We start from the raw sequence: 144,179 nt of genomic DNA, 5'->3' as shown, positions 1-144,179 counted from the left end.
GTGATAAATAAGGGTGACAAAGCTAAATTCAAGAATGATAATAAGTCAACTAATTATAATAAGAAGAGCAATGAAAAAAGTTATGTGAAAGGTAATGAGCTGAAGAAGTTTGCGTATTTTAGGTGTGGATCTTCTAGCCATCTAGCAAACTATAAGTGGTGTCCTGCTCTTGATAAAATATGAACTAACTGTTGCAACTTTAAAGCTAAGGTCAATTTTCTCCAAGATGATGAGCAAGATGACATTAATTGTGTCCAATTTGATAATCAAGACAATACTTTTCACGTAGTAGGTGAAATATGCAGTGTACATGATGAGTCAGCTAAAGGGATGAGTAAGGTTAGAAAGTTACCATCGTGTTTTGTCAATATTGATGGTCTAGAAGTAAAAGTTATGGTGGATTCTTGTGCGTGGTATGCCATTATGGGCATGGACTTGTTTAAATCTCTTTGGCCCAACAGGTCATTATTGGGACCTGATGTACACCCTGGAAGTTACACTGGTCACAAAATACCTTTGGAAGGGTTTATACTAGCCAAAATAAGTTTTGGACACAATTCGTGTCAAGGCAAAATTTATGTGGCTAACAAAGGTACAACCATTTTGGGGTGGCCACATATATTTGATTTAGGTATGAAAATTGATCCTAGTTTGGATTGTCCTGTTTACTCTATTCAGAATGATTGTGTTGAGAGGGATAGTTACTCAAATCTTCAGGAAAGATTTCCTGATGTATTTTCTAATGGGATTGGTAAAATGATTGGCTTCAAGCACAGAATCATATTAAGAGAAGGTGCATGTCCTGTTCGGCAAAAACTTAGGAACGTACCTATTAGTTATAGAGAAAAATTGGGTGAAATACTTAAGAAATTGTGCAAGGATGGAATTGTGGAACCAGTTGAGAGTTCAGATTGGGTTTCGCCAGTCATGATTTCTCTTAAATCCAATGGCGATTTGCGTTTGTGTGTCGACCTAAGATGTTTAAATGAAGCTATTTGGGTTGATACATTTCCTCTTCCAAATTTGCAAGAGCTTACATCTTCCGTTGGTGGATCTTCTTGGTTTTCCAAGATAGATTTGACAAGTGCATATCACCAAATTGTGTTAGAGGATGATTCTAAACATTGCACTGCCTTCATTACCACAGAGGGAATGTTTAGATATAAACGTATGCCATTTGGCCTTGCAAGTGCATCTGCGGTTTTTCAAAGAGAAATGTGCAGGGTCCTACAAGGCATTGAAAATGCTAAAGTATTTCAGGATGACATTTTAATATATGGGAAGAACAAGGAATGTCATGATAAAAGTTTATATGCGGTTCTAGATGCATTAAGAAAGAGTGGATTAACTATTAAAAACTAAAAATGTGTGTTTGGGAAATCCGAAGTAGAGTATTTGGGACATGTCATATCCAAAGATGGTATTCGACCTAAAGTCAGTCATGTTGATGCTATTTTAGCTGTTCCTGAACCTACAAATAGGGAACAATTGATGTCATTTCTGGGATTAACAGAATTTTACTCACGTTTCATTGAAAATTATGCCTCGAAGGTTGAACCCTTGAGATCATTGTTAAAAAGAGGTGTAATGTTTACATGGGGTGACCAACAAAAAATATGTTTTGAGAAGGTGAAGAAAGAGATAGTTACGACACCATGTTTGAAACCTTTCTTGCCAACTGCTGAATGTATTTTATCTGTGGATGCGTCTGGGTATGGAACTGGTGCTGTGTTTTCTCAACATGTTAAATCTGAGAAATGGGTAGTGGCGTATGCTTCACGCACATTAACAAAAGCGGAACGAAATTATTCTGTAATAGAAACAGAATTGTTGGCTGCTTCATGGGCGGCTGAGAGATTCAGGATGTATGTGTGGGGGAGGAAGTTCAAAATTTGCACTGATCATAAACCATTGGTGAACATTTTAAGGCCTGAAGGTGGGAAGAATTTAACTCCATGGTTGGCTCGTTTAGCTTCAAAGCTGCAAATGTTCAGTTTTGACATAGAGTATATTCCGGGTAAAGACAACGTAGTTGCGGATGGTTTGTCAAGGCTACCTAATGTGGATTTGACAGATGTTAAAACGAATACTGATTGTGAGATAGCGTTTACCACTAAGGATGTATTTCTGATAGGTGATAAGGATGTTGATAGTGGTGTATCTGAGGCGTCTTGGATGAGTGAGATGGATAAAGATGTTGTTTTGAAAGAGGTTAAACGTTTTATAGTTGATGGTTGGCCAAGAGAATCCAACTTACGTGGTGAATGTGCTGCGTTTTCAAAGATTAAAGAAGAACTGTGTGTTGTTAATGATATTGTCTTAAGGGGTGACAGAATTATGCCTCCAGTTGGCTTAAGGAAGAATATTGCTGAGAAGGGTCATTCGGGACATGGTGGTATGTCCAGCTCAAAAAGGAGGGTTAAGGAGTGGTTTTGGTGGCCAGGTGTTGATTCCATGGTGGATCGATTAGTAAGGGATTGCAAAGTTTGTGGTGCTAGTGATAAAGTGGCAAAGCCATTAAGTGTGCCTTTAACCATGGTGGAGTTACCTGACTATCCGTGGCAAAAAGTGGCTATTGATTTCATGGGGCCATTTTCAGCCTTATCGTCTATGGATTGTTATGCTATTGTATTAGTTGATTACTATTCGAAATGACCCGAGGTAAGAATGGTAAGTGGGATGACTACGGATGTGGTTATTGAGTTTTTAGAGGACGTGTTTTCAAGGGAAGGAGTACCAGAAGTTCTGGTTTCGGATAATGGTCCCCAGTTTGTGTCACAGAAGATGGAAGAGTTCTTAGTGGTGATGGGCATCAAGCACATCAAATCGTCACTATATCACCCAGAAGGTAACGGTCAAGTTGAGCGCTTCAACAGGGTGGTTAAGTGTAACAACCTAGCGTTCCCGGGATCGGGGACAGACACCCATGGAACACAAGACCACTTCTTGTAAGTTTTAAGGATTTATTGGGTAAAGTAAAGTAACAAGGAGAATACAAACAGAAACGATAAGTAGGATGCACCAGTTCTGTATACGTTACCCCATTCACAGCACTGGTGTTATGTACCGTCCTCCGCAAGTACAACGGTCCCGTTGTACGCCAACGGAGGGCACTGTGCTAAAAAGCGGCCGACAATGCCGTTCGATAGCTGTGAGGGGTTAGGATCTCAACCGTGGGGTGAGCAGATGTTTGGAAGGTGGGAGTCGCCCAGCCGGGTTCTCTACCACTCCTTCCTAGGGGATACGGGGAGCAGCCGCTCTACCCGTATCTCGAATTCAGGCGTTTCTAGATGCTAACACCCAAGAACCAAAGGCGAGAGGTGGTGGAGAGCAGCCGCTCGATCTGACCTACCTCTAGATACTAGGGCCGTGGAGACGCGTCAAACTCCTCCTGGAGTGCGTCTCAACACTACGCCCTGACTAGTACGAGGACGGGGGCTGGGAGCCACAGCTCACACCAACCTCCGTTACTTGGTCTTCAATAAGACCTTGGGACCTGGCTGGGAGCAGCCGCTCCAACCAGCCTCAACTCGGGATCCTGAGCGAGCCTCGCTGACTCGTCCGAGTCAGAGAACGCTTGCGCGCTGTATACCACTGTTCCTAGTAACTGAGACACGGGGCGTTCCTACCTCCGTTCTTCCGAAGATCAAGGTTTGGTACACTGGTCACTGCTCACGGAGCGCTCGGCTTCAGGATGCGTCGGCTTAGGATTCTGAATATCCGACACAGCTTCCTTTCCGTTTCCGCCTTATATAGGCGGACCTTCGTGTCTGCCACACGTACTACGGTTGTTCCGTCATCTCGCCGTGCTAGGCCTCCTGGGATTCGTAGTCCGCTCTGCCAGCGGTGCACATTAACGGCAAAGTCAGGACAAGGGGAGGAATTCATGACAGTATATCCCCCTTCCATCTCACCGTCCAGCAGGGCCAGCACAAGAAGGAAATCTGCGATGGAAAGCCGACACCAAGCGGGGCGCGTGCACCCCCGCAGCCGGCTCCCATGACTGCTCTTCCGGGCCGCACCCTTTCCAATCCACTAGGTACCACAATTTGCCCCGTCGCCATTTGGAGTCCAGGGTACCTGCCACCTCGTACTCAACCTCCGAATCCACCATCACAGGCACCGGCGTCACTCGCTTGGGCGAGGAAGAGGGCTTCAATAAAGAAACGTGGAACACCGGATGGATCCGCAGGGACTGGGGCAGGCACACCCTCACATTCACCGGGCCGAGGCATTTGGTGATTCGGTATGGGCCCATGTATTTGGGATGGAACATGCTACTTTTCCGAAACCTGATGTTCCGTGTGGAGATCCAGACGAAGTCACCCACTCTGTATACTGGCCCAGGTCTACTCCTTCGATCCGCGAAAGTCTTGTATCTCACCTTTGCATCCTCCAGAAACGCCCGAGATTTGACCAGCGTGTTCTTGATGTGAGCCACCCTTTCGGCCGTGGCTGGTGGGCTACTCTCCCTGATCGGATGGACAAAGGGCAAAAACCGTGGGTGATGCCCGTAGTTGCTGTAGAAGGGAGAGGTCTTTGTGGAACAATGCGTGGCGTTACTGTAGGCGATCTCTGCAATCCATAGCAAGTCTACCCATTCCTCCTTCCCCTGATTGACAAAACAGTGTAGGTATTGCTTGAGGGACTGGTTCAGACGTTCCGTTTGCCCGTCCGTCTGTGGGTGATAGCTCGTAGATAGGGCCGATCTGACGTGTAATGCTGAACACCAGGTCTTCCAGAATTGGGCGGTAAACTGCGAACCCCTGTCTGAAACAATCACCTTGGGCAGGCCATGTAGTCTCACTATGTTCTGTAGTAACATGGACGCCAATTCGCCCGCCGATGGGACTTGGTGGCAAGCAATGAAGTGTCCCATCTTGGTGAGGTAGTCCACCACCACCAATATCGCCGTTTTCCCCTGATCCATAGGTAGACCCACTATGAAGTCGAGTGAGATGTTCTCCCACGGCCTGGTGGGCGTGGGTAGGGGTTGGAGAAGCCCTTGTGTTCGTTGGTGGTCACCTTTCATGGCAGCACAAACGGAACATGCAGCACCCCACCTTCGTACATCCGCTCTCATGGCCGGCCACCAAAAGTGTCGACCCACATATGCCACCGTTTTCTCAAATCCCAGATGACCTGCACACGGGGATACATGACACCACTCATAGGCTTGTTTCTGGAGCCGAGGCGTGGGTAACAGTATACAGCGGCCCTTTGCGGGTATACCATCAGACAACCTCCACTCTCCGTGACTACGGAGCCACCTCTGCCACGCGAAGGTGCGAATCCCCCTCTGGATGTCTCTAAGGAACGTATCGGGCTGAATCACCCCCACTACCACATGTGGTGGAACGATTGAGTGTTTTGTGATGGGTGCTGTCTCTCTGGCGTCCGATTGCCGTGACAATGCGTCCACTTTCCTGTTCTCTGTTCCAGGCCTGTAAGTGATGTGAAAATGGAATCCAGAGAAAAAGATCATCCACCGCAACTGCCTAGGAGAAAGGTGTTGAGTTGCGGTCATGAACTGCAGGTTTCGTTGGTCTGTATACACAGTGACGACGTGTCTAGCCCCCATCAACAGATGTCTCCACTCAGTGAACGCGTCCTTGATCGCCAGAAGTTCTTTCTCTGCAATATGGTAGTTTCGCTCCGCATCATTGAGTTTCCGTGACATGTAGGCCACTGGGTGGAGTATGCCTGTCCCGGAATTTATTTGTGAAAGAATGGCACCCAGAGCCACGTCAGAGGCGTCCGCCTCCACCACATAGGGAAGCTCTGGATTGGGGTGAGCCAAAACCGGGGCAGTTCTGAAGGCCTTCTTCAATGCATCGAATGCGTTCTGCGCATCCCCGTTCCACTCGAACTTCTGATTTTTCCGTAGTAGCTGAGTGATTGGGGCGACCAATCCTGAAAACCCCTCGATGAACCGCCTGTAGAAATTGGCGAAGCCGATGAAACTCTGGAAGTCCTTCACATTCCGTGGCACCGGCCATTCTTCCACCGCTCTGATCTTTCGCTCCGCCATTTCTTGTCCTCTTGGGCTCAGCATCACCTCAAGGAACTCCACGGAGGAGACGTGGAAGTCGCATTTACTGAGTTTACAGTAGAGCATGTTCTCCCTTAGTTTCTGCAGGAATGCTGAAACGTGACGCACATGGTCCTCTTCTGTGTCGGAGTATATGAGGATATCGTCGATGTATACGACGACGTATACATCCAACACTTTCCTGAACACCTCATTCAAGAAAAACTGGAAGGCGGCGGGGGCGTTGCAAAGCCCGAACGGCTTGACGAGGTACTCAAAAAGGCCGAACCGGGTCTTGAAGGCCGTCTTCCACTCGTCGCCGTCCCTCATGCGCACAAGGTGGTAAGCCCCCTTCAGATACAGCTTGGTGTACACCTTAGATTTCTGTACCTGTTTCAGGAGAACGCTGATGAGGGGAAAGGGATACCGTTTTTTTATGGTAATAGCGTTCAAGGCCCTGAAGTCCACGCACACCCTCAATTCGCCGTTGGTCTTGGGAATAAAAAAGAGGGGCGATGCTGCCGGTGACTTGGATGGCCTTATGAACCCTAACTCCAGGAGTTTGTCCAGGTACGAACGCAGATGTAGGTTTTCGGGCTCGGTGAGGGAATACAGCCTACCGCTGGGGACGCTTGCTCCTGGTACCAGGTCGATCTGGCAATCATACACCCTATGGGGCGGGAGCACCTCCGCCTTTACTTCATCAAAAACGTCCTCGTATCCTTGATATACGCTAGGAATTGTCACCGCTTTCTCGGCTGCAGTGGCCACTGTGTGACTTCCGATCCGTGGGGTGTCATGCAGTTCTTGTCGCACCCCACATCGTTGCATACAATACGTTGAGGACATTTCGATTTGATGTGTTGTCCAATCCACCGAAGGGTTGTGTTTTTGGAGCCATGGTAGTCCCAATATGACTCCATACTGCGGTGCCCTGATAATGCTAAAATCGATGGTTTCAGCATGCCATCTGCCGAACCTTACCGGCATTTCACCCGTATGCTGTCCGATGGGTCCTGTCACCAGACGTCTTCCGTCCACGGCATAGACGTCTTCCGGTTTTTCTTTGGGAATTAGAGCGATCCCCAGTCTCTGAGCCTCATTGTAGTCCATGAAGAGGCCTGTGGCCCCCGAATCCACCATGGCCACCACGGGAAGCCATTGATCCTGAACCCCAACGTGTACAGTGATAAACAAATGTTGTTTTCCTGTTTGGTCAGAACTTGACATGGAAGGAATGAAATTATGACTCCAAGAGGCCCCTTCCATATTCTTGGAGTCCATCAGTTTTCCGCCGGTGCTTCCACCACAGCCGTCACAGGCCTGGGGCTCCGGTATCTACTGGTCTTAGGTTTGGCAGGACACTCACTGACGTAGTGTCCTTTCTTGCCACAATACAGGCAAAGACCCTGTTTCCTGCGTGACTCTTTCTCTGCTGAAGTAAGACTGGATCTTATGGCGCCGATATCCATGGGCTCGGATTTGGCAGCGGAGCTGGCTTCGGGGCTCCCCATGGAGATATAAGAAGGCAACGCCTTGCCTTTCTTCTTATGGTCCCCTTTTCTCTCGCCCAGCCGGTGGTCCAAACGCAAGAACAGACTGATGAGACCCTCACACGTTTTGGGCTGGGGATCGATCTGAGCCACCACGTCCTTGAGCTCATCGCACAGTCCTTGGTGAAACAACGCTCTTTGTTTGGCAACTGGCCACTTTGTTTCAGCCACCAGCCGGCAAAATGCATTGAGGTATTGCAACAAGTCGTTATTGCCTTGTTTCAGCTCCAGCATCTCGCGGTCCGCCGTGTATGAGTCTGCCCTACGATCGAATACTCGAAGAAACTCCTCACGAAAGGCTCCCCAGTCACACAATATGGGGTCGTCCCTGCTCACCAAGGGAACCGCCCAATGCGCTGCGTCACCGGCCAAATATGACAATAGAAACGCCACCCTGGTTTGGCTCGTAGGAAAAGCCCTTGGTTTGCAGGATAGATGCAGGGCTATCTGCGTGAGGAACACCTGTACGGTGTTGGGGTCTCCGCTATACCTTTCCGGTGCAGCCAATGGTACTGTGACAGGCAGTTCAACCACAACCGCAGGGGCAGCGGTTGTGGAGGCCGGACCTGGTGTCAGAGGGTCTCTCTGCATAGCGTCAAGTCGTGCCCTTACATCTGGAGATTCCTGCCTCGATGCTGCTAGTTCAACCTGTATGTTAGCCAACGCTGCCAAGACATCCTCCAGTGTGGCCATGTCTGTCACCCGACCGGGGGATAGTTATGGGTTTTGAGGTCGGATATTCTGTAACAACCTAGCGTTCCCGGGATCGGGGACAGACACCCACGGAACACAAGACCACTTCTTGTAAGTTTTAAGGATTTATTGGGTAAAGTAAAGTAACAAGGAGAATACAAACAGAAACGATAAGTAGGATGCACCAGTTCTGTATACATTACCCCATTCACAGCGCTGGTGTTATGTACCGTCCTCCGCAAGTACAACGGTCCCGTTGTACGCCAACGGAGGGCACTGTGCTAAAAAGCGGCCGACAATGCCGTTCGATAGCTGTGAGGGGTTAGGATCTCAACCATGGGGTGAGCAGATGTTTGGAAGGTGGGAGTCGCCCAGCCGGGTTCTCTACCACTCCTTCCTAGGGGATACGGGGAGCAGCCGCTCTACCCGTATCTCGAATTCAGGCGTTTCTAGCTGCTAACACCCAAGAACCAAAGGCGAGAGGTGGTCGAGAGCAGCCGCTCGATCTGACCTACCTCTAGATACTAGGGCCGTGGAGACGCGGCAAACACCTCCTGGAGTGCGTCTCAACACTACGCCCTGACTAGTACGAGCACGGGGGCTGGGAGCCACGGCTCACACCAACCTCAGTTACTTGGTCTTCAATAAGACCTTGGGACCTGGCTGTGAGCAGCCGCTCCAACCAGCCTCAACTCGGGATCCTGAGCGAGCCTCGCTGACTCGTCCGAGTCAGAGAACGCTTGCGCGCTGTACACCACTGTTCCTAGTAACTGAGACACGGGGCGTTCATACCTCCGTTCTTCCGAAGATCAAGGTTTGGTACACTGGTCACTGCTCACGGAGCGCTCGGCTTCAGGATGCGTCGGCTTAGGATTCTGAATATCCGACACAGCTTCCTTTCCGTTTCCGCCTTATATAGGCAGACCTTCGTGTCTTCCACACGTGCTACGGTTGTTCCGTCATCCCGCCGTGCTAGGCCTCCTGGGATTCGTAGTCCGCTCTGCCAGCGGTGCACATTAACGGCGAAGGCAGGACAATGGGAGGAATTCATGACATTAAGGAAGTGATCGAATTGGCATTGAGCGCGGGTTTACCTTGGAGGAAAGCTCTACAAGAAAGATTGACTGCATATCGTGTTACTCCGCATTCTGCTACAGGGAAAACACCCTTTGAAATTTTGAGAGGTAGGAAACCATTTACTGGATTGGTTCCTTGGTGGTTGAGGAAAAGAAATGATAAAATGCAGTGTAATGGGAAGGATGTTGATAAAGAAATCAGATCTGAAGTCAAAAAGTATCAAGATCGCAATCAGCAGTATCATGGAAACAAACATGCTTGGCCTTTGGTTAAGATTGGTCAGATGGTTAGAGTGAAGAACCCTAGAAAAGTGTTGAAAGGTGAAAGTGTATGGTCCAAACCCTTGAGAATAATGAAGGTGTTTGGTAGCGCTGTAGAATTGGAAGATGGTAAGAGGTGGAATTTTCGGCAATTGAGTTTTTGCAATGAGAGGAATGGTGTGGTAGATTCACGATCTGGTGGTGTCGATGATGGGACGTGTAGTATGTTAGGTGATGATTTTGGTCTAGTAAAGGAGTTGGCGTTAACTGGCCATACGGGTGGTTGTAGTACTAGTTGTGATACGGGAAATGGTGTTAGAGATATTGTTGATGTTGGATCATCTTGTACCAATATTGGTGTTGAAGTTGAGACTCTTCGCCGTGGTGATAGAATAAGGAAGATGCCTGTCCGGTTTTCTGATTTTAAATTAGGGTAATTCTTTTAGTGGTGACTTAAGCTATTGAGGAGGAGGGTGTGTGGTATTGTTTATATATGTAGTGTTGTGCGCGTGTATGTCTCGTGTGTGTGTGGCGCGTGTATGTGTGTGGCGCGTGTATGTGTGTGCACGTGTGGAAGGCGTGGAATGTATGCTTGGAAGAATGTAGTGGGTGGTGAGACAGTTGCTGAAGGAGAGGGTGGAGGATGCTGTTGTGTTCGTGCCGCTGTGTTACTTCTTACTTAATGGAATAAAGAAGAAACGAAGAGCCTTGACAGTCTACGAGTCATCTTTCTTACAATATGTGACACCTTACAACGTGTTAGCCTAGGGTTCCCAATCCTCAGCCAGTGTCATCACAACAAGGAATCAGTATAGGGCTCCAGGATGCCGAGAGGTTTCAAGAGACGTACAGGAACACTTGCAGGCAAAGTGCCTACTAAATAAAGCAGAAATGGAGAGATTGGGAATACAAGCTGATAGGGTGAGTGGGGATCGATTTTCCATTCGTTCATCATGATCAGTGCTTTAAATGGAAAAAAATAAGTGCAGGTACTCACCTGAGATGTGGATTAGGGGGCGGGGCTATGGGGGCGGGGCTACGGGCAGTGCAAAGGGACGGGGACATTTTTTTGGATATCTACATTTGTCATATAAAACAGCATTTTTGTTCTGACGGTGACGCCATTAACAAAACCCGTTACCTTTGCCATTACTTAAGTTTTCATTTCTTGTATTGATCCAACTCATTGCCTCTTCTGAGGCCGGTTTGGAAGCCTAGCCGTCGATTTGAAAGGGGAGAGGCAAACCTGTCTCTGCCTCCTACCTAACGCTTGCTTGGCTAAGACTGAAGGTAAGTACAGAGCAGTGCAACAGCTGATGCCGCAACCTACCACGGCTCTGTAGTAAGCTATGTGTCAATGAAGTGTGGGCAAACCCAGGAAAGAGTCCGAAATATTTCACACCACCCAGCCAACTCTTTTGTGGAATCAAATCAGATGTATTTATTTTGTCATCTTATGATTACGTTTACTTGTTGAAATACGTCTGCCATGTGATTCAGAATACAGAAACCAGTAACAAACCATTACTAGCAGGTGTGAGCACCTGAGATGAGGAACACGAGATACTATGATGCTGTCAACCTGCCTGTAGCTGAAGCTGCAGGCTCCACGCTCTCCCAGCAGGACAAAGAGACCCCCGTCTGCTGCGGCCTCTTATGATTGAAAGGGATCAAATGCTGTGACGCCGTCACTGTGCGAATAGGTACTTACAGATCGTACTGATGTTACCCCATTCAGGCTAATCTATGTGCCTCAAAAAAAATTTGCCAGCAGGAAGCCTACTCTTAGGTTTCCCAAGTCAGGAGATGTGCCTCTTAGCAGGCCCTTCTCGCACACCTACAATGCTATTGTCTACTCTACACAGAGCCTGCGTGGACACTGTGTCAATGATCACAGTGTGACTCGGGCCCCTCCCAAACCCCTGACTGCTGTGATTGAAACCATGTGTGCTTTGCTCAATTAGCAGATTGTAAAGAGAGATTAGCACTCGATCAGAGTGCATCAGGAAAACGGGCGGACTCCACAGCTGTGTCACGCTTCTGTTTTTAAATTTCAAATTGCACTGAGTTGGCTTGCTGCCCCATGAGTACTGGTACTCTCTTTGAGATAAGAAAAAGTTCCGGTACTCAACGGCAGAAAATTTAGAAGTGCCGTTACTTAGTACCGGTGAGTACCGGCCCATTTAAAGCACTGATCATGATACTAAAAGCCTCTTAGTAGGTGTGAGGGGCATTTTGTAAACAATTACTGGAAGAGTGATCAAAACAAGGGAGGAGAGACCTGAAATACAATGGACATACAATAAATGTTACATTTCAGAGGAGAAAACTGAGTTGAGAATTAACTTCTGTGCAGCAAGAATTAGACATAGATGAAAAGGAGTGAGTATGTACAACTGGGAGGCGCGCAGGTCTGTACAACTGGGAGGCGCGCAGGTCTGTACAACTGGGAGGCGCGCAGGTCTGTACAACTGGGAGGTGCGCAGGTCTGTACAACTGGAAGGTGCGCAGGTCTGTACAACTGGGAGGCGCGCAGGTCTGTACAACTGGGAGGCGCGCAAGTCTGTACAACTGGTAACGGACTGTATGGGACGTGAAAGTGTACAACTGGTGCCAAACTGCAGATCTGTACAACTGGTGACGGATTAAAATGAAATCAAAACCAAAATATCCTGTGGGTAGCTGGTTCTCACTAAAGGGTAAAAGTATCCAGTGTCATCCTTCTGCAGATATAGGTTGCCAGATGGTGACTTGGGGGGGAAGAGGTTCCACCATTACCTTGTCAACACACCTATGGGAAGAGCCTACTTTAGTCACGACCAGCCAAGCAGTGATAACAGAGCCCTGAGCCACATGTGCTTGGCAGGGGGGAAGAGGGTGCATTTAGAAATTTAATTTATAGATTAGATTTGTTAATTACAGACATCCATACAGAAAACTAATATCAGATAATCACTACTTCCTTTGAGTATATCAATTTAGAGGATATGAAATGAGCCATTGTTCCAGAAATCTACCTAAAATGGCAGCAGGTCCAGAAAGAAAGGAGTAATGGCATGAGAGAGAAAAGCAAGCAACAATTAAATCATTCCCCAAGACTCCCACCCCCTCTCGCTGTGAAAAGCCACGATCCTGAGCTAGTTAGATTCAGGTCCTCCACCAAAGACCCGAAAGATGCACTATTTTCCAGATTCTCAGCCATGCCCTGTGGGTCCAGATAAGCTATGTGCAGAAGGTTGCAACATAGTCCGCATAGGAGAAGGTGAAACTCTTCCCTCAGTCTCAACTCAAACGCGCAGCATGATCCACCGAGGATACCAGGGCCATCAATAGTCCTGAGTGTCTACCAGGCTCTTCCTTTTTTAAAGTGCCCACACAGAAACCAGAAAGAGATAGGAGACTGTTGTCCCTCATCTACACCAGCTTATGCTTGCCTGGTGCTTCCAAGACTTTAAAGTCACCCCCCTCTGAATCAAGAGTCAGCTTCACGATCCAGCATCCACAAGAGGGACTCCCCCACTTCCCCTTCTGCCCTTCCCATCTGCATATTATGCAACAGTGCAGTCCAGCAATAGGCTCCCATCCATGCATTGCCTTTAAAGGACATCTGCTCTTGCAGTCGCATTGACCTTAGCTGAATGACCCTTCAGTCAATGCCAATTTCCCCTGCTCTTGTTCCAGGGCCTGCATTTTGCCATTGAGGCATTCAAAGAGTCTCAAAGATCAAAGTCTTGTCTGCAGTGTGAGAGTGACATAAGGCTGTAGCTCTTGTGAAGACCCTTGACAGCAATAAGCTCAGTTGCCAGCTGAAACCTCAAACGGTTGTATGTTTGAACCACTACCTCCTTAATCACAAGTGCCTAAACCACGAATTCTAAACAACGACCCAATCTTAACCACTATGTAAAGAACCATGACATACTGAACCACAAATTCCCCCACCCATAAATACTAACTCAATCCCCTCCTACCCCCTTAAAAATAACTTAATTCTCCGCAACCCCCTAAAAACTAACTCAATCCCCTCCCACACCCTAAAAACTAACACGATCCCTCCATGTGCCTTAAAACTAACCTGGACCCCCCCACCCCCTAAATACTAACTCGATCCCCTCCCACCCCCTAAAATCTTACACGATCCCTCCAAGCCCCTAAAAACTAACTCGAACTCCCCCACCCCCTTAAAACGAACTATTCTCCCCAACCCCCTAAAAATTAACTCGATGCCCTCCCACTCCCTATAATCTTACACAATCCCTCTGAGCCCCTAAAAACAAACCCCAAAACTAGGGTGACCAGGCGTCCCGGATTTGCCAGAAGGGTCCCTGCTTTTCACCATCTGTCCGGGCAGATTTCGAGAAATTTAGCTCATGTCTTGGTTTTTGGAGAGGGTCGACTAAAAACGGGGTAGGTTTTTTTTATGTTTTACAAAGGAGGAATAGTAAGTAGTTGTTCTAAGAAAGCAATTTAATTCACAGGCAAGCTACTGGGTTTAAAAATTGAATCTTATGTATGTTCTTACTGCCTGTTTTGCAATTCTCTGCCGAGGAGCGCTGTCATTCTATGCGCTGGGTTGACATAAAATTATAGTCTTTATTCTATTTTTGGGAAATGTCCCCGTTATTTGCTTTAAAATTCTGGTCACAAACCTCTTACCTGTTCCTGTCCGACGCTCCTCTGAACTCTGCCCTGCACGAACACTAGACTATCTTAGCCTGAACCACGCACATGCGTGATTCAGGCTAAGTCGCTGTTCGTGCAAGCCGTTCAGCGTGCGTGACTCCGGATCTCATTCCGGAGTCATTCTTCAGGATGTTTCTGTTGCAAAGAAGAAGTTATTGTTAAGTTACAGGAAGGTAGTTACAAGTTGATACGTTGTTACAAGCTGATTAAAGGTTAGTTCAAGGCCCCACCAGGAGCTGCATCTTTGCAGCTCAGCCCACTCGCTCTAACTTTCATTCTTCCAGTCCACCAGGCACACCAACATTCCACACAGTCATCAGGCATTCCAAGGTTCCATACATACACACAGGCATACTGGCTGAGCAGCAGGAAATGTAAGTACAACATATCCTCTCCCCTTAAGGAAACAATGAACAAAAATTAGTTATAACCCTGTGAGAGGGTAACGCATATCTGTAAAAGAAATTTTACAAGATTGCATACAAATCGATGTGACTCTGGAGAAGGAACAACGTGAAAAACAATTATGGAAAAGGTAAGTGCAGATTGCAAAAGAACAGAGAATGGAAGAATAAGTGCAGATAGACAGCAAGGAAAGGGTGCAAACGAGAAGATATAACATGGCACACCCCCTTCCCTTGGGAACATAATGAAGAAAATACAGAAATGCGAAAATGCAATAAGTAACATGCTCAGAAAGTAAAAATGAAAATAAGGCGTGAGGATGGGAGAAAAGTTGAAATCAAGGAGGTGTGAAATTCAAACTAATCACCCATTTGTACACACAACGCACTAAAGTGGACACTGTGCAGAACATGGAGAATGTGGAACACCCGCGGAGTGTAAATGCAAACCATTCACACTATCCTACACTAGGGAACTCATGGTACATTTCAAATAATGCACACATAATAATCAAGAGTAGGGTAAACAACCCATTGCACAAAGGCACATGAGTGTAGGACACATAACTCATAGTACAATACTAACTAAAGGGTGGGTACACCGCCCAATGTGCATTTCAAACACAGATACAAATATGGGTACACTGCCCACAACACAACTTAAACAGAGGCCAAAGTATGGGTACACTGCCCAAAGCACAACTTAAACAGAAGCCAAAGTATGGGTACACTGCCCAAAGCACAACTTAAACAGAGGCCAAAGTATGGTTACACTGCCCAAAGCACAACTTAAACAGAGGCCAAAGTACGGGTACATTGCCCATCGCACATTTCCAAGTAAAAGTGGGTACACAGCCCAATGCGCATAACCAACAAAATATAGGTGCACAGCCTATTGCACACCATAAAAAAAGGAGAGAACAACAACTCACACTGCTGGATGAACATATGGTAAAGGTTGATGCAAGGGTAACACTGATGCTAAGCACAAAACAAAAACTGTGTAGGATGAAAACAGTGAGAAGGGTGTGCGCACCACCCACACTGAAGAATAGAACAAGTGAATGCAGACCAGCTCCTATACACAACTACCCTACAGGAAAAGTCTAAACTTAGTGCATTGAAAATCTCAAGATCAACCCAATCAAAAACAAATGAAGCTCTCACTAAATGCATACCACAGAAGTAAAACACTCAATTAAAGTATGAGTGGAAAATAGTATAAAACACAGTATATAACTATGACTTAAACTAAAGACTGTAATACACTTCCTCTTACACAGCAATTGCCAAACACTACAGTCTTATTTAAATTGTTGCATGACAATGTATGTGATAATACATTGCTGGTGAGCGAACTCTCTCATCCGAGTTCTTTTTTCAGAAAGGTAAAGAACAGCATGCTTCAGATCACACTCTCATAAGTCAGATAATCTACAGCGAACTACAGACGGAAGGATGCAGTACTCACACACCATTGACCGGTACCAGGTAGGAGGGAACTGTATTCCTCAAGTAAATATAATTTGATGGTTAAATACAAATTAGAGTAAGGATGATCTCTTTCAGTTGCAACGTCCTAGTTAAGCAGGCTGTAGATAAGAATACTGAGGTCCAGAGTACAGCAGAGCAGTGTGACGATGGTTCCTTTCTATTATAGCATTTAAAAAAAACAAGCTGTGAGCAATGCAACCGCACTCCTGATCTTGGCTACAACAAAGATTACCAGACCAATGAAGTAGTCCCCAGTCAAGGATTAGAGAAGTTCTGTGAACAAATCTTCGCCGCGGGTACCTCCAGCAGCTCCCGCAGTGAGCGGTGTGAAGGGAAACTTGAGATATTCAAAATTGAGGCACGTAGAACGACCTAGGGACGGGTGGCTCTAGGCACAAGTACGCTTTCAAAATTGCCACACAGCTTTAATGACACGGAGAGAAATCGTCATAAACGAGAGGTTCCTTGGAAACAGGAAGACGCAAAAGATGGGAGTTCACGCAACGGAGGCTCAAGGTAAGAAAGTGCCTCGTGGCATGTTCAAATGTCGCAGGCATAACGGCAGTAACTGTAATGTACTTCCATGGTGTTGTGAATGCGCCCATTTTTATAATAAACATGAAAGCGCGGGCAAGTATAACAAGAAACAGTCTGACCTGCAGTAGATGGCAGTGACTTCCCAAACTGCCTGTCACTGACCTTGTTGTCGGAGGCCCCGCACGAACACCTCACCACGGGCAGATCACAAAAGTGTTTACAGCAATGAAAAATCAAACCTTTTGTGTGAAACCAGATGGAGATGGAGCCTCAGTAGATAGTGCTTGCTCCTACACGCTGTCAGACACTGTAATTTGCAAGCTTCAGTGTGAATAGATGACAGGTTATCTTCAAGCGACACAATCACGTTTAATGAAGCTGTCAAATGTTGAAACACACTGCCATTTTCTTCACGTCTTCCATTTTTGTTTTAAGTCAATAAATATAGGGAGTGTGAAGCGCCCAGGGCAGGCTGTCCAGATGGTGAAGGACACTGGTGGGGCTAGATGTTCTTCTCCTTGTTTTCAAGTTTCTTTTCTTTAAGTAGTTTCCAGTACACAGAGTCTCTTATTAAATTCAAATATTTTACCTCAGGTAGACAGAAAGCCAGTACACGCAGAGTTTTTCTCCAATCGTCGCCAATGTTGCAAAGAAGAATTGTAGTCACGAGGTAAACCAAAGTAGAGGTTTATCGGTAAGTTACAGGAAGGTAGTTACAAGTTGATAAGTTGTTACAAGCTGATTAAAGGTTAGTTCAAGGCCCCACCAGGAAATGCATCTTTGCTGCTCAGCCCACTCGCTCTGTCATTCCTCCAGTCCACCAGGCACACCAATATTCCACACAGTCTCCAGGCATTCCAATGTTCCATACATATTTCTATTTATTTAATGCATTTTTATAAAGGACGGGCTTTACCCGAAGGTGTCAGAGCACTGTACAATAGAACCAGTTACGTTACATGAGAGAACTGTTACAGGAATGGAACAAAACAAAAGTAGCAGGCCATTGAATCAAAATGACGCAGGCAAAAGGAACACAATCTCAAACACAGCAAGCACGGAATGTAAGGGCAAACATATGAATATATATGACAATTTTACAATGACTAAAGAGCTTCCTGGTGAAAAATAGCAGGCCATAGAATCAAAACAACGCAGGTAAAAGGAACACAGTATCAAACGCAGCAAGCACAGAATTTACAAACAAAATACAAATATATATGACAATTTTACAATGACTAAAGAACTTCCTGGTGGGGTCTGAGAAGGAGGGAATTAGTTCTGAAAGTGTCTTTGGAATAGAAGAGATTTGAGGTCCGCTTTGAAGATCTGGATGGAGGTGACGGCACGGAGCGAAGGAGGAAGCGAGTTCCAGATTCTCATTGCATTGCCTGAGAACGATTGTGCCATCAATTTTTCCCTTTTGAAGGAGGGGGGCTCAAGAAGGAACTTTTCCGCATTCCGAGAGGGTCTTGAGCCTCCAGACAATTTCAGTTTATTCACCAGATAGTGAGGGGAGGAAGAGTGCAAAGCTTTGTGGGTGATGCACACCGTTTTGTAGATAGCTCTAGCATCGATGGGAAGCCATCGGAGTGAGGACAGAATAGGAGTGATGTGGTCACTTCGTTTTGACCCTGAGTTGAAGCAAGCTGCTGAGTGGAGGACAGATTTGAGGGGGAGAGGTGAGATTTGTGAAGGCCAGTCAGAAAAAAATTACAATAATCCAGTCTAGAGAGAACTAGCGATTGACCCAAGGTTTTTAGGTCATTCTCCGGGAAGAACCGACAAATCCCCCATAGAAGGCGCAGCTGATAACGTGCGGTCTTGGGAATGGAATTGATGTGTGGGATTAGGTTGAGTCTTTCGTCAAGTATGACACTTAAGGATATAGCGCAGTCCACAATGATGGGTTTACCGTTGAGTAAATTCAACTGATCCATCCAGGATTGAACAGGAGGCGGGGAGAGAGAGCTAGATAAGAGGAGAAATTCCGTTTTGGAGGGATTGAGAATGAGTTGGTGAGCTAACATCCAGTTGTGAATAGAGTTGAGAGTAAAGTTGAGTAGTGAGAGATCATGGGGGGAAGACACCTAGAGGTAGATTTGGGTGTCATCCGCATAGAGATGGAAGAGGATTCCAGATTTGCTTAGGAGGTTCCCTAATGATTCCAGATAGAGATTAATCAGAGTGGGAGAAAGGATAGAACCTTGAGGGATGCCTTGACCAACCACCAGTGGAGCCGAGAGACTGTTCGCAATCTTGATCATTTGGGATCTGTCCGAGAGGAAAGAGGCAAACCATTTGAGTACTGTGCCTTCCACGCCCATTCTCTGTTGAAGAATGTTAAGGAGGGTGTTGTGATTGACGGTGTCAAAAGCTGCAGAGAGGTTAAGAAGAATCAGAAGGCACGATTCCCCTGAATCGAGAATATGCAGCCATCATCGATCACTCGCAGCAGGGCTGTTTCAGTGCTGCAATTTTGAATAAAGCCCGACTGGAACATGTCGAGGAGATTAATGCCCATAATGTGTTGGGAAAGTTGTTTTGCAACACATTCTTCTGTGATTTTTGAAAGAAAGGGGAGATTGGTGATGGGGCGGAAGTTATTGAGGTCTTTTGCATCTGCAGAGGTTTTTTTTTTATAAGGGGGGTAACCTGTCCTGTTTTGAGGAAACTGGGAGGGATCCTTGACTCATGAAGAGCTTGACTAGTCTGGTCCAATAGGAGAGAGTGTTAGTATAGAAATCAATGGCGATGGTACTAGGTATGAGATCAGAAGAATGGTTGGAGGGTTTGGTTTCACGGATTGATTTGAGGAGATCATCCCCGAGGTGGCGGAAAAGTTCTGCCAAGTGACTAAGGATTTTCGCTCTTCAATGGGGGTGGGGTGGGTGTCCTGTTCCACCAGAGATTTTACCTTTTGTTCGAAGAATAAAGAAAACTCAGTTGCTTTCTTTGAAGCATCCTCAGGCATGATGGTTTGGGGGGAACAATTTGGGTTTTTGATGAGGTCGAAAAGTTTTTGGGGTCTGTTTTTAACTTAATCGAGGAGGGATCTGAAATGTGATGTTTTTTCCTGGAAGTTGTGCATGTGGTATTTGGATCTTGCTGAACGTAAAAGGGAGAGGTTGGAGGTGGATAGAGATTGTCTCCAAGTGCTTCTCCAAGATTCTAAGATTTTTCCTTTCGTCATAGAGAGCTTTATTGAACCAAGGAGCTGATGGGGTGGGTCTTTTCCTTTTGCTTTGGAGTGGAGCAACCTTGTTGATTTCGACTGCAAGGATTGAGAGGTAATGGGGGAGTGAGATCATTGACATCCATATTAGGGTCAAGACTAGGAAGTGAACACATAGCAGAATCACATAGAGTCCCAAGATCAATGTTTTTTGGGTTGCGGAACCACGTAGGGGCTCTTTTAGGTTGGCCGAGAGTTAAAATATGTGAGAGGTGAAAACAGAAGGGAATGAGGAAATGGTCAGACCAGTCAACACGGATGGGTGGAGCAGTGGTAATCTGGTCTGATTTGGATATAACAAAGTCCAGAATTGAGCCTTTGGCGTGTGTAATTTCCGAGCAGTGTTGGGCAAGATTGTTAGCTGAGAGAAAGGTTGCAAGCTTGTTGGCAGCTGAGTCTTCCACAGAGCCCCAGTGGAGATTGAAATCACCTAGGAAGATCTGCTTGTCGCTTTGTGAATATTGGTCACTAATGTAGTCGATGAATTCCTCCACGAAGGAAGAGCAGTTACCAGGCGGGTGGTAGATAGTATGGAACCTGAAGGGTGAGCCATGATGAACTTGGAATTCTAGGGAGAGGCATTCAAAGGTGCGAAAGAGGATGGTGGGAGAGGCTGTGATTTGGAGGGTGTTTCTGAAGATAATCGCAACACCTCCCCCGATCTTGCCTGGTCTGTCGTTTCTGAGAATAGATCAGTCAGTAGGAATCAAAAAATCAAATGAAGTGTGAGAGGAGTCATTAAACCAGGTCTCAGTGAGAAAGAGCATGTCGAGATTGTGGTGAGTGATAGTGTCAGAGATTTCCAGTTGTGTTTGGTTGCAGATCTGCAGTTATGGAGCATACAGTGCAGCTCTGACGCAACTGTTTTGGTGATGTGCGTGTCTGGACTGATGAGGGGGATAGGGATTAGATTCTTGAATGAGGGTGCCCCTTGAGGGGGAGGCTGGTAAGTTCTGATGGAAGAGATTGTCTGAATGGCAAATTGAGTAGAGTTTTTAGGAGAGGTGAGTGGAGGGGAATTGACATTGATAGTCTTCTTGAAAGCCAGTAAGTTGGTGATGTCTGTGGAGGGCAGATTGTGGTTGGCTTTATTGGGGCGTGGGAGCAAGGACATCCTCAGGATATTATTCTGGGAGAGCGATATCTTAGCACATAAGAGTGAAAAGGACGCTTCAAGCTGGGAAATGGAAGAGATGAGAGAATCAAGTTTGGTTTCCAGAGAGAGGTGTTCTGAGCACGGAGTGAAGGGTGGCTCAGTGTTTAAGGGAGAGAGTGGCTTGGGCGAAGGAGGACAAGAGGAAGTGGGGTACCGGCGGGAGTGTTGGGGTGCGAGGGTCGAAGGTGGGAGAGGAAGAGAAGTAGGCGAAGGAGGACAGTGGGCTATGGGGTATTGGGGAGAGAGATGTGAAGCAAGGGTCTAAGGGGAGGGGGGAAAGAAGGTGATAGAAAGGAGTGGATGGAGTTACTGTGATATTTTTACTGGAGTTGAGCAGACGTGAAGAATAGAGATCATACATAGGAGGAGAAAGTTGAGAAGTAGAAATGGTTGGCTGGAGGAGGAGGGGGAAGGCGTGGGGTTATGGGAAGGCCATGGATATGGTGCGATGAGAGGAGAAGGGGCTGAATAGGTGAGGGAGGGAGGTCAAAGGGGAGCCACAGAAGTGGGGAGAAGAGAGAGGGTGCAGGCCAGGTACCATGGGTAAAGAAAGGTGAATGTAAGGGTAAAGGCACCAGGCAGAGTGGGGGGTTGAGCGAAATGAAAGTTGTGGGAGGAGTGAAGGACTGTGCCGTCAAAGGGAGGGAAGAGGGAGGAATTACCAAGAGGGGATACAGGGTTGAGAAGCATAGGGGGGAATGTGAGTTATGGAGAGATGGGAGGTGTGAGATCAGTGGGAGGGAAAATGATGGAATTACAAATAGGGGAGGCAGGGATGTGAGGCATGGGAGGGGGGAGTGAAGGTTGTAGAGAGATGGGAGGCGTAAACAGAATTCAGGGTACGAGGAAAGGGGAAGAGCGGAAAGGGGTGAGGAGAAGAGGGGAGGGATGGGGAGGGTAAGGCAAGTTGATATGTAGTTCAGATTGTAAGAAAGGTGGATGAAATAGGGGGAAATGGGTAAGAATAGGGGAGTTAGGGGGCGGGAGAAGGCAGTGGAATAATGGGGAGATGCAGGATGTAGAGATGAAGTGGGGTGTAAAGCAGATGAGGTAAGGGGGAGGTCCGGTTGGGAAGGTGGCAGGCTGGGAGGGGAGGGATCGAGAGAAGGAGGGGATAAGGGTCGACCAGTGACTCCCGGGAGAGCGTTCTGAAGGAATGTGTGGGGGTCAATGGGGAGAAAGGGAGAAAGTAGACAAGTTAGAAGAAGAAGTAGAAGAGGAAGAATCTAGAGAGATAGTAGTCACAGGGGTGGGACAAAGGGAGTGGAAGATGTGGTCAAAGAGAGAGAGACAGGAGTCAGAAGCTTGGATCAAGACAGTGCCATTGTTAAAAAGTGTAATGGTGAGATAGCCATTAAAGCATGCGGAGAGAAACATTTTTAACTGCTTCCCAAGCGGGAAAGAAGAGGAGGAGATGTTAAAGGGATTGAAGAAGCTGGAGGACCAGGAAGGGATGTCATTATTGAAGAAAATGAAGTCATTTTTAATCTTCCCAAGGCGCCCACTATGGAATTGGTCAACAAAGAGGGAATCTGGAAATTGTTCAATGATGTTATGCTTCAACCGTTTAGCTGCTGCTTTGGACAAAGTAGGGGGGTTGCCGCCCCTAAACTCTGGAACACCCTTCCTGCACATATCCGAGCAAGTCCCTCCCTGTTCATATTCCGCAAACAGCTAAAGACGTGGTTATTTGACCAATAGCCTTGTATATCTTCTTTACCCCAGTTGCTGATCTATGCCCTTAATTAGCGCCGAGATGCCCACGGGTATTCGCCGCGCTCTATAAATTTCAATAAATAAATAAAGAAATAAAGAAATAAATTACTTTGAAGCAGTTGATTCCAGACTTAATTCGTCTGGAAGCCATGATAAGGAGATGAGGTGAAACGTGGTGTGGTGGACAGAAAAAGGAGCCACTAGGCTAGTGATAGCGAAAAGAGGTCAAATAAGAGGGGTGCGCAAATTCCGGAAATCAAGTGAACGATAAAGCCAATAGGAGTGAGGTCAAATCAAAACCAAAGGTAGATACCTGACAAGGCTAGAAATAGGTAGAAAGGTACAGGGGAGAAGCAGCATTGAATCATGTGTGCAGACCTCTTCTGTTTCTAATAAAGGAAGAGGAAGCACCAAAAGGGGTTGCCCAATCCAAGGTGATCATCAAAGATTTGAAAGAGCATTCCTCTTTCTGTTCTATGCACTGCCTGGTGGCAACGGCCGCCATCTTAGGGCCAGGCATCCAGGTTGTAAATGTAAATGTAAATGTGTTTGTATTTATATAGCGCCTTCTACCCAGAGGTCTCGTAGTGCTGCTGGGCATGGGGGCCTGGGTGGGGGGAAATAACATGGATGGTTGGGCTTAACCGGGTCCGGCCCGATCTCACGCGATATTCAGGTCAGCCTCTAATCAGGACGCCTTTTTTTCTCTTTCACTGCACCGTTTTGAAAAACAGTGCGGGCCATTCGCCCCAGCCCATTTCTGAATCTTTTGCCGAGGGGGGACCCCGGCGCTGCCACCGCAATTGCATGCCCTCTCCCTCGCTGCCCCGGGTCCCCGCAATTAGCTCCCATTCCACAGGGGAGCAAAGGCGGGAGCCCCGACTGGTGTGCACTCACCTGACCACAGTCTGGAGGCCCCACGAGCAGCTCTGACCTCCGGGTCTCACTTTTGTTTGGCTGCGCTGGTCCTCCTTGCAGATCGCTGGTCCTCCAGCCCCAACCAGCCCCTCCTCACCTCCGCTGTGCAACGGGCGCTGGGGGACACAGACTTGAAGGAAGTTGCAGGATTCAGAGGTCCAGCAGGTAGGCCCGGCAGCCCGGGACCTCAATTGGGTTGTAATCCCGATCCGAGCACCGCAGCAGATGTGTCCCAGCTGCGGCGCTCCCCTTCCCATCTTACACCGCTCTCAGCCGCCTCCTCCTTCACACCACCTCACGGGGGCCTCCAGCGAGTGTCGCGGCCCCCCCACTGCTTAGGAATCTTGCTCTCGGGATCCACTCACATAAATACTGGCTGAGCAGCAGGAAATGTAAGTACAACAGTTTGCCACCACAAACTGCTTTTGCTCCTTCATGAGGTCCCTTGCAGAGGCTAAAAAAAAAATCCTGTCTCCATCAGTACCTGGACTTGCTCACCACTTCTATAGCGCACACCATGAGGTGTTATCAGGGGTAGTTAGACACAAAAAAAAACACATATGTGTGACACTGGATCTATTTATGAAAGAAAATCTAGAATCAGACATCTGGCTTGATGTGACTTGGTGTTGGTTGTTCCCACTGACGTTACTCAGAAAAATAGCACTCTTTAAAAGGATAGTGCTGCCAAAGCTGGTCTGGGTCATACAGAGCACCCCTGTTCCATTAGCCGGCCCGCCAAGTATCACGCAACAGACGTGACTCTAACGCATTTCAGTGTGGTGATCCGCATCACCGCACTGAAATGCTTTGTCACACATTTTAATGGCACTGTCTCTCCTGTACCAGACGCGCTGAAGTAAGTAAACAGGCTACGCCAGACTGCTAGCGTAGCCAGACTGCTAGCGCGCGGCGCGCCGACCTATGGCACCCAGTGCAGTTAATAATGATCTTATGCACTCACTGGTGCTGCTATGTATGGTGACATGTATTGCTCGAACTCACTACTCAGCCCTGACGTCACCCGGCCCAGACACCGTAACCCGCCGGGGAGGGGGAGAGATGCGACCTCACGTCCTGGCTGTGCAGGGAAATGTTGGATTGATAGGACATTACCGCGGGGACTCCACTGGAGATTGGATTGCTGTGCGCCGGTAGCAGAGATACTATCCTGTCCACGTCCCGGCGCATGAATTAAGTCTGCCACACAGTGTGCGATGCTGCTCATATTTTACCGGTGTTGGACGCGGGCCGCATCACTCAGCAGCATGGCATCACCCAGGCGCGAGCCGTGGCTCGTGCAGGTGACAGTGTGTGAGCTGCTCTTATCTCCTCTCTCCCGGCTGTGAGCGTCTCTCATCTCTCCAGTTTCAGGACGCGCAGTCTCTGTCCTTCCTTGGTTTTATTTTCTTTTTATCGAGTTTCTGGAGACTTTTGAGGAAATAAAGGTAAATACGGATAAAAAAGGTCTATATTTAAAAAGCATGTTAGATGCCGGTTTAGCTCCTCATTTTAGATAGCTAACAGGATACACTCACAAGCGTGCCAGCCGTAGTTATTCGTGAATTTTGCGTTCTCACCATAAGCAAAAAACGAAAATGCGTGGTGTGTTTCCTTGCGGAATGATTCTAAAAAGGCTGACTATCAGAGCAGAACCGTCCGAAAACATGTGCACTCTTGTGAATATTCAACAGAATGCCAGGAGTACGTCAATCACACCCGATGGCACCACAAGGTTGACCCCTTGTGTCACCTTTCACCGGCAATGGCTCTTTGGTTGGGGGCTCTGTCTCACTCTGCTCTGGGTCTCATTCTGTGGCTCTGCGCTCTATGCTTGAGAGGGTCCGTCTTTGTACTGTGCTCTTGCTGCTTAGGAGGGGTGGAGGCATGCATTAGGGGATCACGCCCTGACTCAGGGGCCATTGTGGTACTGCAGAGCCTGGGGTGGAGGATGCTGATTGTTTAGAAGTTAAATAATAGCTTTAAAAGCACTGGCTGCTGCAGAATTCGACATCCTTGTTGCTCAAATGAGGTTAATTTCTGCTATTTGTCTATTTCCATTGACTGCATTCCATGATTTTGGTCGCAAGAAAGTGCCACTCTGTGTTACATATTTAGTCGTTGCCTGACTCTTAAATCCACTGAATCGATGAAAATGTCACACATAATTAATCTGAAACATTACAAGCTATACTCAAATGGGTGTACTTTCCGATATTTACATCACTCCCTCGACTTCATTGCTTCATTTTGCTACCGAGAAAGTGTCACTCATAGTCGTTGAAATGTCACTCATAATTATACTGAAATTAGGAAATTGTCAATCTGAAACCTTGGCAGCTATGCATTAGCAGTGGATAATTTCATAAATACGAAAGTGTGAGTTCTGCTGAGGGTTGGGGGTTACTCCAAGAACCGCATTGAACACATTGACTCGGTCAGTTTACACTGGAGGGATTGCATCACCCAACATTAGAAAATATACTGGTTTCAGCCTCGAGGCCTGCTCAGGGCCACTGCAGTCTGTGCTATGCTTAGTCCGTTGTCTCAGAGTTACGCTCAGAGCGGCAGTGACGTATGTTCCTCTTCCGGTCAGCGGGGGCAGAGACAGCACCAGCAGTGAATGTAGTCACTTCCGGCCTCTTCCGCGGCTCCAGCACCTGTAGGGGTGGAAGGATCCTTTGTTTGTGCGGTGACCTTCAGCCTCTGACCCCGGACGTCACCCCCGGCCTCGGATTGTCTTCTTCACCGTCCCAGGCTCTGAGCAGGGGTCTGCGCAGGTAGAGTCTTCAGTCAACCCCCCCTGCAGACAACCTGAACTCTGCATCCCCCCCCCCCTTCAAGCCATGGCCCCCCTGGGCTGAGGACCCTTTAACCCCCCCACCCCCTCCACCTTCAAGCCATGGCCCCTCCCGGGCTGCGCCCCCTCTCCTCTCCCCCTCCTTGGTCCTAATCTCGGCCCTGTGAGCCCCTCTCTCTCAGCTTGGACTCTGAGGAGCTGCCGGGGGAGCGGAGAGTGAGGCCCTCGGGGTGGAGGGAAGGGGCTGCTGGAGTCTGAAGAGCTGCCTGGGCCTGAGTCCTGCTTCAGCTGCTGCGGGATCTTCTATCCTGGCCCTCCAAGCCCTGCCAAGTACCACGCATCAGGGGGCATAGCTGGCAAGTACCACGCATCAGGGGGCATAGCTGCCAAGTACCACGCATCAGGGGTGATAGCTGCCAAGTACCACGCATCAGGAGTGATAGCTGCCAAGTACCACGCATCAGGGGGCATAGCTGCCAAGTACCACGCATCAGGGGGCATAGCTGCCAAGTACCACGCATCAGGGGTGATAGCTGCCAAGTACCACGCATCAGGGGTCATAGCTGCCAAGTATCACGCATCAGGGCTGATAGCTGCCAAGTTGTCAGTTTGCTTTTGTCTCATATTTCAATGTTCATATTGGGCTTATGCATGACGTTAAAACATGTTTGGTGTGACACTTTATTATGAGAATCATTGCCATGTAATGAGACTAATTACAATAAGCCCTGTCAAAGCCAATAGCTTTCGCCTGTGCGAGAATTATTGACTCTGTCAATGTTTTTTAGACATGTTGCACAGCAGCGTGGGCTGCTGTGCAACATTAGCCTAAAGGAAAGAACGTAGTAAGTGTCGACCGTGTCATAGCCCTATTATTTCCTTTACTTTCAGGCACTTTGCACGGCAGTGTGGTTGCTGCTGTGCAACTCCATGTCTAAAACCATGTTGACAAAGCGACTATAGCTCGCATTGGTGAAACCTATTGGTGATGCCAATGCTTGTTTTGTTTCTGTGTACTTTGGTCTGCCGGTCTCAAACTGGCCTTTCTCACCTCCTGTCATTGAGACCTTACGTGGGTGCTACAGTTCGAGCAGACTGACGTCTTACCTGGAGAAGGGAGATAAGTGCACAAAAACAGACCTGGTGGAAGTGTGTTGGGGGGGGGGGGTGAATCTAATTGGTGAGGGCCTGAGTCACCCTTTAAGGGTGAAAAACACTTGTCTGGAAGTTGAGAAAGTTGTCACTTGGATATAGAAAGACAAGCTCTGCTGCTCCGATAACGGTCACAGCTGTCAGGCGCCGGAAAGCCTTGCCCCTCGGACACAATACTCCTCCCAGGGCTGAGGTGACATGGAGAGCAGAGGAATGTGATACTTGACCTCCAGTGTGCACCTCAGTAATTAATACGTTATAAAAGAATATCTCCTTGTAAGCAAGTGCTCCAGAACATCCAACATCAGTGGATAAGTGCAAACTATTGCTGTTTTCATTATTTATTTGATAAAAAGGTGGCACAATGAAAATTACATCATTACATTATTGTCTAATTCAAAGACCAGACAACATTTTGACAGCCAAATAGTGGTCCCATTTCATGACGAACGTCATTTATCTTCCAGCAGAAATTCTTTTTTATCATTCTTTAATTTTCCCCGTTCTATTTTCAGATGGTTCCGTCTGCTGTCATCCTTAAGGATGGTTAAAATAATCCTGAGCTGTGCTGGTGCTCAAACCATCGGATATAGCGCCTACTAGCAGTGATAAGGCGCTAAGTGCAGATCTTTTTCCTATGCTATGGTGTCTTCGGTACATTGTCTCCGCTACAACGCCGCACAGCAAAAGCAAGTCAGGCGCGAGCCCAGCCTCTATAATTTTTGCTCATTTTCTATAATTTATTTTTTACAGGTTTTTTTGTGACACCCCAGGCATCGTATATGGCATGTCATTATGTGACCTCAGCGTCATTATCATGAGTTGTTCCCTCCTCCTTTGCCTGTGAGCACCTTGTCTAGGCCGGGTCTCTGCAATTGCACTACAGCCCACCCGTGAAGCATGACTGCAAACAGTCATAAGGAAACATTGACCAGTAAAACAACCACACCATTGTCCTGTTCATTTCTAAACGTGCAATGCACTTATAACTTCTAGCACTGCATTCTAATTTCATTTATCACTCCTCGGGTCCTGCTCCCACCATCCCTATTTCACTGTCTACAGCCAACAATCATTTCAATCCCAAGTGTGCAGTCCATCTGGGAGGTTTGCGACCCCGTGCAAGAGTGAGGGCTCAGGAGGTCATTGGTGACATCGGGCATCATTTCCATACATCAGATGGCCCCATGGAACCAGGTACAAATACTGCCCGCCCTGCCCCCTCCGCGTTGGTTAGCAGCTGACCCCTGATGCTCTTCAACTCCAACAGAAAAGGATGTTGTGTGCAGTGATTAGAAGGACACTGTGGAAGCAGGAGGTACACACTGCTGAGCCGCCCTGTTGAGCTTCTCATCTAGGCTGATCCCTAGATTACTTGCATAGTCTGTGGATGTGAGTGTTTGTCCTTTCTCTGGCCACTAGGTGGAGTCTATTGATGCCAAAGACCAGTACTTCCGTCTTGTCAGAGTTGAGATGCAGGCACTTGGTTTGCATCCAGTCTGCTATCATGGTCATGCAGTTGGTCAAGTTGGTTCTGGCGTTGGCTGTTTTGTCCATCAGGCGAGGATAAGTTGGGTGTGATTGGCGCAGCAGATGACGATGATTATGTTGGCGAGCTGCGTGATGTATATTTTGAAAAGGTTGGGGCTGAGGGTTGATCCCTGGTGGAGCTCCGCATGTCAATTTCTCAGTCTCTTTTTGTTTTGTTTGTTTTAGTTCAGTAACACTGGCCAAAAACAAGGGTCTCTGAGTAATTATATATTGTATTGTTCTACATTCTTCATATAGACTCAAATTCTTTAGAAAGTCTGTAAAGATCTCATAGGATCCTTTCTTCCGCTTTCCTTAGGCCCTGCAAACTCCTTCTTAGCTTCAGAGAGTGGCTGGGGTTCCCACATTCGTTTTCCTCCGATTAAAGGAAAAGGTAAGTGTCATTTTAACACAGGTCAAATAAAAAGAAATCTCAAAATGATTGAATACTCATTCCTCCCAACTTCTCATCTATTGCTGTTCTTCCCAACTTTTCCCAACCATGTTCTGCTTGCTATGGTACACTTGTATTTCTTTCACTTTATTTCTCCAGTCTGCATTATCCATTCTTCTGCTTTGTTTCTTATTCGTTCACACTCTCTTCTTCTCTCTTCCCCATCACAAAAATAAGGCCCTCAGACCATCAAGACTTCCTTCTAAAAGAAAAGAAACCCAGGTGATTTTAGGAGTCACCCTGTAAGCAGGATTCTATGCATGAGTGTCATGGTTTCTTCCTCAGTTGTTCTCCAAGGGCTCTGCACCGGGCTCTTGCCAGTCTCTATGCCCATACTCTCCCCTGCTTGTTGCTTCCCAGACTACCCCTATCAGGCACCGGGTCAGCCATGGTCCTCCAATAAACCATGGCCGGGCCACAGCTTTTCCAGGTGGAATGCAGCTTCCATCTCTGTCATTTGTCTGTATTTCAAGGTCTGCTTCTTGGCTGTGTGGCCCTTATCCCTCCTACAGCAGCTCCTTGGTTTCGATTCCTCCTGGCTGACATCCATGCTGTAGCTCCTCTGTGTTCCCTGTGCAGCAGGGTATCCTCCTCCGTGAGTCGACTCCACGTTGGTGGTCCTCCGCTTCCGAGGTATGGGTGTCAAAGATTGTCAGAATGAGAGAACCTTTTATAATCATTTGTTGGTTTCCACTCTCTAAAACTTTCCTCTGTTTGTATTGCTCTTTCTGTCTTCTAATTTTTTGTTCTTTCCCTGTTTGCCAGTCTTTCTTCTCTTCCTTGTTTTCCTCTGTTCTTCTTTCGCAGGTTCTCGCCCACTCTCAGTATCTTGAGGGCATTGTTGGTACTCTCCCTCCTTAGGCAAGTACTCCCATCCACAGCGGGGTTGAAGGTAGCTGATTTTTTCCTAATGACCAACACGGATAAATCATGCATTGGTTTGTTAGCTCTCTGTAACCAAAAATACAACACTGTACTTTACTCTCCACACCAATACCAAAACATAATTAAAACCACTTGTTGAAAAACTAGCACATGTTCCACCCATAAGCTGGAGGCTAGTTTTGCATATGTTTTACTCATGACACACAAAAATGAAACCAATATATAGGCATATTCATTAACACTGAGACTAATGCCTACATATTTCAGACCCTGACCGCACTACAAATGCGCTACGTTGCCTGGATGCTCATGTACCTTTCTTTCTGCAAGGCTATGGCAAGAGTTAATTGACAACAAATGACTGCCCACAGCTCAGAAGCCCTCTCGGGGACACAAAAGCTACATTTTTTTTCTAAATTAACGTACTGTCCTCTATCAGGTTATCACGTTCACCAGGCAGATACTTAGGCAGTGGATTATCAGATGGGGGTCCTTTGTCTCTATGCGGATGCTGTGCTCGGAATGTTCATCCGGCAGTTACTTAGGAAGTGGATTGTGAATTAGGGTTCTTTGTATCTTTGTGGATACTGTGCTCAGAATGTTCCATCAGGCAGATACTTAGGAAGATGAGTGTAAGTTTGGGGTCATTTGTCTCTGTGGATGCTGTTCTTGGAATGTTCATCAGGCAGATACTCAGGCAGTGGATTGTCATCTGGGGGTCCTTTGTCTCTATGTGGGTGCTGTGCTCGGAATGTTCCATCATGCTGCTTGTATCTGGAAGCCAAATTTCACTTTAACATCTTGTAACCCTCGGGTAAAGCAGCTGAGATATCTGTGGGATTAGTGTTGATTAACCAGCTCTTTGTTATGAAGGCCAAATTGGGCTTGGTTTATACTATAATGTGCCAGATTTCCAAACAATGCTTAGGTAGGGATCTTGCATTAAAATAAATACATTTCAGTGGAGATCCTGCCAAACCGCACTCTTCCACTATATGCAGCTCCTTCCCTGTCCAGCTTCCCCACTTACAACTGAGGCATGAGAATGGGCCCTCAGTAATGCCTTGTATCCTCTTACAACAAAATGCCTGTTTATGCTTCAGGATCTTACCCATATCTGGTAGTGCTTCCCTTGTGTAACTCAGTTTTTCATTGTTTCCTGGCCTGAGACTGACAGGGGTCCTGGCCTCTGGTCCCATTCGGGTGCGGACTGGCACAGACTGGCTTGTCTTAGACACCCCTGCACCCCTTTTTTTAACCCGCCTTGTCATTAAAGTCTGGACTGCTCACCTGCATTTGGTCCACACTGATTCCTTGACCTTCATTGGTCTGTTAAAAAAAACGGGCACATGTACAGCTTTTTCCTGTCTTTTTTTCTTTACAAAAAAAATTACATTTAGTACTTTGTCGATGCCTTTGAACGCATAGGCACTTTGTAGAGGCCGTTTTCTTATTGGTACATGCCAACCGGACCTCCTTAAAACCTGCAATGTCGAGCCCCTATTAAGGTACTGACATTTCCTCATTGTACCATCGCTCATCATCTGCATGAACAACACTTTATTTAGGGATAACATATCCTTTCCGCTTGTTTGTATTTAGCCAGACATTCTTTTTATGTGCATGCTGTCCATGTTTTGCAGGTGTCTTGGTATCATTCCCTCTTGTATGGGAGCATTCTGTCTATACACAGTCATGGTTAATAAGATTGCGATGTGCACTAAAGGTTGATTGAACACACTACTTTGGCATATATGACCTTGAATAAGGTAATTTGGGTGGTTTTTTTCCATATTTTTTCCAGGATTCTGGCTATTCTCCTAGCGAAAGGCACGCAACAGGGTGGCCGAAACATGTTGACTGTGATTTAAGGGGGAAGTGATTCCCAGTTTATATTCTTTGTTTTTTTTTATTTTTCCTGGATTGCGGAGGAATTTATTAAGGTCAGTGGGGAACCCAAAGTATATTTAATGATAGCACACCCTTTAGGCTTCACATTTAGACGTGCTCCCTCCTTCTGGAGGTTGAGCCCACTCTGACACACTAGGTGTCTAGAGAGCCGGCCTGATGATAAAGCATGGCACTAGTTGATTCTAGGGGGTGAGGATTCTTTAAAAAAAAGTTTTTAGTGACCTCCAATTGATATAGGCGTTTTAGACTCCACTCTTTTGTGATTGTTCATTTAAAGACTCGCCTTTTTAGAGAAGTGTAATTCGACCCTATATTATTCGGTGATTTTTCTGGTTAGTTGGGGAAATTGGGACCTTGCTACCCTATATCAACACAGTGCCGGGACGCTCCACTTTGGTGCTGCTGCTGCGTTTTATAAGGTTTGGTTCGTTCATTCATTCATATATTTAGTAATTTTGTCTTTAAAAAGGAAAATTCCAGTTAAGATGTATTCATACTTTTATGACACGTAGTCATTCAACCCTCCCTCCAATGGTTGATATATATGATCTACTACGTAGATCAGAAAGTTTGTGTGAGCATTTTTAATAGAAAGAAATCATACCTACTTTAGATGTATCCTAGGCCGCAGCCAGCTTGCATTGACAACCATTCATATTTGCATTGACAGCCATTCAATTTTTCAGAGGAAAAGTGAACGTATATTTTATGTGAGCGAGACTTTCCAGGTGCATGTGTCTTTGTGTGCATTTCAATTTGTAGAAAATCATTTAAATTGACACCTGAACTGTGGTGTCTTTCCCACTACAAAATATAATATTTGTGTCCACTCGAGGAAGCTATGTTCAGGATGTTCCTTTCTTTTGTAGCTATTGAAGACTGCCTGCCAATGTCCTGTATATGTCATTCACTAGCTGAACAAGCTATGGTATTTCTATCTTGCACAAAATGTGAACAAAAGCAAGGTGTAGGATGGAATGTTTGAGTTAATCTCAGGCGGTGGCAATCTCCTCAACTGCATCGGAGTTTATCGTTTTCTCCCACCATGCCACTTGAGTTTGGACCAAACCATATGCATAGAAGTCTTGATCCTGCTCCAATGAGAATAGTCCATCCGGAACTGCCAGGCCTGGTCCCCTCTGAACTGGAACACAAGCAACCCAGGAGCAGAAGAGGAGGTGAACTGGCTTCCCTGGCGACAGACTGAATACTCCCAGCAATAAAGACCAAAATATTCCCAGATTCGCCTGGTTTCTTGAGATGGCAGAGGTATTGGGACCAGTGGATTTCTTGAAAATCCGTCTCTCCTCGGCAAAACCTGAACATTTTTCCTCCTGCTTTTTTTATAGTACATAGGGCGATAAGTTGTAAGCCTCCTCCCTCTGAGGCCAGTGAAAGCATGATTCCCCAACTCGCAGGACGGAGAGCTAATTCTTCATAAGACTAGAGCAAAAGGGGAGACACTATTTGACTCACCTAGAATAATGGTACTCACGAATTATACCCCACTAGGTCAGAAACAACAAACCTCCTCGAAATTCTAGCGAGGAAAGGCATGAGGCAGGGATTTCTGTTGACAACTCTATTGTGTACCTTGTGTGTAGAGAGACGAGCATGCTGGGATAAAAGTGATTAAGGGGTTTTGTAGGAGAGTAGGGTCTGCTATCCTATGGTCACCCCAATTTTTGTTTTTTGCTTCACTGGTTTTCGACTTACTGAGGCTGTGGGCCTGCTAATCAGACCCCAGCCTGCTGTTCTCTCTCTAAATTGATAATACATGTGCTATAGGTACATACCACAATTGGAAATGGACTCCTTGTCAGCCCCTGTACCATGCACTTTGGGTGCTCAGGGCATAGGTGCCACCAAGGCCTACCAGGGGCTGAAGCATAGCTTTTGCCACCCCTGGCTGGTTCTTAAATTGACACAACTGGCTGATCACTCAGCTGGGGGCAAGTGGGTGTAATCACCCCTTGCTTAGATATACTATACCTCTATCTAAACCTATATCTGGACACATATAAACCTGTGAGCCACTCCTATGGAAGGCCTCATCAATCCTGGAGGCAGAGTGCGTGGTTTTATGTGAGATGGAGCTCTGGCATGAGCTGAGCCTGTCTGCAGCTGTCGGGAACAACTCCCTAAGCTGATCCGGGATAATGCCATACCATATACTCTTAAGCGCCTTATAATCCTCGCGGTTATATAGCAACTTTGGTTTGGCTTTATCAAAACATGTCGGGTAAGGTGTCACACGAATTGGAATACTACCCCCTCGCCAGTTCTGGCGACGGGGGTAGCATTCCACCCTTCTAGAGGGATAAGACATGTTACTTTACTAAAACGCGGTTGATTTAAAATGAGCCTCAGATCCACAAAATGGATGCCTCTACCACAGACACGGGTCTGGCCTCCTGCTGCTGACCGAAACTCAGCAAATGGTGGCCTGGACAAAGGGTTTCCTGTCGCAGGGCGGTGTCAAACCACCCCGGACAGGAGATAGTGGATTGTAGTAGGGAGGTTTCAAAGAAACCAGACACTGCCTGGGGAGCACAAGGCTGCCGCTTGCATAATCCGGCCAAACCGGTTCTGGGGCCTTCCAGCCCCAGTCCCAGCGCGGCCTGGATCAAAGGAAAGGGGTGTAACCACCCCCTTCCTGGGTCCCACCCATAGGAGGGGACCTAGCAGGATGTCCAGCCCACCAGATTCGAATAAGAGTGGGAGCAGTGCCAATGCAACTCAGATCATCCTGAAGAAACATAAGAAACGAATTCTGGACCCTTCGACATTCTATTCAACATAGAAGACAGAAGAATCTCCCTTGTGGTCAAGGAGTGACCACCCTGTGCAAACAGGCACCATCCAGCCCTCGACCCTTGCTTTGTTGCAGTTCCCGCCGGAACTCGAGCGACAGAGATCGACGAGATCAAGCTTGCCTGCCTTCTCCCAGCCCGATCCACAGTCCCTGCAGAGCTGAGACCAGTGGAGGCGACCGGAAGCGTGGGGCACGCCATCTTGAAAAGGCCACGAGACGCTGACCGTGCAGCCCACGAGTGACCCTCGAAGCTGTACACCGGGGTTTGAGAAGCCCCAACCCCGAGCTACACTTGCACCAAAGCTACCCCCTCCACACTCGACGAGTGCTACGTGGGGCCCTTCTGCTCGTGTTGGCTTGACCCGTTGGCCCGGTCACTTGCCAGCTGGCTTGTGGCCCCTGTGCCGACGAAAACTTGAATACGACTTGCTTTTCTGGTTGCTCCAGATCTGCACCAGCTCCTGTGAAAAGGAGCCCCCACTCTGACCCTCCTGGTTCGAGTGAGAAGCAATCTCCTGGTTCCGCGTGGATTGCTTTTGCCAAGTGCTGTTTGCTGCAATCTTGAAGCCGACGGTGCTGACGGCGAGAGCCTACGTAGGACAGATCGTGACCTGCTCCTGGACGTCGCAGATGCCCCAGGGCCCACGTGACAGCGGAGAGAAGCCTCTCGACAACCACCTGATTGCGCCCGACATTGCCTGGTTCCGTCCTGGTTCCACCCTGGTCACTGCTGAGTGACCCAGACTCTGTCCCCTCTGCTTTCAGGTACTTTTCGACTTCGATCCACCCTTGGATCACACCGGACACTTCTGCTTCACATCGCCTGCAGCTTCTACAGCTCCAAGCACCAAGAGCCTGCGTGTCAAAACCCGACGCCACTTCGACCCTGTGCACCCGCTTCCTGTGGGTGAGGTAACATTGCAACGCCGGTGTTCCCACACTGGTACACATCTCTAGGGTCTGTGTCTTAAGTTTTGTTCCTCTAGGTTCAACGGAAGTCTCTTTAAACTCACTTTGTGTAACTTTTACGCACCATTGACATTGCATTGGTGTAAGCCGCACTTTCCGCGCTGCACCCGAGTCCCGTGGGCTACTCCCGACTTCAGCATTGCTAGTCCTGACTGCCCCCAGCGATTCTCTAGGCCCTAGGCCTAACCACTGTTCGATTGGCATCTCTTATACCACTTTTTTAGTATATGGTTTGAGTGGCCACCGGCCCTCATCCAAAATTGTGCAACTTTGTATGTTATACTGTGCTTTTGATTTAACGCTTGTGCCCCTTTCCTCATAAAGAGTACTGGGGATTATTTTAGAAATAAACACATATATTTTTATCATATATACTTGTGTGGTGTCCTTTCATTTGATTACAGGATTGTAGGTGGTAAAACAGCTCGCTTAACACGACCTCTTAAGTTAAGCCTTTAAGGCTGCTTAGTCCATGCTACCACTAGGATAGCTTGTCTAACAAGGTTGACTTACAACCTGACATCTTTGGGGTTTGTTTGGACTGATACCAAGTGGTTCCAGAATTGGAAACACTACATATCAGGCCAACTTCTCACAGGTTTCAACAGATTTACAGGAGGTAAAAATAATTTTATGTGGACAACATTCCTCTATATGTAGACAGTTCCAGAGAGACAATTCTACACATTTTCAGAGTTTTGGCCCACTACAGCAAATACTCGAGATCTAAAATAAATCGGGGAAAATACATACTATACAAAGCACAAGCTGGAGTTTGGAAGGGAATCTACACCGAGTAAGGGAGTCTCTGAAGTGGGATTTAAATATCTGGGTATATATGTGAAGCTGAAGCTGGATCTATTATGAAAACACCATCTAGAATCAACTAATTGCCTTTAACAATTCCTGTCGGGGAAATCCCTTGACAATTTGACTATGCAGACTCTAATTCTTTCCCCAGTACCTAATTGTGTGATTGATATATATATATATATATTACTGTAGCCTTTCTGTGAGTCAACATTAATGCTCTGTTTCGTATATTTTTCTGTATAACTGTTTGCGAAGCCCACTTGACTTTCATTATGTACTTTTTTAGACCTCCTCAAAACATGTAAAGTGCTCTGATACCCTTTGGTCTAGCCAGCGCAATATACAACTCTAATAAATAAGTTAAATAAATAAGACACTTCCGACTTGATGTGACTTGGTGCCAGTTGTTCCCATTGACGCTACTCGAAAAAATTGCACTCTTTAAAATGTTAATTCTGGCAAAGTTAGCAATGGTCATACCGAACACACCCGTTCCATTAGCAGTGGAGAATTTCATAGGATTAATTAGGGAAGTGTGATCACTACTGTGGGACAGGGGCATGCCAAGAAACCGCATTGTAAACATTGACTTGTTCCGTATACAATGGAGGGATTGCATCACCCAACATTATACATATTATTGAGTGATCCGAGTCTTTCTAATAAATGACTGGTCATATGCACGTAAGGAGAATCCGTCTTATTAGGTTGGAGAGGGCAATGATGTAGAAACCTACTTCTGATGGATACATCTACTTGCAGCTTCATCACCTTTTGAATATTCCACATGCAAGACAGGAGCCGGAACCCTTTCTGCAATAGCTCTGCCACACTGGTTGGGGGTGTCGGGTCCAAGTCTGCTCTTCACACAGCACATTGTGAACTCACTGGAGCCATAAAGCGCCCCGTCTTCGGGCTGACGTCAGTTCCCTTTTTTCTGCGCCTTTGACGCGTTCCTGAAAAACTCTCCTCAGAGTAAAAGAGAATTGCTCATTTGATGATTTCTGATTCTCAATATGTTTTTAGGTACTGTTGTTGTTTAAATGTCTCAACCGAAGCGATCCGGATTCAAACCCTGCAGAGAATGTGATGGGCAAATGTAAATTCCTGACCCTCATGAATCTGCCTGTGGTGCCCGGGTTTGGACCATGTTGTCGATCAATGTGAATCCAGTCAGAAGATGCATCTCAAGGCTCTGAAAGAAAGGAAAGCCAAAAATGTTTATGGCCAAAACTCAGGAAAAAAACAGAGTTGTAGGAAGTTGTGTCTGAGATCAAGATCACAATCTCCTCCATCCTCCAAATCATCTCGAAGAAAACATAAAAAAAAGAAAAGGCATGGATCGAGATGAAGATCTTCAAAAAGCAAGTCATCTTTCCCAAGACCGTCAACTCCACCTTGTCCATAGTCTAACATTGAACGCCCTCCGGAAAATAAAGACACATCAACACTGACTCAGATTGACCTGACGTCAGCACAACTGAAGGAACCAATGTCAGCTTTGCATCCAGTTCCGCCTGTGATGCCGTCTTCAACGCCCCAGGTTTCAGGATCCGGAGATGGACTCCTAAAACTTTCTGAATGCCATTTTCTGTGTGTTGGCCCCATAAGTTCTCTCTCCCATAACAGGAGAAATGCCGACGCTGTTTCTGTCAACTCTGTTCACTCCTTTCTACTCTTTGCCACAAGTATCTTGGTCAAATCCTCTACCAGATCCTGCATCTACAAGATTGACAAAGACTGTGACATCCCCTCCTCTGCGGTGCTCCGTACAGCGCCATCAGCCAAAGAACCTAACATTTCATTGGCACTGCAGTTTACATCATTTGCGACGCAGGAAACTTCACTGACTTTGCAGCCCCTGAGGCCATCAGCTACTCCGATGTCTCCTCCACTTCAACTTTTCTCCTTGCTGCCTCAAAACCTCAATCAGATATGCTGCCTATGAGGCCTATAGGTCAAAAAGAGAAGCGCAAAGACTTCTAGAAGAAGGATTTGCTATGAGTGACTTTAACCCAAAAAAGGATACAGCTGATTGGGACAATGATCAGTATAACAAATTATCCCTAGACCCCACTTATGAGGGCCTGAAAGATGCAAGCAACCTAGCTACATCTCCAGAATGAGCTCTAGCATCTCCCACAGGCATTCCTCCTCCAGCAGTCACCTCTCACTATTCTGTACTAAGGAAATCTGTTGATATGTTGGACGTAAATCTACACACAGCAGAACTAAAACATAATATTTTAACTGAAGTCCTTATTCCTCTACACATTCAACTGACCTCTTCTACCATTCAGTGAGGCATTTTGGGCAAAAACTACCTCTACTGCGGTCTCTAGACCAGTCTCAAGAAGATGCAAACCAGCACCAGGAGATCCCTCATTTCTATGCACTCACCCTCCCCCGAAAGCTTGGTGGTATACGTCCCATGTTCAGCCAAAGCGGCCCCAGAAACATTTCCCTCAACCGTAGCAGATAGAGAATGTAAAAAGATGGAGCATATTACAAATAAAGTTTTCTTAGCATGTACCAATTGTAATGACCTCTTTTTTGCCAGTGATCAAGTCATGCAGACATATCCACCCATGGGACGCAAAAATACCAAACTCTACAATACTCTACAATACTTACCGAAGGTAGGAATCCCACTTATACCTTGTTTCTTGCTGAGAAGATTTCTAAAACAACAATCCTCCTAGCGACAGGCACTGTGCATGAGGCAATTAGCTGACCCTCTCTGCTACAGAACCACATACAACAGACCCAATACCCCTCACCACAAGAGAAAGGAACCAGTCAGTATATTCTGGGGGTGAAATACTTCTAATTTGCACATCACTTGCCAGGAGTAGAACAACTTCCTATAACACACTTACCTGCTAGAAGGGAATTTACTCATCCTTCTACAACATAAGCATTTGGTCAATTGAAGTCCACACCTCCTACTACAAGGAAAAGGCGAATCGGTATATTTGGTATATATTTATTAGTACATTTTAATAACACCACATGGTAAGCCAAATACATCTATCATAGCAGACTCTAACATATCAATAGAATGATTGAAACATATATGTAGAAATATATGTATATAAATGTATGGAACCTGAAAACAGAAAGAGATAGTAAGCAAGAACAGTAGGAAAGGTAGAGATTAGTGGAACACCTCACCAAGTCCCATTTTCACTTCGCTATAGGGGAGTCCGTTTCTCCAGCCAAAACAGGATTCTCTGCTCCACCGTCACAGCTACACGTCAGTACTGTGATGAACTACCAAAGATCAGAGCTCGGACACTCCCTTTAGTACAAAATGGAAACGTTAGTCGAAGCTTCTAGCAAGCATCGCCTCCTTTCCCATCAGATTCCTGTACCACTCCATGCCAAGGACACAGCTTCAGCTGGCCAAACCTCTGTTATGTCTTCGGAATAGAGTGAGCACATTCCTCTGACAAGAACCGTTCCTATCTGGTTTAAGAAGGGTGAACAACAAGTATAACGTAAAACATAGCCTCTCACCTAGAGAGGCTCAGAAGATGGCGACAGCTCAGAAGATGGAGTTGCTCAATCATAGGCCTCTATTCCCGCAAAAGAGCAAAATTAGTATGCAAGAAGCCAAAAGATTATGCCAAAGCCAATAGGCAAGCCCAGCCATTAAGCAAGATAAAGTCAGAAACAGAAAGGTACATAATCAAACCCTACTTTGTAGCGTATTCATACTATGCAGGCCTACACATCACTATGTTATGTGATAATATAAATTGCAAAGCAAAATGACATGAGAGCATGTCAAAGGCAATAGTCAGCACTGCTATAAGACAATTTAAAATCAGAAACAGGCCTACATATCACTATCTTAGGCTAAAATATACTGAGATGGTAGTGGGCAATGGTCATAATCGAGCCTCTTATCCATAAAAATAGCTCAGTCACTACACCATGGTACTAAAGTCCCTCAATGTCACCTGCTTGCTAGGCATATATGTACATGCTGCACTGGATACTGCCCAAGTGGTCACCCCAAGCTCTCAGAAGATCTTAGAGGGTTCTTCTCAGAGTTAGTTGCAAATGGACAAAAAGCAGCCAAAAACATTATCTAGTAAGGGCTTTATAAGGCTGGTTCAGTAGCCAGGGTTATTGGTTCATCAGTATCCCTTCGTTTCATGGCTTGGATCAGGAATATGGGCTTCTTGCAGTACGTTCAACCAACAATAATGGACCTTCCATTTGATGGCTCCCACCTTTTTAGAACTAAGGCCAATTCTTCTCTTGAATGAATTAAGGACGGCAAGGCAACAGCTAGATCGTTAGATCTTCAACCTTAACTAATAGACTACAGACAATACAAATAATGTATTGACTTTAGCTGGGGCTTTTCCTTTCAGATCAGACCATAATACAGCCTGTAACAGTCCAATCCCCTTTACCGGTAGCAAACTGGATGTGGTCAAGGATGAAAGCAAGCTATTCATCTCCCCCCCCCCCATCCTTCTCATCCACTTCCCCAGCTACAACAGGGAAGCAGTTCTAGTTCTGTTATACCAGTTCATTTTCAACCAGTTGGAGGATGGGTATCCCATTAATGTAAAAAATTGAAGTCATCACGTCACACCTGTGGGTTGTACAAATTGTAGAAAGGGAGATACTCTACCCTTTCAACAACATCCCAATCCAATACCTCTCTGATTAGACTCAAACAGCTCAAACACTTGCAAATACTCCAACAGAAGTCCATTCTCTTCTACTTAAGGGTGCAGTGGAATTAGTTTTCAGAGCAGGAAAGGGGCAGGAATGCTATGCCACATATGTTCTGATCCCCAATAAGGACGGCGGGTTATGATTGATCCTAGACTTCAGAATTGTGAACTGGTTACTCATAAAGGAGGAGTTCAAAATGCTGTCCCTAGCTTTGGCTCAACTAGCTCTGAATGCGGAAGATTGGATGGTGTCTGTCGATTTGCAAGATACCTATTTCCACACCCCTATCCTGAAATCACACAGGAAATATCTCCACTTCACTGTAGAATCAGAACACTATCAGTTCAAAGTCCTAATGTTTGTCCTCCCTTCCGCACCACAAGTCTTCACAAAGGTGATGGCAGTGACAGTGGCTCTCTCAGAAGGAAGGCAATTTTTTTTATGTTCCCTTATTTGGACGACTGGCTAAACAGAGCCAAGACTCCATATTTGCCGCTTCACCATTTACAAGGAACAACTCAAGTTTTTTACGAACTCTGCTTTTTGGTCTACAAAGCCAAGTCCCACCTGATGCCCTCCCAGCACATATTATTCATAGGGGCAGTATTAGATACCACATCAAGTCAAACCTTCTCTTTACCTCAGAGGTTTCAAGGCATTCGGGCTATGAATCTGATGTTTCTGAATGGAGCGATCATTCCAGTTCTGACTGTCTTGTTAGGTCTGCATTGTCTTGGTCACACATGCACGCTGACACCTGACAGCCCTCCAGTGGTGCCTCCTCCGGCAGTGATTTCAATGCGTGGTAGATCTGCATAAAGATCTCAAGGGACACAGCATAAAGATCTCGTGGGACACAGCAGCTAGAACACAATGGTGGAGCATAAACTACAACTCGCATCAAGGAAAACTGTTTCACCCTCTTCATTTCATTTCATTTTGGAATTTTGTAAAGCGCTTGGTAACGCACACCGGCGTGTCCCCGCGCTGAAGAGAACCTGGAAGAGAGTCAGAGGATTATAACAATGCTAGGCGGAAGAGATAGGTTTTGAGGGTTTTGCGAAATTTAGTCTCAGAAGGTTCGAGACGCATTTCAGTGGGGAGCAAATTCCAATTCTTGGCTGCAAGGAGCCTGAAAGATCTACCTCCCATCCGAGATTTACGGATTTTGGGGACAACAGCCAGACCCGCAGTGGCCACAGTTATCACAGATGCCTCTACAGTTGGATGGGGAGCTCATCTGGAGCAACTGGAGATCAGAGGCTTGCTTATCACTCTGTTGGAATTACAGGCAATATGTATATCTCGCACCTCGGGGGGACAGGGAGCCAGTGCAGCTTCCTGAGGCGGGGGAAGTGTGTTACCATATAGGCTGCTTGTATATTAGTCGGGGTGCTTGGTTCTGTACCAGCTGAAGTCGTTTGGTGAGGCCGAGTGACAGTCCCAGGTAGGTGGCATTTGCGTAGTCTAGACAAGACAGGACCAAGGCTATCACCACCTGGACCATTGTAGCGTGGGACAGTAGCCTGCTTATTTTCCTGATTGTGCGTAACTGGAGAAAGCAAGCTGAGACCACCGAGCCAACATGTGTTTTTAGGGACAAGTTGTTACCTGTGGTGATCCCTAGGCTTTTTACTGAGGTGGAGGGGGTGGGGGGGTCCCAAGTTACTAGGCCAATATTGTGGGCCCCACTGATTGCATCCTTCGCCTGCCAAGATTAGTTTCTGTTTTGCTGAGGTTGAGTTTTAAATGGTTGTGGTTCATCCAATGCTGTATGAATGTCATGGTGGATTGAAAGTCAGTCATGGATTCGGGGGAGTTGTTGATTGAAAATATGATTTGGAGGTCATCTGCATAATTGAAGGTGGTCACTTTCCGGTCTTTCAAAGATCTTATCAATGGGCGTAAATAAAGGTTGAAGAGATGTGGTGAGAGCGAGGAACCCTGTGGGACCCTGCAGGTTGTTTTTAGTTTGGGGGCAGTGAATTGGCCGATGCGGACAGACTGAGTGCGGTTTTGTAGAAAGGAATTCATCCAGCTGGGTTTCTTTAGGAAGGGAACTACTATAGCCTCCTTGAAAGCATTGGGGACGCAGCCCTGGGTCAGGGAGTGGTTTAGAAGGGCAAGAGCTGGGTCTGGGAAGGCCATAAAGGCCGCTTTCAGGACGTGAGGGGGCAGTGGTCCAAGGGAGAGCCCAATTTTATTTTAGCTAGCAGGTTATTCAAGGTGTGTGTCAATTGGCCGGAAAGAGTTCAGAGAGTTGGGGTTCCTGTGTGTGGGCAGGGTGATATCTTGCGAGGGCCTGGGGGGAATGCTGGCTTCGATGGCAGTGATTTTATCAATAAAAACATTATTCAAAGAGTCACATTGGGTCTGAGACGGCTTGGATTTACTTAGGACTCTCTCAGTGTTTGACAGTTCATCAACTATTATGAATAATTCTTTGGCTTGGTTGTTGGAATAGAGGATTTGTGCTGAAAAATAAGCTGACTTGGCTGTGGAGATAGCTTATTTATAATCAGTCAAGGCTCGGGCATAGGTCGTTTTTTAGGTCTCGCCTAGACGAAAGCAAAGCGAAGCTTTGCTGTCTAGGGAGACAACTAATGTTGCCACTTTCCGGGGAATGTGGACTGCAGACTGTGACGAGCTTGTCCTCCTGGAGATTGTAGCTCGTGAGCACGCACGTCGCGTCGCCGTGCCTGATATTCCCATGCACAGAAAGGCTCCCGCACGCATGCGCACATACACACACTGCATAAACACACACGCACCCCCCTTAAAGAAAGGCTCACGCACGCATGCGCACATACACACACTGCATACACACACACACGCACCCCCCCTTAAACAGACACACGCACAGACAGACAAACGCACGCACAGACACACGCACGCACAGACACACTACAACAGACACACGCGCACACCCCACCCCCACTCACCCCACCCCCACTCACCCCTCCTCTCCCTCAACACACTCACCTGTTCTGGCGGTGCTCGGCGGCGGTTCTGGCTCTCGGGTGGCGGTAGCGCTTTGCGGGGCTCTCTCACCACATGAGAGCTTCACCTTCCCCATGCGCCCGGCCGCTCTTCACCCGGTCCTCCATCTCGGGACCGGGACTCGATCAGGAGCCCTCGGGGCTCCTCGGACAGTGGCTTTTCTCTCGCGCCGCGATGGGGGCGGGACTTCCGGTTGGGGCCGCGCTGAGATTGGCCGGCTGCCCAACCGCTTCCGGGTCGTCGCAGGCAGCGCGGCGGCCCGGCGGGAACTTGAAGAAACTCGAGGGTCATGCTGGAGTGCTGCATATTAAGTGTGTATAGTACTGCGGTTCCCTAAGTGTGCGCCGCGGCACCCCGGTGCGCCGTGATGAGCAGCCAGGGGCGCCGGGCCGCGGCACTCATTATGTGGGTGATATGCATTGCAGTCCAACATGCGGGGGGTTTAAAATGCCACCTTCGGAATGGTTTTGCCCAGCACGCTGCATAGGCTCACCATTACTGCCTTAGCAAGCTTGGAGCGTAGGAGGAACGTTGTTTATTTTGAATTGTGCAATTTCACTGGGCTCCATATGAAAGTGCCTCGGTGTTTGATTTTGCGTGTAGGTTAGTTTTATAAAGCGCGTCATATCTATAAGGGCGCAAAGCACTGAGACTGGTGAGGAATTTTGGGAGGTATGGAAAGAACGCGGTGGAGTTCTATACTCAAACTCACCTGAATCACCGAGCCCCTCTATTATTTACCTACTACTGCTCGAGACAGATTCCTCCTGCCGCTCAGCTCCTCTAACCTCTCACGGTTCCTCTTCTGTTCTGCTCGTAATTTGACCCCGTGACCTCAGCTGTTTACTTCTTCCCACGCTCTGATTTATTTCACTGCTCCCGCCCTGACCTGGAGAACTAAGCACTGTAGGACAGACCTGTCCCTCATACTTTTCCCCTATCGAGGCTTCTGCTTGCCCATCTCTGCAGGGTGCTGGGTGTAATTCTACAAACGTAAGCTTTGGAGGTGTGCAGGCAGGGGCCGTTTATCACCTCTCAGACTGAGGGGAACAGTTTTTTTAATGTATTGATTGATTGTTTTTATGCGTTTTTATATAGCGCAGACTTTACCCGAAGGTGTCACAGCGCTTCACAATAGGAACAGAACTGATACATGAGGAGAAAATTACAAATGAACAAATTACAAAAGCAAACGTTAAGTTACACGAGGCAGTATCGTGAGCAAACAAAATACAAGAGGTAGCAAAAGGTACATTACAGGGGGAAAAAGTGACGTGTGCAAGTTACAAAAACGTAAAAACTACAAGTAGAGGTATAATACTGCAATAAATGGCAGACACTCAAGCACAAGAACAAACGTTATGTAGGCAATGGTGGCACTTGTGCAAGTATCTAAAGCAAACAAAATGTAAGGTAGCAAACGGTGTTAAAAGAGAAAAGTGACGTGTGCATGTTACAAACGAGTACAAAACACAGGTAGAAGGATAATACTGCAATAAGTGGCAGACACTCAAACCACAAGAATACACAGGGAAGGCACTTACATAATCATGGAGAATAGAATTTTCTGTACTGGAAGGTCTTCCTTCAGATAATAGAGAGGGCGTGAGTTAAATTTGGAGGTGTCTTTGAAGGAGGAGAACTTTGAGGTCAGTTTTGAAGGCCTGGGAGGAGGTGGTGGTTCCCGAACACATGGAGACAAAATGGGTTTTCTCTGAGAAAAAGGCCCCAAGCAGGCAGAGTTTGTCACTCCCATGTGAAACTGGTGACGGGTACATGGAGTGTGGCTGATCCAGGGGCCACCATGTCCTGGGTCGCCTCCGTGCAGCAATACTTTGATGAACATGCTCTCTGTTCATGACTCCAGTCTATCTGTGGCTCAGAGCTGTTCTGCTGCGCTCCCATTGTTGCTTTATGACAGGTGCCACGCACACTGCCTGAAGGCTCTTTATTAAGGATGTTATTTAGTTTTTGCACTAATGCAAGAGTTCTGTACATGGCCCTTAACAAGTTTTTATTAAACAACTGTTCTCTTCTTATTTTGTTACAAATATGATTGTAATACCTTCATTGCGTCCCAATTACTTTAAGACAACAGGAAGTACTCCCAAGGTCGGGCTTACATATCGCCCACCGGTAAAAAAAATGGTGGGGAGCCACGGCCAACTGCTGATTAGGTCAAGGGAGCCACAGGTCAAAAAAGTTTGGGAACCATTGGTATAGTACATCTACGAGGTGATGCCCGGCGAGCAGCTGTTCGGCGACTACGTGGGCAGCCTGGGCGGGGGCAACAGCACGCACGTGGTGGTCTAAGACGGCGACCATTTGGGCTCCTTCTACGCCCCGCAGGCCTCGTGGATGTTCCGGGCCTTCAGGTGTCGGTGCTCAACGGCGGCTTCCGGAACTGGGTGCGGGAGGGCCAACCCGTGACTGCGGAGGCCAGCCCCGTGACTGCGTAGGCCAGCCCTGTGACTGCGGAGGCCAGCAGGCCCGAGCCCGCCCAGTTCAAGGCCATGCTGGACGGTCGGCTGGTGAAGAGCAAGTCACGTAAATACAAAACATGTTGCATTACCAATGCTATAGGTGTCACATTTGTGAAAGTTATAACTATTGGCATTGTAAATGACAAAGCTATTAATTACGTTAGTTAAAAAAAAACACATAAATAAAAAATTTGTCATTTACCATACCAATAGCTCCAACTTTCCTAAGGCGAGACCTATTGCATTGCAAATGCTTGTCCTTCTTGGGAGTAGTCGTGCCTCCACTTCCTTTCTATTTGATGGAGGGAGTGTTTTTGAGAGTTTAATTCGGGTGAGAACCATCTCTGAGCTCTATCAAAAAGGAGGGAGTTAGAGAGGTGACCAATAGGTCAACGGACACTGTTTACCTCCCAGGGGGGGTTTATGGGAGGAAAGTCCAGTAGCAGCTGTGTCCGTGTTAAACACTGAGTAAACAAGAGAGGTCGCTGTACTGTTCCTACTGGGGAGTATTTATCTGGCATGACCGCAGATGTTAAAGTAACATCCTGGGGCATCCATTTTGTTGGATGGAATGGCCTCACACACCCCGAAGGATGTCATGCTTCATCATCGGCAGTTGCTCCTCGTCGGGGAGGCGGTGCAATCCCCGACGGGCTCACCTCAAAGAGGGGCTCTTTAGCGGAGATCTTTTTCCAACTGCCTTTTGGTGAGTGGGGGTGTGTGGACTGGACTAGAAGTGGTGGTGTGTGGGATATTAAAATGTAGCAAGGGGTACCTGAATTCTATTTATTCTGGGGGTCCCCTGGTTACAGTTAAAAAGGTGGTTAGGCTCACTAGGTGGTCAGCAGGTTAGGTCAAGTGACCCTAGTTGAGGCTAAAGGTGATGGTGGTCGACATGTTTCACGCTGTGGGTCTATTCACCCGCGATTCATCAGGACCGTGTTAGAGTGATGTGGCACACATGCAAGTGTAACGTGTGTCTAGTGTTACCTCTGTGTGGAACTCCTATGCCTGGACATTTAAGGAGAAAAAGGAAAACACATTAGTTGTCGTTCTATGCATGTTTGGTAGTTGCAGTCGAATGCCAGAAAATTATTATAATGATCATAAAACATGCCTCTACAGTGTGAGCAAGCATGCCTTGCAACCCGGTCTGTGTGTAACACGTGCGCAGTGACAAGCACACACAGCAGTTGTTGAATCTGTGAGGAGGGAGGTGAAGGAAATGTGAGCTAAAAACAATGGTTTAAAATTAATCTTATGGAAAAAACTTTAAACCTATTACAAAAAGAGGTGTGGTTCTTATTGCAGCATTTTCTGAGGGTTTGGCTGTTCTATTATCAGCAAGCAGGTGGGTTCACTGTCACACCCTAAAAGAGACGTGCACCTAGAAACAAACCAGACCAAAGTACATACTGTGTCTAGAAACGGTACATTAATTAGCTTGCACACATGACCCACTCACCTGAAGGTTAAGGACTACCTGCCACATGAGGGGTCGGCGGGATTAAGACATCGGGGGAGAGCCCAAGGAGTATGCTAGGTGTAACAACAAACAACAAGGTACCAGGGTTTGAGAAGTCGTTAGGAGTAAAAGCCTGATATTTGCAAGCAGCATGGAGCTGCCCCAATGTACCCCATAATCGCGTAGGGCTTACCTCTATCCTTCCGTGTCCATGTGGTGTGACCTACCCTTCTCCGCCGAGCTCGAGTAGATGTGGGAGCTCGGCGGTAGGGGAATTATATAGCGCGTTAACCGGGTCTGTGGGATCTGGCGTGTCTCCGCCTTCTTGTTAATGTCGCGTGATCGAGGCGCATATTGGAGCGGCCATCTTGGAGTGGCGCTTGAACACGCATGGCGCAATACAGGAATCCTGTTGTAACAGTGCAGGCATTGTGATTAGTAATTCATCTTTTAGCTGTTGGAATATTCCGGTACGGCCGTAGTAAATAACTTATTGCCAGATGTGTATTGATGTTATGTGACCCGTTTGGTAGGAAATATATAGCGCGTTAACCGGGTCTGTGGGATCTGGCGTGTCTCCGCCTTCTTGTTAATGTCACGTGATCGAGGCGCATATTGGAGCGGCCATCTTAGAGTGGCGCTTAAACACGCATGGCGCAATACAGGAATCCTGTTGTAACAGTGCAGGCATTGTGATTAGTAATTCATATTTTAGCTGTTGGATTATTCCGCTATGGCCGTAGTAAATAACTTATTGCCAGATGTGTATTGATGTTATGTGACCCGTTTGGTAGGCATGTGTATTGACTCGTCCTACAGAGCGGTCACGTGGTCGGAGAGCTCAGTATGGCGGCCATCTTGAGTAGGTCAATTGGTGTATGTGGTGCTGAATGTGCAAGCGGGCACCAGTGTCATGTATTGTGGTTGTAAGGGTGCAGGGATGATGGATTATACAACTAGTCATGTGGGACACGTCACATGGTGTGTGACTTCGCGACGTATCTGGTGTTACAGTGGCAAGTGGGACTTATGTTCGAGTGACACAGGTTGGAGACCGTCACGTATGTGACCCGTATGTCAGGAAGGTGGTTACAGTTATAGAGCAGAGAGGGTGGCCCTGGTATCTTATAGCGAGTGCCATGGGATGTCCTCGTTAAGGCCACGTTTGTCTGTGGACAGTCTATGGATCCATCTTTGTTCCTTCCGGAACAGGGCATTACTTGGGCAGTTAGGGCTGGCCTCAAGTATTACCCACTTAAGGGAGTCTTCGTCATGGTTTTGTTCCACAAAATGTTTGCACATCTTGGTATGCGTTTTTTTGCAACGAAAGTTGCTCCGGTGTTCAATGATTCTTGTTTTCACCGGTCGGGAAGTCATCCCAATGTAAAGGAGATCACAGGGACATTTGAGGAGATAGATGCAATGCGGTGTATTGCAATTTGTATGGTGTCTGATCTCCCACTTGAAATTCTCCGAGAGTTGGATCGTTTTCAATGTCATGGTGTATTTACAGACCCCACACATGCCGCACGGGAAATGGCCCGTGACTGGGGGTAGGTGCCAGAGTGTCTGTTGGGTATCCTTCCTAGTATTCTTGGGTCTGGTACTGATGAGGATGTCCTTCAGGTTTTTGGACCTCTTGAACGCAAACCTAGGTTCTTCTAGTGTCAACTCCCCAGTATTGAGAATTCCTTAACGAGGACATCCCATGGCACTCGCTATAAGATACCAGGGCCACCCTCTCTGCTCTATAACTGTAACCACCTTCCTGACATACGGGTCACATACGTGACGGTCTCCAACCTGTGTCACTCGAACATAAGTCCCACTTGCCACTGTAACACCAGATACGTCGCGAAGTCACACACCATGTGACGTGTCCCACATGACTAGTTGTATAATCCATCATCCCTGCACCCTTACAACCACAATACATGACACTGGTGCCCGCTTGCACATTCAGCACCACATACACCAATTGACCTACTCAAGATGGCCGCCATACTGAGCTCTCCGACCACGTGACCGCTCTGTAGGACGAGTCAATACACATGCCTACCAAACGGGTCACATAACATCAATACACATCTGGCAATAAGTTATTTACTACGGCCATAGCGGAATAATCCAACAGCTAAAATATGAATTACTAATCACAATGCCTGCACTGTTACAACAGGATTCCTGTATTGCGCCATGCGTGTTTAAGCGCCACTCTAAGATGGCCGCTCCAATATGCGCCTCGATCACGTGACATTAACAAGAAGGCGAAGACACGCCAGATCCCACAGACCCGGTTAACGCGCTATATATTTCCTACCAAACGGGTCACATAACATCAATACACATCTGGCAATAAGTTATTTACTACGGCCGTACCGGAATATTCCAACAGCTAAAAGATGAATTACTAATCACAATGCCTGCACTGTTACAACAGGATTCCTGTATTGCGCCATGCGTGTTCAAGCGCCACTCCAAGATGGCCGCTCCAATATGCGCCTCGATCACGCGACATTAACAAGAAGGCGGAGACACGCCAGATCCCACAGACCCGGTTAACGCGCTATATAATTCCCCTACCGCTGAGCTCCCACATCTACTCGAGCTCGGCGGAGAAGGGTAGGTCACACCACATGGACACGGAAGGATAGAGGTAAGCCCTACGCGATTATGGGGTACATCGGGGCAGCTCCATGCTGCTTGCAAATATCAGGCTTTTACTCCTAACGACTTCTCAAACCCTGGTACCTTGTTGTTTGTTGTTACACCTAGCATACTCCTTGGGCTCTCCCCCGATGTCTTAATCCCGCCGACCCCTCATGTGGCAGGTAGTCCTTAACCTTCAGGTGAGTGGGTCATGTGTGCAAGCTAATTAATGTACCGTTTCTAGACACAGTATGTACTTTGGTCTGGTTTGTTTCTAGGTGCACGTCTCTTTTAGGGTGTGACAGTGAACCCACCTGCTTGCTGATAATAGAACAGCCAAACCCTCAGAAAATGCTGCAATAAGAACCACACCTCTTTTTGTAATAGGTTTAAAGTTTTTTCCATAAGATTAATTTTAAACCATTGTTTTTAGCTCACATTTCCTTCACCTCCCTCCTCACAGATTCAACAACTGCTGTGTGTGCTTGTCACTGCGCACGTGTTACACACAGACCGGGTTGCAAGGCATGCTTGCTCACACTGTAGAGGCATGTTTTATGATCATTATAATAATTTTCTGGCATTCGACTGCAACTACCAAACATGCATAGAACGACAACTAATGTGTTTTCCTTTTTCTCCTTAAATGTCCAGGCATAGGAGTTCCACACAGAGGTAACACTAGACACACGTTACACTTGCATGTGTGCCACATCACTCTAACACGGTCCTGATGAATCGCGGGTGAATAGACCCACAGCGTGAAACATGTCGACCACCATCACCTTTAGCCTCAACTAGGGTCACTTGACCTAACCTGCTGACCACCTAGTGAGCCTAACCACCTTTTTAACTGTAACCAGGGGACCCCCAGAATAAATAGAATTCAGGTACCCCTTGCTACATTTTAATATCCCACACACCACCACTTCTAGTCCAGTCCACACACCCCCACTCACCAAAAGGCAGTTGGAAAAAGATCTCCGCTAAAGAGCCCCTCTTTGAGGTGAGCCCGTCGGGGATTGCACCGCCTCCCCGACGAGGAGCAACTGCCGATGATGAAGCATGACATCCTTCGGGGTGTGTGAGGCCATTCCATCCAACAAAATGGATGCCCCAGGATGTTACTTTAACATCTGCGGTCATGCCAGATAAATACTCCCCAGTAGGAACAGTACAGCGACCTCTCTTGTTTACTCAGTGTTTAACCATCTCTGAGCCTCATGTTGGCTGGTGAGACTAATTTGTTTAAGTGGGGCGTGTAAGTTACTGGCCGCTAATAGCCAGGACGAGAAGGATTTTTCGTGTAGGTTGACATTGGGTGTAGGATGGGGAGCTGTGTTAGAGTGGTGGTGAAATCGCTGTTGACAATTGTGAGCCATTTTCTTTCCATCTCCCCCACCCCCCCCCCCCCCCCAAGGTAGGCAGTTTCCCCGTGAGCGTGTGCTTTAAGGAGAATTCTACCAGGTGGTGATCAAACCATACACAGGGCATGATCGATGGAGATGAAGTCACTAAGTCGGGGGTCCAAACTTGATCTAGAGTATGGCCTTTTGAATGGGTGGCTGAAGAGATCTGTTGGGTAAAATTCATGTTTTTCAGTATTTCACCTCGGTGGAGTGTGGGCCTCCTTGGGGGACATTTGCCCAATAATTGAAATCCCCTATTAGGAGGATTCTAGTATGGCTAGTGACTAAGGGTGCAACGTGATCGGCTAACAGGTGGGGGAACAGGGGCATGTGCTGAGGGGGCGTGTACGGTAGTATGCATATGAGCGGGGACGATTTGGATTCAAGTTTTATCACTGCGTTGTCAGTGGTGGACAGGTTTAGTGGGGTAAGGGTGGAGAAACTCAGATTTTTGTGGATAAAGGCAGCTACTGTCTTGCCTGGCGGACGGTTAGTTTGTATAATATAGTATTCACAGGGTATGGCGGCTAGAATGTCGGGAGAAGATTCGGAGGTGAGCATCTTTGTGTTTTGAGACTGGAAAAAGCAGGGGATCTGCAGATTTTTTTTCCCCAAGAAGGATTCTAGAGATAAAATATATGAAAGGGGGGGATAATGGGCAACCCTATCTGGTGCCTCTATGCAAGGGTAACCGCTGTGACTGCTTGCTATAAACGAAAATAGAGGTGGACGGTATAATAAGCGAATATATTTGAGGATATGGGTGCTAAAGCTGTGCCATTTCTAGGCTTCAAACATGAAATCCCAATTAACACAGGAATGGCTTTTTCCACAACTAAAGTTATGGGAGCAGTGGATTTGGACCCATGTGAATAATGTTGAGAGAGGTTCTAGAGATATTCGAAATGTACCTTTCCCTCACAAATCCCGATTTATTGTTTACCGATTAGGCCTGGAATTACTTGATTGAGGCATTGAGTGAGGACTTTTGTAATAAATTTACAATTGGTATTTATGAGCGAAATTGGTCTATAAGTTCACAGATAGATAGATTGCTGCCCTTCTTAGGAAGTAGGTATAACATAGCCCCAGAAAACTTGTCTTGTGCTCGGTTAGAAAATATTGAGTTGGAAGTAAAGGTTTTGGGATTAAAAGATGTGAAAATTGAGAATAAAACTCGACTACAAAGTCGATTGGGACCAGAAGCTTTATCTTTTGAAAGTTTGGTTAAAGGTTGTTTTGATCTCCGTTACGAATATTGCGGTGTCTAAAAAAGAAAGATCTACCATATGAGCAACTGGTTTAGGGAAAGATTGAAAAGAAATCTGCAGTGGGATAAGTCTCTGGTGTACATCATTTTGTATATTAATCTGAAACATTCTAATATTTTTGAATCATTAGGATGTCTGGCCCCATGTTTATCAGTGAAGACAGTTATCTTAGATTTTTGCTTCTTAACTTTCAGATAATTGGCCAGTAACCTGCCTGCTTTATTGCGGCTACTGAAAAATGTCACATTCATTTTGAGTAAAGTGCTACATGCTCTATCACAGGATTGCTCATTATCCTGTAATTTAGCCTGAATCAATCTGGATATGGTGTTTGTTTTGTTAGAGGAAAAATATTTGTGTTCCAGGGTTTTAATCTGTTTTAACAATTGTTCGAATACTTTAAGGGCTTTTTGCTTTTTATTTGTGATGTTATCTATAATAAAGTCCCGAGCTATCTCATTAAAAGCATCCTACGTAAAATTCATTCGAGTATTTGAAGGGAGGTTAACCATGAAGAATTAAGTTAAAAACAGTAAATTGTTCAAAAAATATCTTGTTTTGTAATAAGGCATTATTGAATCTCCATCTATTGAAATGGGGTGTGTCGGTTGGGATGCCTAAATCAACTATAACAAGGGTATGACAAGGTATAAGCATAGACCCTATTTCTGTATGCAAGATAAACTGGAGAACATTCTGTGTACGGAAGAAATAGTCTATCCTGGAATGTGAGAACAGGGAAATAAAACGCGAATTTCAAAACATTAGGATGGGAGATTCTCCAGCATCAACTAATCCCCTGGAAGCTGATGATTTATGAAAGACTTTTTACATTTTAGTGAGGATGTATCCGGTCTGAGAATAACAATCTACAAAAAGGTTAATTAATTGATGACAATTTCCTCCTACTATACAGTTATCTAAAGGACACAATGATAGGAGGGAAGAGAAACGATCACCGAATTGTGGGTTGACTCCTGTAGGACCAGTGTCATTAATCTTATTAGTCAGTAAGATCTATCTAACCGTGTCGTGTTTGACTTCATTCATATTCTGAATGTTTAAGGATTTGTGAACCAGGATTATTACACCATTGTTATTAAGAGCAGGGAAGAAAAAACATTTCCAACCCAATGTCTGTGTAAATAAACAATGTCCTGTTCTTTAAGATGTGTTTCCTGTAAGAGAGAAATTTGGCAGTTCAGTTTTAAGAGATGAGTAAGCACTTTCTGATTTTAACAGGATTATGTACCCTTTTTTACATTCCAGGAAATGATACATACACTATTAATTTGAAATGTATAAGGAGACGATTAGACAACAAAAACATCTGTAAACCTATGTTATAGACAAGAAAAACCTCAGGGGGATAAGTAAGGTGAAAACTGGTGGAACTGAAACAATAAGCGTTGCATGCTGATAGAGAAGCTGTAATACGATGTAGAAGAGAAAGTGAAAGGGCCAATACAAAGTGAAGAAAATGAAGGAGTTATAAGAAAGAAAAGTGAGTAGGGAGACAAAAGAGCTTGCCAGTAATAGAAGAAAAGAGATGACAAAAAGCCATATTACTTTAGCCATGAATGTCCGCAAAGGAAACAAAAGGGTATTCTTGATATAGAAGGGGGTGGAATGTGAGAGTAGAGGCCAACCAGAAGCAAATCCCAGAGGAATAGAAGGTAATAATGCACCTGAGGGAGGAAAAGTGATAGAAAATTAATACATAAAACCAAAACTAACAAATAACGTTTGGACTTACCAGCAAGCAAGAACAATATAATGATGACAGGACGTGAACACAAGGATAGGGAAACACTGGAGGACACAACAGCTTTATCCATTAGTCCAGGGATAACTGGGGACTTCCAAAGAGTAAAGTAGAGATTAAGGGTCCCATGGAAACCAGATCAGGTTTTACTGAGTTCCATAGATTCTCCTTTGTGGGTGTGTATGAACTGTCTCTGATCTGCCAGGTTAACAAAAGTACTTGTTTTGTCCTTATAAGTGACCTTAAAGAAACAAGGATGGATAAGGCATATTGAGCATTCATGGAACACTGAAATTATTTCCTTTGAGTGGCCATTGCTCTGGCTACTTAATCTCTGAAGATCTTCTGTCAAGACCTTAGCATTTGTTTATATTGTTTAGTGGCTGATAGTACTTCCATAAAGTCAGAATATAGTAGAAAAAAGGCGATAATCCCTTTTGGTCTGGTAGATGTAGGAGCTTGTGATGAACTAATACCATGTTAAGTTTAGTGGGTACTTGTAAGCTGATAGTCTTGGGAATGTGAAGTTTTAGAAACGTAATTCCATCTGGCCCTTCAGAATCTCCTGGAATGCCATAGATGCATATTACTATTTTTTGAATCTTCCTTCTGTTTTTGAGTGGAATGACTTCCTTAGTCAGGCAGTCCAGTTTGGCTATGATGTCTTGAACATCAATGACTCCAGTTTGGCTATGATGTCTTGAACATCGATGATTCGTCGTTCAGCTTCGGTAAGCATAAAATCAAGATGAGACCATTTCCTCAATTCTCCGAAGGGCATCATTTGTCTCCACTATGAACAGTTTAAAAAGTTTAAGTTCATCCATAATTTCTTCTAACGGTAAAGGTAGTGGGGATTATTTTTCGCATTCCAGGTTCACACGGTCTTTCTTCACTATTCAGTGATTTCTATATATTATGTACAGATTCTTCGCCAGAATCCAGATCCATACCATTACTAGAGAGGGTGATCTACCAAACCAACAAGCCATCAGTTATAGCTTAATACATACTTACAAAGTGTAATAGTTTTTAATCAGTTACACTAAATGTCTAAAAGGGTATTCTATAGAAAGACTGGCAAGTGAATAATCCAGCTCCATTATGTATCAAGAAGGCAACATTTCTTAGGCATATGTCCCATCATACAGCATTTTTTTTTATCATTTTCCCAATTGCTCATTAAGATTAGGGTCATTTTCTTTGCACTGCATATGTATGTTTTTAGCAACACCCCAGTGAGCAAAAGCTTTAAGCCACTTGCTGAGCCTGATCCATCTAGCCAGTGCATGACTGTTATTATCCTATCCGATAGCTGGGTCAATACAGAAATGTTGACTGGGAAGTACAATCATTGTGGAGATAGCTATTTTGCCGTTGTGGCCATCGGGATTGTTTTCCAAAATGGATCTGGCATTTCAGGGCTGTGAATGCCCTTGGGAGATACCGAACAGTTCCACCCCACGCTCCAGTTGATGCCCCTCCAGCTGAATCTCAATAGGGGGCAGTGAGCCGCCGAAGGGGAACGTGCAGGGCTTTTCCCAGTTGACCCACAGCCCGGCTATTCGCTCAAAGGAGTGTAAAGTGGTGTGGATGGTGGAGAGGTCCGTATGAATATCTTGAATGTAAAAGAGTTGGTCATCTGCATAGAGGGAGACCACATGGATTGTGCTCTCCAGGGGTATCCGACTGGCCTCCCTCTCTTAGCATAGAGTAGCATTCAGAGGTTTTTTTGTGAGGACACATAGTAGGGTGGAGAGGGGGCAACCCTGTCTAGTGCCCCTCTCCACAGGAAATGCTGAAGAAACCAGCTGGCCTAACCAGATTCTGGATTTGGGGGTGGTGTGCATTAGCTGCGTATATGCACTGAGGTGTTTGCCGACTCCCAGGACAGATAGCAATTGAAATATGTAGTCCCACTCCAGGGTGTCGAAAACCTTTTCTAAGACTAGAATAAGGTTAGCCACATAAGGGAAGCAGCAGGGAGACCTGGTCCATCAGATGAAAGAGGCTGCTTATATTCTGGGAAGTACTCCACGCGGGCACAAAGCCTATTTGATTGGGGTGGACTAGGTTCGGCAAGATCTGGGTATAACGTTCAGCCAGAATCTTCCCCAGGATTTTGTAATCCATGCCCAGTATAGCGATAAGGCAGTAGGACGCAAGGAGGGTTGTGTCCCGATCGGGCTTAATGTCGATACAGATTTGCATACGGTGGGAGGTAGAAACATAGCGCGCAGAGCCCCTCGTATACCTCAGCCTGGTGAGGGAAGAAGGGAACTGAAGGCGCTATAACATTCAATTAGGAGACCATCATGGTCGAGGGTTTTATTCCTAGCCGGTGAGCGTATGGCCAGTTTGATCTCTTGGGTGGTCAAGTGCTGATCTAGTTTCTCCCTACTGATGGGTGTAACTCTCAGAAGGGGGCACTAGTGGAGGTAGGAGCTGATCTCAGTCATCCATGGGCACGGAGCCTCAGCATAGATTGAGGAATAATACGTGAAGAAGGTTGCTAGGATAGCTTGTTGGCAGTGAAGGTAGACACCAGAGGGCAAGGTAATCTCGAGGATGGAAAGGGAGGCCTGGTGGGTCAGCCAAGGTTGCATCCATCCTGCCTTTGTATCTTCCCAATGCAGTATTTGCAATATGCAAGTGCCGGCTTTTTGGAGGCGTCCAGGACCAACACCTTGTCGAGGTCGGAGATCAGTCATTCGAACTTGCGGTCCCCTGATATTTCCCGAATGCAATGCCTGTGCATGACCAGTCATGCACCTCCAAATAAAATGAGCAGACCCATTTGCTGGGGTGGGTAGTTTGCCATGCGTTGACCATTCCATTTCCGAAGGTGTTCTGCTTGCAGGTGAGCGGCGCATCGGGGACAGGAGCAGTCCAAGGAAACAAAGAGTGAACATTAATAGTCGCTTGCCAGGATCCATGAGGTTCCCGTTTTGTGTGCAAGGGTTTGTGATAGTGTGGCCCAGAAGGCCTCCTGGTCTATATTAGGGGCATAAATGCTGCAGAGAAGGACCCTGGAGCCTTTGAGGTGACTCTCTGCTATAGGGAAGCAAGCTTCCCTATCCACTAATGTGTCAATGGCTTGGAATGGGACTCTGGGGCATATCTAGAGGTGGGTGCCATGCACACATGCGAAATAGGTTTTGCCTATGATGGGTCCCCTTAAGCACTGCAGGGTGAAATCCTGTACCACATCTGAAGGTGGGGTTGTGACTTGGCTGTGGGAAACGGCAGAGTAGGATCTGTGGGCAGCCACCTGGTTGTACAGAGAAGCTGGTAGTAGGGGCCTGATATCTGGGTGGGAATCTGGATGGGAGAGGGAAAGAGGCAGGGGAGGGAGGAGGGAGATAAATAGAGGAGGTTTCAAGTTGGGTTTAGGATACAATATCCAGTTAAGACTATGGTGTCTGTGGTGTGACCAGTGGGGGAGGTAGAAGATCTGTAGGGCCAAGGTGAGGCTTGTCCGTTGCAGCCCAATTGTTGGTCGTGAAGATGTGAGGGCCTCTCCTGTCCTTCAAAGAACCTTTGCTGTCTCTGTGATGCCATCACTTGTAACCCCTGCCACAGGTAAACTATGAGCTGCTCCAGATGGGGTGGTGCTGTGAGTTTGGACGGTGGGGAGGCACCCCATCTGCAGGGCTCGACAAATCCGAAAAATGGTACTAGTCCTGCAGGTCTAGTACCATGGAAAATCCCCTCGACCTGACTGCAACCCACTTGACCTCCGTCTCTGAAAACGGAGCAAAAGTGACAAGATAACAAGATTTAAAGGCATCTTTATTGCTCATTCCCTTTAGGAGCAATAAAAGTGCCTTTAAATCATGTTATCTTGTCACTTTTGCTCTGTTTTCAAAGACAGAGGACAAAAGTTAGTTTGACTTCCTACTCGCCAGAAAGGGCGAGTAGGACCTAAAAATAGCTCGTCCTGATCCATTCTCCCTCGCAAATGCGAGCGGGCGAGTGGATTTGTCGAGCCCTGATCTGTCACAGTGGTGTCTCTGCTGCCAGTTCCTGATTGTTTATTAGAGACCCTCCTTGGGGTGACGATGCTCCAGCCGGATGTTGGTCTAGCCCGTCCCAAATGTCTTTGGGCACCATAAAGAATAGAGACTTGCCTTCTGAGTGCAGTTTGAGGCGGGCTGCGAACAATAATGAGTATTGTATTCTAAGCTCACCAAGACTATTTTTTTGCGCTCAGGAAAGAGGACCTCTGATGCTGCATGGCTGGAGTGTGGTCCGGGAATAATATGACAGTTTGATTGTCCAGTTCCAAGGGGCTACCCGTGCGCGCTGCCCATAGGATGGCATTCCAGACCCAGTAGCAGTGTAGTTTGGCAAGCGGGGATGAATTGATGGTCTTGTCTGGACCCTGTGTGCCCTCTCCAGGGAGAAAAATGGGTTGAGGTCTGAGGCGGGGACAAAGGAAGAATGGAACCAGTTGTCCAAGAATGGTTCTCGGCCCTCTAGGTGGCCAATGATGTGAACATTACTTCTTTGTGAGCTCCTCCAGGGTCTTCTCTTGAGCCTGAAGGACCGACATTGTCTGCTGGGCTTCCAAAATCTCCTTTTCACCCTCTGACACCCTCTCGGACTGTTTCCGTGGTCGTTTTTGAGGAATCTAAGTTGGGTCATCATTGTTCCCGCTGTCGATTCTATGGTGAGGCAGGAGCTCTCAAGGGCAGCGAGGACCTTATCAAGTTTGTTGTTAGCGTGTGTGAGTTCTGCATAGGATTTTCCGGGAGAGGAGTTTCCCGCACCATTGTTTGGTGCCCGGTGTGCGGCTCAGGCACTGCTGTTCTGTGTCTGATCATTGTGGCTGCCTGAAGGGAAAGTTCCCTCAGATAAGTCCAGGAGGACGGGGGTGCAGTAGCGACTAATCCTCCTGGGTGAGGGATTTGAGTGGTCGGCCGGTGGGATGTGAGTCAGTGTAGGGCCTCTTAGTGGGGGGGGGGCTGTAATGGGTTCTGTTATGTCCCAGAGCAACCAGTCTGGATGATATGATGTGACTGCTGCCCAAAGCAGCTCCTGATATGTCAGGCCGCACCGCAGGGCTGGCAGCATATAAGGTAAGAGGCATAATATGGTGGAAAAGCAAGGGGGCCCAGCAAGGATTTTCCCTCCTTCTAATATGTTGGGGGGCCCTTCCTTGTGTCTACCCACCCACCTAGTGAGGGTAGTGAGCACCCCTCTCCGGTGCTGGCTGCCGGCGTGGAGAGCGGAGGAAGGATCTGTAGTAGTCTGTGCAGTCTATCTGGGGACTGGGAGCCTCCCCAGGAAACAAGTTGTCAGCAGGCCTGGCGGTCTGGTACGTCAGGCTCCCCTCCACTCTCCTGTCTGGTCGAAGCTGCCTGCTGGGGGATGATGAAGCGTGGATCCCCGACCTAAGGGGGGGTACAAATGATGGGCCAGAAAAAGGCCACCCAGAGCGTCTACTGGCAGTAGGAAGATATCGTCTCAAATGTTTATGGTGTGGACTAACGCACTCTGTTTTAATCCGTTTTCAGTGGTGAGGTGGAATTATTTCACATAGGTCGGTGGTGAAACGGTAGGTTACCCTGCTGAGCGTGTTCAGGGTATTGCAAATCAAATCTTTAACATGTGTTTCCTGAGCACCAGGACTCACTCCTAGCTTGCACTCCTTTATATTTTCCTTAAATGATTACTCCATAGTTTTTTGTTTGATTGTTTGCAAAATTTATTTTCATTTTCAAACTTTGTTAGTTAGCGAAGGAACATTTCTCTAGAATAAATTTCCTGTTTCCCCTCTGTTCCTTGGTCGCAACTAATCTTTTTGAGGGGGTCCCATTCTCCATGCTGTTTTCCAAAGTATGACAGACATTGAATCATTATGGACAATGTGCATTGTTAATGGTTGTAAATTTATGTTACATGTGTACTCATGAGGATATATTCATGTTTTCAGATAAGAAAATCCCCTGACGAAGGGCGTTATCGCTTGAAATGCATTGGGTTTGATACATAAATTGGGCGAAAAATATGATACAGAAAATGAAATGTCATATGAGAAAAGAAACTCGCTAACTAACAAAGTTTGAAAATGAAAATAAATTTTGCAAACAATCAAACAAAAAACTATGGAGTAATCATTTAAGGAAAATATAAAGGAGGGCAAGCTAGGAGTGAGTCCTGGTGCTCAGGAAACGCATGTTAAAGTAGGAAGATATCACCACCAAGCTGCTTTGTCAGGCCCTGCTGGTGTTACACTGTCTTCTGTCCCCAGGGGGGCTGCTGGTGGACAAGGATCAGCCAGGCCCCCCAGTCGCTGTCTTCAAAGGCGGCCTCCAGCAGCCAGGAAGATCAGGTCTCCTCGCAAGGCCACGTGGTCCTGAGACCAGCGGAGAATGAAGCTGGTATAAGGCCTCGGGTATACCGCCTCTGCCACACCCCATTGACTGGCACCCTCAGGCTACGGTCTGCAGTCAGGTCCAGGTGCCATTTCAGACCCCCCCCCTGTTCCAAGGGGCAAGGGGAAAAAACGGCTGCACACCGCATGTGGGGAGCCCTTAGGATCACCACACAAGCCACTATGCAATGTAGAGGGAGTACTGATGTCCAGTCACCTTTTAGATGTTTAGGGCGCCCCCAGCAGTCAAGGGGCATGCTCGTATCCTCCTGTGGTGGGCCCTCTGCGTGCCCCGCATAAGCACTCGCCAGGAGTGCCACCACCACTGCTTCGCCCTCGTGGCTGGCACCTCCCAGCAAGGCTGCCTGTGGCTTAGGTTGTTTCTTCTGGCACCCCTCCCAGAGGTAGGTAGTGGGATGGCGGGCAATGGCAAGTCCCAGGGGATTGTAACACTGGATTGAAGTGGCCGATGATGCTGAGCTCAAAAGGACGAGCGCCTGCCTCTGATTTTCCCTCAAGGATTTGTTTTTTTCCTAAAAATGATTCTATTCTTCAAATGGCTATGTTGTGTTTTATTTTCATTGTAATGGTATTCTTTCGTTAGCTATGAACACGATGAAGTGAAATTTATTAATTTGTTTTGCAGTACTGTAGGACTTAAACCACAACTCACTGACCATGGCCAACAAGGTCAAATCCATTGTGTGGTTGTTTATGGAACTAATCAGATGAAGGTGCACTCTGGCACATTCTGGGCTGGCGCAGGATCAATTCTGATTGTCTTAAGAATGATGATTGAATCTAGTGGCGTAGTGAGCTAAAAACATGGAATGAATTGCTACCTAGAGTAATTACCAGTGACTGAAATTTATTCAAGTGTTCATTTTTAGGTCGAGCCTAGCATTGCAGCGCATGCGCTGCTAGCTCTGTGAGGCATGCTGTAGTAGGGTTAGATGTGGAAGTGGCATGGAAGCCTCGCCCACTCTCCGCCCATATTTTTCATTGGCTGGTGGCATTGTCTTTGGTAAACGCTGGCTTCCGATTCAGTATAAGGCTTCTTAGCCCATCCTTGTTACCGCCCTGTCTTCTTTTGTGACCGCCCATCAGGACTGGATCTTTTACTTGCGGTATTACACGGTCGGCGTTATTGTAGTCGGTGAGAACTATTTCCTTTCATGACTAATGTACGTGCTTACGGAGGTTTGATACGTTTAAATGTATACTGGTGTTTCAGCTAATATAAGAAAGCAAAAACAAGTTGAAATGAGCTTGATTTCTTTTCAATTTTTTTTTTTTCAACTAAAAACAGAGCTCATGTGGGTGACCGGCAAACCTTGTTCAGGCGAGGAAGGGAGACAAGTCTTACTCATCAACAGTTTGGACGGGCAAGGTGCTGCGGTTTCGCACTAGTGGTTTCAAAAGTAAAAGTGAGAGACCAGCTGTCGTGTGTGATGCGGGTTCCTCTTTCATAAAAAAGTTAGTGCACCCTTCCACTGTACTGGCTTCAGCATTTGTGTCGCTTGAAAGCGTCGCATATACTTTGGGGAATGGACTGTACACAATTGTGCATCTTGTGTCCGTGTGAAGGACGCAGATCCAAAGCTGTCCAGCTTTAGCATCCGTAATTTTAAGGGCAGGAAGTAGTGGTTGCAGTTGTCTCGGAAGGACTTACCCACTGCTTATACGAGACAATCTCCATTAAGACGTCAAGGGGTAGGAAGATGCGGCAAAGCCTCTTATTGCTATATTATCCAAAAAGCTTAAAACTGAGTACTTTGTCCTTCCATAAAATAATGTACAAGTAGTTTGATGAATGTTGCCATCACAGCCCTTCCAAGTCTTTCCGTCACGTTGTATTAAACGCAGGTATCAGCACAAATAACTACAGCAAAACAGGTGATAAATCACAACGTTTAGCCTCTTAAAACTCCCTCTCTTGATCACAAGGCCGAACTCGGCAGGAGTTTCCTCTTACATGCCAACAGTAATATGTCTGCACCACTATTAAGGCTTGTTTGATTCAGACGAATAAAGACAATGATAACGTGCGCCGCACATTAAACGCTTACATTCAATAATGAATTAAACTTGGCAGAGCAAAATCCAAGAAAAAGGGTACTGGAAATTCCTGCAGACTAGGAGCAACAGTCGCTCAAATAACAACTACTTAAACTGCATGCTTCTCTCTGTCCTTTGACTCCGGCAATTAACAGAAGGAGAAGAAAAGCATACTCTGCCTACATAGGGTTCCATTCAGTAGTGCATTATGTGGCCGTTTGTAACTGTTTCCTATTATATGCTACAAATAAGTGACGTGTAACAAGCGTCTAAGGCACCACCGCACTGAATAGAGTTCATAATTGCTCGAGTGGGACTGACATCCAATACACTGCCTTAAAGAAGCACACACCACTACTACCAGCAGGACCACCAGTACCACTACCACCACCACCAGTACTACCACCACCACCAGTACCAGCGTCACCAGTACCACCACCACTAATACCACCGGTACCACCACTATCACCACCGATACCACCACCACCACCATTACCACAGCCACCAGTACCACCACCATCAGTACCAGTACCACAACCACCAGTACCAGTACCACAACTACCAGTACCACCACCAGGGCCACCAGTGCCACCGCCAGTACCACCACCACCACCACCACGTACCGCCGCAACTGCAAGAGACCGGCCTACCTCAGTCGCCGGTTCTGGATAGCTTTCCGGTCATCACCGCCGATTTATTTAACGGTCTAGCTTACAGTGTTACATCAGGGTCTCCTCTTGACCCCCTTCCTCATAAAGTCTGGAAGACGTTTGGTAAAGACACCTTCCCTTGGCTGAGACAGATCTGCAGCCAATCATTGACGGAAGGCACTGTCCCGGAAAGCTGGAAACAGGCAATGGTAACACCATTGATAAAAAACCTACACTAGATCCATCCAACCCCGCCAGCTTTAGACCAATTTCCCTCCTACCTTACCCAGTTAAGATCCTGGAGAAGGTAGTCAGTAAGACACTGTCGGGTTTTTTGGAGGATAATCTCCTGCTGGATAGAGACCAATTTGGGTTTCGCCCGGGACATGGGACCGAGTCAGCGCTCGTCACTATGATGGATAACCTGCGTATGCGAGCCGACAACGGGAATGCTACTATTTTAGTGCTTCTCGATTTGTCAGCAGCATTCGACATGGTGAACCATACCATCCTAGTGGAAAGGCTTAGGAGGATAGGAGTGAAAGGATGAGCTTTACAGTGGCTCCAGTCCTACCTGGTGGGGAGACAGCAGGCAGTGACTCTGGCACCATTCTCCTCTGTTAAATACTCAGTAATACATGGGGTCCCTCAGGGCTCTGCGATTAGTCCCATCCTTTTTAGGTCTCGGCTAAAAGACGCGCGTAAGCGCGTCTCCGCCGAGATCTTATGTTAGCGAGTAGCAGTCCCAGGAGACACTCCTGGCCGCGCGCAGGCGATTCTAAACTGGCACGCGCATTAGCACGAGCGCTGCGCGAGGCTCCCACACAACACACGCATACATAGAAACAGAAGCGCTCACGCACGCACATACATACAGAACCCCCCCACTCATACACACACACACACACACACACACACACACACACACAAACACACACATACACACACACACACACACACACACACACACACGCGCGCACCGGCCCCCCCTCTCCCCTTTAACTTACTGCTCCGCACCGGCAGGGAGAGTTGACGCTGCGGCTCCTATCCCGGGACTCCCTCTTGGTCAAGGGAGCCCCGCAACACGCGTACAACGTCCTGTTGTCGGCCCCGGGGGCTCTCCACGCTCGCAGGAGCCCCGGGCCGCTCCACGCATTTCCTCCGCCTGCCTCCTCTTCCGGTCCGGACGCGGCTCCGCCCCCGTCACAGGCGACCTTGCCTGACTTCCGGTGCGGCCGCGGCGGAATTCCGGGGGCAGTAAGTTATTGTATATTTGGCTGCTAAATGAAAGCGTGTCCATCTGCCACTGACATTTAAATTTACTAAAAATATGTGAATATGCCCTAAATCCAAATGTAAATTTAATTTAGCTAAAAACTATTATTATTTTAAGTGAAATTAATGTTTTCATGTAAATCAAAACCCATGCTGAACAGTTTGTTTCGGCATTACTGTTTGCATGTCATATTTTTATCTTTTTGAAGGAAATGTACTACTTTTGAGTAGAGAAGTAGTCTAAAGCGTGATTTAACACATGCTGCTCGAAATGTGAACTTGGCGTGGTACAGACAGCTTCAGTGTGTTTCCTTGTTTTCTCTGTTTTGACATTATGCACTAGTTCTAGCTGTGGAAGGAAGCTGTAGTGAGTGCAGAGTAGTGAGTGTGAGTAGTGAGTGTGAGTAGTGAGTGTGAGTAGTGAGTGCAGAGTAGTGAGTGCAGAGTAGTGAGTGCAGAGTGCAGAGTAGTGAGTGCAGAGTAGTGAGTGCAGAGTAGTGAGTGCAGAGTAGTGAGTGCAGAGTAGTGAGTGCAGAGTAGTGAGTGCAGAGTAGTGAGTGCAGAGTAGTGAGTAGTGAGTGCAGAGTAGTGAGTGCAGAGTAGTGAGTGCAGAGTAGTGAGTGCAGAGTAGTGAGTGCAGAGTAGTGAGTGCAGAGTAGTGAGTGCAGAGTAGTGAGTAGTGAGTGCAGAGTAGTGAGTAGTGAGTGCAGAGTAGTGAGTGCAGAGTAGTGAGTGCAGAGTAGTGAGTGCAGAGTAGTGAGTGCAGAGTAGTGAGTGCAGAGTAGTGAGTGCAGAGTAGTGAGTGCAGAGTAGTGAGTAGTGAGTGCAGAGTAGTGAGTAGTGAGTGCAGAGTAGTGAGTGCAGAGTAGTGAGTGCAGAGTAGTGAGTGCAGAGTAGTGAGTGCAGAGTAGTGAGTGCAGAGTAGTGAGTGCAGAGTAGTGAGTAGTGAGTGCAGAGTAGTGAGTAGTGAGTGCAGAGTAGTGAGTGCAGAGTAGTGAGTGCAGAGTAGTGAGTGCAGAGTAGTGAGTGCAGAGTAGTGAGTGCAGAGTAGTGAGTAGTGAGTGCAGAGTGCAGAGTAGTGAGTGCAGAGTGCAGAGTGCAGAGTAGTGAGTGCAGAGTGCAGAGTGCAGAGTAGTGAGTGCAGAGTAGTGAGTGCAGAGTGCAGAGTAGTGAGTGCAGAGTAGTGAGTGCAGAGTGCAGAGTAGTGAGTGCAGAGTAGTGAGTGCAGAGTAGTGAGTGCAGAGTAGTGAGTGCAGAGTAGTGAGTGCAGAGTAGTGAGTGCAGAGTGCAGAGTAGTGAGTGCAGAGTGCAGAGTAGTGAGTGCAGAGTGCAGAGTAGTGAGTGCAGAGTGCAGAGTAGTGAGTGCAGAGTGCAGAGTAGTGAGTGCAGAGTAGTGAGTGCAGAGTAGTGAGTGCAGAGTAGTGAGTGCAGAGTGCAGAGTAGTGAGTGCAGAGTAGTGAGTGCAGAGTGCAGAGTAGTGAGTGCAGAGTGCAGAGTAGTGAGTGCAGAGTAGTGAGTGCAGAGTAGTGAGTGCAGAGTGCAGAGTAGTGAGTGCAGAGTAGTGAGTGCAGAGTGCAGAGTAGTGAGTGCAGAGTGCAGAGTAGTGAGTGCAGAGTAGTGAGTGCAGAGTAGTGAGTGCAGAGTAGTGAGTGCAGAGTAGTGAGTGCAGAGTAGTGAGTGCAGAGTAGTGAGTGCAGAGTAGTGAGTGCAGAGTAGTGAGTGCAGAGTAGTGAGTGCAGAGTAGTGAGTGCAGAGTGCAGAGTAGTGAGTGCAGAGTGCAGAGTAGTGAGTGCAGAGTGCAGAGTAGTGAGTGCAGAGTGCAGAGTAGTGAGTGCAGAGTGCAGAGTAGTGAGTGCAGAGTGCAGAGTAGTGAGTGCAGAGTGCAGAGTAGTGAGTGCAGAGTAGTGAGTGCAGAGTGCCGAGTAGTGAGTGCAGAGTAGTGAGTGCAGAGTGCCGAGTAGTGAGTGTGCAGAGTAGTGAGTGTGCAGAGTAGTGAGTGTGCAGAGCAGTGAGTGCAGGTGCAGAGTGGTGTGTATTGGCAATGTAAATGACAATGCCATTTATTTATGATTTAAAGAAAAAAAAAGAAATGTCATGAGCAATGCCAATTGCTCTACCTTTAATGATGCCGAGACCATTGCATTGCAAATGCTTGTTAATGTATATTTGCAGCCCCTGCTCGCTATTATTAAATCTTTTGGGGTCAGCTTAGTTAACTATGCCGACGATACCCAGATAGCTTTCTCCTTCGAAGGGGAACAGGCGATCTCTCTGGACACATTCCAGCAGTGTATCCACTGCACGGCGGGCTGGCTTAAGAGAAATTCTCTCCAGTTTAACATCGGAAAAACTGAAGTGCTGTACTGCTCTTCTGGGAGGATCCCTAAACCCCTATCTTGGGATTTTAAACTCTTCCCGGAGGAGAAACCAATAGTGCCGGTGAAGAAGGTATGCATCCTCGGGGTTTTGATTGTTGATAAACTCCAGATGGAGTCTTACGCAAGCAGAACTGCCAATGTATGCTTTTCCTTAATCCGTCTACTACGTAAAATACTCCCATTACTACCATTGGAGACACGTCCACTGGTGGTAAGGAGTACCGTGCTATGCAGACTTGACTACTGTAACTCTCTGTATTCAGGTGCCCCTCAATATGTCATGCAGGGTCTACAGAGAGTACAATCTGCAGCAGCAAAACTAGCACTTAACAGGCCGCGAAGCTCATCCTCCACCCTGGCTCTGAGAGAGCTGCATTGGTTACCCTTTAAGGAAAGGGTCAAGTTTAAGGTACTGTGTATGATGTTTAGAGCTGTGCATAATACTGGTCCTATTCCCCTACAAGAAAAGTTTGTGGTACCAACCTAGGAGGCAACTCCGCTCTTCGAGTGCTGGCTTTTTAATGGTCCCCAGATTTAAACGTGCTAGATCTGGCGGAAGGGCATTTAATGTGGTGGGAACTCACCTATGGAATGACCTTCCGACTAGTCTTAGACAAATGGATACCTTGTGGGAGTTTCGAAAGAGATTGAAAACCTGGCTCTTTCCAAAAGTCTAAATTTTCCCCTTATCTGCTCACCGGGCTTGACCTGGTGCCATTCTGGTCACCTAATTCAGTCAAAAGCGCCAGGATACCCGTAGGGTGACAGTAAGCGCTATATAAGTGTAAAATCAAATCAAATCAATCAGTACCGCCGCCAGTACCACCACCAATACCACCACCACGACCACCAGTACAGCTAGTACCAATACCACCAGTACCACGACCAATACCACCACTAATAACCCCAGCAGTATCGCCACCACCAGTACCACCACCATCATTACCAAGACCGGTATTGCCAGTACCACCACCTCCACCAGTACCACCACCATTATGAGTACCACCACCAATAGCACCACCAGTACCACTACCACCACCACCAGTACCACTACCACCACCACCACCAGTACCACCACAGCACCACCACCTCCACCAGTACCACCCCCACCAGTACTACCTCCAGTACTACCATCACAACCACTACCACCAGTACCACAACCACCACTAGTACCACTACCACCAGAACCACTACCACAAGTCCCCACCACCACCAGTATCCACCATCACACGTACCCCACCACCAGTACCATCACCACCACCAGTACTACCACCACCACCACCAGTACAACCACCAGTACCACCACCATTACCACCACAAGTACCAGCACCAGTACCAGGACCACCACCAGTACCACTACTACCAGTACCACCACCCACCAATACCACCACCAATACAACCACCAATATAACCACCAATACCACCACCACCACTACCACCACCTCAGCACCTCTGGCTCACTTCTAATAGCAGGGGCATTGTACGAGGTCGGAGCTGCAGCCAAGACCATCCCTCCATCCATGTGTGCCAAAAAGCACAGCCCGCCTTGCACCAGGAGGTGAAGCCAGGACCCTACTACAGCTGGAGTGTTTATTAGGCCAAAGATAGCAATGACATTACGCAATTCCCCACTGTACGCTCAATTCAGGGAGAGGGTTGAACCCAATATAGTCAATAGGGACCTGGGTAACAATTGGAACAGAGGGAAGGGGTCCCGTGACCAAAGTAAGGTAATTACAAAATTACACCATTTGTATTCAAGCAATTTGAGGAAAACTTTTTGGAAGCAAAAGAGAATTTAATTCAAGATTGCATATATCCTATTCAATGGATATCATATTCATTTACAACATATTCTTAGTACCACAGTTTATATATAATATGTGTGCCCACATTCACAACAGGAAGGGGGTGACGTGAGGGAAAGTGTAGGGGGTAGGATGTATGTGATCTGATTCATTCCGTGACAAGTCTTATTCAAGCTTCTAAGACAATGTACATGTGGTCCCTGGAAAAGGGCCACAATTAGTGGCTCAAAAGAGTCCAAATTATCGAATGTTAAACACCGGCCTAACTCCGTTATAGCCGTAAAAGGGTCTGAATGGGGACCGGAGTTGGTCGTAGGTGGTGTAGTCGTCTACGTTTCGACCCAATATAGGTAGGTTTCTTATCCTTACATACGGGTCTTCATCAGGACAAGCAAAGTTGTGGGTGGGCAGCCTCCTTTCACAAGGGGGCGCTTGAGTTGGACTGAAGATGATTATCTTGGTCCAAGTTTTAGGTCGATAACTCTGTAGACCCGTATAGGGTATCTCCTTAGTTGGTTGTGGCTGCCTGGCGCTATTTGAGCAGCGGTGCACGGACCAGGTTGATTGATTTTCTGACCTCTGGACGCCTGATCAGGAGACGGTGAACATATCGGTGACTCGTTTCTCAACAACTTTTGATAGCGCCAGGCAGTGGCAGGTATAAAGACACCATCCAAAAAGACGGTTTAAGGATTGCCTAAATACATATTTCCTGAGCAGCCTATTTGGCAGATTTCCAAGCTGGTTTTTGCAATTCAAATTGTGCAATTCATATATGCATTTTCGATAGAGAACCGCTGAATTTCTAAGGAAAGTCAAGTAGATTAACAATCATCTGTTGCCTCCTCCTGGTTCCCTACCTTAAGCACGTGGGTGCTTTGCGAGGAATAAATTGTGCCCGAGCGAGGTCTGCCATACCAATTCAAATTGAACTTTACATACTGTTAATAGTGGTTGCAATTTCTTATCCACCACTAACCATTTGCTTCCACAACCAACTAAGGAGATACCCTATACGGGTCTACAGAGTTATCGACCTAAAACTTGGACCAAGATAATCATCTTCAGTCCAACTCAAGCGCCCCCTTGTGAAAGGAGGCTGCCCACCCACAACTTTGCTTGTCCTGATGAAGACCCGTATGTAAGGATAAGAAACCTACCTATATTGGGTCGAAACGTAGACTACACCACCTACGACCAACTCTGGTCCCCATTCAGACACTTTTACGGCTATAACGGAGTTAGGCCGGTGTTTAACATTCGATAATTTGGACTCTTTTGAGCCACTAATTGTGGCCCTTTTCCAGGGACCACATGTACATTGTCTTAGAAGCTTGAATAAGACTTGTCACGGAATGAATCAGATCACATACATCCTACCCCCTACACTTTCCCTCACGTCACCCCCTTCCTGTTGTGAATGTGGGCACACATATTATATATAAACTGTGGTACTAAGAATATGTTGTAAATGAATATGATATCCATTGAATAGGATATATGCAATCTTGAATTAAATTCTCTTTTGCTTCCAAAAAGTTTTCCTCAAATTGCTTGAATACAAATGGTGTAATTTTGTAATTACCTTACTTTGGTCACGGGACCCCTTCCCTCTGTTCCAATTCAGGGAGAGGGCACGAAATAGCCCCCCCGCTCATCCTCATGAGCCGCGACAGTGTAATCACAGTGTGAAAGGTGTTGGAGCACCTTTTATTAATGTTTATGCTTCGGATCATATGTAACTCTCACTTCACACTTTGTGTCTGTGTAATTTACAACACTTACACATCTTCTTCACTGCACTATTTATCACTACTTTGAAGACTTTGCAGGCCGGTCTCTTCCTCTGATATTTACAATCTAACAAGTGGTCGAGAAAGCCCTTTATTATAATGGAATAGGTCTTGCGTTTGCAAGAGTTTAAGGCATTAGTATTGTAAATGACAATGCCTTTTTATTTATGTTTTAAAACCCAAAACATAAATTAAAGGCATTGTCATTTACAATGGCAATAGCTCAAACTTGCGTGAATGCGAGACTTATTGCAATGAAAATGCTTGTTTTACATTTCCTCAGAGACATAGTGTTCACTTTGGTGGTTATAGATTTCTACATTACAAGTATTTTTGTATCCACAGAGAGGAGATTCCTGAACACATAAGATGAAGAGTAGTGAAGAAACTATGACAACACTGGAAAGCTATCTAATACTCAAGAAGAACCAGAAATGATGTCAAACAGTAACTGGAAATAGAACAACTCAGTAGGAGACAGATAATCGCCTACATAAACAGACAAATCCAGCAAGAACATAAAGTGCAATCCGACAACTTCAGGAGGCTGAGGACATTCTTGCTTTGGACCTAAAACAAAATAAATAAAAATCACGAAAATTCAGCTGGCCCAACACACCCAGGATCTAGATGCCACCCTTTATCTTAGATAAGGATCAGGTAGTTACAACAATGCTCCCCTCTCTATCATGATAATATAAATGCTGTGGTGTGAAGTCCATCATAATCCCTGTTTTGGCTGGACCTTTCGATCCTTAGAAAATGACCATAGGTATACAAAAGATGAATCGTGAAGCAGACCAGAAATCTGAAGGTCAAGGAACTAAGTGTTCGGCTACTAGCAATGCAGAACATTATTCTAGAGCATAAATACTTCGTAATGAGGTTTGTTCTTTATGCGTGTATCTCATAAATTATTGTCCAAGAATCAGACTATTTAGATAAATTGTGAGTTTTATTCTTTGCACTTATACTCCAAAGTTCTTAACCCAGACTTACAACACATCCCCTGATAGATAGAGCATACATATGCTATCAGTCATGCAAAAATTCTTGTAAGCACTCAACACTATTAGGAACAGATACACTGCAAATACTACACATATTTAGTTAATATTAAAATATAGTTAGTGGTTCAGCAACCACAATGATCAGTCAGCAAACACATTAACAGGATTTATGACAAAAAATATAACTAACGCTTAGACTCTAAACGCCAAAGGGAAAAAAAATACAACGTAAGACCAACTTTGGCTTCTCCTCGGTACTAAAGTAGCATCACCAAAATGAACAGGGAAAACACATGAGGACTGAGTGAATGTCGCAAGAGTGTTCATCACACTAAGAGTTCATTAACAAACAAAAACATAAGAAATTGAAATTAAGATTCTGTGTTTGTGAGAAGAATTGCAATAACTTCTCATCCCTACACTGCCACCAGTAACAAAGCTTATTTAGGTCTAATGAATGCAAGATGACTTTTAATGAGTCACCCGGTCTATGGGGCAAATATTACACACATACAGCAGAAAACAAAGAAACAAATATTGAAAATGAAAAGAGCTTTACTCTCTCAGCAAATCTAAAGATCGATCAACAAACAGAGACGGAAAAGCCATACAGCTGCAGTGAATGTGGAAAAAGCTTTTCTTTCTCAGGAAAACTAAAGATCCATCAGCAAACACACGATGGGGAAAAGTCATATTCTTGCTGTGAATATAGCAAACACTTTACTGATTTATCAAAACTAACAGTCCATCAGCGAAAACACGTAGGGGGAAAACTATACACATGCGGTGAATGTGGTAAGGGCTTTACTCGAACATCAACCCTTACTGTCCATCTGCGATGGCATACAGGAGAAAAGCCATACACTTGCCAAGAATGTGGAAAGAGTTTTAGTACAGCCTCACATCTAAAGAGCCACTACCTAACACACACAGGAGAAAAACCATGCACTTGCAGTGAATGTGGAAAGAGCTTTGCTTGTTTATCAGATGTAAAGATCCACCAGCGAATGCACACAGGGGAAAAACCTTACACTTGCAGTGAATGTGGAAAGAGCTTTAGTAGATCCACAAATTTAAAGAGACACCATCTGACACACACAGGGGAAAAATCATACACATGCAGTGAATGTGGAAAGAGCTTTAGTAGATCTATGTGTCTTGAGAGACACTATCTGACACATACAGGGGAAAAACCATACATATGCAGTGAATGTGGAAAGAGCTTTACTCAAGCATCGTACCTAACCTCCCATCTGCGAAGGCATACAGGAGAAAAGCCACATACATGCAGTGAATGTGGAAAGAGCTTTATTGAAGCATCAGAACTAACCATCCATCTGCGAAGGCATACAGGAGAAAAGCCACATATATGCAGTGAATGTGGAAAGAGTTTTATTCAAGCATCCGCACTAACCATCCATCTACGACGGCATACAGGAGAAAAACCATACAAATGCAGTGAATGTGGAAAGAGCTTTATTTAAGCATCCGCACTAACCATCCATCTGCGACGGCATACAGGAGAAAAGCCATACACTTGCAGTGAATGTGGAAAGAGCTTTTCTGATGCATCAACTGTAAAAATCCACCAGCGAACACACACAAGAGAAAAGCGATACACATGCAGTGAGTGTGGAACAAGCTTTACTCGTTTATCAACTATAAGGATTCACCAGCGCATGCACATGGGCAAACCATACACATGGAGTGAATGCGTAAATGTCTTCACTTGAGCATTAATCCTAACCATCCATCTGCAAAGGCATATACTTGTGGTGAATGTGGAAAGAGCTTTAGTAAATCCATGCATCCGAAGAGCCACCAACTAACACACAAAGCAAAAACTTTATACATGCAGTGAATGTGGAAAGCGCTTTAATCAAGCATCAGACACACACATCTGTCTGTGATGGCATACATAATAAAAAAACATACAATTGCAATGAATGTTGAAAGAGCTTTAGTAAATCCAAGTGTCTAAAAGGTCAGCAGCTAACTCACAAATGTAAAAAAAACATGCAGTAGGTGCAGAAAGAAAGAGCTTAACTCGGGCATCAGCCCTAACTATCCATCTGTGAAGGCATCCAGAAGTAAAAACATAAATATGCAATGGAGGTGGAATGTGCTTTGCTAGCTCAGCTTAACTAAAAAGCCACCAGCAATCACACATGGGAAAAACAACATAAAATATGTAGGATACTTCAGTCACTCATAAACTGTATGACACCTCCTGTACATCCACAGATGTAGCAAATAAGGGAAGAGATCTCATGATTTATTATGCCTAGTGGTCAGTTAGTGAACACACAAAAGTAGAATTAGCATTCTGTTGTAAAGGTTGTGGGAAGAGCTCCGATGCCTTTTTGCACCTGCACGTGCATCAGCAAATATACACACAGGAATACTCATACATATGCATCAAATAGAGGGTGTTTTACCTTTCATGAAATTATAAGTCACTGTCAGCAACACATCCAAGAACATAATTCTGACTACAGTAAATGTGGGAGGGTATAATTCACTTTTCAGCATATAAAGGTTTTAAGTTTATGAAGAATAAGTGTCTGGACTTTGCCAATGTCAGGTAAGATTCAATTGCTGCACTTTCTAGCTTTGGAAAAACACAATCTGTTGAAACTAACCTCCCACTTTGGAAGTTAGCTTCTACATGCTGTAAGGAGAGAGAGCTCTTTGATCTTGTTACTCAATTTCAATTCAAAAGGCTTTATTCGGTTTGTGCAGCAACCATAAAAGCAAAAACATAATTTTAAAACGCACATGTATAAACATCCAATGCACATGACAGTCCAATTAATAGTAGTGCATAATACATTTCCTAGCAGCAATTTGATAATAACATCATCCAATGCATAACCCAGTCCAATTAATTAAAAAGTATAATAGATTTCCTAGCAGCAATTGATTTTAGGATGTAAGAAGCACCATAAATACATAATCCTGGGTCATTAAGCGTAACCAATAAGTTCATAGCAGCGTGGGTTGTTCTCACGTTGAATTTTAAGAATGTAGGTTTCAGATAAAATCGTCTTAAAAAGGAATAGAACTTACAAAATAGTAAAAAAATGGGTGGTGCTTTGTTTGGATAGCCCATCACAAGGACATAAAGTCAACGGGCACATTTTTGTGGTGGGAAAGGCAACTAGATGGTGTACTATGCCTAATCTCAAACGAGTCGAAACAAAGCGATCTTGTTACTGAATATATTACTAACCTTTGACATTGTTGACAATGGAGTCAATTTTTCTACTCCATTTATGCACATGGCAATGGTGGATGCCTTAATGAATTATGTAAACATTAAGGTCCAGGTATATTTCAATGTATAACCTTTGTTTGTTTGTTATTTTTGAAGAATAATAACAGGTAACCATGTACTATGGTCCTACATTTCCATCATGGGTTCTGATTATATCATAAACCACAATACCAAAGCTATCTGGTTTGTAAATATCACCAGGTCCCGTGGATAGGAATGTAAGGTCATAAATGTTAGTTTGTATCTTTTATATAATGTGAATATTTTGTGGCAGTTGGGTTGATAAATGTATTGTTATTGCTTGCCATAGCGAACTGAACCTGCATTATATTGCAGATTATAATAAGGCTCGCCCTGCTACATTTTGGCTTGCAGTCTGGAAGAATCCTGCAGCTCATCTAACCAGGGAAATAATAACAGACCGCCTGAACTTTGAAGGGAAATACCCTGGCTCACCGCTGTTGGGATGAGCTTGAATACTGTAAATCTTAAACCCCACTGATTCTGAAAGCATGAGCCAAAAAAAACTACAGAAGGCACTTTATGCACTTTATAGTAAAGCTAGACACGAAACAGAGGCACAGAAATCCTCTGTTGATAAATATACGCTGATCGAGAATACCTCCCATTTACCATCAAGTTACCTTTTAAAACCTATTGACCGTTAGGAGAGGAGTTTGCTTTTTCGATTAAGGGCGGGTACAATGAAATTTTCGCTCTGCTTTCCTCTGGGGTACAGCTCTAATCTGGATCACTTGCCATGCCCCTGCAACAATCAATTTAATCAATCAATGTTGTATTTTTTATTTTTTTGTAATTTTTATGCAAAATACCCTAGCTGGTTCTTGATCCCATTTTTTAAGGCCATACTTTTGATTGATTACAAGGCAGCCTACAGGAAAATCATTATTTTGGAAGAGGAAGAATTAATCTTCAGTGTAGGTTTTTTTTTTTTTAAAGCTGCAGTGCGTTCTCGTAATTCCATGTGTACCCCTTGAAGTCTTGCTGGCTTTGTTCTTTTAAAATTGTATTTTCTATCTTGGTAAAGATACAGTTGGCTGATTACTGTTTTTTTACATATTATTTTTTAATGTGCATAGTAACTTTTGTTGGAAATTACTTTTTTATTTCACTTCTAAACTTTCACCTCTTCTAATTGATCTATGTATTACTGTTATATGCTACTATTTTTATTGTGCTTTTATGGATACAGTATCCGAATAAAGATCTTGATTGGTATTGTTTTTCAAATGGGAATGTTAACTAAAAACTGTAAGTGAAGTCTGCATAAGGGTGAGATTCATTAAAATAAGAATGGTCAGATATTTATTTTCATGATTGAAATATTGAATCAACAAAGCACAATAGTAAAGCTCTGTGGACTGGTTTGAGGCTATCCACTTGCTAATGAAACCCATATTTCATAGGGACCCATGAAATTTCTCCCAAACCCCATGATATCCATACAAGGGCATATTACAGGATTACCTGCTATGTGTTTTCTTCTATTAAAGTATGATGTAATTTGATTGCTCGGATCTGGCAGTTCTGTATGCTTTTAAATAGAAGAGTACAATGTGTTAAAGATAGAATACATCAATCTTATTTATGCATGTTTTTTCTTTTCTTTTTTTTGTAATTATGATGTGTAGGGTCACCAGATGGCGCTACCGCTCAAGAACTTTTCACGTTTTGGACTTTCTTTTACCAATAATCTTCATGAGTCCGTTAGTTTCTATTGAAAAAGATTCATAATTACATTACCTGCAATGCACTGATATATTAAATGAAATCCATACCTCTCAAACAGCGTCCACATGACATTGATTCATCTGGCCATCCTAACTGTGCCCCACTATTTGTATTTAATAGAAAAATATAATTCTGAATGCATATTTAAAGTTTTTAAAAATGTGCGATTTAACTTACTGTTGGTAATCTTCTTTTATTTCTGGAAGAAGCAGCTTGTGCTTCTCAGGTTCAACAGATTAGACTGTAACATACTCGCGCAAGATGGGGGAAATAAATGAAGCTTATTTTTTAGAAAAGCCGAACACGCTATGGAAAGCTGTAGGTAATTTATACCACTTCCTAAGCATTCTCCTTTCTTTGAAAAACGCTAAATTAAATAAGAAGCATGCATCATTCACACCATTAACGTCCATGCTAGCTTGATACAGTCTGCTCTTGTTTGTTTATTTGTTTGTATAGAGAGAGAGAGAGAGAGAGAGAGAGAGAGAGGGAGAATTTTAATAAAAACAAAAGGTCTTGTTTAATGCCAGACCGAATTAGTGGCCCAATTCTTAAAGAAAGTCCAAAAAGAGCACCCAAGGTATGTCTTTGAACTAGGGCAGATTTATGTATTTCATGAATCAAGAATTTACAGAAGTAGACCCGGAAATTGTACTTGAAAATATGTGTGAACTGTATTTTAGCACAAGCAAATATGCATGTGTAATTTTGCTCATGTGGAAATCTGTTGAGCGCTTACAAGTTCACTTTCCCTCAAATCTCTTTTTCCCAACCCTGGAAGTAGTTTTAATTCTAAGTATGACCCTTGTCAGGAGTAAATTTCCAACCTTTCTCTGTATTTGAAAAGATTAGATAAGAGCTGGTGAAAATCCTTAAAAAGTGCAAGTTATTAGGTTTGCACAGATTCAAAAGGGCCTCACAACCCTGGAAATATTGCTTATAGCTACCTACAGCCCCAGTATGTAGATCTGCTGAAAGCGGCAAAATAAGGAAATTGCTAGCATTCAACCCCTACTATCGTTTTAGCCCTGGTATAAGAGGCTATAATCAGAGCTCTTGTATAATGGGATTGCAGCCACATTTTTGGCTGCACTAAATGGCACCAAAGAAACAGCTAGGTTTTATTACAGGACACGTAGATTTATAAAGCAACCTGCCCCCTCGACAAGTAGATATTTGATTACATTCCACACCCTTGTAGATGGGACAAACGACTCATTGACTGTGCTTGTAGACCAACTAAAGGAGATAATGAACAAACCAGCCGAGAGCAGTTATGATGGAGCGAGGGATAGCTGAAATCAAAACTAAAAATGAACATTTGGAAGCCCACTCAAGAGGAAACAACCTACTGTCACTGGGCATTCCCAATACAAAGAATACGGGCAAAATAGAATCTTTTGTGGAGATGGTACTGGCACAATTCGACATCTGCTTTTTTTAGATGCCTTTGTTGTGTAACATACACTTTGAGCGCTTATGCAGCGCACGCCACCAGGCGATCCTCCATGTGCCATTATTCTGTGCCTCTAAAACTATTGCAACAGGGACACTGTACTTTGCTTGGCTCAAGAAAGGAAGGCTCTCCTATACCAGAACTGCACAGAATTGTTGTTTTCCTTACTTCACTCTTTCCGCAATGCCTAATATGTTAGATTGCAAATATGTGCATGTTTCACATGTGTTGGAGACAATTGGATAGTTTTGATACAATGCTAAGTTTCAATCATTTGTCAGTTGTTTCCTGTCCACCTAGCTAGACTCCAAGGCTGCAGGAAAGGGTTTAGGGCTGCAGTAACAGGAAGTATTCAAGCATACATGCCTTTTTGTTCATTCATATGGCTTTCTCTGGGGGATTGAGATACTTCTACAACCAACACTCATACATGGTATCCATACTCACCTGCCATTGATAGTGCAGTGTACAAAACAGTCCTTTACAGCTTGTATAAAGCTCCTCTCTTGGAATGTAAGGGGGCTTCTCTGACGGCGATAAGCAGCTGCAAATTCCTTATCTCAGAATATTCCCAAGTTGTCAAACTGGATCCAGAATTTTTTTGAGCAAAACCTCTGCATGCCGGTAGGTGGTGTTGATTGGTTCCGCATCAGCCTGAAGTGAACTGTGCTGTGCCTATATAGATGCCACCCAAGCACGTTGACCTCTGTTCTTTTCTTTCCATGCCAGTCAGTACAGATCTGGAGAGGGTTATCTCTAACCACTTTTCAACACCTTTTTTTGGTGTTTTGTCAACTCTTTTTTTCCAGACGTTTTCTCCCCCAGTGTGTATGGATGCCCCCCAAATAACTGGTGGGTATTAAGTGGTGTGGTCTATCTGTGACAGACCTCCACCTGGTTTGCCTTTGGTGCTTTGATTGGACCACGACTCCAAGACGTGTGAGGACTGCCTCTCATAAACCCTATTGCACTGAGGGAGCATTGCTTAAAGCTTTAAGTTTGTGGTGGCAAATATAAAGAAGTCGAGGCGCTATTCAATTTTACCAAGCAGATCCAATTGATCAGACGTGGCATGGTAACAACATAACTGTAGGTCCCACTCAGAGCCTACCTCTGGGTCCGGTCCATGTCTCGGAGTTATCTGGAGCCAAAGCGCCGCCGCCCAACTACGAGATTTTTATGAGATCATGTACCTCAGTTTTCGGCTGGTCGAGCACTTTCAGGTCTCATGGGTTCGTTGCCTGTCGGGTCCATGGATCTGGTTCTCGATCCGAAACAATTCTGATCATAGGACCATGACCTTCCCCGCAGCTAGCTCGTTCCAGCGATGTTTTTCCTAGGGGATGCCGACCCCATAATCATACTCAATACAGAGCTAGATCGGTATCGATTGACGTCCACTCCAAATTAAATTTGACCTTCCAAGTCTGAGCCAGGGTCTGCTCTTTTATTGACAGGCATGGGGAGGGGTGTTATTGGGGAGGATCTGAGGATCCTTATGGTTATACCAATCCCCTAAATGAGGCCAATGATAACTGGTATGAGGAACTTTCGGATGCCAGTTGTTTGTACACCTACCAAGACACTGGCCTGATCTCTCCTCCTGCTATAGCTATGGAGAAAAGGGGCTTTGTTTGCTATGGTGGTGAGAAGGGTGGCTGAGGTACTGGACCTATGCTTCCCTCCACCTCCACAAACGTCTTGGTGGAGGTGCTTCAACTGGAATGTGCCTCAGAACCTCTCCTCCCTTTTAATGAAGCTCTCATTGATAACCTGCTCAGGGCCTGAGCCAAGCCCTGTACAAGGGCACCTGTGCACAGGACAGTTGCCCGCCATCACACCGCTCGTGGGGAACCAGCTTTCCCCACCCAGCACCTCACCTGGAGAGTTGGGTTGTCCAGGTCTCCACAATCCTGGTCAACCCTGGCATGTTCCCTACCACACCTCCAGATAGGGTATCCAAGAAGCTGGATATCTTTGGCAAGAGAATGTTCTCTTCCTCTAGCCTTGCACTGTGGTCGGTGAACACCATGTGCCTTTTGGGCCGATATAATCACATGGTTTGGAATTCGGTTGCACATGTGTTGTCCATGGCATAGGACAAGGCCCGAGCCACACAGGCTATTGTCAGTGGCAGAAAGGCGGCAAAGTTGACATGTTGCTGTTTGCTGGATACGACTCTACGCTAGGCAGAGCGATTGTTATAAGCCAGATGCCACTCCTAGCTGAGGTCTACTGACTTTTTGGGGGATGTCCATGTTTTCCCTATAGACATGCTGTTTGATGGCACCTCCCTCTTGGGCAACAAGGCAGATTCAGCACTGAAGCGCATTAAGGACAGTTGACCCTTGGGCCTCTCCATTCTCCACCCAACCCTAGTCTGCCTTTCACCCATTTTGTAGATACAGTAGGGGCTACCTGCCATGTCAATTCCCGCCACCCGCCAAGGCCATCAGGCTCCCCCAGTCCTTTTGTGGCCTCATGGGGCACACATCTAGAGGTCTAACTACCCTTCCCTCACATAGCAGCCGCAGCCTCCAAACCACTTGAGGTTGTCCTTGTACTACCACGGGCCCCCAATTGTTGGCAAGATCCGATCTCACGTGCCCCGCTGGCAGAATATAACATTGGACAAGTGGATACTTCAGATTGTTCAGAAGGCTTACTCTATCTCCTTCTTTGAAATTCTGTCACCAATGCCACCATCTTTGGAGCGGCTGACAGAGGTCTACCTCTACCCGCTCCATCAGGAAGTTCAAGCTGTAAGTAAGTAAGTCTTTATTGCTCAGTTAATTAAAAACATTGCAATCAGCTACATTTAGAATGTATAAACAAACTTAAAATACAGATTTTTTTGAATGAATTTGTTAAAATTTCATTAAAAAACATAGAGCAAAATTTCATAAGGACTAAAAAGTCTGTCCTAAAAAAATCAGGTATCTTTTAGCACTTTCCAAGAATTAAGATAAAAGTAGATCGTTATGTGGCCCAAAGTGTGTCTATTAGGATTTTTACGACTGCAGGCTCTTGGGGCGGTTTTAAGCAACACCGTCAGGTGGGCAGAACAGTCAAAAAGATGGGCCTTCGAGGGTGTCTTATGGCTGGTTGCAAACAGGTCTGCAATTTTGTAGCGTTGTAACCGGTCCACAGTGACGGAGGTGTGCCCAATTACTTAAAAAAAAAAAAGGAAGAATTAGATATATATATATTTTTTCATCAATTAAAGTGTCTGGACGCACAGCTTGTACTATTTGATGACGAATGCCATTTCTTACGAGGTTTTAATGTTGAGGTGGTTGTTCCTTGTCGTTGCCGAGTGGGGCGATAGGCCTCAATGGCCTCCGGATGGGTTTGCTTTGTCCAATCTCTCCCTTCTGGCGTTCTGCTTTTTTCCTCTTTTTCCAGAAATTTAACAAGATGACTTGCTAATTGGATGTTTTTCCCGTCAAAGCATGCTTTGACCGCCTGCTGACATGTTCTTATTCCCAGTTCCTTTAGTGTTGTTTTTAGATGATATAGGCCCTCCTTTGACAGTCCTTTGCAAATGCATATTAGGTGAAGGATATCCTCTTTTGGGTCCTCGCGTAACCTGCAATTTGTTGTCGTTTGGGTCCGTTTCCACGGGGGAAGGTGGTATTGGGATGGAAGAATTCCCAACCGTAGTCGTATAAACTTCTCCTTTGTGATCTGTGTGAAACAGACTCCTACGATGTTTTGACAAGCACTGCTAGTGTAATTTTGGATGGCGGTCCAGCCGTGAGCCCTGTTGGCTAGTGTTGCTTTGTCTTCCACTAGCGAAATTATCCTTACAGATTTGTTTACTAATTGTTTTAAGGTATTATGAGATCCAATGCTCTTCCAGGCTTCTTGTAGTTCCAAGGAGTCTATTGAGTGCTTTAGATATTTTGTAGATGTACACTTAATTTTTCTTTCTAACTCCTTCCAGAGATGGTGATTCAAGCTTGAGACTTGTATTTTATGCCAACTTTTGGTATAGGCGCCCATTCTTTCTACTCTTTGATTCCTCAGGCCAAATTCAAGCCTTATTTGTACCTGTGAGGTATACTTAGGCAGGTTGTAGGTTGTGGTTTCTATTCCCACTATTTTCTGGTGCTCAAGAAGGACTGAAGCCTCTGCACTATTTTAGACTTGTGCCCTCTCAATTTTTTCCTGTAGAAGGAGAAATTTAGGATGCTTACATTAGTACAGGTTCTGCCTCCCTTGGACCATGGAGACTCAATGGTAGCTCTAGACTTGCAGGATGCCTACTTCCAGATTCCCGTCCTGCCTGCTGTTCACAGTGGGACCCGATCATTATCAGTTCTCTGTTTTCGGGTTTAGCCTTACAAGCACCTCTCGAGTGCTCACCAAGGTGATGACATTGATTGCAGTACACCTGTGGGAGTCGAGGGTTGCAGTCTTCCCCTATCTCAATGATTGGTGATTGAAGGTGGGCTCGCCGTAGGCAGTCACCTCCTTCTTCCAGACTATAGTAAACCTCCTGCATTCGCTGAGGTTTACTATATTTGTGTCTTAGTCAACCTAACTCCTTCTCAGATAGTCCCTTTCATCGGAACTGTTCTGGCTACAATGCAGTTTTGGGCCTATTCTCCAGAAGGAGATCAAGATATTCGGGCAATGATTCTGATGTTTCATCCTCTACCAAGGGTTTCAGTGGGCATGAGGGTGCTAGGCCTCATTGCCTCTGTCTGGTTACACATGCATCTTGGCAAATGCGGGCTCATCCCAGTGTGAGAAGCATTAGGAGAATCTCTCCAACCTGGTTCAGATATCGGTGGCAAGTGCAAAATATCTGCAGTGGTGGCGGATGGAGTGAAATTGGGTCCGTGGTAAACCCCTCTCCTTTACCCACCCAGTTCTAACCATAGTGACAGATGTATCACTCCTGAGCTGGTATGACCATCTGGGGATGGTCAAAATTAGAGGACTCTGTTCTCCTGCTAAGTCTCTGCTCCACATCAACCTGCTCGCGCTGAGAGCTAGCTGGCTGACATTGAAAGACTGTATTCCTTCCATCAAGGGAAGGCTTGTTCATATGGTCATGGACAACACCACCACCATGTGGTATTGCAACACGTGGGCTGAGGTTGTCGACCCTGTGTCAAGAGACCCTTCATCTCTGGACATGGCTGGAACGCATGGGCATTTCCCTGGTGGTTCAACATCTGGTGTGTTCTCTGAATGCCAGAGCGGACAAACTCAGCCATTGATGCCTAACGGATCACGCATGGCAGCTTCACCCGGATGTGGTGCAAGGCCTCTTAGAAGATTTTGGAGAACCTTGGTTAGATTTATTCCTAATATCAGGGAATGTGCAATGTCCACACTTCTGCACACTGAGGTTTTGAAGGAAACTCTTGCTGTCGAAGAGACATTTCGTGACGCTCAGGCCTACTATATGCCCTTCCATCAATACCACTGCTGCCCAGAGTTCTCAAGAAGATCAGGAACGACCAGGCCCAAGTCATTCTTGTAGCTCTGGATTGGGCAGAGAGAGTATGGTATCTCAAATTACGGAGCATGAACATTGGTCCTGTGATCAGGCTGCATCTTCTGGAGGTTCTACTGTTGCAGCAATGGAGCAGGGTCTCGCACCCAAACATGCGCATGCTCTGCCTTCATGCGTGGAGAATGGCCCACAGCAGTTGACAATTTATGACCGTCCTCCTGAAGTCTGTGATGTCAATCTGGGAGTCATGCATGCCTCAACCAAGCTAGTATATGCCTGCAATCGGCACATATTTGTGGCCTGGTGTGTTTCTAAAAATGTTGCTCCCCTTTCTGTAAGCTTGTCTGAAGTTTTGTTGTTTGTTCTTTCACTAGCCCACTGAGATGTTGTTCTGGTTATCGTTAAGAGGTTCACTTTGGCCCTATCTGCATTCCTAGGGTTGCTGGTTCAGTCCTCTTTGTACAAGTCACTCACAGTGAATTGTTTCCTGAAAGGACTACAACACATGTTCCTTCTATACAACTTCATTATGCCACATTGGGACCTGAACATAGTTTTGACCTTCCTGATGTACTTGCCCTTTGAGCCCTTGCACAGTTGACCTTTACGCCCATTGACCATAAAAAACTGCCTTTTTAGTCGCCATTACATTGGCCAGGAGGGTAAGTGAACTCAGGCACTTTCTGTGCACCCTCCTTACACTTCTTTTTACCCCCAGACAAACTGGTTTTGGGAACACCTGCCTCTTTTCTGCTGAAATTGGTAACACCTTTCAACATAGGCCGGACTATCACATTGCCTACTTTTATTTGTTCTGTGTCATCCTTCCAAAGAGTAGGAGAGACTCCACAGACGTAGCCAAAAAGAGCATTGTTGTTCTACATTTATTGTACCAAAGAGTTCCAGGTGGATGATCAACTCTTCATTGGGTTTGTCGGGGCGTATAAAGGAAAGGCTGTGTAGAAACGGACCGCCTCATGATAGATTGTTCTCCTCAATAATGTCACTGAGTCTGAGATTGCAACAGGCAGTTCTACAGCCTTTCAGAGCTTTTATGATGCGATTTCACAACCACAGATGCAGTCTGTTATAAGTTGAGTTTCTTGGTGGCAGAGGAATGTAGCCTGTCCAAGCAGGAACCACAATCCTAGTTAGGGTAAGTCACAACACACTGTAAATTATCCTGTGCTTGCCCTCTGGTAGCTTGGCACGGAGCAGTCGGGCTTAACTTAAGAGGCAAAGTGTAAAGTATTTGTGCAACACTTCAAACCATAACACAGTGAAACACAAAATAAGACTACACACCAGGTTGGAAAAATAAAGAATAATTCTATAAATAATACAAGACCAAAATGGCAACAAAGAGATATGAATTTTCAAAGAATAAACTATAAAATTGCACCGGTTCAGCACAAAGTTCATGAATCAGCCAACTGTGATGGAGCGCGGGCCAGATACAGGGACCCATTTAGGCCCGCTGAACAAAAGTACCTCGATCCCGATTGCGTTAACATCGAAGAAGATGCGAGGTGCAGCACAAGCATTGGGCAAGATGTGTCGATTTTCTCCATGCAACGGCAGCGGGGCACTGGTTCCGAATTTGCTGCTACTGCTCCTGCAGCAGAGGATGCATTGATTCAGAGACTGATGTGCTGGTACAGAGTGCAATGCACCAGCTCCACTCCACGCTAGCACGAGGATGCACCGGTTCTGACCAATGCAAAGGCGAAGATGCGCTGTGTCCGATGAGGATGCGTGAATTGGCTTGAAGAAGCACCTTAGGCCACACTTCCTAGGGTCCAGGACTGGGATGACACCACTTGGCAGGGTAGACTCACAGATGACTGGGTCCAGGTTCAGATGCAGGTAAGATAGAAGTCTTTTATGTCTCTGAGACATCAGATCAAAAGCAAGCCAGCAAGCCCTTTGAGTCACTCTGGGTTTCAAGTGATGTTAGTCCAGTCCTTCTCACCCATGCAGGAAAACAGCAGGGCAGCACAGCAAGGCAGGAATCCAGCAAAGTTATATTCCAGCAGAGGGTCAGTCCTTTCAGCAGCACAGCAGTGCTTCCTGGCAGAGTGTCACAGGTCTGAAGTGTACTAAAGTAATGGTGTCACAAGTCCAGTACTTGTATTCAGTTGTGCCTTTTGAAGTGGGGGAGACTTCAAAGAAGGCTTTGAAGTGCACAGAGGTCCTCCCTTCCTGCCTTGGCTCCAGACTCACTACACGGGGAGGGGTATGCTGCCTTTTTGTGCGGACCGGACACAGCTTATTCAGGCGTAAGTGTGAGGCTGTCTCCAGCTCCTACATCTCATCTCCCAGGATGGCCCATCAAGACACACCTAAGCTCCCTTTATGTGTGGCGGTCTCGAGGGAATACACAAAGCCCAGCTATCACCCTGAATAGAGACAGGTACCAAATGGCTAAAGTAAGAAAATGCCAAAATTCACCATTAATTTCAAAGCCAAGGAGTTCATTCTTTTCGTTGGTTAAAACCATAAAAGATTTACAATAAAATATATTTTTAAAAAAGGTTTAGAAACAGCACTAATATTATCTTAGTGTGGAGATGAGATTATACAGAAATAAAAAGAAGCCATAGTTACAATCTGTCTAAAAAACCAGTGTCTTGAACAGCGCGCTTGAGACAGAAGGTTACGGCGATTAAAGTGCAAATATTGATGCACCCGTAGGATTTTAAGTGGGGGTTAAAACTAAAACGGGCTGGGCCTATGCAGCATACTTGCTGGCAATGAGAATAGTTGGGAGTAGGCAAGGGGGATAATTTCCCTCTTGACTAGGGATACCCTTTCTGCCTCTGTTCCTGATTCAGGGTCATATCATGAAATAGTCCGTCATCAGTTTTTGAGAGAAGGTAATAGACTAAGTAGTTGTAGGATGGGGGCAGAGTAGATACCCTAGCTACTTGACGTATTTACTGCAGCTCGGTAGGGTTCTTGTATTCGTGTGGAAGAAGAACAGTGATGAGACCTCCAGGCAAGTATGAGCTTCCTTCTGTAGGGAAATTGGTTTCAGGAGAGACCTCCTTGGGGCATTGAGCATAGGACCGCAGCACAGAAGGTGTATCCAAGATTCTTATAATTGAAAAGTCTGCAACCCCCTCCTTGCCCGAGTTGGCCCATGGGTTAAAGTCGGCCACTGGTAGGCTTAACAAGCGCATAAATAAAATGTCTCTACGGACCGTCTGTTTATGGCTTGAGAGAGAGATATGGCTGTGGCTTCCCAGTTAGGTAGGAATTGTTCATGGGGGATAAGCTGTTTGAGGGCTTTAGGTAGTGGTTGTCCATCAGGTGTAAGGTTGTTTTCAGCTGCCTGTTGATAACCCTTTTCTAGGCGGTGTAAGGAATAGCGTCTGAGTTTAGCGCTGGATCTTCAATTTGTAGAGAGGCTATTGCTTTTTTAACTTGTCTGTGCCAGGGGTTCCCAGGACTCTCAAATGTTTCTTTCACACAAGTTTTATATGAGTTTGCTTGAGCTGTTATGATCCTAATGTAAATCTCTAGGTGTCAGACTCACAGGTGAGGGTTCGTCTTGAGAGGCCCAGTTTCAAGTGCAGTCTGGACCTCCTGATGTATCTGGGCAGTTGAAATACTCCCTTGTAGGCCGTGCATTGAGCATGTTCTAGGCTGGGGGCACAGCCTGTTTATGTTTTTATTGAGACAGATCAGACTGTATATGATGGCTCTAGCTTTTATTTTCAGGGCGGCTAGGTGGGCCATGGATCTGGAGGTCTCATTAAACCATACCCCCAGGGAGTTGCATTTTGTAGTTGTTTTAATGGTCGCTGTCCCCATGCCTCATGTTAGAAGTTTCTTCTTTTTGTAGTGACCAAAAATCAAGACTGTGGTCTTGTCCTGTTTGATCCTGAGAAAATTGGCTTTGTTGTATTCCTGAAGTTTGCTCAGAGATCTTTGAATTCTGGCTATTGTGTGGTCCATTATGACAATGTGGTCAGCATATTGTAAGATGTGTAGTATTGAATGGCCAAGTTGTGGAGGTATCGGGCAACTGCTTTTCAGAAATTTGCCTAGGTCAGCAGTACATACGTTGAAAAGGAGAGGTGCGAGGGCGCACCCCTGCATCACGCCATCATCAGTTGTAATTTTAGAGGTTACAGTGTGGGGGCCTGTTCTCACACTGACCCAGGTATTGGAGTAGAGGGAGATGATGGCCTGAGCAATTGCTGGGGTACCACCCACTTGTTTAGTTTCCTCCAAAGCATGTTGCGGTATACCTTGTCGACAGCGGCGCCGTAGTCCATTAATCAGCTAGAGTGGAGGCTGACTTTTTTTAGGCTGCTTGATGACTCAAAATAGCAAGTGCAGTGTTGTCGGTTGTTGAGGCGGCGGCACAAAACCCAGTTTACAAGACAGGCAAGATGTGATTTATCGTGACCCATTCATCTACCTGTTTGAGAAGCGAGTGGGCATGGGATTTGGCCTCTAGGTCCGGGAGGGCAATGAGTCGATAGTTGGATGAAATTGTTGGATCTTCTTTCTTGAAGATCGGGCATAAGATGGATCCCCTCCATGAATATGGGCTCTGCGCAGCAAGGTAAGCTTGGTTAAAAAGGGGGGTTAAGACCTTGGCTCAGTCCTCCAGAGCGCATTTGAATGGAAGCCCATTGGGGCCCGGTGCTCAGTTTTTTTTCATGGTTTTTATGTGTTTACAGACTAGGGCCTGTGTGGCCAGAACTTGAATTTCTCCTGGTGTTTGATCTACAGTCCCCCGGCTAAGAGCGTCGCTTGGTCCTGTTGGGAGGCTCTTGTGTAGTGCTTTTACATGTCGCACCCAGGACCCTTCTGGGACAGCGTTGTACTTGGTACAGTTAGGAGATCTGAGTTTGTTGATGGAATTGCAGATATGGGCCAGACTTTTTTCTAAAGCAATTGGTGTATTTTTAGCCATTCTTTTTGTTCAGAATTTTCTTTGCTTCCGAAGTTAATCTTGACTACATTTTGCACAGATTAATAATATTATTTGTAGAGTTTGCTGTAGGATTTAGCTTGTGGGCTGTTGTTGGCCTTCTTAATGCTCTTTGTGCATTAATGATGGCCCTGTTGTGTGGCTGTCGGGGATGCTCCTTCACAGGGGTTTTAGAGTATTGTTGAGAGACACTGGATCCCAACAGATGGTCCCTTAAATCATTCTTTAGGTCATCCCATCTGTAGTATGAGTCTCCCAGAGAGTTGGTGTTGGACTCTGTAATTACATTGTAGTAGATAAAGAGAAAATCCAAATATATCCAGATAAATCCAGGATTTAATGAGCTGCAGCACAGTACTCCCAACCTCCAAGAAGTCAGTCCAAGTTAAACATTTTAGATCATAACAATTCCAAATGGAATCTCATGGACAATGTGCATGTGCAGCAAAGTACAAACATTCTATTAAAAGGGAAATATGTACAGGGTAGGTTAAAAGGGAAATACATTGTAAACCAGAATATAACACATTTTCCCCCTTAAAGAAATAAGCAGGGAAACTGACATTTTTAACAGCTGAAAAAAACATCCAGTATATATAAAAAAAAACTGCGATACACATTTTGAAACTCTTCTAACATTCCATCTTTTCCCATCTTGTGTAACCACACTATTATGATAAACTTTCATTACTTTCATAGGCTTACCGAATTTGTTTTCTCCCTTGGCAATGTAACCTGGTTTGCGAATCCTAACAACATCACCCACCATGAATGCTGGTTGTTTAACATTCATCCTAGAATCATAATTGCATTTGTATTTGCCTTGTTTGAGTTCCACTTTCTCAGCCACATCCTTGACATTCACATCAATCATTTGATGACTACAACTCTTTTTAAACCACCAAGGACATAAACCAGAAACAGGATCTCTACCTTTTAGTAAACGAAAAGGAGAAATCTCAGTAGTGGCATGGGGTGTAATGCGGTATAACCATAACTTTTCTATCAATTTTTCTTTCCACAAACCTCCAGATTTACGAGCCCAAACTATGTCTTGCTTGAGGACTCGATTATATCTCTCCACTAGTCCATTACCTTGTGGTTCATACAGAGCAGTGGTACAATGCTTTATGCCATACATACTCAGAAACTCTGACATCACTGAGGATTTGAACTGTACCCCATTATCAGATACAATACATTCCGGAAATCCTTCCCTAGAAAAAATCTCTTTTAAAAATAGGATACCACTCTCTATATTAGGATGAGGTACTAGTTTGACCTCAGGCCACTTGGAGTGATAGTCCACTGCAACTATAGCAAACCTACATTCCTGTGGTAAAAAATTGAACGGACCAGCAATATCGATCCCTAACTTTTGCCACGGATGATATGGCCACTTCACAGGAACTAAAGGTGCTGGATCACACCTGCACGATTTATCACTCTCAATGCACTCAGGACACTCTCTGACAAACTTATCCACCAATCTATCAACTCCTGGCCACCAGAAATTAGACCTAATCAGTCTTTTCATGGAAGACATCCCCATGTGACATTCGTGACTCATTTGTAAAATAACATTTCTTACAGCCAAAGGTGGAATACATTTCCCAGCTCTGAATAGGAGATCTCCCTCAATGGCCAATTCATCAGCAATGTTGTAGAATGGTATAATTTCAGCAGGAATGCGTTCCTTGGAAGGCCACCCCAAATTCACATAGTCTCTGACCTTACACAACAAATCATCCTCATTCATACTTCTCATCCACAGATCCTCTGATATAACATTGTATTTTTCTGACAACATTTCAGAAATACTAGTTACCACCTCCGTGTCTTCTTCAACCCCAGTACCTGGATATGGCAACCTAGACAAACAATCTGCAGTTACATTTAGTTTTCCAGGTACATATTCAATGTCAAAATTATATTCCTGCAAACGTGACATCAATCTAGCAATGCGAGCTGTAGCATTTAATCCTCCACCAGGTGAAAGAATACCCACCAATGGTTTATGATCAGTACGTATCAAAAATCTTGCACCCCAAATATAATTCCGGAAATGCTCAACGCCCCATACACATCCCAACAATTCCTTTTCTATGACAGCATATCGTCTTTCAGTTTGGTTCAAAGATCTTGATGCAAAAGCAACATTCCAATCCTCCTTGCCTGAACGTTGTGAAAGCACACAACCTAAGCCATAAAGACTTGCGTCTACAGTCAAAATGCAAAGTTTATTCAAGCAAAAAGGCCTTAGAGTAGGGGCTGACACCATATCAAGTTTAACACTTTCAAAAGCATCTTGCTGTTTAGGTCCCCACAAAAACTCTACATCCTTCCTTGTTAACTCTCTTAACGGCTCCATCTTGGTTGCAAAACTTGCAATAAACTTACTGTAATATTCACAAAGTCCTAGAAACGATAACAACTTGTCTTTACAATCTGGTGCAGGAGCTTTTAGGATAGCATCAACCAATGATCTTTTTGGAGCAACACCATTACCAGAAATGGTGTGTCCCAAATACTCTATAGTTTTCTGAAATAACTTACACTTCTTACTCTTAATAGTAAGTCCAAACTTATTTAACATCTTACACACATTCCTCAAATGCCCCATGTGTGCCTCATCACATTTAGAGAAAATCAAGATATCATCTTGAAAACACTTCACGTATTCACTCATGTCCTTAAAAATATGATACATAGATCTCTGAAAAACAGAGGCTGCCGACGCCAAACCGAACGGCATCCGTTTAAACTGAAACAAACCCTGTGGTGTGATAAAAGCTGTGAGATGACGTGATTCCTCTGCTAACACAACCTGATGATACGCCGATCTCAAGTCCAAAGTGGAAAATATAACACCTCCTCCTAGCATGCTCACGACTTCGTTGATATTGGGCAGGGGATGACAATCTACCACTATGTTTGCATTAAGTGCTCTCAAATCTATGCATAACCTCAAAGATTTGTCTGGTTTGCGTGCCAAAACCACTGGCGAAACCCATTCGGACGATTCTATCTCCTCTATGACATCATTTTTCAACATATCATTTAGTGCATCACTTAACTCTTCTCTAACATTCAGTGGTACAGGTCTAAGTTTTTGTACGACTGGCATAGCTCGTTGTTTAAGCTTAATGACATGAGTGAAACCACTTAGTTTACCTAATTTATCTGAAAAAACACTAGGAAACTCGTCCGAAAGTGTCTTCCAAACATTACTCTCTTCTACAGATCTGACACCTTCTTCTAACATACCACAATCATGTGACACCATGACAGGATCTTTGTTGCGTGGATTCAATGTAATGTGAAGTCTGAATTGATCCCGCCACCCCAAAACATTCACTCCCTTTACAACAACATACAGTTTGATATATGCAGATTGGTCCTTAAAATAAATCATGGAAGCAATATACCCTATAAAATCAATACTAGAACCATTAAAACCTTTCGCCATGACATCAGGAGGACACAACTCGCTCTTAGAAATTTTATTCTTGTACATTTCATCAAAATACTTCTCAGTTATGATGGTCCAAGGAGACCCAGAATCAGCCATCAACTCTAATTCTACTCCCTTAAACCTAACAACACATTTAGGAGATTCCAAAACATCCTCCTCAAGCAAACTTAAACTTATTATAGACACAATCATCCCACTTACTCTATTAGATTCATCAGACACAACATGTTCACATCTAACTAAACTTGAATCAAAATCTGTCTCATCTCTCACACACGAAATTTCTTTTTTCTTGAAATAGTTGCTTTTGTCCCCACATTTCTTTTTGTCCTCTCTACAAGAGTTAGAAAAATGACCCACCTTATCACATTTGTTGCACTCCTTGCCTAAAGCAGGACAAAATTTGAAAGAAGCTACATGATTGTAACTTCCACATCTAAAACACACAATGCGGTTACGTGATCCATACTTATAATTTTGGGGACCTCTTGCAACATTGTTCATCGCACATACTTCTTCAGTTAACTTATCATTCTTACTACTTTTATTGCTTGTTTCCTCTATCGTTTTCATCCATTTGTTAGACTGTTCAAAAGCTTTAGCAGTAGAAATACATTCCAACAAAGTTGGATTGCCTACAATCCACAACTGTTCTTGTGTTTTCTTGCATTTAACATTCACAATTATGTTATCCCTAAGCATCTCATCTGTCATATTACCAAAATTACATGGCATAACTAAAGCTCTCAAACTTGTTAAAAAATCATCAAATGATTCATTTTCCTTTTGGGCTCTGGTATAGAACTTGTAACGATTTAACGCTATACTAGTTGTAGGCTTAAAACGTGTTTCTACACGAAGCATTGCTTCATCAAAGACACCAGCGCCACCAGGAACAGGTGGTAAATTCCTAAAAATGGCTTGCCCTTCGGAACCCAGACAATGGAGAAAAATATTTTTCTTCCTTTCATTACCCATCCTTTCTCCATCAATAGCCTTCAAATAAGTTAAAAATTCCTCCTTCCATCTGTTCCATGGAATGGGAGGATCACCTTTACTTTGTAAAAATTTTGAGGGCGGATCAAACTGCATTGTGAGAAATAATGAATAAAACTGATTATAAATAAATGAACATAAAAGAAATGAAATAAATAAAATACAAGAGAATAACACTAAAATATTAGATTAATACTTGAGTCCATCAGCGCTGGTAAAACTAACTTCAGAGGACACAAGCTGTGTACATCAGCGCCGGTGAAATTAGCTCTAGAGTACACACGTTGTGTACATCAACGTTGGTATTTCCTTTATGAATAATTGGGAAAGCAGTAAACTTCGATGTAATCCATGTTTTGGTTAAATTCGTTAGCAGTACCTCAAAAACGTGTCCGATGCTCTCGAGCGCAAAGGAAAATCCAAAAGTAAACAAATATGGCCGCCGTAGCTTTACGCGACCTCAATCAATGCGTGCAACTATAGCAACCAAGGCACAACAAATGCGCTTCACGCTCAAAAGCGGCGTATAGTAATCACGCTCCAAACGCGGCGTATCCACGGTGACAGCAGTTCACAATGGCGCATGGAAGCTCCGTCGCGCTGCAGACCTTTGCACGTGAAAGCCCTCGTTCGTTGAGCGCTGACAGCCTTTGCTCGAGAAAGCCTTCGTTGAGCTTTTTAAAGGTAAACACAGCGTGATTAAAAGGCAAAATTACGTGAAAATGTAATGCAGAGTCTCACGAGGTCAGCAGTTAGCTTGAAGAAAACGCTCTTCACCATGCAGTCACCAAAAATAGTACAGGTTGTTAAAATAGTATTTCAAAGTACCAACACCACGCCAGAAGAGATTAAGCTTGAATTAAGTAAGATATCACTTTCCACAGATTCCAGTCTTCAGAATGTCAAATGAAAGCGCTTCTTTTCAAAATAAAGTCCATAAAATCCAATAAAGATGTAAAAAAATCGTAAAAATCCAAACTTCCTTAAAATCAGATGTACCACACCTGTGCTGCTGTAGTAGTAGTAGGTACTGGTCACCCTCGTCGCCAATTTTGTAGTAGATAAACAGAAAATCCAAATATATCCAGTTAAATCCAGGATTTAATGAGCTGCAGCACAGTACTCCCAACCTCCAAGAAGTCAGTCCAAGTTAAACATTTTAGATCATAACAATTCCAAATGGAATCTCATGGACAGTGTGCATGTGCAGCAAAGTACAAACATTCTATTAAAAGGGAAATATGTACAGGGTAGGTTAAAAGGGAAATACATTGTAAACCAGAATATAACACACATCTTCTAGCCACTTGCCCACCTTGGAGCTATCTGACTCCATTTGATTCTCCTGACTAGCTTGAATGCTTTGGCCCGCGTAGATAAGCCTACTTCTGGGAGTCTTGCGACTGTTGCAGCATTTATATTGAGCATTCCAGTCAAGGGTTTGTGGTCGCTTTCAGGGCGGTTGGGTATCTCCAACTTGACTAGATGGCTGGCTAAAGGAACTGACAGGAAAAGGCAGTCGATGGTTGAAATCCCTTTAAACGAAGCAGGGAAGTGGGCGTGACGGTCTTGTTCCTGGCAAATTTCTTCAGCAGAGAGTAGATTGTAGTTAGACAAGAGGTTGTTTATTTTTTCCTGTTTTGGTTTTACATGCAGTGTTATCAGTGCTACCCAGTGCACTGATGTAAAAGTCTCCTATTAGCAAAATTTCATTTGTGGCAAACTCCAGGAAGAGATCCTCCAGAATTCTGTATAGGCATTTGGCTGCAGGCAGTTCTGATATTTTAGTAGCGTTATGGTAACTGTATATTAGGAGAAGGGTAATATCTTTGCTGTTACTTGATGTGCCAGAAATGAATACTGCTTGCCAAGCTAGAAATTTCTCGTTTAGGGGCACAGCCTTGATCTTGCAGGAGTATTTAATGAAGATTGAGAGCATCGTGATGAAGACGCAGAGATGTGGTAAGTTGTAAAACACACTTTATTCATCGAACTGTTCTACCATAGTCAGAGCTAGGTCCCCGTCCATTAACCAGCTCCCAACCATTTTTCTGGATCAGCACGGACCCCCACGCAGTGAGATTCTGAACCGGCACAGCATTCTATAAGTAACACGTCTTAAATACTACATGGGTTTCCTCTTTAAAAAATGTAAACCAAACTAAAATGGGTTCAACAAAAAGATTACAAACTAAAAAAGAAAAAAGAAAAACAAGCAAAAAAAACATTATAGTACACACCTAAAGTAATAAGATTACGTTTTCCAAAGTACATTAATATCTGAAATGGAGAGGAACAATCCTCACCCTAGAACTACGTCTCGTGCTCATCTGAACAGTTCTTGTATGAATCTTTTGACGATCCACACTGTGTCCAAGGCACCCATCCACAACATTTCTGGACTTCACCAACAAACACTTGTTCTATCACTGGACATTCTCAAGATTTACAGAACCACCATTTACTTTCACAACTTTGATGGGTGGGCCAAATTTGGGACCACCTTCCTTTACATGAATGGGTTTCTTTACACAAACAAAATCTCCCACAGACAACTCAAGCTCTTTGACATTTTTCCTAGAACCAAAGTACTCCTTTTTCTTCTCTCTGTCTCAATCTCTCACGACTCCTCACACTCATCATACCACTGTCCACCTTTAACCCATTTATTAATCCAACTAGGACAAAAACTAGTTGCAGCTCTGCAACTACTTAGCAACTTAAAAGATGATACACCAGTGGTCGCATGAGGAGTAGTGCGATAAAACCAAAGCATGGTTTTGACAGCATTGGCTACCACACAATTGTTAACAATCGCCACTGTATACATTCCCCCAAAATCATATTCGTATGTTCAACCAAACCATTGGTTTGGGGGTGGTATAATGAGCTCTTCAAATGTTTAATCCTACTAGTTTGTAGAAACAACTCCACCTCACTAGAGACAAATTGCACCCCATTGTCTGTCACAAAAGTGTCTTGAAAACCCTCCTTCATGAACACCTCTTTCAAATATTCAGCAACAGTTCTGGAAGTCACCTCTCTCACAAATCTTACCTCTGGCCATTTGGTATAATAATCCATCATGACCAGGGCATCCTAGGGATGAATCAAGCTTGTGAAATGGTCCGACAATGTAAAAAACTAACTTCACCCATGGTGCAGATGGAAGCTCAATAGGAGAAAGAGATGGAGTGCGCAACTTCACAGACTTGTCACAACTAGAGCAGATAACACACGCCTAGACCATATTATCCACTTCACCACAGAGGGCCACCAATTTTTCAGTCGACATGAGGAATCATTGTTCAAAGCTTTGCGCCACTCACTCTCAGAGATAGAACACAATTACGGAAGATCACCAGCAGCTACAATAAACTCTTCCTTGTCACCCTCATTCGCCTCAACGTCCTGTTCAACAGTTACAGATGAACGTGATAGATAATCCGCACATCCATTCTTACATCCAGGAATGTATTCCGGCACAAAATCAAACTGCAACAACTTTGAGGATAAACGAGAAATACGAGGTGTGAAACTTCTAGTATTCTTCCCACTCAGACTGAAAATCAGAGGGTTGTGATCCATTTCTAAGTAAAATTTCCCACCCCAAACGAAGTTGCGAAACTTCATCACAGCCCACCAACAGGCTAATAATTCTTTTTCAATGACAGAGTATTTCTTTTCTGTCTCTGACAACACCCTGGATGCAAAACCAATGTCTCATTTCTGTACCTTTAGTTTGACTTACTACAGCACCAACACCTTCATTGCTTGCGTCCTTAGTCAAAGCACACTGAAGTTCTGGATCAAAATGTTCAATACCCTGGGTAAAATAAGCTGTGGCTTCACCCACTCATTTCATCAAAAAGGGGAAAGGATCACTTGTCCTGCGAAAAACTCAGGTCTGCAGGTTGGCAACTGGGTGTCTCCCAATAAAATGACCCTCATACACGTGTGTTTTCTCTCTTGTTCGTTTTCGTTAGCGGTATATAAGGTGTCCCCGCATGTATCACACGTGCGTGCGTAATCACAGGGTCAAGTCATTTGTGTGCACCCTCCACCAGGAGGTTTCACCTTAAGTTTTAAGGCAGTAGTGATCGTGGAAAAAAAAAAAAGAGGTGATTAGGATAGTGATAAGTGGTTTAAAAAATAGTCCAGATATCCAAGAGCCAAAAATTTATTAAATTTGGAATCGGGCTATTGTTAAAAAGGGAAGTTCGTGCAGCTCTGGAATTAGTTATGAATTCAAGCGCACTTAATGGTCTGCTAAAATGGTCGACATGTTTCAGCTATAAGCGACAATTTGTCAGACAGCTTTCTTCAGGACCAGGGAGTGAAAGTGATAAAGAATAAGTGAAAGAATAGGTAAATTTTAACCTGATTCTTCAAGTGATGAGAGGTCTCATTGTACCTGTAAATGAAAAACACACACACAAAATACAAACCAAAATGGGAGAATGGGGGAAAGGGGAGAAAAGGAATTGGTGAAGTACAAATATGTACACATTCAAAATCGCTTGATTTCGAATAAAGAAACTGTAAAATGGCAATACTTAGCGCAGAATCACTCTCATTTCAGGCGTCAACTCATCCATTCTCATGCCTTATCAGCGTGAGGTGATTATGCCATACTGTTCATTAGTGCTCTTAACTGTGACCGGTAATTGGTATATATAACATTTCTCATGGTGTAATTCACATGCTTGTTTTAGGGCACGTCGTGCTCTTAATATGGTGTAATAGAGTATCTCAAGTGCTCGTTGTGGCTTACTCGTTATTTTCACTGTGAATACATGGATTTCATAAGTCACGTATATGGTGAGTTATCAAAGCAGAAAAAACACTCTTTTCCTGCTCTTTAAATACTAGCGGGGACGGTGGTCTAGAGTCCGTGGTGGATATCGGATATGGTGTGAGTCCCTATCTAGTTCAAGGGGTTGTGCCTACCTCCTTAATTGTAGCTAGTAGCCTCATCGGGGGAGGGGGATTCTATGAGGACGGTAGCGCTGGGGAGGAGTAAAGAATACGTTAGTACAGACAGGTTTTACTTGCGCTTTTAGTCTCGCGTTTGAGCGGAGTCTTCTTCTTCTACCTTGCGCCTTAGCGTCCTCGTCTGCAGCATGTGCTGTCTCTGCCTCCATCCACCCGGAAATGGTTGGTATCGGAGGGGCGGATGTTTTTAAGCAGTAAAGTATGGAAATGGAAGAAATCTTCACAATGTTGTGAGAAATGTTAAGAGTGTTTCGAAACAACCAATTTAACTGATTTAATTTATGTGAGTGGTTTATCAAATTCGTTGGGCATTAGAGAATTTGTTGAATCACCAGTGGCCTTTTATGGTTTATTACGGTCAGGGGCAAAACAGAAAGTGATCTGTATATACTCAAGACAGACATTTGCCCGAAAGGAGAGAGAGATGAGGAATGGGGGGGACGCAAAAATCAGCGTGATTTGCTCATTTGTTAAGAGCGAGCCAGGGAACAGAATCATTAAGTCCTAGGGTGTCTGTTTTCAGTCTATGCACCCAGCGTTGTTCTTTCTCGAACAGGATTTTTTGGGCATTCCTATCGACAGTTTCAAGAGTCTCTAGGATGACCCATTGCAGATCTTTGGCTGTATGCCCAAGGTCTATGAAGTGTGATGACATTTTTGTTGTTGTTCTTTTACAATTGACATTACTTCGATGTTCATACATCCGTTGTTTGGCCTTGCGGCAAGTCATGCCAATGTACTTCATCTGGCATGGACATGTAATCATATATATGACATGACTAGTGTTGCAATTGGTATGTTTCTTTAGTTTCCATGTTAGGTCAGGGAGTAGTTGTAGTTCTTTGGTAGGTTTGGTAGTTTCACAAGCTAGACAAGAACCACAGGGATAGTGTCCTGTTATCGGAGTATTGTTCCATAATCCTTGGTGTTCTTTTTTCTTTTTTGGAGGTGGTCTTGTATGTACCAATAGATCTTTGAGATTTTTGCTTCTCTTGTTGGCAAAACGGGGTTTTGGCCAGTCAAGGTTGTTCCAGTTTTTATTAATTATCTTCTTTACCTTGTTTGTGACTGGGCTATAGGTGGTGACGCATGTTGTTCTGAGAAATTGGCTATAAGGGAGGTTCTCCCTTATAGCCAATTTCTCCGACTTAGGAGAAATTGTAGTTCCACAAGTGATTACAAAGACCAAGCTAATGACCTTTGTGACAAACTCACAGCACGAGAATACCCCAGAAAAATAATTTCCTCTTGCAAAAAACGTGCACAAAATCAGCCAAGAGAAGTGCTTCTAGAAACACACCCTGAGCCACGGGATGATAGAACAACATGCGTCACCACCTATAGCCCAGTCACAAACAAGGTAAAGAAGATAATTAATAAAAACTGGAACAACCTTGACTGGCCAAAACCCCGTTTTGCCAACAAGAGAAGCAAAAATCTCAAAGATCTATTGGTACATACAAGACCACCTCCAAAAAAGAAAAAAGAACACCAAGGATTATGGAACAATACTCCGATAACAGGACACTATCCCTGTGGTTCTTGTCTAGCTTGTGAAACTACCAAACCTACCAAAGAACTACAACTACTCCCTGACCTAACATGGAAACTAAAGAAACATACCAATTGCAACACTAGTCATGTCATATATATGATTACATGTCCATGCCAGATGAAGTACATTGGCATGACTTGCCGCAAGGCCAAACAACGGATGTATGAACATCGAAGTAATGTCAATTGTAAAAGAACAACAACAAAAATGTCATCACACTTCATAGACCTTGGGCATACAGCCAAAGATCTGCAATGGGTCATCCTAGAGACTCTTGAAACTGTCGATAGGAATGCCCAAAAAATCCTGTTCGAGAAAGAACTACGCTGGGTGCATAGACTGAAAACAGACACCCTAGGACTTAATGATTCTGTTCCCTGGCTCGCTCTTAACAAATGAGCAAATCACGCTGATTTTTCGTCTCCCCATTCCTCATCTCTCTCTCCTTTCGGGCAAATGTCTGTCTTGAGTATATACAGATCACTTTCTGTTTTGCCCCTGACCGTAATAAACCATAAAAGGCCACTGGTAATTCAACAAATTCTCTAATGCCCAACGAATTTGATAATCCACTCACATAAATTAAATCAGTTAAATTGGTTGTTTCGAAACACTCTTAACATTTCTCACAACATTGTGAAGATTTCTTCCATTTCCATACTTTACTGCTTAAAAACATCCGCCCCTCCGATACCAACCATTTCCGGGTGGATGGAGGCAGAGACAGCACATGCTGCAGACGAGGACGCTAAGGCGCAAGGTAGAAGAAGAAGACTCCGCTCAAACGCGAGACTAAAAGCGCAAGTAAAACCTGTCTGTACTAACGTATTCTTTACTCCTCCCCAGCGCTACCGTCCTCATAGAATCCCCCTCCCCCGATGAGGCTACTAGCTACAATTAAGGAGGTAGGCACAACCCCTTGAACTAGATAGGGACTCACACCATATCCGATATCCACCACGGACTCTAGACCACCGTCCCCGCTAGTATTTAAAGAGCAGGAAAAGAGTGTTTTTTCTGCTTTGATAACTCACCATATACGTGACTTATGAAATCCATGTATTCACAGTGAAAATAACGAGTAAGCCACAACGAGCACTTGAGATACTCTATTACACCATATTAAGAGCACGACGTGCCCTAAAACAAGCATGTGAATTACACCATGAGAAATGTTATATATACCAATTACCGGTCACAGTTAAGAGCACTAATGAACAGTATAGCATAATCACCTCACGCTGATAAGGCATGAGAATGGATGAGTTGACGCCTGAAATGAGAGTGATTCTGCGCTAAGTATTGCCATTTTACAGTTTCTTTATTCGAAATCAAGCGATTTTGAATGTGTACATATTTGTACTTCACCAATTCCTTTTCTCCCCTTTCCCCCATTCTCCCATTTTGGTTTGTATTTTGTGTGTGTGTTTTTCATTTACAGGTACAATGAGACCTCTCATCACTTGAAGAATCAGGTTAAAATTTACCTATTCTTTCACTTATTCTTTATCACTTTCACTCCCTGGTCCTGAAGAAAGCTGTCTGACAAATTGTCGCTTATAGCTGAAACATGTCGACCATTTTAGCAGACCATTAAGTGCGCTTGAATTCATAACTAATTCCAGAGCTGCACGAACTTCCCTTTTTAACAATAGCCCGATTCCAAATTTAATAAATTTTTGGCTCTTGGATATCTGGACTATTTTTTAAACCACTTATCACTATCCTAATCACCTCTTTTTTTTTTTCCACGATCACTACTGCCTTAAAACTTAAGGTGAAACCTCCTGGTGGAGGGTGCACACAAATGACTTGACCCTGTGATTACGCACGCACGTGTGATACATGCGGGGACACCTTATATACCGCTAACGAAAACGAACAAGAGAGAAAACACACGTGTATGAGGGTCATTTTATTGGGAGACACCCAGTTGCCAACCTGCAGACCTGAGTTTTTCGCAGGACAAGTGATCCTTTCCCCTTTTTGATGAAACGTAATTCAATGGAGTCTGAAAGGATCCTATCTCTCACTCCCCCCAATTGATTACCTGCTTCACCCACTCAGACATCTTGGCATGTATCACTCCATTGAAAAACTGCCCCTTCATGAGCATCCTTGACAGAGGTCTCAACTTGGTGGCAAAATCTTGTACGAATCGTGAATAAACCTAAAAATTATTTGAGATTGGCTTTGTCTGAGGGAGCTTTGGTTTAAATAACATTTCGAATATGTTTACATAAACATAGGAGATGACACCTTTTAAGTATATTGTACAAACCTAGGGTTGTAATGTGGGATGAAAGCCAGTTTGTGTTGTTCCAGGGTGCTTACACTTGAGGACTCTCTGTTCCCGTTGATAAGGGCTGAGAATGTAGGATCCTTAATTCTCCAAAGAGGTGGCTCATCAGGTCGAATAAGGGCTTGCATATCCCCGATCCATCTTTGGCCAATGGGTGCCATGTCGTGATGGTGGCTGTGGGAGGTTATTTGAGCCAGTTGCTGCTTAGCATTTCAGTCGGAGTAGAATAGCCCCTGGGCCTGATTGTTGAGCATTAGAGGATTGGGCCAAAGAGTTTTTTGGCCACTGCTGACAAAGATGAGAGGATCTTTGCCAAGTGTTTTGTTAGTTGGTTCGATATTTTGTAGTTATGTGTTAGTGCTTATGTCTGTTTGTTTTTCAGCTACCACTCTGAAGGAAGTCGCCCCCAGAGTCCTGTGATTTGAAGGTGGGTGAGTGGTCCACATTGGACCTTTGGGGGGGCCTCATAGTATCAATGTGTTACGTGCTTGTTAGGGAGTACAGGGGGATGACATCTGAGCTCTGTCCCACCTGAATGGTGCCTTAAGGAGGAGGATTACCCCTTACTCCCGCCGTCCTCTCAGTGTGAAGATCTCTGCCAAGTGCTCCTTGCTTAAATTTATTGACTCAGTGGTAGGTGTCGGAGCTTTTGCAGCCCTGGATTTCTGTTTGACTGCCTTAAGTGACTGGACGCTGTGTGGCTCTTGAGCAGCTTTGGTAGGGTTTTTGTGGGTGATGGTATGCCCCGCTTTGGCTGGTTTGTGATCAATACAATCTGCTCTTGACTTCAAGGTTGGGTTGAATATGCGAAAAGGCTTTGTAGACCCCTTTTCTTGGCCCACCTTATAGATGTTGGCGACACCTGAGATCAAAAATCTTTTTAAAATGCATTGTTTTTTTAGTTTCTTTTTTATCCTTCTGGAAAAAATAGGATTTATTGAGGGAGGAGTAGGAGTTGGGGGGGTCTCTTTGTGAGACTAGCTCATATTGTTTGGTTGAACTCGATGGGAGGTGTGATCACAGTGCTGCAATTTTGCGCTGGCCCCCCTTTGTCCATCATCCCTAGGGAGGGCACTTCTGCAGTGAAACCAGAGACGTGTATCGACTGGTGGCATGGTCAGGCCCCTTTTTTGGGGGGCATTGGTTCCCTTGTTACTGCTGGAGAGGTGCTGTTATTGTTAGTTAATTTAGGTGTGTCAATTTTTCCCAGTTGTTTTTTTGTGCAGATTTTCTGGTGCAGCTGACTTAAATCTTGATGCTGGCTATGAGTGAACATAAGATTTCGGGGAAAGTACTTTGTTGATCATTGGGGAGCAAGGGCAAGTTTTGTCTGCTTCCGGTAATCCAATGAGGTTTTGCATGGAGGTTAATCTAGAACCCAGGCCAACTAAGCTTGAAGCGATTGATTGGATTAGATCTATCTGAAGTTCCATATTTTGGGATTGCCATAAGAGTGGGCTGGTGATTGTGTCTTGCTTGGTATGTAAGGAAGCCAGTGAGACTGAGGGGGGCTCAGAGGTCCGGTATAGGGATATGCTTGCTCCCTTGTCTGAGTTGGGCTAATGGGTCTATTTTGAGCTCTCTGCAGATGCCGGTGTTTGTGCCAGTGAAACTTTAATCTGGGCTTCTAGCATGGCTCGGAAGGAGTAGGATAGGTTGCCTAGCTCCTGGTGTGATATACCTTCCCTCCTGGTCCTTTTTGTGGGCGATTGCATGAAGTTTGTCTCAGATGTTTACTTACCGGCTGAGTGCCAATGATGTCTCCTGGGACATTGCCGGAGAAGTGGTTCCACTTGTATATGTGTGCACCTGGGTGGTTTTTGTTGCCATACGTGAGCTTTGGATGCTCGGCAAGATTCTGGTGTCCCAGGACCCTAACAAGCTGGGAAGATGAATGGCTCACTTTGTTTCTGGACTTTCAAATGCAATTACCTGGATCAGTGGCACTTTGTCAAGGGAAAGGTGGAGAGGGAAGAGCTCCAATTTAGATACATTTTACTTTTAATATTATCCAAACACCTAACAAATAAATTATATTTGGTGTTTGCATTAATTTTTAACCTCTCACTTTTTCACAGGCCCTCCCCACTTAGTTCTTAGAAGTGCCTCCCTGTCTTCAGTTGAAGGCCCTCTCTCTACCAAGCGTGGTTTCTAGAGAGCGAGGACTGCCAATGATGAAGCATGACACCTGGTGGTGTGTGAGGACAGTCCTTCACATTTTTTGAGATGTCTGGCACCCCACATGAGTAAGTGTAGCGTGCCTGGTTTCATATATAGAATCAGATATCTATTCAGGGTAGCGTCTTTTGTGTGTACAAGAGCTCCAATATGCCATGATCCTCCCATCGTAGTTTTAGGTAGGAACATGACCTTTCGAGTTTTGGCCCGGTTAGAGGCCAGTCTATGTTTATAGTGTTTGTTTTGTTTAAGGACTTATCTAGCACCGATGAAGCGAAAGGGACTGGTGAGAATAATGTCTGACTCTCCCTTGGTAGGACCATTCTGAAGTATTCACTAATCAGCCCCTCCTGCAATTTAGTCCCTTGGTCTCCTGGTGTGGTAAGAGGGAGGGCACTGTGGGCTCAGGCTCCTGAGAATTAGTGGCTTATAGAGGGGAAGAGGGGTCAGCTGGTTCCCTTCTTCAGGGGTAGTTTTCTTTTGGGCATGGTCCCAGAGCTTTGCATGGGTCCTTACTTGTGTAGCTAAGTCAGGCTTAGCTGGCGTCGTTGACTTGACGCGGTTGAGACGGTGGCAGCACTGACCTACTATCCCAGTCCTGTCCTGTGGAGCTTAGTCAGGACAGAGGAAAAAGGCACAATCATGCTATCTTGGCAAGGGCTTCCTGCACTGCGCTGGGTGGGGGTGTTGTTGGATGTTGTCCTCCAGCGTTGTGAAAAAGGTTGTAACAAGTAATTCTGGATAGTTACAGATAAAAAATTAGTCTTATGAAATGGTGCTGCAGAGTGATAGCCCCAATATTAGGTCTCCGCTGAAGGCATGTGCGTGGGAGCCACCAGGGGGCTTGCAGACCGCACCACATCCCGGTCAGGTTGTCTCCACCTCCCCTCGGCTCTACCCTCCGGTGACAACCTCATAAGCTGCCGCCTAGCTACCGGCTGCTGCTTGTTATCCTGCTGTGAGGCCTGTTTGAAAAGTGGTAGAGGAAAATGTCTGCCAACCAAAAACAAAGAGCATACAATGCTTAACCTTGGGTGCTGTTTCTGGTTTGCTGAGGCTCCTGCAGCAAGGGCAAACAGTGGAGTCAGGCAGTCGTTTGTTGTGTGACCGCCTCCTGGATGTTAATTCTGTAGCTTGTGGTGATTTTGGGGCTGCTGCATGGGTGAAGGGCAAGCTCATAGTTTCTGGTATTAGTGGGCAAGCGGTTCAGAGGCTAGAGAATTACAGGCGGGTTCGCAGACTTCACCAACTTGAACAGGCTCTAACCCAGTTACTGGCCTGTTATCCTGCTGCCTCACTGCCCTACCGAGGTGCACAGCCCTGCAACTGCATTTTAAGATCCCAGTCCTTAGGAGCTGTGGGGGCAGTGATGCAGTGGTCGTAATAATTGTGTGGCAGCAAGTAAGAGAAGTTATTGCCCTGAGCGGCAACTTCTCTGATCCACTGTTGTCAGGTGTCAGAGTTGGCTTGATGGGGCTCTCGGATTCCCTGCCTCTTTGGTGCGCTGATGGAGCCACCAGCACTGGTGCTGCTCCCTACTCGCTTCCTGAGGCTTGAAGGCAGCGACGCAGGGGCACGAACACACCATTGCTGGGCTCAGTGTGAGGTCTGCTGTTGTAGGATCCAGGCAGCGGGGCCCGCAAGAGACTCAAGCTGGGGGTGTCAAAGGCAGGCAGAACCCATAGGAGACCTGAACTGGCGGATCAAAGGTGGCAGGGTCTGCGTGGTCCACCGGAAAACAGCAACTGGCTTTTCGGAAGGGTGTGTCCTCTGATATTGCAATTGCGACACTAGACAGCAGACACAAGAGTGGGTCGCAATAAATTGTGATTTTAAATTGTGAGACCAGAGACACCAAACTTGAAAAGTTTATCTCTTAACAAGTGGGAATTACACTTAAGAGATGTCATACACTAATCCCAATGTTATCCTAAGGAAGAGTTAGGGCTGCAGTAGTGAAAAATGACTTTGAGAGTTGTTCCCCTACTAAGATATGCAAAACTTAAAAGTACATATGCTGCCTTTTAAAAACATGGCAGCCTGCCCTGTGGGTTGTGCACGGCTTATCTTAGTGGTGACTTATTTGTATAAAAATGGAAGGTTTAGGCCTGGCAATAGGTTTATCTTGTCGGGCCGAAGTGGCAGTGTAGACTGCACATACAGGCTCTACAATAAGACCTGCGCATTTCTCAGAAGCAGTTATCCTCTCCGTGATGGAGGAATTGCGCAGAGGGGCCGACGCCAACATCTGTCAGGCCCTGGTCCTCTTGGATCTGTCAGCCGCCTTTGACCCGGTCGACCATGATATCTTGGTCGACCGTGTCAGAGAGGCTGGCATCCAGGGTACCGCCCTGGACTGGGTTCAGTCTTTCTTGACTAAACGTCAACAAGCCGTCAGGCTGTCCCAGTTCTCCGCTACTCAGGTCGAGCTGACCTGCGGCGTCCCGCAGGGCTCCTCTTTGTCCCCCCTCCTTTTTAATTTGTACCTGGCTCCTTTAATACGTTCCCTTCGTGGGTTGAGTGTCACCGCGTTTAATTACGCGGATGACATTCAACTGGTTTTTACCATTGATTCCTCTGACGAATCAATTACTACTTTTCAAAATACGCTCTGCTTCATTAGCAAGTGGATGAGCTCAAACCACCTGAAGCTCAACCCCGACAAGACCGAGCTGGTTCTTGTCGGGGGATCCTCCAATCCTTGGCAACCTTCCTTTTGGCCGGCAAGTCTGGGCAGTCCTCCTTGCCCTGTCAACTCAGCCAAAAGCCTGAGAGTCGTCATAGTAACGATCTTTCTATGACGCCCCAGATCAGCGCAGTAGTGTCCTCCAGCCATTTCCAACTCAGGAAAATCCGTAAAATCTCTCGCCTACTCACTACCGAGGCCCTTACTTTGGCCTTGCTTGCGTTAGTCATTTCTAGGCTTGACTACGCAAACGCATTGTATGTAGGCATTCCTGACTACCAACTCAAGAGACTTCAGTTGATCCAAAATCAGGCCGCTCGCTTGATTTACCACCAACCTAGAGATCAACACGTTCGTCCCCTCTTAAAAAGTCTCCACTGGCTCCCGGTATCTGCTCGCTGTAAATTCAAGTTAGGCTGCATTATCTCAAAATCTCTTGCAGGCCACGGTCCCCTTTTTATTTCTTCCCTTCTCCACCCGTATGTTCCTCCTCGCAATCTTCGGTCATCCCAGATGGCCTTGCTATCAGTCCCCAGATTTAAGAGGAAGAAACACGGTGGCCTTAGGTTTTCATTTCTAGCTCCATCTTTTTGGAATTCCCTTCCCCTTCCTCTTAGGTTGCCTTCTCCATACTCCAGGTTCAGATCACTCCTTAAAACCTTCCTCTTTACCGAGTCCTATAATTAGTTGTCACTTTCACGCTTTTCTCTTTGCTCCCTCAGCACAAGCGCCAAGAAACCTAATGGTGTTAGTCACGCTCAATACATTTCTTTCACATAACATAACATAACATACAAAGGCAGGCCTGAGCAATGGTTAGAGGGGTTCTTAAGTGTGTGACACAAAGAGCACTGTAGCATTAAATTTACAGGTCCTGGGCACAGGAAGTGCACTTTACTAGGGACTTATAAGTGAGTTAAATAAGCCAACTGGGGGTGAGCCAATATTACCATGTTTAGAGGAGATAGCAAAAGCACTTTAGCAGTGGTTATCAGTATTAAAGTTCTTAGTCCTAAAGCCAGCAAAAACTAGGTCAGAAAAATGGAGGGAAGCAGCTAAAACATTGGGAGGAAGACCACCCTAAGGCTGTCCGTTCTAACACAGTCCACCCGCTTAATCTGGACAACTACTTAAATGAGATCACGCTGGTGTGGCTCACTAATGACCAGACTGAATATTTAGTACGCCCCATCCCTGAAGAAGAAATAATCACTGCAATCTGTAGCATGGCGACAGATAAAGGCTCTGGCAGCGATTGTTTGCAGATTGACTTTTATAAAGAATACTCAGCACTTATAGCAGAGAGATGACGGGAGCCATGTCTGCCCTTGTTCTGGAGTCCGTCTCCAGAAGTGCCTCAGTCCTCATCCCGCCTCACCTCAGAGAGCGGAAAAGGCACTGTGTACCCTGCATAGCCTCACTGTGTGTAGACAATTTACACACTCTTTTTCCAGTGATGGCTGTGCCTGTTAAGATTCTATTAGAAGGGGCCTGGGTGATCTTTCAAACACAGTGCAGACTTGTTGGTCCGCTGGAGCAGATTGCCTCTTGCAACTGGAACTGTGGACCAGCTGGAATCCAGCCGCACTGTAGATGATGCACTTACTCTCTCCACAGGTGTTCTGCTTCTTGCAGACAGAATATACTTTATTAGTATAGCGTTTCATTATAATATGTATAAATGCCTATTCCAAGGAGGAGAGACTACAACTCCCACTGGCCTGGAGGAGGGTCTGCAGTAGAGCTAATAATGCGAGTATTTCCACCGCAGCGCGGCACATAGTCTTCCGAGAAGTGGCTGCTGCCCTCTTGCTGGTCTGTAGGAGGACAGTAATGTCGTAAGGCCCAGCCCTCTTGGCCATAGTTGGGAAGCGCGGACCCAAGGAAATACTGTGATTAGACAAAACAAATAATCTTTTGGAGACCGCTCTATCATAATGGTTGGAAAAGCAAGCCCCAGGGCAACCCTCAGGGGGTGGTAAAGAGCTCCATAAAAGTGGTCCGTCATGTGGCAGAGAATTATACTATCGCTGCCATTGATAATCTCACTGAAGAGGTGAAAACAATGTTAGGCAACTGAAAAATGCCAAGCCATTCTGAAATAGCTCACATGTAGCAGAAATGTTTAAATGGAAAACACATACAACTGTTACGGCGAGTAAACCACCGCAAAAAGCCCCTTATACCCAGATACTTCAGCTCAATAACTCCATAGCAAGAGATGGAGCTGAAATTGGAAGTAGACTGCAGGAAACTGAGTCCATCACTGCCCGCCAGCACTTTGTGAGGACTCCATTCCCTAGGGGGCCTCACGTCAGGAACCGACTATGTGTCTGTTTCATGCCAGGAGGTGCACAAAGCTGCTCCGGGCTCCCGCGGCCCTTCATTGCACACCAGCACTTTGTGAGGACTCCATTCCATAGTGGGTCTCGCGGCAGGAGCCACCTACGTGTCTGTTTGTGCCAGGAGGCGCATTAAACTGCTCTGGACTCCCGCGGTGTGGTAGCCCTTCATTGCATGCCAGTACTTTGTGGGGACTCCATTCCCCAGTGAGCCTCGTGGCTGGAGCCACCTACATGTCTCTTTGGTGCCTGTCAATGCCCAGAGGAGGCTGGCCGGGGCCCCGCTCTAACATGTAACGTGTACGGCTGTAGTCGTACAAGAAGTCCAGGTTCGATCCACAAGATGGCGAAACGGAAATCAACAATTTCAGCAAATGGAGGTGAGCCTACGAAAACTGTAGACTCTTTTCCTCTCGGACAGAGCTTTTAAATAAGGAGGACCATACCATGTCAGTAATAGATCCTTTACTCACAAATTTAGAGCCTACTACTACTCTGTCCAAACATTTGATTTTCCCCAATGCCTTACGCTCCATCAGAACCCCCCCCTAAAGAAGAAAAAAGGCAGAGGTAGGTCAGCGAAAGAAAAACTGTCGCTCCTCAAGAATGTAATGCTTGTTTTTCATATTTTACAGATTCCTTGATTTTAAAGATAGAACAGTCATTTACTGTTTTACTCCAACCATTGATAGACTCTCCAAAATCGATGCAAATATAGAAACCCTTCAATCTGTAGGGGAGACCAAAATCATCATAACGTCGGCTGCCATATCAACTGTTCAGTTAGTCAGGGACCAACAAGACTGAGTAGAAATACGAACTTGGGAGGAATTCCATCAGACCCCCCTCCCACCAATCAGCCGCAACTTGTCACTCAAAATTCCAATCTCATGGTCTCGAAACCAACTAGTGACAATAATAGTGGTATTCCATCTCAAGGAACATCTAAGGATACTACCCTGCCCTCCTTAAGACTCGACAAAAGACCAGACCAAAGGATTGAATGGGCAAAAAGGGGCCCAAATGACAATCATATGAAGTTGCACTTCCCCCGGCAGCTTGCCCCTATGTTGTAATACTAACAAATGTTCCGAGATTACACGGCACCCACATGGAGACCACAGATCAATTGATGTCTTAAGCAAGTCATTGGCTTAATCAATTTGTGGGGGGAGGGAGGCGATGTTGCCATACCATCATCATCAAAGCTTTATTTCGATATATTTAATATCATAAAAGCACATTTCAAGTATAAAACACAATTCATTGACAATACATTTTCCTTAAAAAGTTGCTTATAAAAACCTTTGGTATTACAATAAATAATTAAAAAAGTATTAATCTTTGTCAGCTTTGTGAGTATATAAAAAAGATACAGCTAAAATTTATCTAATCAAATAGCCTTCAGCCTAATCAACCAAACCCAACTAAGAAATTTGGCCACCCCACACACTAAGGTTGTGCTAGCATCAGCCTTAAGAATTCTAAGTGCAATGGAGTGGTCCCTGGTTCCAAGCAACAGGCACACAGGTTTGAGCCATTTCTGCCTAGGTTTTATATAGGCTGGGCATACAAAAAAGACATGAGCAATATTTTCAGAAACACCTTCACAAATTGGGCAATCAGGAGAAGTTTGATGCGGTGGCTTCCACTTACAGGTACGATCGCGAAGGGGGAGTGTTCCCATCCTAAACTGAATATAGAGAGATCTATCTCTGGGTTTCTTAATGAAATCTAGATTGGGCTCTAGGCGAACCTTTGGTTTGTGCTGTTGAAATGCCTCGGTCAACCTACCTAGATTTGGGTCCCTCTTCTCATGATCATCAACCCATGCCCAATAGGCTCGCTTAGTTTCAGTTTTGGACAGCGATGCCCCAGGCTCACGGCCAGTAGCAATGCCCGTTTCCAGTAAAAGCTTCTTTATATTATATATCCAACTAACTTTATGGGCTCCATGAAGGTTCATAACCTCTCTTAAACCATCAGCATACCTTGAGAGCTCGGGGGTACGCCATAACCGAGCCCAATATAAGAGGGGGCGTAGGGACACTTGGTCCTTAATGGAGCGACGACCCAGGTCACTCAACAATGATTTAGTAGGAGTACCCCTCGAGAGCGAAGCAAGCTCCCTAAAGAACTTGTTCTCTGCAATGACTAAGGCATCAACACATTCAAAGCCCCAGAGCTCTGCACCATTAAGGGCACAGCCTACAGCTTTTGCAGCGTAGATATCCAGAACAGGGGCAATGGGTTTAGAAGTGAATGATCGATGTTCCCTCCCTAGTACTTCAACAACCCTCCTATGACTTAGCGCCATTTTGTCAATATGTGGCTGCCATTTAAGCTTGTCCGAAATTCTAATTCCCAAGTAGTCGAACTCCTTTACACGTTCCAGAGACACCCCATCAAGAGATAAGGTGGATCTAGACGATCTACTCGGGTTAAAATAGAGGAGCTTGGTTTTCGATGTGTTTATGGCAAGGCCCCTGAGCTTGCAAAACAAACAGAAGCGGTCTAACAGCTTCTGTTATCCTGCCGCAGTTTTTGATACCAACAACGTATCATCCGCGAAGAGTAGTGCGGGGACTTTATCACCCGCCAAGACCGGGGCAGCAGCATTAATTTCAAGCAAAAAGGAAACTACGCCAGTCACAAATAATGTGAAAGGTGTCGGGCCAGGACACAACCCTGGCGTACCCCTCTATTCACAGGGGTTTTATCAGTTTTTTGCTCCTGTGATCCCCATCTAATACGGGCATAAGTTCCATCATGCATACGAGCTAGGAGATACAGAATGGGTAAGGGAATCCCCATTTCCTTCAGGACCAGCCATAGGCAGTCTCGGGGGACCAAGTCAAAGGCGGTCTTTAGATCGATAAATGCCAAATAAAGACCGCCCTTGCCAATGGTAACCACCTTCCAGTGTAAGAGGACCAGCCTAAATGCCTGGTCTATCGTGCTTGTGCAAGCCCTAAAGCCCGCCTGAAAGGGTGAAATAATGCTGTTTTCATCGGCCCAAGAAAGAATCCTCTCCAGGAGTACCCTGCCAACCAATTTCTGCCCCGCATCAATAAGACTTATTGGGCGGTAGTTGGCAGGGTCCCCCCTGGAGCCCTTCTTGTATATAGGGATTACTTCGGCCGCCTTCCATGAATTCGGTACAGGTGAGCCTTCTAACAAAGCATTCGTAAGAATTTCAAAGTAAGAGGCCCAACCTTCAGGGTTAGCTTTAAAAAGGTCGCCTGGTACACCATCCTGCCCCGGGGCTTTAGCAGATACAATCTTGGTTAATGCAACCATCACCTCTTTCTTATCTACTTTAATAAATGCAGCCTGACCAGAATCAGTAGCCATGGCACTGTAAGAGGGCCCTGGAGTACCGGGCTGGTCATCGCCCCCATAGAGTATCCTTAAATGCTCGAACCATTCCCTATCTGTTATGTGATTGGGGGTTTGATCCGGGTCACAGCCGTTGGATCTTCTAGCTAAGGCCCAAAATAGTTCTCCATTCTTGGCTTTACTAGCAGCTCTAAGACTGTCCCAATGTGATTCTTCCCACTCCTTTTTAGCTGTTGTAATCGCTTGTTTATAGTGTGATGTGGCCAACCGAACAGCAACTGGATTACCAGATTTAATAGCATTAATCAGGCTATTTTTCCTCCTTCTGCAATTGCCATCAAACCATTTCTGCACTGGATTAGCAATCATCGGGCTCTTTTTGCCAGGAACTGCAAACAGTTTACCAATCTGGCCTATCGTATCAGTATAAATTATTTCAGCCGCCACAGGCCCAACCACGTCCTTGCATGCTGCAGAAAGCCTTAAGGACTGCTCACTAAGAATTCCTTCCAGAGCACTTAGTCTTGTTTCCTCCATAATAAACTTTGGCCACATAAGAAACCTATTACAGTTAGATGGTACAACTGTCTTAGTTATTAATTTCGCACTAATGGAGGGACTATACTCCTTCCTCTGCCATGGATCCACCATGGTGAGGGACAAGGGATTATGGTCACTATCTACTGATGGTATGATGACCATATCCACCACTGACTCATGCCCTCCTATCCACCATTATGTAGTCAATTCTACTTTCACACGATACTCTATTATATGTATTAGCCCCCTGAGCATCGGAGATGGTACGCCCATTTACAGCTCTTAGTCCTGATTCAATCATTAGGGCGTTCAGTTGGATAACAACTGGTGACCATCTCCTCACGGGCATAAGCGAGAGAGACGGGATGCCCCGTCTGGCATCTTCATCATAAACTCCAAGGATGTAATCTGCTGCCAGAGGCTCAAACGAACAGTTTAGGTCCCCGGCAACCAGAACTAAGGAGTCAGGAGGACACAGTTTAAGCATGTCAGATAGAATAGAAATAGTGGAGGATTTGCCCCCCCCCCCTGGGAGCCTCTAGCATAGACATTAAAAAGTTCCCAAGAGGAAATACCATTCAAGCCCTTGATGGAGAGTCTCATAATATCCAATGATGAGCAAGTGTGATGAATAATCTTAAGGTTGAGGTCTACCCTTACCCATGCCATAAGCCCGCCAGAGGGGCGACCTCGCCCAACCGTAGTAGCAGCTACATGAAAACAAGAATAACCCGGCTTGTATAAAGGTTCAAGGCACCAAGTTTCCTGGAAGAAACATATATCAAATCCATCAATGAAGTCATTCCAGTCCGGTGATTGGAGCTTGCTTCGCAGGTCCTGCCACATTCCACGAGACACGTTTGAGATCATTGGTGTGAACATTACAGGAGATTTGGGCACATGGAGTTGGGCTTAAGTCCTGACTAACAATGTTATTAGCCCTCATGGATTCCAAGGCTATAGTTGAGTCCTCTGGGCCAGTGGGCTGTGATGGTACAGAAGGATGGGGAGAACAACTACCCAAGGGAGGAGAGGAACAGATTAGAGCTCCTACTCCATCATGGAGTCCATCAACAGCTTCCAGACAGTTAAAACGATTATGGGTCGAGATAGGGTCCAAGTGCAGAGAAGGCACAGGCCAACCCACCTGGGGGAGCCCTCTCTCATTTCACTGCACCATTGTCCAACCATCTACCTGTGAAATAAAATAACCTGGGGGGTAAAAATAGGTCAGTGGAAGGGTGTGTATAGTCACACCTGAGCTGGGATATCTCCAATTACAAATGTACTCAACAATTCTAGGATTATTAAAGTTGATCAAGATGCAATCCCCCCTTATATTTTTGGCCAGATGGCCAACCCATGGCACCCTCCTGATCATGTGTATTTTGCCCAAAATGTGAGGGGGCAGTGGTCTATTTATGTTTAGCCAGTGGACAACCCTATTCCGTAAAGATATAGGGGTCTCCACCTCAAATTTACCCAACTCTGGAACCCCTGCTAAAATTACCACAAGTGGACAAACCTCCGGGGGTAGATTTAAGATATTTTTCCCCTTAGGAGCCTGGGCCGTGGGAACCTCTCCACCATCACTGCCCTGGGGTACATTACGCTTACGTGGTTTATTTATATTAACATCTACTAGGTCCTTATCAAGAGGTGCAACTAGAGCCCCTTGAGCAGTGTTTGATGCTACCGTGACCTTTGGGACAACAGGAGCTTTTATTCCACTAGGTTTAACTAACGATTTAGCAGCCATGGGAGTAGCGGCCCTTAGCGAGGGATCTACAATTCCCTTAAAATCGCGCTCAATCCTTTTTAAATGTAATTCAATTTTACTCAGTCTATCCTCTAGTGGACGTAAGAGAGCTCTAAGCGTGTCATATATGACAGTTGACTCAACGTCCGGGGCCCCTTCCCTATCGCCTTGGATTGTCATACCACCTACTTCCTGGTGCGCCCCTCCAGGCAATATAGGATCTACTAGACCCGAGGCAGGGCTAGCAGAATCGCGCATATTAGGCCGCTCCAGAGTAGCTGGAATAACTCTAGTATTTTTTTTTTTTTTTTTTCCTCCCACCGTTATTCTTTGGCAGCCCTTGTTTATCCTTTGGAATTGCCCCAGGGTCTTTTCCAGGTAGTTGTCTAGTATTATACACCTTAACTAAATTGAGCACAATAGGCAACTTTTGGGGAGATATCAATAACGAGTCTGAAACCGTAGACTCACTATCAGATGGAACCAGCGATAAGTCACAAGCGGGTAGCTGTGGAATGGGGAATTCTAAGATAGGTGAGGTACCAATTCCACCATTAGCGCCTTGGTGAACAGGAGTCTGCACATTTGCAATGTGTCCCATTGAAGACCTTCTAGCGATGGCTAGTCCCTGGGAAATTCGTCGCTCCATAATCGTGATGCCTTCATCAACGACACAGTTCATCCTTGTTATGAACTGGTCCATGGCTCCCGTGAAGTTGGCAGTGCCACTCTTCCCTTGGCCTCCTTAGGAGGCATTGCACTAATCCCAATAAGACAGCAATAATATATAAACAAAGTACTCACAAGGGAAGGTCGCGAGATAGATGGAAGTGGGCCTTGTTTGGTCTTGAACGGGCTTAAACTGGCCCGCCCTTGGCCCGGGCTTCGCCCGGCGCTGCCCACGCGTGTCCCGCGAAGCGGGGCTCTGTGCCGATGATATGCGCCTCCTGGCGCTGGCGCGTCGTCAGTAATGCACGCCGCCGCTGAGCCTGCCAGGAGTTGTGGTCCCGGAGCGGCGGCGCGAAGTGTGGCGGTACTGACTCTGGCCGGTGGCGGCTTTCAAGATTGGTGTGGCTGACTCTTGCCGGTGGCGGCGTCCTCCTCCTCCTCCTCCTCCTGGCAGTGGTGGCAGTAACAGGTAAGTTTGGCTCAGTCCCCAGAAGAGTGGGTTGGGTAGGGGACTCTGAGAAATGTATTGAGGTTGATTGTGTGGTGGTTAATTTCAATTCTTCTCAAATGGTCCGGTATTTATTACAAAGACTCCCTACTGGCCCAACACCGCTCACACAGATATTTGCCTTACCGTTGGGATATTTTTACAAACCCAGTGGAGAAATGTGGCTCAATGGTTAGAGCGGCAGACCCTGATGCAGAGATCTAGCCCGGGACCAGGGTTCAATTCCCGCCTCGGCGGATCTTGGGCTCAATTTCCTCTGACCTGATCATTCCGCCTCGGTGCCTATTCTAATCATGGGTCCCACTCTGCAACTCTGGGCAATAGCTTGCTTAATCTCCACAACGGCCCCAACAACGCTAGGATGCCTGGCTTCACCTTCGGGGTGCCCAGGAGTGGGCACTTCACAGGGAAAAGCCAGGAAGGGTTCAACAGCGATATGCGTACAAGCGCTGAGATACCCTCATGGGTGATTTGTGCGATATACAAGTACTACTACATTTACATTTACATAATGCATTGGGGCTGGGAGGTCAACAATCTCCCTCATCGGACCCCGCTCCCTTCCCCCTGTTCAAGCCTCCCCAACACTCTCTGGGCCCATTTCCCGCCCCCCCTTCCCACACATAATTGATTCAATGACTTAGAAGGTTGCAATTGACACAAATCAAACAGGAGAGTGTCCACTCCTGTTCAAAATCCCCCCATACAGGGTTCCGAATCTCGCATGCCTGTAATCAAAACATTTGATAAGCCAAAACCAATCACAATCATGTCATGGAATTTTGCCGGTCTGAGCAGTAAAATTCCAAATCCAGATTGGATAAATATTGTAACCATGTATGACCTGACCTGTTTTCAGGATACATGGGAGACCAAGCCAATTTATCTGAACGGTTATCATTCCTTTCACACAGCTGTCCTTCCATCAAGATCAGGAAGAGCTAGGGGAAGGATCGTAACAATTTTACAGGATACATGAAAAAAAAAGGTTGTAGATCAGCTGGAGGTAGATAATAATAATTGTTCTAGCACTTTAAAAAACACTCAAAAAATATTGTGGCTGGGTGATTTTAATGCACATTGCTGCCAGCTGTCAAATTCAGCAGCATGTGGTTTTACTGACTATGAAGGTGATCCCGTACATCATTTTAATCATAGTCAGTACGGGGAAGCTCTGAATAGACTTCTAGTGATCAACAATTTAGAGATTTATAATCCGGTTGACATCTTTTCTGGCATGTTGCAAAAAACGTTTGGCATGCCCTCTCAGGGCACCACAATTGATTATATAATCATAGTGGAACCCCTTAAAAAATGTATCTCTAATTGTGAGATTAATTATCTAAACTTTAGCGATCACGCTGCCATCATTTTGATTCCAATCTACAAGAAGGGAGATAAATCAGAAGCCAAAAATGATATGCCAATCTCATTGTTGGACAGCACAGCTAAACTTATGGGTAGGGTTTTACTGAATCAATTAGAGGAATGGGCAGCCAAAAATAAGATTTTAATTCTGATTCAATATGGTTTAAAAAACAGAAGGGGTACCCAAGACCAGTGCCTCAACTTAAATCTATGACTCGCCAAGTATTCCCAAGTAAAATCTGGCAGGTTATACTTGACTCGAGAGAAGTATTATTGCTCTCCATTTATTTATCAAAAAATTGGTGTCTGTAGTAACTTACGGGGCAGGCATATGGGGTTATACCAAGCCGTCTGCCCTTTAAGTGATAGAGGACACTTTTTGGAAAAAACTAATGGGCCTCCATGTAAGCTGCTCAAACTTTATTGCTCACACAGAATTGGATGTCCCATATCTGACTGATACAATCTCTTTGGCTCCTATTATCTTGTGGCACTCCATTTGGAGAAGGGAATCTATCCACATTACTCAAAAGCTAATTGAAGACCGTTTATCCATGGAAAATGTCCACAGGAATCCATGGATTTCGTATATTAAATACACTCTCTCCTCCTTAGGCTTAGAGCGTCTTTTTGTTGCACCCAGGGACTGTCTGAGCATCTCAAAACGGGAGATAGAATGCTGCGTTCTTAAACAAATGGCAAATGCTAGATTGCAAACAAATTGCACAAAGGTATCAGTAAGATCATACCTTGAAGGCCAAAAGGTTCAGGAAGGGACAACGTCATATTTATTTACCGTGACAAACTCACGCCATAGATTCTTTTTAATCAGATTCCGATGTTATTTTATCCCTTGTATGTTGGCACATCCTGTTGGAATTTATTCCATAAATGAACTACCATTTTGTTCCTGTGATGGTGTCTATGCACAATCAAATTTACATATTCTTTTCTTCTGCAAATTTTTAATGGAACCTTGCAAAAGATTTATCCTGCCCCTGATACGCAAATGTTACTTTAAACAATGTCGTGTAGCAATGTGTTTTTTTTTACAATCCCTGCCTAATCCTATTGTTTGCTTCTCAGTGGTGTCTTTCTTTAATTCAATTGTGGAAGATTAGGCGACTGTATAATACTAAAGAATGAATTTCAAACTGTCTTTATTAATTGTCTCCTAATTGTGAATGTTATAACTCTGATCTTATCATTTTTAAACTGATATATTTATATCATTTTCGTTTTTGCATTCATGTTGTACTAGTATTTATCTGTACTTTTATGATCTTATAAGTATTGAATAAAGTAAATTGACTGACTGACTCCCAAGTCAAAGAAAGCGTCTATCCTGTACTTAATACAGGTGGGTAGTCATCAGGAGTGAGTATCCCAGAGATTGCTTTCATGAACTGTTCTACCCCTCTCCCTGCCTTAGAAGAAGAGTGAGGCTGTGCCAACCAAGGAACTATGAATGGGCCACTGACATACACTGAACAAAATAAGCTTTCTACAGTTTGCAACTATAACAAACAAACAAATCAACTAAGACTAGGAGAACTTACATGATTAATGTTACACATTGAATTATTAGTAGAAAAAGTTGGAATAATGCAACCAGTGCCTCTTGAGTTGAGGTGGATGGATGTCTAAGAGAAGATGGTGGATCTGCTGCCAACTGTTCTGGTGACACTGCTATAAAACAAAAGGGAAATTAATGCTTGCAGTTTGTGTTTATGGGTCTCAGCAAAGAAATTGCCAATAAATAATGAATACATCAGCTTGGGAAACAGCAACATTGTAAACACCCACCAAAGCATACCATCGCAGAGCAGGTCAAGTTGCCAACTACCTGAATTGCCCATACCACCTGATATGAGGTTCTATCCAGCGTGTCTTAGCCTGGCTTATGCTCCCTTCTTTTTCTTTTCAAATCCAAAGAGAGCCATCTACTTTCTTCTTTTATATTCCTTAAATTCTGCATTTGCTTCTGTCTAACTGCTATTAATCCGTCACTCTGCCCCCTCCTACGGCCTAGCCCAGCTCCCCCCACTCTCGGTCTGTCCTACACAAATAATACAGATTCTACAGTATATGGACAGTGATTGCGTGGGATCAGGAACATTTATGTAGTTAATTGAATACTCAACAATACAAAATCATAGCAATAACAATAATACAAATAACAGTAATAAAAGTACTCATAACATGAATAATACATGTTAAAAATCCGAAATGCACCCTTGCAGTAGATTGTACCGGTTGGACTGGTGTATAGATATCTGGAGCGCTTAATGTAGTCTGTATGCTTGTTACCACTAGCGATACTATTATGAGCTCCCTGAGCTATGGTATACAGAAGAGGGAGTTGTTCATAGGGGTTTTGTTTTAGCCATAAAATTGTCTAGCATGGACCAAATTGATCTTGATTTCGCTTTCCTGGGTGTAGACTGAAGTGCGATGTTGTCGGCACCCCTGATAAGAAATCTAGTTGCTCAAGCCTGTTAATGTAAGTGTAGCTGTATTACTCCAGTTATTGAGGATGAGTTTAAATGCTAGTGCGAGTAAAAGATCTAATTATTATCCATCCTCCTTGTTGTTTGAGTGTGGGTTCAAGGGACCCATTTCTAGTTACAGGTATAACATTCAGGGATGAATTGGAAGGAGGATTCTGAGGAACTTGGAAATGTCCGACCAGAATTTTTATATGAATGGGCAATAAAAATCAATTGTGGGAGATCACCAATCTCTTTGTTGCTATTCCAACAAGTGGGTGTTTCTTGAAATTTCAGTTTGTGTAGCTGGGATGGGGTCCAAAATGTTCTGTGAATGATTATCAATTTAGTTTATGCCAGGACTGGAGTGACCTTGTGCAAAAAGGTAGACTGTAAGATTTTAGTCTAGGACTTGATATTCCCAGGTGGCAGACCCTCTCTTTCCCATTTTTCATGAGTGCCTTTTGGGAGTTTATAAGAAGCTGGCCTTAAGTATTTGTATATTTGGAGACTTTGTGTCCCGCTTTGGTTTGGGTCCAAGAAAAGAGAGACAGTAACAAGATATGGTCCGAATGGGTTAGTTTCCAAACGTAGCCTTAAGCTTCAGGAAGTTATTAAAATCTAAATTAGATAAGGAATATGTTTGTTGTAAGTCAGCAATGATTAAGATGAATTTGTTTGAACCTAATTGATTGATAGTAAAACTCTTTGTGATTCCCACTCCTGCCACTAGATCGGGTGATCGCCCAATTTGAACCTAGGGTTGTTACACTAGAGGTCTGTATTTTGTTATTTAGGAGAGTCAATTTGTAGTATGGTCCCTTTCATGTTGTTTATGATATATTTTGAGTGTAGCAGGTTCACTTTTCTTCTCGAAATAAATTAGAAAAGGTTCCTGCAAGGAATAATAGTTTTTCCAGCTATACTGTGTATAGTCTTCTCTCTGGTTTAGCCAGTGAATACCTTGCTTGGACATGAAGTCTATTTGGTATGTTTTAAAATTAGGTTACGTTAACTCCTCTCAGGGTTTTGGGCAGTTTTAATTTTTTTAAAGAGAGTCTTGGTTTTGTCCATTGCCAGTGGAATTTGTTGATGAGGCCTTTCTATTTTTTACTGTCACTCTCCTTCCCCTCCACATTAAAAAGTCAGGTGACCAGACATCCAGCAAATCAGTTCCTGTCTTGAGAATTAATGCTTTGTTATGTCTAAGCGAGTCAATATTTTTGGAGAATTCTAGTCTGAGGTATTTAATGTGGTGTCGTTGCCTGGCTGGACCTGTGTCCCTCAATAATTCTTTGTAACCTCAGACTTATCTCTGTTGAGAGTGCATCCTGAGATTTTGGCAAATTCAGTGATGGAAGACATTATTTGTGGAATGGACTAGTCGGTTTCTTCTGTGACAATCAAAAAATTGTCTCCTTTCACCACTGTTATACAGTCAATTTTTCAGCTCTGATTCCTGTTATGGTTTCATTGTTTCTGTTGTTAAAAAGTCGCGGTTCAAGTGCCGGGAGAAAAAGTGAAAGGGACAGTGGGCAGCTTTGTCGGGTGTCTTGTTGGCGTTAAAAGGTTCAGAAAGGAAGCCACTGGCTTGGACCCTGGCACCGGGGTTAGAGTATAGAGCCATTGCCATTCTTATGACAGAGGTGCCAAGGTTGAATTTGTGTAACACTGCTTTAAGGTATTTCCTGTCTGTTGGAACCGGGACTGCCGGTCCACTTAGGGTAGCATGGTCCTGGGTGGAAAGGCTAAATTAGGAAGGTGACTGTGTCGTGCTTGCATCACACTCACTACAACACCTCAGTGCAAACCCACCAAAAATGACACCACACCATCTGAGTTGTTTAGTAAAAATATTGAAGCTTTATCTCTTTATATCGTGAGGGTCAAATGAGGATTTCAATATTCACTAAATTGTTCTTGGTCATTCTCTTCAAAAGTTAAATACAGTATCTGGACAGTACATCAAATCACTTATGGCAGACCAAACTCCCAAATCTTAAATACATTCAGCTTGAGCTACAGTAGACAATATTCATTGAATGGTTTAACTGTATCTGGGTGTTATTTCTCTGATCAAAAAGGAACATTGACTAATAGCATAACAAATGTGTGCAACTGTCAAGCATAAAAGATTAATGACATTCCATGTCAGCAGGGTTTTTCCTTCTTCTCATTCTGAATTAATCTGGAGAAGACATTTATTCTCGAGTCACCAATAGGGAGAGTTTGAGGGCACTCCCCCTTTACCACTGGGCAGAAATATGCTTAAGCGGGATCTTTGTCTGGGGGAGTCTGAGGATTATTATCTACTCCCACAAATCTTAATTAGTCACTTTTTGTTCGTTGAGTGAATTCCTCTGGTCCTGGATTCTGTCACATTCCCCACTCCTTGGCGGACCTCCCTCTCCATACACAGTTTCACTTCTTTCCTTCTCTACCCTTCGCTATGGAGGTTCCGGTATACCTCTGCGCCCGACTGGCGCCTTCTTCAGTTTACCGGGGATCGAGTCGGCAGTCCGGTCTTCCTCCTACTTCCCCGCTCAGGTCTTAACACTCTACCTGAAGCGGAGCGGGGACTAAGACTGGATCGCGTTGTCACTCTTCCTGGGCCTCGCAGCTGTCAGGCCACACTCCGCGCACTCTCCCGATCCGCTGGGGAGTCAGCCGCGGGACAGCCTGGCACCACTGACAAGCCGCCCTACTTCCGCCACAGCAGAGCGCCGCCTTGACAAGAAGAAGCAATGCGCTGGGCGGGAGTCTGGTTGCTAAGCGACCCCGTCAGCGTCTCTCCCTGGCTGGCGCTGCTCCACCTCACCTCACGCCTTGAGCGGGAATCGCTCAATCAGGCGATCTCGGCGACACAAAAGCTCAGGAAGGCATGAAGAAAGGGGTAAATACAAGAGCTCTATCCAAGACACTGGGGTCAGAGCTAGCGATCTGTAACCTCAGGTAGTACAGCACCACACCAATGAGGCAAATCGGCCAGTCAGAGCAAGCTTTATATCTCCAGGCTATTCCAGGGTGTTTAATCAAGGTTCCTGCTTCCGCTTGACAAATTCTCCAGCAGCACCACCCTCAAAGGTTCCTGAGGTAGAGCCAGATCACTCTCATCGGTTAGTTATATAGTTTAGTGCTTTTCATCTGGTGGACATCTGGGTATGGTATGCTCTCCTTTTCCTCCAGCAGGGTCAGATCAGCAGGAAGGAGGGCAGCCCCCACTACTAACTAGCAGCCCCTAAGAGCAATCAAGTCAGCCTGAGTCACAATCCCCCTACTCTACAGTCTACACTCCAGCCAGCCTAGACATGAACAAAATGGCCGCCCAGTGTCCACCCTTATATAGCCTGGGCCCTGGTCACTAGAATGGCCTGGAAGGTTCTGGAACTCTCCAATGTTATCCTATGGCCCAAAAGCTCTGAGATAATTCCTGACAGGCGTCCATCTTAGGAACCCGTCCACCATTTTAGGAAGGCGCACCTTTACCTCAGCACTGGATAGCAGTGGTGGGGCACCCGAAGACCTAAAGCCACACAAAAAGAAAAGGCTGGTGGACAAAAATAATGGGATTCAGAAAGGGACCAAAAAAAAAGATATATATATATATATATATATATATATATATATATATATATATATATATATACACACATATATAATATATACACATACATATATATAATATATATATATATACACATACATATATATAATATATACACATACATATATATATATATATATATATATATATATATATATATATATACACATACACACACATATATATATATATATATATATATATATATATATATATATATATATATATATATATACACATACACATACATATATATGTATATACACATACATATATATACCACCCAAAAAGCTGACAGGTCTAACACTGTCCACTTGTGGTTGTTACATTTTGCGTTGATAAAGTCTGGGCTGATGTCCTTGGAGAGAATATTTTTTAGGAAATCAGCTTGGAAAGGGTGGATTAATTTAGGCATATATAGTTGGGTTCTGATGGCTAGTATTTTAGCATAAATTTTACAATCCATGTTGATCAGGGCTATTGGTTTGTAATTTTTAGTCAGTAGTGGGTCCTTCCCTTCTTTGGGTATGACAGTGATTATGGCTTCAGAAGGGGTGCCAGAGATTGTGCCCAAGTTAGCTAATTTGGAGTATAGTTGGAGCAAGAGGACGCAGAGTGATTCTCTAAATGTTTTGTAAAATAGGACTAAGAAGCCATCTGGGCCCAGGGCTTCACTGGTTTTGAGTGATTTAATAACTTTTACATTTTCTTTGGGAGTTGACTATGTGCTCCTCTTCTTCATTGAGTGAGGGGAGGGATGTGTGATTCAAGTATTTTTCCACACTCACTCTCCTTAATTTCCTCATTTGGGTCCTAGATATCATCATAATAATAATTATTGGTCTCTGTAATCTGTGATGGGTTGGTTTGTATTTGGCTATTCTTGTCTTTGATAGTTGCCACCAAGAACATCCTCTTTCTAAATCAAAGATCTCCAAACTGTTGGGTGCGCCCCCCTGGGGGGCTGTGGATGTGTTCACAGGGGTGTGGGGGGCACAAATGGGTCTGCAATCACATGTAAAAGAAAATTGCCTGCAAGTCAGAAAGACGTGTTTTTAGGCTGTCTTCATTTACATGTAGCAGTATGTAAAAAGTGTGAGAATGGGACTACTGAGTGGTATGGGGCAGGGTCAGTGAGTGTGAAGACGGGGTCAAAGGTGCTTAAAAAGAAGGAAATATTCAGCATTTTTTTGGGAGGGGTTTCACCTTGGGGTAACTGCATATAAAAAGGCACACATCTGAAATGAACAAGCATTTGCAATGCAGTAGGTCTCGCATTTGCAAACGTTTAAGCTATTGGCATTGTAAATAACAATGCCTTTTATTGATCTATTTTGATAATTAACACATAAATACAAGGCATTGTCATTTACAATGCCAATAGCTCGAACTCTTGTAAATGTGAGACCTATTTCATTTCAAAGAAGTGGCCGCCATTGTCCCATACTGCATGGAAAGTGAAAGCGCGCTTGGTGTACTGAATGTTGCAGGAAAGCATGTTGTACCTGAAGTAGGAGAAACTCATTAAAGAAAATAGTGCTTGCAGACTAAACAAGACATACTTTGTAACAAATGAAATAATAGGGCCAGTCCTCATGGAAGGTTAAAAATGAAGACAGAGGGACTAACAAGCCTATTAACTAATTGGAAGCCAGCATTTACAAGGACAATGACACAAGCGAATGGAAATATTGGCAAAACTTCAAGTTCATACTCGAAAACAGCATGCCCCACCAAGCAGCACGTGCGCTGCCATGGCTCGACCTAAAAATAAATGCAAGTTAAACTAATCAAAGGGAAATATACTCTTTTATCTTATGAAACCTCTGTTGGCTAATGTGATCTCTGCAGAGGTCTTCGTTTGTGACCAGAGACTCACAAAATGAAATCCTGCTTGGTGCAGTGGGGAATAGCGACTTGCATGCCATTATTTTGAAATTGTATTACAAAACAAACTGCTGCTAATAAGAATTCAGATTGTATTGTGTAAATATTTGTTATATATGTCTATTAACCCCTTCGCTGTGGCGGCTATTCTGCTGCAGCACTAAGGGGAAGGGGGGCCACGCGGCGGTCCCATGCTCGTGACGGAACCGCTCCGTCATTGCCCGCGGGTGAGCTGTGCTTGTGACAGAACGGTTCCGTCACGGCCAGCCCGTTCTTCAGAACGTCCAGCGCAGGCGCAGAATTTGCACCGCGCAGGCGAGGCGACCGGGCCATGACTGAACCATTCCGTGACCAGCACAGCCCACCCGAGGCTTGTGACGGAACGGTTCCGTCACGAGCATGGGAGGGGTTAAAAGGGTATACTCCTTTTAATGAAAACATATATTACCCCTTAAAAAAAATATTTGTCACCATGAAGCTGAGTGACTCCATTAATTAAAACCTGCACTGGTTCCAACCATTGTACACATTTACATTTCTTTCAGGTAGCAGGCACCTTGGTTAGAATGCATGTTTCTTCTTTAGTGCTCGACTATTTGTTTCACAGCACAGGGGTCCCACCCTCTGTGAGTTGGCACTGGACTCCAGTTATAGCAGTCTTACTATAAAAAAAAACATGGGGGGCATTTTCCTTGCACCATTGTTGCACATTGAATGGGGCCCAAGCGAGGGGGTTGAGGGTAAAAGTGCATTTTTGTAGTTATGTTTTACACAAAGTGGCAGAAAGCCTGCTCTGGGCTTCTGGCCTGGACGCAATGGCCCTGCTGAATGGAAAGAGTAAAAATCCTGCTTTGCGGTCTTGTAGGTATCATTGGTGCTGAAGCTGCATTAGAGGCCCAAGGCATACTTCCTCTGCCAGTGTTTTTTTTAGCCTTGGAGCAATGGCCCAAGGAAGGGGACAAAATGAAGCAGTATAGCCCCTTTCATTTGAGCATCTGAGAGACGAGAGGGATGGTGTGAGATGGGAGCCCATGTTGTGAACAAAGGTCAGAGGCGACAATAAGGCATTAGCTGTCATTAGTGAAAAAGGTGCAGTGACACTTTTGCCTATTGACCCACTTCATCACAATTATGAATGTTGCACAATAAAAAGTAGGCATGGGGCTCATTTTCCTTGCTGCGATCATCCTTCCCCCTTGCGACTCCCCAAATCTTTCCCATATAATTTTAGTGAGGGGGGGGGGCAACTTCAAAACATTTTGCTTAGGAGAGCTCAGAGCAAAACAGTTTGAAAGCCTCTGCTCTAAACTATTCGTGTTGAAGTTAATAAACACATCATTATCAAACACATGACTAATCTCTGTGCATCCAGCAGGAAACATTAACACGATGAAATGTGGCAGCCCCTCCAATAGCACCTTAGGATGATATAGGCATTGCCTGGCCACTCTTTGCCAGTGAATGTACAGACATCATGCACTTTGACATGCCACACAATCATCATTTCCCTCTATGATGTGTTTTGATCCTGAAAATGACTATTTTTCAAACAGCTGTGTTGTCTTTTATTTTCATTGTAACAGTCTTTCCTAAGCTTTGAACATGACAAAGTAAAATGTATTAATTGTCTTGCTGTGCCGTTGAATTGTGTCGAAACTCAATGACCAAGGCCAGCAAGGTCAATACCATTATGTGTGGTTACTTATGCTACTCTCCTGATGAACGTAGACTCTGGTATATACTGGGCTGTTCTTTTTGGAGCAGGATCAAAGCTGATTTCCTTAAGAATGATTAATGTCTAATGTGGTACAGTGAGCTAAAAACATGGACTGAAGTGCTACCTAGTGTTAATTGTTTTAAATATTATCGAGACATAATGTGTACTCTTTGATGCTTATAGATTATGACATTACAGGTATTTTTGTATCCACAGACAGGAGATTCCTGTGCACATAAGATGAAGAGTAATGAAGAAAATATGACCATACTGGAAAGCTACTCAAGAACAACCAGAAATGATGTCAAACAGTAATTGGAAATAGAACAACTCAGTAGGATATTAAGAATCTCATACAAGAACAGACAAATCCTGCAAGAACATCAAGTGAAATCTGGCGGCTTCAAGAGGCTGAGGGGATCCATGCTGCTGAACTTAAAACATCCAAATGAATTAAAATCACAAAAATAAACTGGTACAACACATCTAGTATTAAAACATGCTAGATACCACCCTTTATTTTAGATAATTATCAAGTACACACAACAGTGCTCCCTCTCTAACAGAATAATATCAATGCTGTGGTGTTAGTCCACCATAAACGCTGTTTTGGCTAGACCTTACAATCCGTGGATAGAAACAACAGATAATAAGAAACATGAATTAGAAAGCAGGCCCTGGAAGGTTCAAATTAAGAAGTGTTTGGCTACTTTAAATGCAGAAATTATTCGAGAACATAAAGACTTGGTAATGAGTTTTTTTTCTATGTGTGTATGTACTTCATAAATTATTGGTCAAGAAACAGACTATTTAGCTAAGCTATGAGTTTTACTCTTTGCTGTTATACTAGGAAGTTCTTAACGCACGTTGAAGACACAGCTCCTTATAGAAAGACCATACATATGTTACCAGGTTTGTAAGAATCCCAGTAATTATTCAACATTATTATTAAGAACGATACTCTGCAAGCACTACACATATGTAATACGTTTTAAAATATAGTTAGGGGTTCAGGAACCACAATAGTCAGTTAGCAAAGACATTAACATGATTTATGCCAAATATAACCATTACTTAGACTCTAAACCCGAAAGAAAAAAACAAACAACGCACGAGAAACTTTGGCTTCTCCTCAATACTAAAGCAACATCACCAAACATACACAGGGGAAAACCTATGAGTACAGAGTGAATGTGGGAAAAGTGTTCATCAGCCATCACAACTAAGAGTTCATTAACAAACAAAAAGATAAGGAATAATATAGAGGTTCTGTGGGAGAAGAGTTCTGTTAACTCCTCATCCCTACACTGCCACCAGTAACAACTCCATAGAAAACCTATTTAAGTGTAATGAATGTAAGATGAATTTTAATGAGTCATCAGCTCTGTGGGGCAAATATGAAACAGATACAGCAGAAAATACAGACGCATGCAGTGAAAATGGAAAGAGCTTTACTTTCTCAGGAAAACTAAAGACCCTTCAGCGAACACAGACTGGGGGAAAAACATATCCTTGCCATGAATGCAGCAAAAACTTTACTGATTTATCAAAACTAAAGGTCCATCAGCAAACACACACACCGAGAAAACCTTACACATGCAGCCAATGTGGTAATGGTTTTACTCGAGCATCAGACTTAACTATCCATCTTCGACGGCATTCAGGAGAAAACCTGTACATTTGCCAAGAATGTGGAAAGAGCTTTAGTAAATCCTCACATCTAAAGAGACACCACCTAACAAATGGAGTGGGAAAACAATGCACAGGCAGTGTATGTGGAAAGAGCTTTACTGACGCATCAACTTTAACTAACCATTTGCAACAACATACAGGAGAAAAGCCACTTCATACTTGTACTGAATGTGGAAAGAGCTTTACTCGTTTATCAGATGTAAAGATTCACCAGCGAATGCACACAGGAGAAAAACCTTACACTTGCAGTGAATGTGGAAAGAGCTTTAGTACATCCTCGGTTCTAACGAGACACCAGCTATCACATACAGGGGAAAAACCATATACATGTAGTGAATGTGGAAAAAGCTTCACTCATGCATATAACCTAACCAGCCATTTGCAACAGCATACAGGAGAAAAGCCATACACTTGCAATGAATGTGGAAAGAGCTTTACTCGTTCATCCACTGTAAAGGCCCACCAGCGAACGCACACAGGGGAAAAGCCATACATTTGCAGTAAATGTGGAAAGAGCTTTGCTAGTTTACCTACTGCAAAGAGCCACCAGCGAATACACACAGGGGAAAAACCATACAAATGTGGTGAATGTGGAAAGAGCTTTACTCATGCATCAGTCTTAACCATCCATCTGCGAATACATTCAGGAGAAAAACCATACACTTGTAATGACTGTGGAAAGAGCTTTAGTAATTCCTCAAATCTAAAGACCCACCATCTGAGACACACAGGGGAAAAACCATACACATGCAGTGAATGTGAAAAAAGCTTTACTGACATATCAACCCTTTCACTCCATCTGCGATGGCATACAGGAGAAAAGCCATACACATGCAGTGAATGTGGAAAGAGCTTTATGGGAGCATCAGACCTAACCATCCATCTGCGATTGCATACAGGAGAAAAACCGTACACTTGTAGTGAATGTGGAAAATGCTTTCGTACATCTACAAATCTAAAGCGCCACCAGCGAACACACACAGGGGAAAAACCATACACTTGCAGTGAATGTGGAAAGAGCTTTACAGATGCATCATATGTGAAGATACACCAGCGAATGCACACAGGGGAAAAACCTTACACTTGCAGTGAATGTGGAATGCGATTTAGTAGATCTGCGCAGCTAAAGAGCCACAAACTAACACACACTGGAAAAACCCTACACATGCAGTAAATGTGGAACAATCTTTGCTTGTTTATCAATTATAAAGATCCACCAGTGCATGCACACGGAAAAACCATACACATGGAGTCCATGTGGAAATGTCTTCATTTGGGCATCAATCCTAACCATCTGCAAAGGCATGTAGGAGAAAAACTTGCTCTTGAATTGAATGTGGAGAAAGCTCTAGTAAATTCACACCCACCCAAAGTAACACCATCTAACACAACAAAGCCATCCTAATCTATAAAATATGTTTTAAAGCTAAATCCAGTTACTACATGAGCAGAATTAAATCTTCATTGAACTCTTCTAAAGAACTTTTCACAACAGTGAGGAAGTTAAGTAAGCTACCAAACCCTAAAAATAATACTGCCACGTCAGAGTAAAGCGCAGAGTAAGTACTCAATCTTGAGTGTTGTGTTCTTCTGTTACTACAGAACGGTTGCCCAGCCAACACGTGTTTCATCTGGGGAGGTACCCCAAGAATTTTTCAGGGCTGTGAGGCAATGCCAGGAAGGTATATTGATTCTCTAAGCCGATTATAATTCTGTCCCAGCTTGTCGAAGGGAATAGGTGTAATCTGCAGATATCAAGGGTCCTAGGTATGGATCTGATGGTGGAGCCAAATGTGTGCTTCACTCAAGACCTGTTATGCCTCCGTCCCTGCTGTGTGTGAGAGCTGAGAGTTTATGAAGTGGCAAAATGTTCAGATTAGAGACCCTCTGATATAGCCAATAAGGTCAATTCTGACCCAGATAGTACGCTGTCTGTCATCGACGATGGCAACAGATGGGACCGGAAGTTACACTAGCTTTTATACCTGCGGATAACACCCATTCCCTTCGACAAGCCCAGACAAAACACGTGTTGGCTGGGCAACCGTTCGGCAGTAAAAGAAGAACACAGCACTCAAGGGTGTTCATTTTGTCTTTATTTTATCGACTGTGCAGTGATTGTTGCCTGATCAAGTCTTGAAAGAAGGAGTACTCACTCTGCACTTTACTCTGACGTGTGCACAGGCCTGCAACAATTCTGTGAGACCTTGGTCTGGATTTCAGGGGGTTCAGGGTTTTTCCCCTTCCTGTTAGCACCGTTTCACACACCTCAATCCATATTACACACGTACACCCATTTCAGGTGCTCTCTCCTAACCACATATGCTCAAAACCCTGCCCTTTGCCCGTAAGTATAAGAGTATATTACACGATTACCTGCTATGTTATTTTCTTCTATTAAAGCATGGTATGATTTTGTTGCTCAGATCTGGGAATTATGTATGCTTGTAAATAGATGAGTACAATGTTACATTGTAAATAGAAGAGCACAATGTGTCTTTTTAGTGTATTTTTCTTCTTTTAGTAATTATGATGTGCAGGGTGATCATTTGACACCATCTAGCAAGAACTTATAACGTTTCCCTATAGTTCTGTTAGTTTCTTTTGAAAAAGAACTGGGATTATATTACCTGCAATGTACTAAAGTATTAAAAGAAATCCAGACCTGCGAAGCAGCATCCACTTGACATTGATTCATCTGGCCATCCTCATGGTGTCTTAGTATTTATATTAAATAGAAAAAAGTAATTCGGAATGCATTTTTTTTTACTTTTTTTAAATGTTTGATTTCACTTACTGTTGGCAATATTGTCATATCTGTAAAGAGCAATCCAGTTTAGAAAATCTTTCTCTACTTTGTGCAAAGATTACATTTTTGCATAGACATGGTATTCTTTCTGCTTTATTGGGCAATACTGCTAAATGGATTTAGGACCTGATTTAGATCCTGGTAGGACTACCGCCGTCACACCGCGGTGGCAGTCTTCTGCCCGCTGTACTAAGATGTGTGCTGGCTGAACCGCCGTCTGCCGCGCAAGCACTGCACCTCCTACGATGCAGCAGTCTCATCTTCTGACTGACAGTACTCCTTTGCCAGCAGGCCAGGTGTATTTTGCTGAGGCGATTTAGATGTCCCACTTTAATGGCTTTTTCCTAGTGGAAGTTTGTTCACTAAGTGAATCCCTGGTGACGTGGAGACTGGTAAGTACTACTTCTCTATACATATATGTGTTGTGTTTGCTATAAAACATACATAGGTAATGCTTTATGCCCCTTTTTAGGTCGAGAACTCCGTCGCACTGCGTAAGCCCAGTGGCCCACTGGATGGCATCAAACTTCCAGCAGTGCAACGTCTCCAAGACGGAGGTGATGCTCTTTGGGGAAGCTAAACGCCTGTGGACTCCTGACTGGTGGCCTCAAGATCTGGGCCCAGTCCCTGAGCCCAAATTGGTTCTGAAAGATCTGGGAGTAAAACTGGATCAGGAGCTTGCCCTGAAACAACATGCAAATCAAGTGGTCGGCTCCTGTTTCCATGTTATTGGGCTTCTTCGGAAGGTGTTCCCCTTGCTCCCTGATACCACCAGAAGAACCTTGGTACAGTCGCTCGTGCTGAGTAGACTGGATTATTGCAATGGATTGCTGCTAGCCGCTAACGAGGGGATTATTGCAAGACTACAGGTTGTGCAAAACACTGCTGCACGCCTTGTTCTTAACGTCCCTGCTCGTACTCCATCGAAACCCCTGTTAACTAAACTTCACTGGCTTTCAGTGAAACAGAGGGTGATGTTTAAAACATGCTGTATCATCCACAAGTGCCTCATAGGGAAAGGCCCGATTACTGGACACCCCCGCGCCGCACGGCCACCAGCTGCTGCGTGTGCCCCATTGCCTTGCCCTCTGCCTCGCTGCCTGCCTCGCTGCCGGTTGACTCTGCTGTCGTTTGTTTTGTTTTTGTTTTGTTCTCCATTTGTGCTTGTTTAAATAGTATTTTTTGCCCGTGTTAGCGTTTTTGATATCCATTTGTGCCTGTATTTTGTCATTTTGTGCCCGTGTTAGCGTTCTCCTTCCTGTTTGCCCACCTACCTCGCCGCCCTCCGTCTTCCCTCCCCGCTCCCCGCTTCCCGCCACCACCGCTGACCCCGCCCCTTTTTTCCTTCTGTTCCCTCCCTGCTCCCGCCTCCCAGCTGCTCCGCCCACCCGCGCACTTGGCCTTATATGGCGACCGTGCGACGCAGGTGAGTGTGACCCACTTGTGGGACACCCCCGCGCCGCACGGCCACCAGCTGCTGCGTGTGCCCCATTGCCTTGCCCTCTGCCTCGCTGCCTGCCTTGCTGCCGGTTGACTCTGCTGTCGTTTGTTTTGTTTTTGTTTTGTTCTCCATTTGTGCTTGTTTAAATAGTATTTTTTGCCCGTGTTAGCGTTTTTGATATCCATTTGTGCCTGTATTTTGTCATTTTGTGCCCGTGTTAGCGTTCTCCTTCCTGTTTGCCCGCCTACCTCGCCGCCCTCCGTCTTCCCTCCCCGCTCCCCGCTTCCCGCCACCACCGCTGACCCCGCCCCTTTTTTCCTTCTGTTCCCTCCCCGCTCCCGCCTCCCAGCTGCTCCGCCCACCCGCGCACTTGGCCTTATATGGCGACCGTGCGACGCAGGTGAGTGTGACCCACTTGTGGGACACCCCGGCGCCGCACGGCCACCAGCTGCTGCGTGTGCCCCATTGCCTTGCCCTCTGCCTCGCTGCCTGCCTCGCTGCCGGTTGACTCTGCTGTCGTTTGTTTTGTTTTTGTTTTGTTCTCCATTTGTGCTTGTTTAAATAGTATTTTTTGCCCGTGTTAGCGTTTTTGATATCCATTTGTGCCTGTATTTTGTCATTTTGTGCCCGTGTTAGCGTTCTCCTTCCTGTTTGCCCGCCTACCTCGCCGCCCTCCGTCTTCCCTCCCCGCTCCCCGCTTCCCGCCACCACCGCTGACCCCGCCCCTTTTTTCCTTCTGTTCCCTCCCCGCTCCCGCCTCCCAGCTGCTCCGCCCAACCGCACACTTCGCCTTATATGGCGACCGCGCGAACGCGCCGATTGTGCGCCGAAGGCGCGCCAAAGGTAAGCCCGTCTACGCCCGTCCGCGCCTGGACCGCGCCCAGTGCCAGGACCCCTGGCCCTCGAGGACCCCGACCGACCCGCCTGACGTACACCGCCGCCACCCTCACCGCACTCAACACCGGCCGAGTCCCGGGATGCTGCAGAGCCACCCCACGACGCATCCACGGACCCTTCAGCTGCAACACCTGCAAGTTCACCTGCATCCGGACCCGCCCGACACCAGCACCTGCCAAACCGAACACCAGCAGCAACCACCTCAAGTGCATCCTGCTCAACACCCGCTCTGTCCACAGACACGCCATCGAACTCTGGAACCTCCTCGACACCACAGCCCCTGACGTTGCCTTCATCACGGAGACCTGGATGAACGCCTCCTCAGCGCCCGACATCGCCATCGCCATCCCAGAAGGATACAAGATCACCCGGAAGGACCGCAACACCAACCAGGTGGGAGGAGGCATCGCCATCATCCACAAGAACACCATCCGCATCACGACCAGCACCGACAACACCCCACCCTCCGCCGAACACCTGCACTTCCAGATCCACACCGACCCGAAGACCACCCTCAGAGGCACCCTGATCTACCGACCTCCGGGACCACGCACTCAATTCAGCGAGGACATCGCCGACTTCGTCAGCCCGCACGCCCTCCCCTCCGCTGACTACATCCTCCTGGGGGACTTCAACTTCCACCTGGAGAACAACAACGACTGCAACACCAGCACCCTGCTCGACAACCTCGCCAACCTTGGACTCAAGCAGCTGGTGTCCACCCCCACCCACCTCGCCGGACACACACTCGACGCCATCTTCTCATCCAGCAGAGACATCGCCTTCAGCCACGCTACAGAACTCCACTGGACAGATCACAGATGCATCCACTTCACCTTCAGAAGAACGACGACCCACCACCACCAGCAACAGGTTGCCCGAAGAAGCTGGAACAAGATCACAGCCGACCAGCTCGCCGCCTCCCTGAGCCAGCACCCTCCGGACAGCTCAGCGAACCCCAGCCATGCCGCCGACAACCTCACGAAGTGGATCAGCAACTGCGCGGACAAACTCGCCCCACTGAGGACCCCGCCCAGCAGACCCGGCAGTAAGAGAGCCCCATGGTTCACCGACGAACTTAAGAGCTCCAAGAAAAACTGCCGAGCCCTCGAGAAAGCCTGGAGAAGGGAACCCACGCCGGACAACAGGACCACCCTCAAGCTCGCCACCCGGAAACACCACCAACTGATCCGCATCGCCAAGAAAACGGCTTTCAAAAACCGACTGGACAACAACGCACACAACTGCAAGGAACTCTTCAACATCGTGAAAGAGCTCTCCAACCCCAACGCCGGAAACAACGACATAACCCCTTCGCAAGACCTCTGCAACTCCCTCGCTTCCTACTTCCACAACAAGATCGCGGACATACACGACAGCTTCAGCACTCAACCGACGCACGCCACGACCGCAGGACCTCCACCCACCACCACCCTCCGCGCCTGGACCCCGGTCAACACCGAAGACACCGTCCACACGATGAACTCCGTCCACTTCGGATCGCCAACCGACCCCTGCCCTCACCACGTCTTCAACAAAGCCGACGCTGTCATCGCACCCCACCTGCGGGACATCATCAACACCTCATTCGACACCGCCACCTTCCCCGAGAGCTGGAAGCACGCCGAACTCAGCGCTCTACTGAAGAAACCTACAGCAGACCCCACCGAACTCAAGAATTACCGCCCCATCTCGCTACTCCCGTTTCCAGCCAAAGTCATCGAGAAGACCGTCAACAAACAGCTGGCCACCTTCCTCGAGACGAATGGATCCCTCGACCCATCGCAGTCCGGATTCCGTGCCAACCACAGCACCGAGACCGCCCTCATCGCCGCCACCGACGACATCCGAGCCCTGATGGACAACGGGGAAACAGCGGCCCTCATCCTCCTAGACCTCTCCGCGGCCTTCGACACGGTCTGCCACCGCACCTTAGTGCAGCCCCTCAGCAACGTCGGAATCCAGGAGAAGGCGCTGGAATGGATCGTCTCCTTTCTCGACGGAAGAACACAAAGAGTCCGCCTACCACCGTACAAGTCAGAGGCCACCAAAGTCATCTGCGGCGTCCCTCAAGGATCCTCACTGAGCCCGACTCTCTTCAACGTCTACATGAGCCCCCACGCGGCCATCGCACGCCAACACAACCTCAACATAATCTCCTACGCCGACGACACCCAGCTGATCCTCTCCCTGACCAACGACCCCGCCGCCGCCAGAGCCAACCTGCACGAAGGGGTGAGAGAGGTAGCCGAGTGGATGACGACGAGCCGCCTGAAGCTGAACACAGATAAGACGGAGGTCCTCATCCTGGGCTCCTCGCCCTCCGCCTGGGACGACTCCTGGTGGCCCCCCGCCCTGGGCACCGCACCCAGACCGACGGACCACGCACGCAACCTGGGTTTCATCTTGGACTCCTCCCTCTCCATGACCAGGCAAGTCAACGCCGTCTCCTCGTCATGCTTCAACATCCTGCGCATGCTTCGGAAGATCTTCTGGTGGATCCCCACAGAGACCAGGAAGACCGTCACCCAGGCCCTCGTCACCAGCCGACTGGACTACGGCAACGCACTCTACGCCGGAACCACCGCCAAGATCCAGAAGAGACTCCAGCACATCCAGAACGCCTCAGCCAGACTCATCCTCGACATCCCACGACACAGCCACATCTCCGGACACCTAAGAGACCTGCACTGGCTCCCGGTCAACAAGAGAATCACCTTCCGCCTCCTTACCCACGCACACAAAGCTCTCCACGACCAAGGCCCGAGCTACCTCAACAACCGAATCAACTTCTACGCTCCCAAACGCCACCTCCGATCCACCAGCCACGCCCTCGCCGCCGTCCCACGCATCCGCAGAGCCACTACAGGAGGAAGGTCCTTCTCCTACCTGGCCGCCAAGACCTGGAACTCCCTCCCGGCCGACCTGCGCCTGACCCAAGACCACCTCTCCTTCAGGAAGAAGCTCAAGACCTGGCTGTTCGAGCAGTAGCGGCACCCCCCCCCCCCCCCAAAGCGCCTCGAGACCCTACGGGTAGGTAGTGCGCTCTATAAATGTCTTTGATTGATTGATTGATTGATCGATTACTTGACAAAAAAATTCAATTTATATGTTCCCTCCAGATCTCTTAGATCAGGAGATCAAGAATTGTTATGTGTCCCCAGGTTTAAGAAGACAAGACAAGGGGGAAGGGCCTTGTCAGTAGCCGGCCCGCAGTTGTGGAATGATCTCCCTATGGAAATCAGACTATGCAGAGAACATCTTCCTTTTAGGAAAAAATTAAAAACTTTTCTCTTCCACTACTAGGCTATCTATCTAGGAAGGAAGGAAATATGACTGGGTCCTCTTTGCTCTCAGATGATGCCAGAGGCGCGGAGATACTCCTATGGGAGTCGATTCCTAGCGCGGTATAAGCTTGCAAATAAATAAATAAATAAAGCAGTGGGCGGAGCTCCGAGATTTTATGTTTCTTAGTGTAGGGGGCTTGAACGTGCCTCTCTTCTCCATTGGCTGGCCTCGTAAATGCTGGCCATCCATTGGAGGAGAGGGGCGTCACTCCCTTTCAGCCGCATCTTTTTCGGATTCGGGGGTGTGTCTTTTGCGTTCTTTCTATCTGTGACGTCATCCGCCACGCAACAAAAAACACGCCCCCCAGTCTGAAAAGGATGGGGCTTAAATGCAAATGGTGTGTGCTACAAAGGGGCTGCGTGCATATCTGGCATGCAGTGAGGAGCCACGACATTTCTGCCGTCTCACCGTCATCTCCCGCCCCCCGCCCCCTCTGAGGGAAGCTGCTGAAGCAGGGCTGGTTAATTGAGTCCTCTCGGGTGGGTGGGGCTCTAATTATGTGCTCCTCTCGTCCCCTCCTCTCCCCCCACCTGTCCCCCCACTCCTCTCCTCTCCCCCAATTGGTTGGGGACGGATTTTTTTCATGTAAAGTCCCATCTCGGGATCAGCTGCCAAACTTCAGTTATTGAATTAAATACGCCTGCCTCCGTTTCCTGTAGTCGCCTCTGCCGTGAGAAAAAAAATGCAGAGTTTTATCTTCCAGCCGAGGGCCGCACTAGATCCAGTTGCCGTGTGTGTAAATACCTTTTCAAAACCCCCTCTGAAGTGCGCACCCCAATGTTGACTGAATAGAGGGTGCGCCAACCATGAAGAACTGAGTGAAGGGTGTGGACGAGATCCAGTGGCCTTCTTTGGTGATGCAGAGCTTAGATACGCTGAGAGGGGCTGGGGAGGCACTCACCATGTAAGAGCCACAGACGTAGAGCGGGGCCACCGTCAAGGCTCAGTCACACGATGCTCAGCTAGCCCCTAAGACGCCTGCTATTATCAACCACAGTGAACATGCAATGCATGTGGGTAGCAGGGATGGGAAGCAGGAGCACAGCCCAGCGTAGTGCAGCTAAGAATCTCTGGGAGTGTCAATGTCCCAGTGCCAGCGCAATTAACTGGGCCAGCCCAGAGGGCCCAACCGCAGAACAGGAAGCGCCGCGCCGGGGGAGCTGGCTAAGGCCCATGCAGCATCACTCACAATCATCGGGCTGTCTAAGGAAACGCTATCCTAGGCCCAGGCGAGTCCCCTAGTCCTACCAACAGAGATGGCCCGCGCTTGCTGCTCTCAGATGCAGGCCGGCCTCAGCACATGCAGTTTCGGTCTCCTACCGCCAATCCGGTAATGGTGAAAATGCCTGTGGGCCTCCTCCCACCTCAGGCTTGCGGCCCAGCGAGCAAGCACTGGGTCATTCAGTGTGACGCACATCTGCCGAGCAGCTGGAATAGCAAAGAATGCTTCGCTGGAGGTCACGACGGCGACCGGTTGAGAAAAGAAGAGTTGCAGCCATGACAAGCCCCCGGTACACCAAACACAGAGAGTGCGGCCACCCACCTTAAGAACTACCAAGGCACATGGCTCCCCTATATCTGTAGGCTACAGCACGCCACTCACCTCAGCAGGCCACAGAGGTCAGCAAATGTCACCAACATTTTCCATTTGAGGCCTCACTGGTTGCGGTCACTATGGTGACTGCCTGGATGGGTGTTCAGAGAATGCTGGCAGGATTTTATGCTTTACCGGCAGAGCCTCTCTAGAGAGTGGCTATCTCACAGCCCGGCTAAGCTCAGCCCCCACACCTCAATATTTAATTTCCTTTTATTAGAGTTGAGTGAATGGTGTTTGCTAATCTTTATTGTGGCAACATTAATTTGACACCTGAACTCGGCTCGGACATCTTTGTTGCACTTGGCATATCATTGTATGAAAAGTTCCAATCTGGACTGAAACGAGTTATTATTTCATATGTTCCCTTTGACGTTTGGTGGTTCTGCCAGGGGTTAAGAACAGGGATTTACATTTCATTCGGCCTCACACCACATACCTTCCCGCATAGACATGTTTTTCGCTAGTAACACAATTCTTTCAGCCCTTGTCTCTATCAATGACAATTGAAAAATAGATTAGCCTGCCTCTGTCTGTTCCTCTTTGACACTGAATCGTCTTTCCTCTTAATGAGCCAGACCAAGGCAGATTAAACCAGTGTCTCCACTTTTCGCCCGCAATACCGTAATGCGCAGCTGCAGCAGAGCTCGTCAGTCGAAAGAGTTGAGTCATCTCAAAAAGCAAGCAGCGTGTGTCGCGATGACTCAACTGCAGCAGGCCTCTCATTAAAACATAGGGCAAAGTAAGTAAATATTAAGCAAGTATGTTGTTTTAATGGCTTAGGAACGTGCTGGAAAAGTGCACCTCTCATTTGAGTGAGTCAGGGAGCAAAAGGTTGTTTTTGCCACTAAATCATTCGTTCTTGCTACACATCTGTGTTTTACTCATCATTGATTTATTTTCGTCATGTATTTATTGTTTATTACACATTATTTGGGCATTTTTCACAATTTGACTTTCATGGCAGTGTTTAGATGTTTTTCCACACAGATTTGTTTCCCCTCGCTGTGCTTGCTCCCCTGCCCCCTCGCTGTGTTTGCTCCCCTGCCCCCTGGCTGCGTTTGCTCCCCTGCCCCCTGGCTGAGCTTGCTCCCCTGGCCCCTGGCTCCCCTGCCCCCTGGCTGTGCTTGCTTCCCTACCCCCTGGCTGTGCTTGCTTCCCTGCCCCCTGGCTGTGCTTGCTTCCCTGCCCCCTGGCTGTGCTTGCTTCCCTGCCCCCAGGCTGTGCTTGCCTCCCTGCCCCCTTGCTGTGCTTGCTTCCCTGCCCCCTTGCTGTGCTTGCTTCCCTGCCGCCTCGCTGTGCTTGCTTCCCTGCCCCCTTGCTGTGCTTGCTCCCCTGCCCCTTCACTGTGCTTGCTCCCCTGCCCCCTGGCTGTGCTTGCTCCCCTGCCCCCTGGCTGTGCTTGCTCCTCTGCCCCCTGGTTCCCCTGCCCCCTGGCTGTGCTTGCTTCCCTGCCCTCTGGCTGTGCTTGCTTCCCTCCCCCCTGGCTGTGCTTGCTTCCCTGCCCCTGGGCTGTGCTTGCTTCCCTGCCCTCTGGCTGTGCTTGCTTCCCTCCCCCCTGGCTGTGCTTGCTTCTCTGCCCCTGGGCTGTGCTTGCTTCCCTGCCCCCTGGCTGTGCTTGCTCCCCTGGATGTGCTTGCTCCCCTGCCCCCTGGCTGTGCTTGCTTCCCTGCCCCCCTGGCTGTGCTTGCTTCCCTGCCCCCTGGCTGTGCTTGCTCCCTTGCCCCCTCGCTGTGCTTGCTTCCCTGCCCCCTCACTGTGCTTGCTCCTGTGTGTGTATGTGGCTCTGGGTGTGTATGTGGCTCTGGGTGTGTGTGTGGCTCTGGGTGTGTGTGTGGCTCTGTGTGTGTGGGGGCTCTGTGTGTGTGGGGGTTCTGTGTGTGTGGCTGTGTGTGTGTGGGGGGCTCTGTATGAGTGTGGGGGGCTCTGTGTGTGTGGAGGGGGGGCTCTGTGTGTGTGGGGCTCTGTGTGTGGGGGGCTCTGTGTGTGTGGGGGGCTCTGTGTGTGTGGGGGGCTTTGTGTGTGTGGGGGGCTTTGTGTGTGTGGGGCTTTGTGTGTGTGGGGCTCTGAGTGTGTGGGGCTCTGTGTGTGTGGGGCTCTGTGTGTGTGGGGGGCCTGTGTGTGTGTGGGGCTCTGTGTGTGTGTGGGGCTCTGTGTGTGTGTGGGGCTCTGTGTGTGTGTGTGTGTGTGTGGGGCTCTGTGTGTGTGTGTGTGGGGCTCTGTGTGTGTGGGGGGGGCTCTGTGTGTGTGTGTGTGGCTCTGTATGTGTGTGTCGGTGGCTTTGTGTGTGTGGCTCTGTGTGGGTGTAAATGCAATAGGTCATGCATTTGCGAGCTATGGCATTGTGAATGACAATGCCATTTATTTAACGATTAAGCTATTGGCAATGTAAATGACAATGCTATTTATTTATGATTTAAAAAGTCACGAGCAATGCCAATAGCTTTAATAATGCTGAGACAATTGCATTGTAAATGCTTGTTATTACCTATTGCATGCCACACAAACAACATGCACACACTGTTGAATGTACACCCCTGCACAACACCATCAAAGGACCACAAGACAACAATATTTGTTTTTATGTGTCAATACAAGTGTGTCCATTTTACCTTGATAAGTTGTAAAATGAACACTACTGCATTAGACATAGGAATGAAAATCGCAAGTTAGAGCAATGCAAAAATACAAGAGGCTACAGCAATTGTAAACAAACGAATCGCTGTAACACAATTGTAAAAGTAGTTTACCTTCAAACCCGGCAACAACATAGTCAATTGTCATCAAGGTGAAGTCAAAGCAGCAAAGTAGCGATCTGGACAATGGGATTACAGACTGAAACGGAAGTAGAGAGCCTTAAAAACAAGCATTTGCAATGCAATAGGTCTCGCATTTACTTAAGTTTGAGCTATTGGCATTGTAAATGACAATGCCTTTTATTTATGTTTTCGTTTTAAAAACATAAAGAAAAGGCATTGTCATTTACAATGTTAATACCTTAAACTCCCACAATTGCTAGACCTATTACTTTGCAAATGCTTTTTTGCTTTTAGTTGGCCTAGTGGATGCACGTACAATGCTTTTACTTTCTGGGGCATATGGTTAATTGAATGATTTGTGCACCCACACATCAAAGCACACCTGATGCGCAGACCTCTTTTTATAGACCTAAAGAGGTGGCCTCTTCACACCACCCAAATTAATATTTCATAGCCACCAAAGCGCCTGAGCCAGGACTGGTAAATGTGCTCTGAAGTTTTAACGTGATTTAATGAGCTAAGAGACCCATGCAGTGATGTGTTACTTGTAGGTCATGGGTTCTGTTCTGCAGATATAAAAATGAAGCACTTCTTAAGGGGCACTACGAACGACAAAAATTTTATACCAAACTGAAAAATTAAATTGAAACCAAAGGAAACTAACATGAAATGGACTTGAAATTCCAACTTCCTCAACGTGGTATACAGTGTTTTACTGGGGGGCTTGGCTGGGCTTCGGTTGCTCTGCAATAATGAAGTGATGGGGTGGGGGCAGTACAGACAGGAGCTGAAGCTGAACAGCCATGGACAGTAGCAAATATAAAAAAAACACATACTGAAAGTCTGTGTTTCCGATTTCGTGACTGGCCACAAACCAAAACAAGTGGACAGCAAGATAGACACACACAGCCGGGAAGACACACAGACAAGCCTGCTTCACAACACACAGACACTGAGAAACGTAGCCAGATATAGAAAATCAGTCACCCATGCAACAAGACAGACTCAGCCCTGCTCGCCAACACACATAGACACACAATTATCTGCAAGCTCTTTGAAATGCAAATGAAGCAGCTGCTCGGGTCACGTGGCCGCATTACTCACAGGCGGAGAGCAGACGCGGCCCACTTGCCATTTAAAAAGCAACCCC

At 45.6% G+C, this 144,179-nt stretch overlaps 2 pseudogenes across 2 annotated transcripts; both read left to right on the top strand.

Moving 5' to 3' along the window:
* Positions 1–26,475: 26,475 nt before the first annotated feature.
* Positions 26,476–77,983, top strand: LOC147700384 (uncharacterized; annotated as a pseudogene). Its single transcript, XR_015299425.1, has 4 exons — positions 26,476–26,537; positions 29,559–29,633; positions 72,513–74,870; positions 74,936–77,983. The product of XR_015299425.1 is annotated as an uncharacterized LOC147700384 (transcript).
* Positions 26,483–132,905, top strand: LOC147700383 (uncharacterized; annotated as a pseudogene). The gene is made up of 4 exons (XR_015299418.1): positions 26,483–26,537; positions 29,559–29,633; positions 103,786–103,830; positions 128,706–132,905. The product of XR_015299418.1 is annotated as an uncharacterized LOC147700383 (transcript).
* The last annotated feature ends 11,274 nt before the right edge of the window (positions 132,906–144,179 follow it).

This window comes from Lissotriton vulgaris, chromosome 8 (genome assembly GCF_964263255.1).
Source record: "Lissotriton vulgaris chromosome 8, aLisVul1.2, whole genome shotgun sequence".
NCBI lineage: Eukaryota > Metazoa > Chordata > Amphibia > Caudata > Salamandridae > Lissotriton > Lissotriton vulgaris.
This window is presented reverse-complemented; position numbering and strand designations above follow the sequence as displayed.